We start from the raw sequence: 129,785 nt of genomic DNA, 5'->3' as shown, positions 1-129,785 counted from the left end.
TACCTTCTGTTAGTTGGTTTGCTCTTAGTTTTTATACGAGTCTCTTCATCTGTTAAGTGTAATTGATTGCCTTCTCATGAGTCCTTTTAAGAATGCTAAACCTGGCCATAAATTGCCATATTATAGAACTCTAATTTATACAAATGATTTTTTCCAATATTTTATCTCATTAACAGAAAATGCAAGGGAAATGCCATTTAGGTGTATGTACCAGCAACTGACATGGAGCATATTTTCAGGGAATTCTCCAAGTTGGTGCCTAACCGGAATCTCCAGAGTCTGATTCCCATTAGAAGGACAGAGGCAGTAGGGACAGAATTTCCATTCCCAAACCAGGATCCAAGGAGCCCACAGCACCCTCTTCAAGTAGGTGAAATTTGCCTTTGGCTCCCCTCTCTGCCCCTGCCCTCCCTCCCCAACCCAACCCCCACCAGCTCCCTCCTCTTTCCCTTCTTCTATTCCGTAGAGCAGGGTATTTGTAGTACTGACAGTAATTACTCATGCAATAGTAATTAGCAAACAAATATTTTAAGGAAGTTCAATTTTATTGGGATTTTAAGACCATCGTTTTTCTTTGTTTTTCTTTGTTTTGTTTCTGAATTGGGATGGGGTGGAGTCAGACTTCTCGAAGCAGCCAGTCTCTATAGACAGATGCTCCCACGAGGGCCCCATGTGACCATGGCTCCTGAAGCACTTTTTCTTCCTGGATCTCTGGCCCTCCTTTAATGGATAGGTGGGGAAACAAATGAAGAATCAGTTTTCCTGCAACTAAAAGGGATTTAAATGAGGGAGAATTACAAAGACTCTCTATTTCATAGCACGAGTCCGACACCGCAGAGATGTTGCTGCTACATCCGCCTTGAACCTGGGTGGTGACTGGTGGTAGTATTGCCGGAGCTCTCCATTTACACGGACTTAGAAATGGGTGAATTTGGAAATGTGCTGCCTTCATCAATTCTCCATGGCAGTCAGCTCCTGATCCCAGCCTGACCCTATAACTGGATATGTAGACCATCAGAGAAGTTGTCTACCTAAATTGTCCTCTGTTGCCCACCCTATGTGGTCTGCCCACTGTGGCCAAGTTCATTTTCATAAAATGGAGGTTTCATAATGTTTTATTCCCTACTTATAAAAGCTTTTAGTGGCTCTCCAGGACCTTTAGGATAAAGCACTAACTTCTTAGGCTGCCATCTGAGGCCATGATGTGTTGGTCTCAGCCTTCCTTTCCATACTAACCACTCAACAAACCCATAACGGGCAGTTTCTCTTTGGTAACCTGCACAGTGAATAGCGAACACGTTTTGAACTTTCACCACGGACAAACCTTTGATAAACTTGCTGCTCCATATCTACCCCGGACTTGTCCCCAAATCTCTTCTCTATTCATTTCTACTTGTTGCCATATTATGATCCTTCAACATCTGGATCAGAATCCCTCCACTTTGTACATAGAGACTGTATTCTCTTTTTCCATCTAGAACTCACTGTACTCTTTCTCCCAGACTCTTGGGCCTTTGGGTCTCTCCTAATCATTTGATATTAAGAGTAGGTGGCAATGTTGAACCGGTGATCCATTTTTAAAAAACTAAGCTGCAAAATTTATTCAGACTCCACCCGCTTTCTACCAATTCTTTTCCTGTTCAAGGATCGAATACCACGATCCTCAACGGCATTAGTCGCTCTGGTCTCCTTAGTCTCCCCCAGTCTGTGACTGTTCCCAGTCCCCTTTTTCACGATCTCAACACTGTTGAAGAGCACACAGCGGTACTGTGTTAGAAGGTCCCTCGGTTTGGGTTTGTCTCACGTTCTCATGATCACATCGAAGTTGTTTATGGTATTGATAAAAAGGCAGCGGAGCCCATTGCCGCTCAATCCAATCTTTATGGGGGTGGGGGGTGAGAGGTGAGTGTGGTGTCGCCGTGCATCCCCAAGATGTTAACCTCAATGGCCTGATTAAGGCCATGTCTGCCAAGACTTTTCACTCTGACTTCCCTTCGTAATTACTAAGTATTTGAAACCTTGGAAATATTATGTTTCTGCTTTTACCTTTGTGCACTAACCTTAGCTTCCATTAGTGGATCCTGCCCAAGACAATTATTACTGGTATTATAATGGATTTTTCTCTTTCCCTCCCTCTTTCTATACTTCTTTTAATTGAATTCTTCAAGGAAAAGTTGCATCTTCAGTATTCACTTCTTTTATTCAGTTATTATTTATATCCATATGGATTCATGAATTTTTGAGTTATTTGGGTTGTAATCTAATAATGCTATTTTGTTAGACAAGTTCCAATTTGGTCATCAGGAGGTGTTTCAGGGCAGCTCCTGTACTCTTTCAAATGCTTGCCCATCTCCTTCCTCCTTCCTCCTTCCTTCCTTTCTTTCTTTCTTTCTTTCTTTCTTTCTTTCTTTCTTTCTTTTTCTTTCTTTCTTTCTTTTCTTTCTTTCTTTCTTTCTTTCTTTCTTTCTTTTTCTTCTCTTTCTCTCTCCTTCCTTTTCTTTTTCTTTTTCTTTTTCTTTTTCTTTTTCTTTTTCTCCTTCTTCTTCTTCTTCTTCTTCTTCTTCTCCTCCTCCTCCTCCTCCTCCTCCTCCTCCTTCTTCTTCTTCTTTTCTTCTTCTTTTGGCACTTCTTTACCACAAGATCCTCCGGGTTCATCTGGTACTTCTCTACTCAGTCCCTGAAATCAGTTCTCCAGTGAACCTTAGTTTCCCTTATTGGAAAATGATATTTAAAAACCAAGACCTGGGTGTGTTTGTATGTTCACTGCTACTGCAGCGTCACTGCTTCTAGTCCCTCTCGGTGGAAAGAGATAAACATATATGTATTACAGTAACCTATGCATAGACACACATGCACATTGATCCATCTATCATCTATCTATCTATCTATCTATCTATCTATCTATCTATCTATCTATCATCTATCTAATCTATTTATCCATCCATCCATCTTATCTATCATCTATCTATCTATCTATCTATCTATCTATCTATCTATCTATCCATCTTTCTATTTGTCCACCCATCCATCCATCTATCCATCTTATCTGTCCATCCATCCATCCATCCATCCATCCATCCATCCATCCATCCATATTATCTATCTGTCTGTCCATCAGTCCATCCATCCATCCACCCACCCACCTATCTAATCTAATCTATCAATCCACCCACTCATCGATCTATCTGTATCTATCTATCTATCTATCTATCTATCTATCTATCTATCATCTATCTATCTATCTATCTATCTATCTATCTATCTATCTATCTATCCACCCATCCATCAATCTCAAACATGAGTTCATATCTGACTCCAGTTGAGACCACAACATACATTCTAGCATTTCCCCCATCACTTTTGTGTAGAATCTTTGTCCAACAGCAAGAAAACTCACTCCTATTACCTATAATTTATTTACTTATATTTTCAACCCTGGTACCCAGATAAAGCAGTTTCAGAATTGATAATCCATGCCCCTGTGAGAAACTCATTTATCAACTGGAGGACAGTATTTATATGCAGTTTGTGTAGCCTTCAGCCTTATGGTATCCAGTCAAAACACTTGCTGCAAGAGTTAGGTCAATTCTTTTCTTCTCCATTCACTTCAGTGTGATTCTGTGATGCATTTATAATACAGTTAAACTCACTTGTCACCGTCTGCATTCTGTCTTCACTCCTACATCCTGTTTGACTTTTGAAATTTACCTAGAGTAGTATTCTTGGCACTATACCTACAGTTTTATGAGCATTGACCAATGCATACAGTCCTGTATCCACCAACAAAGTTCCCTGTCTGGTGGGTTTCTTGTAGACAGAGTAGAGCTAGGTCATGCTGTTGTATTCAATCTGACAATCTTATCTTTTAACTGGTGTATTTAATGTGATTTCAATATGGCTGGATTTAAACCCACCATCTTGCCAGCTGTTTTCTGTTGGTGCCATCTGTCCTTGGTCGTTTGCTTCCCCCTCTTCTGCCTTCATTTACATTCATTGATGTTTTTTTTTGGTGACTCCATTTTATCTCCTTATTGACTTGTTATTTGTATCTCTTAAATTTTTTTTTTTAGTAATTTCTGAAATGTTTACCATTTACATCTTTAACTGGACTTTCCCTTAAAATAATATGATAGCACTTTGTGCATTGGGCAAGGACCTTGCAACAGCGTGTCCCCAGTGTTCTCTCCTGTCTGCTGTGCTTTCACTTTCACATGAGTGCACAGAGCCCGGCTACCATGCTTGCGTTAGACCAGGGGCCACCACGCTATGTCACATGGGCCAGCTCTGGTCCACCACCTGTCTTGTAAATGAAGTCTTATTGGACAAAGTCATGCCCTTTTGTTTACATATTGTCCATGACTGCTTTTGTGCTATAAGGGCAGAATTTAGCTGCAACAGAGATTATGTGACTCAGCAAAGCCTGCAGTATTCACTCTGGCTGTCTTGCACGGTTTCTGATGAGAAGTCTGCTGTAACGCTTACCTTGTTCCTCTGGGTAATATGTCTTTTCTCTGGCCGTCTTTGAGATTTTCTCTTTGCTTTTATTCTCACCAGTTCAAGTGTGACATGCTTGTGTGTGCGCCTGTGTGTGTTAGTGCTGCTATTTCTCCTGCTTGCTTGCTTGGTGTTCTTTGAGAATCTCGGATCTGTGGTTTGCTGTCTGTCACTAATTTAGAAAATTCTAGGCCAATATTTTAAAAAATATTTCTTCTGCCCTTCTCTCTCCCTCTCTTCTCCATCTGGGATTCCCTTAGATGAACATTAGGCTGTTTGATATATTGACTCAAGCTCTTAGATGCCCTGTTCTTTTTTTCCCCCCTTCTCTCATTCTTTTTTCCTCTTTGTATTTCAGTTTGGATAATCCCTAATTAACTTACTTCAGCTTCTCTGAGTCTTTCCTCACTACCTTGAGTCGACTGATGAGCTCACTGAAGATGTTCATCATCTTCATTATGGTATTTTTTGTTTCTAGCATCTTCATTGGATTCTTACAGTTCCCATCTCTCCAGTGAAATTACGCATCAGATCTTGCATAACGTATACCTTACACGTTAGAGACTTTAACCTAATAGTTAGCTTAAAAAAAAAAATCTGTATCGGATAGTTCCAGCATCCATGTCATACCTGAGTCTGGCTCTTAACGATTGCTGTCTGTCTCTTGGGAGCGTGTTGGTTTTTCTCCTTGTCTTTCCATATGCATCACAATTTTTTCTTGAAAGAGGACATCTTGGTGGAACTGTAGAAACTTAGATGACTTGTTTTTCTCTCCAGAAGGGGACCTGCTTTTCCTCCTGGTTGGCCTGCAGTGTGGAGGCGTGAGCTTTTGGTGTGGTTGCCCTCAGTGCACCAAACCTGTCAAGTTCCTGTTGGAACCCTTTGTGTTTTAAGGTGGGGGTGGGTTTATCAGAGAAACGTGCTTGACTCTCATTGTTAGACCTTCCTCTTGCACTGAACCTCAGAGAGGGTTCCTTTGCATGTTATTTCCCCTCCCCTTGCTGTTCTTGTTACCCTATGGTTCTCGTTCTCATTAGCCTGATGGTGTGAGGTGGTGAGGGTAGAAATCTCTGTTGTTTTGATGAAGTCTCTGTGGAGTCTGGCTCCCTGTCCCTGGCTCTTAGAAGGCTGACTTCCTCAGCAGGTCTAATAGCAATCATAGTTTTGAAGCAGTAACAAGTGTATATAATATTTTGCAGTACTTGTAGCGACTTGGAGGTGGCAGGAAAATATCTGTGATTTCTTTGCCAGTGTTGGTGTTGGTCACAGGTCCTGTTACTACTACTGTGTTTTGTGGCCGGCATTCATGGTGGAAGGAGATACTACTAAATTTGAGTTAGAAGTCAGTGAAATGAAGATTCAGTTTTTTTCTACATTAAGTTCATAGATTGGGGCTTTCTATCCATGGATCCTTTGGAATCCTGACTAGTACCCTTGGAGAGAGAATTCACAGGATGAAGGACAGAAGGTAGGAATAATAACTTGCCCTGTGGTCGGAATCAGGTCTGTAGGGCTTCTCTCTTGAATTAACATTTGTCCCCCCCCCCCCCATACTGTAAGCTTCCTGTCTGGGCTCACTGAACTGAGGGTCAGGAAAAGCCTACATCCCGGGGACAGCTGGGCTAGTGTCGGGGATGTATCATTAAAAACAAAATCTCCTCCTACCCCAGAAAACCTCTCCACAAAAGGAGAAGAGAAAGAAAACGTTATTGAATAACCATCGAACCAGAATGTGATGTCTATCACAGGCAATTGGCTAAGAGATTGCAGTGACAGAAAGAAATTTCATCCCTTTCTATAGTCGGGCTGATACAATGCATTGCATAATGTTCTCAAGTTCAAAGACAGCTAATTCTCAAGCAGGAGGGACAGGACAGCACCATTTGTCACACACACATCATCCTAGCTTACCTGCTAATGGGGGGGGGGGGCTTCTGTGTCATAGCTCATTCCCTCTATCCAAAGGGAAAATGAAACTTCTAGTATCCTTCATGATAGGACCTTGTTACGCACCTTGGAGCGAGGCATGGCACCTGCTGAAGGTAGGTGCCTACCCCCCAGGAGTACTGGGAGAGAGACGCGAGATGTTTACGTTGCAAAGAGATGGCTTCCAGGTCCTCAAAACACGCCTGAGTTGTACGGGTGCTTATGTGGAGGCCCGTTTAGCCTTAAGATTTACTTACAGCTCAAAAGGGCAGAGAAGGAATTTATGATAGGTGTGGTATCGTAAATGCTCTAAGAAAAGAGAGGCGATCTCTCTCCCTTACTGCGCCAGGGAGGATTGCATTTTTTTCTCGAATCGGATTGACCCTTACACCAGAAAGGAGCCTTCGAGCCGCAGGGGGACAGTGCCTCTCACAAGACTGAGGGGGGATGAGGCCTGGAGGGAGGGGCAGGGAAGATACCGAGGAAGGGCTCCCCCAGACGCCGAAGGAGGGGGATACCGGTGCTCTACCATCTCTGGTTCCTTGTAGGCGCGTGTTGTCCTTATGGAAGATAATAAGGTTCGGCCTCGGGTGCAAGGAAGATTCAGTTTAGCTCTCGTAAGTCCAAGGAAATTGACTTTCATTCTCCTAAGTGGGTGATTCCTTCCTGTGCTAACGGAACCCAGCCAATCAATTCATCAGTGACTCAGCATGTCTTCTGAGACCTCCCTGTGGGCCCAGCACACACTGGACACTGGAAAAAAGAGAAGAATATGAGTGTATTCTCGCACGTAAATTGGGAAGTCGGCCCCACATTTGTGACACATGACACTGAGAGCTCACCATCCCCCACACGCCTTTATTGTGTCTTCCCATGTGCTGTTCCTTCGGCCTGAAATGCCTCCGCCTGCCCACACTGCCTCTGCCAAAGTCCTCCCCTCTGGAAGGCCCAAACCTGAGACTGTGTTTGTTAGCGGGCTCCCGTGTTCTCAGTAAATACAAATAATAGTAATTATCATTATTAGTATAAGGCTCACAGAGCAGACCGTGTACGTTGTACCAGACTTTACACCAAGTCCCTTAGATCATGTATTCCTCCAAATAGCCCCACGAAACAGGCATTTTACCCCAATTTAATAGCAAAGGAAACTAAGGGTCAGAGAAGTCAAATGTGCCTTCCCCTCGATCACATAACTAGGAATAGGTGAAGCAGATTGGAAGCCCAGTTTGGAACCCCTCCCCTGGATAGCTCCTAGGCCTCCGTGTGGACCCTGCCTTTGTGCTTTTCCACAGCACATCTCTTCTCTTCTGGAAAGGCACTCAATCACATCAAGTCTGTGATATCTGGCAGATTGAAGAAGGCAGGTGCAGTCCCTGGCTCATGGCTCCCGTCTGCTCCAGCATTTAGCACTGTGTCTCAGGTCCACTAGGTGAAGGAGAATGGGATGCGAGCACAACAGGGAGCTCCCGGCCAGGGAGGGGCATGTGACCTGATGGTGGCCATCCCTAGGATGTCAGCGACCTAAGACTGCATATAGCAGGGTGAGAGGGTGACCTGGGTGGATGAGATGTTTCTCTCGGAGCATTGGAGATAGAGGATCTGAAGGGGACGGTGTGTGAAGGGGAGAGGCACATGACAGGCTGGGGGTGGCCAGACGGATGAAGGAGGAGAACCTGGGGTGGGGGAAGCAGGCTGGAGGGGGGGAGAGGTGCTGGAGTTAACCCGGTGGGAAGGGACAGTATACCAGAGAAAGTCACCATAGATCAAGGCCCATGTCCAGAATCCCTGGCTCCTTTGAATATATCATGTTCCATGCACACACACACACACACACACACTCACACACTCACTCCCTCTGCTTGAGCTGGCTTGTATGGATTCCATCATATGGACACTTAAAAGAAATATAAATTATAGGGTGGCCCTTGGCATGGGGGGCTGGGAGAGGGGAAGATGGGCCTTGAGAGAGACCTCAGTGGCCAGGATACAGGCTGAAGGGAAGGGGGTTCTTAGAACACTGGTTCTCGGAAGTGATTGGACCCTGGAATCTCATGGGGAGTTTTGCAATATACCGGCGCTGGGTCCTTCCCCCAGAAACTGTGGTTAATGGATGTGGACCGTAGTCTGGGCGTTGAGGTTTTTTTGTTTTGTTTTGTTTTGTTTTGTTTGAGCGAGAGAGAGAAAGAGAGAGAGAGGGAGAGAGAGAACGCGCACACGCAGGGGGAGGGGCAGAGAGAGAGAGGGAGAGAAAGAATCCTGGAATTCTCAAGCAGCTGAGTGCAGAGCCCAACTCAGGGCTCCATCCCAGGATCCTGAGATCATGACCTGAGCTGAAATCAAGAGTCGGACACTTAACAGACTGAGCCACTCAGGCGCCCCTGGGGCATTGAGAGTTTAAGTTTCCCAGGTGGTTCGAATATGTGACCCGTTTTTGTGGGAAACACTACTTTAGAATATTAGGGGTGGGTGAGAATATCCAGTTCTAGAATGACTTTTTTAATTCTAAGAACAAGAGATGATGAGATAGATGAGTTAAAGTCCTCAGAGTATAGTTACTTTCCTCAACCAGCCCCAGGTTCTAGGTCAATTATAACTGAAGACAGGCAACCAGCAGGTGCCAATGTAGATGGCTGTGGGCAAGCAGCATTTCAGTTCTGCATGTTAACAGATATTATAATTTGTTAGCAGAGCCAGTGCTTTCCTGCTTCCCTAATTGTTTTTTTAGAGCTGACAAAGGATTGTATTACAAAGCATCATAGATTTTATCTTAACTGGTAGCGAAGTTGCATTGGCCGAAAAGCCTAGTAGCAGAGCCGTTACCTTGCAGCTGGCCCAGAGCTCACGGCACTGTAACAGGCCACCGTAACAGGCCACCGGTGTCTTTGCAGGAAGCTGATTTCATTCTGAAGCTTCTCCAAGGTCGGAGGTTGAATCGCTCTGCTTTGTTTCACGGTCCAGGTTTCTGGAGGGGCTCTACCTTCCTGACTTCACCTAAGCCTAACTACCTCCCCATCTCCAAATACCTTCACATTGGGAATTGGGGCTTCAACATATAATTTGGGGGGTGGTAGGGGGAACATTACCATGCAGCCCATAGCAAATGCATTTCTCAGTTAACTCCAGATATGTTTTCTTCTCGGGTAGATTCAGCTAGGATACACTAATTCGGCCTTGCCAATGGTTGAAATACTAGAAATTTAGAAATACTAGTTATTGGTCATTGTTCCAAGTTCCCTAAGTGACCTCATTCCTGCCACCTCATCTGTCCTCCCCTTTCCCCTCCTAACCTCCGTAATCCAGCTGGACCCTGCTCCGCGGAGCCGTGTCCATTCTGATTGGCAAATGCTCAGGCCATTCCAGATGGGGTGATAATCAATCTGTGATTGGCAGAGACAATTGTTTACTGTGAGCCTGGGGACAAGCCGGGAAGGGTCAAGCCTGTAAAGTAAACTGAGACACACTGATCTGGAGCTCCCATTGCAGGACACGACGTCCAAGGTGTGTGGGCTGTTTTGCAGAGTTTTAAAAAAATTCAACTGAGTAAATTTGACAATCTAATTGGCTTTATTAAGCCATTCATGAATCAGGCAGCATCTCATCTGCAAGTTGAGAGAGGAGCTCGGAGGAGTTGTACAAAATACAAGGTTTTTATGGGAAGGAGAATGGGGCAAGAAATTAGCAAAAGAGAAGAAAGGATTGTTTCAGGCACGGTCACCTTCCCCTAGGGAGAAGGACAGGAGTTCTTACTAGGTGGATTACCTCTTCGTGCTTTAGGGGATCGAGAGGGTCTGTGTGATAGATCAGCTCTTCGGTGCTGACCAGAAAATGCCAGATTTATCAGCTTAAAATCCCACTCCTGAAATTGCAGGAGTTTTCCTCTTGGTTTGCTGTTCTGGCGGCAAGGGATTCCTCCACCTTGGGCCGGTGGCTTTCATTTTAGCAGCAGAGACCTGGGTCCTGCGGGCCCGGAGTACACCGGGAAGAGGGACCAAGGTACTTAGTCCCAGCAAAAACCTCTTTCTTACCTTGCCTGGCTCCTTAAGAATCTTCCCCCTTTTGTCCAGAGGAGAAAGGGTGTCCCAACATCTCCTGATCACAGGGGACACAGGCTGGGAGCCCTGCCGGGGCAGTCATGGGACTTGCTGTGCTCCCCCTCACCCCATCGGAGGCCAGCCAGGACCTTCCTTCACCCCTGCACACACCAGAATGTTCTGCACAGGCGGTTCACACGCCCACGGTTCTGCTCCTCCACACCTGGCCTAGATTGGCCTAGATGAGGGCCTGCTGAGGGCACCAAGCTCAGTGGAACCCTCCTCCTTGGACCTGGAGCAGGCCAAACCTGCGGACGGCCGTGTACAGCCGCGTACAGCCCTTCAGGTCACAGCCGCACTGGCCAGGGGGACAGTTTTGTATGTGTACTTGTGCGATTGGCTCTGATTCCGACCCCAACAGTCCACTCACGGAGTTAGATGCCGTGCCTGGTCTGCTCCCAGTGGAGCCCCCAGCACGCCACGCAGGGGCCTGTTCCAGAGCAACTGTCCCAGAGCAGGCCCCCTGGGTGAGCCACACATCCCTGTACCCAAGCCTGGGGGTTTCCTCGGGGCAGGAAGTTTTCAGCTGCACTGAGCATGGCTCCCATGCGTCCTCAGTTACTCAACACACGCTCGGGGAGGGTACGTGGTGCTGTCTAATCCAGGTATCTGTTAGGGTGAGTTGGGTGGTGTGGCCTCCACGATCCAGCTGTAGGCCACCGTCAGCCCCCCCTCGTTATCTCCCTGCAAGTTCTTTTGCCCTCTTGGATGCCTCAGTCCTAATCGGCATCTCACTCCAGTTTGGGGGTGGGCCTTGGTGCTTTGGTTGCGGACATTTGTTTCCCAGGCCCACCATCCGCCTCCTCCTCTCCTTGTCGGACCCAGGCCCTCCCACACCTGCTTCTCGGCCCCCCCCACCACACTGGCTTTGGTCAGCCCACCCGCCTGCACCCAGGGGACCCACTCTGTCTCTGGCGGCTTTCCAGGCTGCTCTGTCCCCCGCCCTTTGAGGGGTGAGGGGGCACGAGGTGGTTCATGGTTCCCACCTGATTCTTGAGGCCCCGGGCAAGGGGATGCCCGTGCCGAAGTCACCTACCTCATCAGGGGACCCCTGACCAAGGACTGGCCTTGGATCCCAAGGAGATCCCCTCCGTTCCTGAGAGATCAAGGGCAGCCCTCTGGGGGGAAATTCACTGTTCTTTCTTTAGTGTCCCTCCTGGCCCAGGGGCATTTACAGAGCTGCCAGGAGACCAGTCATCCTACACCACCGACAATGTGTCCTGGGGTCCCCTGAAGAGGGGCGTTCACCCCTCCTGTCCCCCCCTGCCCTGTGCAGAGCCCTTTCCACTGTGTGGGTAATAAATCTGGAAAAGTTCGGAGTTCCCAGGATAATGCAGTTATTATCCCTGGCTAACAGGGGGGAGGTTTCCAGCCAGAATAGGGCTGGTTTTACCACTCTCCTCACTTTTTATGCACAGAAAAGCTGCGCAGGTGGGAGTTGTCATTGTTTGGTGCTCTCTGGGTGTCCCTCCTAGGAGGGGGTCAGCAGCCTGCTGTGTCCTGGAGCTGAGTGAGCCCAGGGGTCTCTCTGGATCACAAGGGGGCTAAACACCCAACAGTTCCTTCTGGGAGTCGCCACTCCCTGACCTATGGGGTTTTTAGAATTTAAAAATCTTTCAAGTCGGCCACTGTGCCATGAATTTAACACTTGGACTTTTGGGATGGACTTTTCCATCCCAAAGTGGATCTGCCTCCCATTTTCCAGATTGTGAAACTGAGTCTTTAGAATCAAGGATGTGTGCGCTGCTTTGCCCTGGCTTCACTCAGCCCTTCCTTCCTCCTCCTGCTGGAGACTGGAGCAAGTTTACTCATCTCTGGTTCCTTCTCATCTTCCGAGTTGGGCTGAAGGCGGCAGGTGCAGGGATTGGCCAAGGGGATCACCTCAGCTCTCAGGGCTGAGTCACAGCCAGGTCACCAGCCTAGTAGCTGACTACGCAGAAAGGGCCCTCCCAGGGGGACTCCAGATGGCAGGATCAGGAAATGAAATGTAATCTAGTGCTTGTTCTCTCCTGGAGGGAGGCTTGTCTGAAAAAATTTCCCCCTTCGGCACCTGGCCCTGTTTAGATATTGTGGCAGTAATGGGGACAACAGGGGAAGTGCCTCCCCTGAGGTGGCAGGCTAAGCTTGACAGCCATCAGACTTCACTTGGGGTGACCTGGGGTGAACCTCAACCCCACTCTGCCCTGGGTTCATCATTTGTAGAATGAGTGCTTTGGACTGGATTTTCTTTTGTGTTTAGACCTCTAGTCTCCAAATTTTAATAATTCAAGATCTATTTTAAGCAAAGTCCTCACTTAAGTGGCCTGAAGTTGGACTTTCTTCCAGAAAGCCTTCCCATTAGGATAGCCTTGCTTCTTTTTTTTTTTTTTAAAGATTTTATTTATTTATTTGACAGAGAGAGACAGCCAGAGAGAGAGGGAACACAAGCAGGGGGAGTGGGAGAGGAAGAAGCAGGCTCCCAGCAGAGGAGCCTGATGTCGGGCTAGGTCCCAGGACTCTGGGATCACGCCCTGAGCCAAAGGCAGACGCTTAACGACTGATCCACCCAGGCGCCCCAGGATAGCCTTGCTTCTTGACTCCGAGGCCAAATAGTCCCTGGGAGAGCGGGGAGCGTAAGAATGCTTCCTTCTGGGGCCCTGCAATTTGCCAGCAGCAGTGGGAACCTCTCTGCGCTGGTCTCTGAGACACGCCCCTGTGAAGGAATCTCATCTGTTATCGATGATCTGCTTTGTAGCCCCCTCCTCCCAAATGCCAATGGGAAGGGGTCACCTGCTTTCCTGGGGACAGGCTGCCTAGATGGGAATCACCCCAAGACCAGCTTGAACACATTCACCAATGGCCAGCTGGAAGAAGACACTTCACCTGGGCAAAGCTCTCCGGGCAGATGACCCTCGTCTTCTATCTAGAGCCAGCCTGACTTCTCTAAAGATGATTTCCCGACGTCTCCTCTGGTCAAAACCGCACTCCTGAATTTCCTTCCAAGCCTGCTTCTTCTTTGTTCTGAATCTCAGTAAAAAGCACCATTGTCCCTCAGTTGTTCAAGCTCCACATGGGGATTTAACCCTGGCCTCGCCATACGCACCCCACCCATAAGTCCACCAATCCATGGGTTTTACCTCCAAAATATATTCGGAAGTCTTTCCACTTCTCACAACTGCCTCACCCCTCCCAACAGTCTGAGCCATTATCACCTCCTTTGGTTTCGTGGAATAGTGTGTGCCATTCTACTCTGGCCCCCTATGCTCCACTTTCCACATAACAGAGAAGTGGTTTTAAAAAATGTAAATTAGATCATATAATTTTCAGGCTTAAAACCCTTCTTGGAATATCTAAACTTCTTAGTTGGCCTACAAGATCCTAAAGATTTGATCCCTGCTACCCTTCCAACTACTCCATGGCTCCAGCCCCTCAGAGGGCTGCCTCAGGACCTTTACACCTGCTGTTTCGGCTCTCTAGAAAGCTCTGCCCCTCAATCTCTGTAGGACTCCGGTGTTTCTTGTTGTTTAGGATTTCTGTTCAAGTGTGACCACCTGTGATCATCTGATCTACACCAGGTAGCCACAGATTGTTTTCTTCATTATTCTTCCCTTGCCTGTTTCCTTGCTTGAGAATGGAAGCTCCGAGGGGGCAGGGTTTCCCATCCCTTGTTCTTAGTGTCTGGAACAGAGTCTGACCAGTATTTGCTTAATGAATGGATGAAGCAGGAGTGCTTGATCTTTCGAATAAAGGATGAAGGTGAACCAATGTTGAAAAGCTAAGTGTAAATTGCAGTTTGGCCAACAAGGCTGGCTGCCACGACATGGTTGTAGAAAGTAAGGCCTTGGAAAGCAAGGTTAAGGGACTTGCCCGGGTCCCACCGCTCTTGAAGAGTAGGGCCGAGATGGCAGCCCTCCAGGCCCTGGGGGGTTTCGGAGCGCTTTAACAGGCTGCCCTACAGCTGATGTTGCAAGCCCCCTGAATTCAGAGGCTTCCGGGAACATGTCAGTGTAGCCTCGTGAATTAAATATATGACTTTGGCTTTGGATAGGATAATCAGAAACGTGGCCTAAGGTGCCGTGCCCAACAGGAAGGCTGAGGTGGGCGGTGAAGAAAGGGCTCCCGGACTGGAGCCTTCCTCCGAAGGAGGCTCCGCTGCCTGGGGCCAGGAGGGCCCTGAAAGAGGCAGAGAGGCTCGCGCCTCGCGGGGGCCCTCGTGCGGCCCCGCTCGCCCCTCCTCCGTCCCGCCCCTCGCCCCGCCCCCGCCCCGCCCCCGCCGCCGGGGGCAGTCGGCGGTGACAGCGAGCGCGCGGCGGACTGAGAGTGTTTGCATACAAAGGCGGCCACGCGCGCGGATCAGCACGGTGAGTAGACGCCTCCGCGCCGTCCGCCGCTCGCCGAGTCCCGGGCCGAGCCGCGGCGGAGCTCCGGCCGCTACCAGGGAGGGGCCGCAGCCGCGGCAGGGCCCGGCGGGGCAGGGCCCCGAGAGCCGGGGGCGCACGGCGGGGCCGGAGCGGGGCCGGGGGACGCGGCCGACCCGACGCGGGAGGACCGAGCTCGGTCTGCGCGGCCCTTTCGTGGGAAGTGGTTTGGAGAGGGAGGTGGAGAAGCAGGCCCGGAGCCCGGGCGGCGTAGCCAGCATCCCTCGGGCCTTCCCTTTCGGGGCGCACGCAGGGCTGACCTTGACCCGCCTGGCGGACCCCGGAGGGCGGACGCGGGACCCCGGGACGGCGGGACCGGCTCCATCCAGCGGGGACGGGTGGGTTCCGGCTGTGTAGCTGGCAGTCCCTGCGGTGCGCCCAGAACTTTTATAAAAATGTGCCCCGGGGCTTAGGATTCTTGCTCTGCAGTGGAGGAAACTGAGGCCCAGGGAGGCTGACCTACGTGCCCAAGGTCACACAGCTGCTGGGAGGCAGGTTGACCAGGGTTGGAGTCAGGCTCTCAGATTACCGTGTGCTTCCTCCTCTGCCAGGCCTCCGTGCATCTTTCCTGCAGCCCAGTGGGTGCTAGGCCTGGTGAGTTCCATCACATGCCCCTGCAAAGAATTTTATTTTGGGGAAGGCCAGGAAAATGTAGGATGAAAAGTAGTGGTTTGGAAATAACTCTTAAGTGCCATAGCGCTGCAGTGTAGATAACTGGCGGATTATTTACGGGGAGAGTAGTCGCTGGAAAAAACAGATGTCAATCCAGCGTTTGACCACCAAACGGGAAACTTGAACTAAAAAACCTGGCACATTAACTCAGAGAGGTTTTGTAGCACCCAGTAGTATCCCCAGGATATTAGGAGTATTTTGGAAAAGGTGAGAGCTTGTAACAGTTTTTTTTTTTTAAATCTGAGGAATGGCATGATTGTGAAATTTACTATTTATCTGTTCTATAATTTGGGTCTTATGAATTAAAATAAGCGTTTGAGGAATGGGTAGTAATTGAGAAATAAACACACACTCCCCCCCCCAATGTTGGAAGATCTAAGAGTTTGTTTTATGGTTCTGTATTTTGATAATTCTTCATATTTGTCAGCATTTGTGTTATCCAGCATTATTTGTTTCTGGATGTGTGTTTTGGAGCTTTTCTTCCTGTTTGTACCTAGGGCTGTGTAGTGTTGTGGAGCCGGGCCTGGCTGGAGCCTTGAACCTGAACTTAGCTCTGCCTGAGTGTGCTGGAGGCCCCTGTACAACTGTGCTCCCCATCTCAGGTCTCGTTTATCCAAATCTCATCACTCTAGAAAAGAACATGCTTCAAGGTGCAAACCTACCTGCTGAGTCTAGTTGTGTGGGACAGAGCTTGGGGGCTCATGGGAGGGGCTGAAGGATCTCTGCGTCCTGGGGGGACCTCGGGAATGGCTGGGGAGAGTCCTCCCCGGTTGGGGTGGGGATGGCTGAGCTGGCCCGGCCTGGCCAGAGGGAGGTCTGTGGGCCCAGCCCTTGCCCAGGGAACCGCACTCAGAGCCCTGGACCAGAGGGAAGGGAGGGCAGGAGATAGTTCAAGGAGGCCACTGTGGGCCTGCAGGGTGCTGAGGCTAGTGCTTTGTAAGTGACACTGGCCTCTTACCGCTGTGTGACTTGGGCAAAGACTTAAATTCTGTGAGCCTTGGTTTCTTCACCTATGAAGTGTGGAGACAATCATACGTATTCAGGAGATTACTGTAAAAATTAACTGAGATATACAAGAGTCCCCGGGACAGAACACAGGGTCAGTGCCTCACTGTGGAGGTTATTATTTTAGAGAAGAACACAGGGTACCTAAGTGGGGAGGGCTGTTTGTAGGGTCGAGACAGCTCTGACCAATGCCACAGCTCTGACCAATGCCGGGCCCCGGGGCTGCAAATCATCATCGAGGGACTCCCCCTCCCCACCACCGTGCTCCTGTTGTGAGTTGGTCCTCCTGGATCCTGTCTCTTCTGGGTTCAGGGTACACAAGACAGACTGATCAGGGCAAGTGTTCAGATGGGTGTGGGTGAGGGCTGCCTACGGCTTCTTGCAGGGGGAGGCCTGGTGGGCCAGGCCGGGGGGGGGGGCGTGTCGCACCAATTGGAGTGGTTTTTGGAGCATTTTTGAGAAACACCGAGACTACCCAGTTGGGACACTGAGGCTAGTGCCTTGACCTGTTTGCACGTCAGTTCCCTCAGTGTGACTGGCGGGGGGGGGGGCGTATGAGTTCGGAGCTGTTGAGGTACTGAGGGGGAATACAGGAGGTCAAGATAGATGGATGGCACGCTGTCAGCACTGGGGTGAGCTCCCTGGGAAGGGGGACATCACATTTTACGTTTTATTGAATTCTGGCTTAGTTAATTATGGGGTAAGCCCATTCGCTTAAACTTGGAATAGAATTTGTGAAAAAAAGTTGGGCAAGGCCCAGGCCCAACTTAATTCTTCATTTATGGAAGACTTTCCACGTGCTATTGGCTGGCCTTTTCTGAAATGGAAACTTTCTCAGCTGTGAGTGAGGGGCTTAATACCTGCTTTTGCACCTGGCAGGAGGTCCAGCTCAGGGGGACACCAGGGCCCTGACGGCACCCTCAGTGTCCTGAAGACTTGCGCCTGCCCCCCTCCTTCCTGTGTCCCCCCCCCACTTCCCTGTGCACCTCTTCCTCTTCCCACATCCTCCTCCTCCCCTCTCCCCCCCTTTTATTCAACAAACTGAGAAGTAAGAAGTGAGCAGCGGCCAGGGCTGGAGTATCAGGGAGGGTTTAGCTGTTCACAGAGCTCTGGGTCCAGGCATAGGTCAGTATTTGTCACAGTGCAGTTTGGGACGACCTGGTCATAAAATCAGTTTAGTTGGTCCACAGACATTTTTAAAAAGTGAAATAGAAGAGAAAAGTAGATATCGGCTATTGTTTTGTGAAACGTGTTTTAGTCGTGGTGTGTGTGTGTGTGTGTGTGTGTGTGCGATTGCTTGCTCCAGTGGAGGGAAGGAGGGTGGGTGTGTGAGGAGGAGTGCATGGGGGTGTGGGAGTGGCCGCACGACCACAGGCTCTGGCTTCTTCCTGGCCCACAGCAGCCGCTGCCTGCTGGGGAGTGGCTCAGGGTGCCTGGGCCATGTCCACTGCCCAGCTGAGAGGTCGGGAGGAAGGGAATGGACAGGGCTCAGGTTGGAAAGGAGCAGGGAGCTTTTCAGGCTGGTGATCACGGTCTCATCATTAACCCCTTGACCAGGTTGTGTGATTCTTTCAACAATTTAGAATTTTTTGCTGGTACTGAATGCTGAGGCTTTCCAGAAAAAAACGTGCAGGCAGTTAGAACAGTCATGGCTCTGTGTCAGCTGTCTGTTTGCTCCTTAGTGCGATGTACCCTAACGTTGCTCACGAAGCTGACTACAGACCCTGTGATCAAGACACACCTGTTGCTAGCCGCTCCTGGGACGCCACGAGCACGTTTACCCTGTGCGCCTTGTTCCCAGAGGTCCCTCTATCTCCTTGGATACGTGTACTTTCTCTTTTTGGCAAAATCTTTCTCTGCATTCACGGGTCTCACTAGGCAAACCCTTTGGTTTACAAAAGACAAGATACAAGCAACAGAGGTCATGGGATAACAGGGCACAGCCTCCCAACAGACGTTCTTCTTGGCAACTACTTTGGTGAATTCTGTATAATCACAGAATGCTGCCCAATCCTGGGGTTGCCTCTGGATTCAGATTTTTGGACGAATGTATTATCGTCCTATGGTAATAGAAACATACGCTTCTAATATTTCTGCATTAATTTTAACCTACGATATTCCTTGCCCCCGTCTTTTTGGGAGAGTACAATTTAAATAGTTAAGGCAAGAGCGTTCATTCAGAGTCCGGGAGCCTTTTGTGACCCCAGAATTAGCACGTGGTTTGCATTTGATGCACGTACTTTGAAACGTACTTTACCTGCACCAGCAATCCTGTGAGGCAGACGGTGTTCATCCCGTTTTACAGATATGAAACTGAGGCTCAGGTTAGTAATTGGCTCGTCGTCACAGGTTAGTGGGTGGCAGAGCTGGGATCTGAACGCCAACCACCTGCCTCCAGGAGCGTCTGCATTCTGATCCCCTGAGCTGTAGGCAGCACTCTCGAACATCAGGTGATAGCTAACCCTTCGTGAATTGCTGGGGTGGGGTGGGTGGGGGTCATACGGAAGTGGAAGTCACAGAAGCAGGACATTCTTTTTGACCAAGACACAACACGGACTGAGGGCAGCTGCAGGTGTGTAGAGAGAGGACGCAGCCTTGTGCTCATTTAGTGAGTTAAATAGTTAAGAGCCAGAGGATCGGGGTCTAAACTTGGAGTGGTTTGGCCCAGTGCGTTGGCCGTCCTGTAGTGTAGATGTCTCTATCCCCTAATCCAGGCCTTTTGTGCTCCTTGGCAGGGACCCGGGAACACTCATCACATGGGATTATAAGGTCCAAGCGTTGCAAAATCCCAGTGCTGAAGGAGCTGAGTGGTCACCCTCTGACCTTTCTGACCAAAGCAGGAACCCCCCCTGTCACCCCCTCCTGTCCCAGCAATGTCATTGACCGGAGACCCCGACACTGAGTGGGCCAGAGTTCTCCATCCCTCACCCAGTTCTCTCAGGTCATTAAAAGTTACTGTCCAAGTAATACATACGCATGTAAAAAAAAAGAGCCAGAGCCAACACCGTGGACATATTCATGGTGAAAGTGAAGGTCTCGTTTCCCAGACCTGGTCCCTAGGGCTCAGCCTGTGGACCTTGTTTGCTATGTAAATCAGTCCTGAATTTTTTTTTTTTTTGGTGCATCTTAGAATATGTATAAATGTAATTCTTAAAAAAAAAGGATTCATTTTATTAATATTTTTGAGCCCTTTCACTCAATATATACTTTTGTGAATTTAGTATTTGTGGGACTACCTCTCCCTTTTTTAAGCAGGCTTACGATACTCTGTTACATGGTTTATTTAGCCAGAGTCCTATAGATATTTAAATTATTTCTAATTTTCCCTATTACAGTCAATGCACAATTATGGTTTTGTACATGGATCTTAACAGCAGTAGGGTTGCCGGGGAAGTACATGCCAAAAATGAGCATGTCCCAGTGCTCACCCCATTTATTACCCACCAGCAGTGGGTGATGACTTGGTTTCTCCTGCTGTCACCAACCCTGCGGTTTTTATGCGATGCTCCGAGTTTAGACCATCTGAGAGGCCTCTTTTGCGTATCTTAAATTATGCGTGGGTTTGACATATCACTGACCAAATGGACTCCTCTCTCTGTGAACTCTCTCTGTGTTTTACCCATTTTTTTCTGTTGGGTGAGTATGAGGCCATCTTAAACTGACTTCAGTATTGTAGAGGTGGGTGGTGGTAGCAAAAACTGCAGGGTCATGAACGCTGTAGCCAGGGTTTTGAATTTTGGCAGAACTTCCAAGAAAGCAGAGTTTCTTGGCAAGTTGGGAAGTCCAGAAAAAGAGTCTGTCGATTTTGGGTGAAAAGCTCATTTTCTGATGTAATCACGAGGCAAGAAGTTATGAGACCTCCATTCCCTCATCCTGACAATGGGTTCGCAGTGCTACGCTTCTGGAACCACGCAAGATTGGGCTAACTGATGCTTTCGTGCGTCTGCAGTGTGCTGGGAATCCTACAGATAAGCTCCAGCGTGGGGTGCTCCTGCCCGTGGTTAGGGGGGCTTGAAGGAGGAGGAAACTCCCCAGGCCTTTGCTTTTTGTCCTGCATGGTAGGTAACAGCTAGGTAACAGCCCCCTCCCCTGGGACACACTCTGCACACCTCCCGCCTCCACACCCTTCTTCATGTGGGATCCTCCTGGAGCTGGCTTGCCCCTTCCCCTGGTCCTGAAGTTGAGCTGTGATGAGCTCTGTGTTCTCTGGCTGCTTAATTCAGGAAGGGCTTTGGTGGGGGAAATGCTCTGCCAGCTGATTTTTCTGCTCCATCACTTCTGCAGGAAGCATTGGTCTGACTTGCAAGCTTTCTAGAAGCATCTCAGGCTTTTCTAGTGAATTTTCTTATTTTGGAGGGGAGTGTTTCCTGGAGCGTGCTGGCCAGCGAAGTCCCCGATTCCTCAAGGGTATTAACGAGCACAGAACTTTCCCCTTTGTTTAAGAAGCTTGTCTTAGCACCACGGTGAGGGCTGTGGAGCTACTCGGGGCAGCCGGGGCAGCCGGTGGGCTTCCTCAGTCCAGAACCGGCAGGGAGGGAAGGAAGTGTGCCCCTCTGCGTGGCAGGCTAGGGAGGAAACATAGGTATTTAGACTCTCAGATGGGCATTCTTTTCTCTGCCTCGTGCTGCAACCATGTCATACTTCTTTTTTGTCATTTATGTGTAATTGATCACTCCTACGAATTGAGAAGTCAACTCAACTCGCAGTGCTCTGAAAAAAGATTTCTTCGCTGTTAATACAAATCACAAGAGGGAGATACCTACTTGTAAACCAACTTCATTGTCTTGCAAGTCATCTTAGTCTTTAGGCCATTTTGGGGGTTTCTTAGAAATTGCCCCTTTGTTTGTTTGTTTGTTTTTGTTTTTCAATGCTTCGGCTGAATACCAGCCCTTACTTCCTAACCTCCCAGGTGAGTGTGACCTTGGCCAGCCCCAGGAGCAGTGTGAGGTTTGCGTTCTCACTTAGAGTTGGTCAGATTTGCATCCCAGACGTGGAGACACAGAATGTGCTCAGAGGAGAACAGCGGGAGGTGGTGAGTGGAGGCCACCCCCCTCGTCTCTCTGAGGCCCCGCTGGGGTGCTGACAGCCCGTTCCTAGCATGTCAGGGTGCCAGGGGCAGTCACTTTGCTGTCTTCCTTGGCCTCAGGACAACCCGGAGAATACAGAATGAGACCTCCTGGGCCTTCAAGGACCTGTGGGGAGAACCCCAGGGAGGCAGCCTTTATTGTATTCTTGAGGAAGAACAGTCCTGACTCAAAGCCGAATGGTTTAAATACTCCTAGTGATGGGGTGCTCATTCTCCAAGGCAAATTCTTCAGTTTTCGGGAAAGTTGTGAACAGAACTAGATATTCAGTCGTTGATAACTGAGCCAATTAAGATGGAAGACTTCCTGCTTCTCAGGGACAGGAAGGAACCTTCCCTGGGGCCACACCCACAGCAGGTGCGGGGTGAGCATCTGTGGACTGTTTCCTGCACGAAGGGAGGAACAGTCTGGGTAGGAAGGGGGGCGCGGTATTTGTCGTCACTCACTTGTCTTCAGAGACGACTTTCAGATATTTAACGTAGATCCAGATAAAAGGAGGAGGGGGAGGTTTTATCCCCGAGTATTCAGACTTTACTAGCAAAATCTCTGCCCTTTCTCTTCTTCAACTGCGAAGAAGTGAGCCCCTCTCAGGGCTCCTGCTTTACCTGTGTGCCACCTGGAGATGGCCGAGGGGAGGCTGGCTGGCTGCTCCGGGACCGACTGGCACGCACAGGCCTGTCTCCGGAGCAAGCAGACCCAATTCCAAACCAGACACTAGCTTAGGAAAAAGAAAGAAATCGACACAGATGTACCTCTTGGGTCATGTTGGCCTCGTCGCTGGAGAAGTGAGTCTATTTGCACTTCCTGTGTATTACACTTTCCTGCGTATGGAGTTTGAAGTCCGTGTGTGCTTCCCTGTACACAGATTGGACTGTCAAGTCACACGGGAGGGTTGCAGGATTGTCATAGTATTGGATACAGACTTAACCTGGATTCCAATGCTGTTCTGTCCCTTCCCTGCACCGGGACTCCGAGCAAGTGACATCAACTCTAAAGCTCGGTTTCCTTCTCTGCAAGATGGGAAAATTCTATCCTTTGCATCATTATGGTAAACAATTAGGTAGTTTAAACTCTGTTATTGTCACCACCCGGGCAGTGTCCTGTGTGGGGTGAAAATGGGCAGTTGGTTCACTGCTGGATCATCTTTGCCTAGTGTAGCCGGAAAACCCTGGATGTTTAGAAGCCTCTCAGATGCGCTCCTTTAACCAAAGCAGCTGGCAGGCTGGGGCCCGACAGTTAAATTGGTCCGTGTCTGCCGGCCCTTGGGAGCAGCTTGCTGTGTACCCAGTGCGTTCCTGCTGCTGATAACAGGACACGAAGCAGGAAGCCTCACCCCAGGCTGGTGTGGGGTTGGATTTCCAGTCGAGGAGCTCCCTGGATGTACCATAAACCCAGATTCACAGGTGTTCCCTCACCTGCCGTGAGGGTCGAGGGAGCAGAAAGCGTGTTTGCCCAGTGTCTGTGCGGGCACTGGACAAGAGGCAGGCTGATTCCAGGAAATGATGAATCATTCTGAGGATGAAAGTGCCAGAAATGTCTCCCGACATAAAGAAGGCTGTTTTGACCTTTTAGTCCTTGAGGTTTCAAATTTACCTCCCAGGGATCCTGCGGTGGGGTACTGAAGGGGGGTGAGTACTTGTGAAAGTACCACATTGAGGGCCAACGGCCGAGTCTGAGTGGTCTAGTCACTTACTCCGGGAGGTAGAGACGCGGGTAGCGTTTGCCCCAGCTTCCCAAGGGCAGAGACGTTTCCTAGGCCATCGTGTTGTGTCTCCCGCTTGCGATGACAGCTGGGTAGGTCCCGTTGGAGTGGTGCTGTGCACGCCTCGCTCCCATGCACGGAGCTTGCTCCTTTTGCAGGAGGACAGTCGCATCCTGACCGTCTGACCCCACGTTTTGTGCAGTTTCTGTTTTTCAGACTCTTATCCTTTGTGTTTCATGGCCTGGTTTTGGGGAAGAAAAACCTTACAATCCTGTTACTTAAACTGTGTAGTGAATTTCGTTTGGGACATTGTCTTCCTGGTCCTTCCGTTCCTGGGAGAGAACGATAGCCATTCTTAGTTTCTTCTAGTTTTTAAATCATAGCGCTTGCCCCTTCATTCCCGGAGTTGCTGAGCTGCTTCTAGGGTGCGGGGTCTGCACCTTGTGTGCACATCTGGACTGTTTTTGTGATGGGGCAAAACCTGCAAACAAACCCCTTACCTCCCCGGCCCCCCCCCCCCAACCCTTGGTTTCTTGCTTGGGATGAAGCAAGATTTCATGATGTTGCAATGGCCGGGTCATAGAATCGTGAACTTAGAGTACCACCGAGTTCTTGAATTCCCCCCACAACCTTTTTGCCAGAGGGTGGTTTAGACGCTTTGATGAGACCACCATTAATGGGGAGCTCACTCCCTCTAACGAGTCAGTTGTCCGTGGAAGCTTGGTCTGTGCTTTCCCTGCCGACTCTGGAAGGTCCCCTGTGTAAGTCCGACTCTGATTACAATCTGTGGTCATCTCTACAGCACTGGATACCCTGCCCACATGGGCTGAACATTATTTGACGTTTGGATCTAAACGATTGCCATCTGTTTTGCTAAAGCCACACGGCCGACTTTCTTTGACCGGGCGTCACCCATTCATACCAGTGTCATGCCCCGAGATGGGGGAGGCGGCACTATCAGGGGAGAGCAGGGGAGTCTCGGGGTTCAGCCTGGGCTCCTGCCCTCACTCTGCTAGTGGTCACGCTACTCTGAACATCACACAGACCTGGCACCCAGGTTCCTCATCGGAGAGGGGTCAGTAATGTTGGTGTTGAGTGCTGCACGGATTTGCTTTGATTTTTAGCACATGAGCTCACGCACGCGAAGGTTTGCTGTACTAATGTCGCGTGGAGGTTTGCGTGGCCCCGTTCCTGGGAGTCACTTAGTGACATGTCAAGGGCTTGGAGCGTAAACACGGCGCTGGCCTGATGACTTTAGAATATTCCTTTCTCTCCAGAATTGGTGGTGGACAGCCGTTGTGGTGCCCAGCCCGCTGGAGTCTTTCCCTTCACCATCATTTTGTCCTCCTCGCCTCCAGTCTTTACCCTGAGGTTCCCGGCCCTGGTGTCAGGGAAGAGGCCTGTGCAGCCAGGCCACACCTGCAGCTCCCCCAAGAGCCTCATAAAAACCAGGCTCGGCCTTGGGGCTGTGTCAAGGGACAAAAAGTTAACCTTGTATAGGCAGTAGGTTTGTTTCCTCCGAGAGCCTGGAATTCTGTTTCATTTTGGATGTCTTTTCAAAGAGGAAGCAGAGGTTAGCCTCTGCTCGAACCAGGGGTCATGAGGTGGTTTTTCCTAGCTCTCTCGGTTCCTCATTTCTTTTTACGTGATGACCTGCCAAGCCATTGCTCATTAAAACATTAGAGGATTGTGTGCACCCGTGTGGCCACGACCGCCTTGAGCACCTGCCTGTCTGTGTCCTGGAGAAGTGGAGCTGCCTCAGCCCTCCCGCCGCCTACTGCTCCATCCCGGCTCCCCGCAGTGGTCCCCAGAGGTCCCGGCTCCGGGCTCCAGTCCGTGACTCTGCGGCATACGTTTGGAACGCGGGACAGTGGCAGCTTTAACCCTGAATCCTCTGTTTCCATTGTACCAGTGGAAAAGTGTTCCAAACCAATAAAGACCACCAGTATATAGATTTAATTCAAATAAATCATCCCAGAGGTACCTAGTTTCATGACAAAAATAAAATAAAATAAAATTTGGCTCCTGGCAAATGTTCAAGAAGGTTGTCCAGTACAGCCTGAGGAGTAAAGAAATATGGCCATGTATGACTGCAAACATTTCCTGGGCCCCTCGGATGGGCCAGGCACCTCGTGGGGGGCTGGGTGTCCAGAGATGAGCCAGCCTCCTCCCTGTCCTCCAGTGGAACAGACCAGCTTGGCCAATGGGGTCTGTCTACCCGCCTGACAAAATGGCGGCCCACATTCATCCCCTGCCCTGGATGGGAAGTCGGGTCATTCACTGAGCTGGAGGGCCGAGGAGGAGGTTCAGTTCTCAAAACCAGGGGTTGTTTTGGCTGTGTTTATGGATGAGGTATCTGGGACAGCCAGGTGAGGACGTGGAGGAGACAGCGTGCAGTGCAGTTTAAGGAGGGCCTGTGGAACTCCTGCAGGACACTCTGTTCTTAAAGAGAAGGGCATAGAAAGAGAAGCAGAGGCAAGGTTTAAGGTGGTGCTTCCAAGGGTTGTATTCACTGAGGCAACTTTGCGTTCAGTTGGCTAAGGCCGGAGTCCTGATCTGTCGGCCTTCTCCGAGAAGGGGAGAGGAGAAGCCCATGTTTAGAGGTTGCCTTCCAGATTTCATTTCCCAGGAGCAAACCCACAAAATTAAGGTGGAGAGACTGTTATTTCCAAGATAGCATGCCTTTGATAACATTCTAGTTGAGAGAACTGGCAAGTTCTCTTTTAACCACTTTTAACCACTCGCATATCAAATGAGTAGAACGAGCAATTTCTGAATTGACGGTTAAGAGCCTTAGCCTAAAGTCATTCGAATCCTCATATTTAATATCGATGCCATTCAAGTCGAACACACTGTTTATTATCAATGTCGTAAGCAGAATCCCAGGTGGACGTATGCTTTTGGATTTTTATGTTCCTCAGTGCTTTATCTGTCTCTAATGTAAGTGCTGTAGTAGTTTCTAACTCAGGGAGCACTGTCTGAAAAGATGGTATTCCCATGAGATGTGATAGCCTCAGAAAATCAGCCTCAAAATATCTTCCGGAACGCTAGATGATACCACGTTAAAAAAACCTGCGTATAACTATGTATTAATTCTTTCTTTATATTAATTAATTAATATAAAAACATATTTATAGTCCATGTTAATTAATAATTATAATGATATATTATACCATATATTGTATTATTATGTATGTTATATAATACATTAATATGTTGTATATATGATGTAATATTATTATATACAATAATTATAATATCCTTAATCATATTTAATAAATATCAATAATATTCAACATTAAATGTATAATACATATTATGTAATATTTATAACATGACATAATGTAACATAATTAATAATACTAATATTAATCATATAATATATAATATATATCATATATAATAAATACAATAAATAATAAATAATATAATGTAATATATAATTATAATATAATAACATATAATGATTTATAAATTATATGCTATATAATAATTATAATAATTACTAATAAATAATTACAATATATCCTATTAAATAAATAAATATTTACATGTTTCTTAACCTCAGAATTGCTCTGAAAATCCACACCACAGTTTAGAGAACTCTAGTTTGGCCAGACAGAGGGTGTTTGTGAGGTTTAGCTTATCTCTCCTTGAAAAACGTCTGAAATAGGTTGTGGAATCCTGTTTCATGTGGCAAATGAAGCCCCATCAGGGGAAGGAGCCATTTCGTGCCAAATGTTGAGATTGCAATCAACAGATTGAAAAGTAATTTGGTATGGGGTGAATGCAGAGCCGGGATGTCCCAGTTATTTAACTGGGTACGGAAGCATTTTGTTTTGCTCTTTACAGGTTGTACTGTGGTTACGCTGCAGGTAATTAAGATGCTTTCTTCTTCACGTGTTCCCCTCCCTGCTGGATCGTGTGACTTGGTGAACCCTGGGAGACGAGGGCAGTCGTGAGATTAACGGGCAGGTGCAGGGAGGTTCATGCAGCTCAGGCTGGTTTGTCTGGCTTCTTATCTTTAGGTAAATCCGATTAGCTTCTTCCTTGAGCCTTTCCCTTCAAACAGAAGAGAGCACGTGAAATTGGGAGCTGGCATCCAGCTGGTCTAGTCTTGTATTCTTCCAGTATTTGCCCAGCACTTCTTTAGAAAACATCCTGGAAGAGCGGAGATGAAGAGCCATGCTTGCCCCCGACTTGCCTGTACCCCTCAGCCAAGCAGATGCAGGGCTGAACTGGGCACCCCCCTCCCCCAAAGGCCTGTCCCATGCCTCCTGGGCCCAAGCTAACAGTAGTCGCCTTCCTGAAATGAGTTCGGGTCAGTACAGCATTCTCCCTCAGCCCGTTTACAATGATGGTAAAGTACACGTGACATAAAAGTTTACTATCTTCATCATCTCTAAGTGTACATTTCAGTCCACTTCGTGTAAGCACGTTCACGGCTTGTGCCACCATCACCACCATCCAGCTCCAGCTTTTGTCCTCTCCCCAAGTGAAGCTCTAACCCATTAACCCCTTCCTTCCTCCTGCAGTCCCTGGTAATCTCCGTTCTACTTCCAGTTCCTAGGGCTTTCCGAGCTCTAGGTGCTTCATAGAAGGAGAATACTACGTACGGTATTTGTCCTTTTGTGATTGGCTCATTTCACTTAGCATGATGTCCTCTGGGTTTATCCATGCCGTATATATAACATATATCAGAATTTCCTTCCTTTTTAAGGCTGACTCGTAGCCGATTGTGTGTACGTATGCTATTTTATTTATCTGTTCATCCATCGATGGACACTTGGGTGGTTTCCACCTTTTGGCCATTGCGAGAACGCTTCTGTGAGCATGGGTGTGCAAATATCTCTTTGAGACCCTGCTTTCGGTTTTCTTGGGTATATATTTAGAAGTGGAATGGCTGAATATGTAATTCTATTTTTGATTTTCGGAGGAGATGTGTTCCGTACTGTCCCATACATAGCGCTGCACCGTTTTGCGTTCCTACCCACGGGGCACGCACGCTCCAGTTCCTTCCCAGCCTCGCCAACCCTTGCTTCTCCCTGTGCTTGAGGGAGTAGCCGTCCAGGTGGTCTCCTTTGTAAAAAATGCTCAGCAGTCAGTTAAAGCAGCCCCTGTCCATGTTGAGAGTGCCCGGGAGTGTATTGCCAGGTGGGGCCATGACCCTGTCATCATTTGTTAAGAATTATGGAACAGATGCCCTGCTTCCAAGAGGAGGCGTATTCAGATTTGCAAATAAGTTGTTCTATAGAGGGAAGCTAAAGGTAATCAAAGCTACTTCCGATTATTTGTGCCGGAAAACCTACCCCAGGCCGATCCCGTGGTGCGCACAGAGGAAGATCCCAGGACCAGAAACCGGGAAGGCAGAGTCCGGCTCCATCTCTGCGAGGTGGGGAGCGCTGCCCGTCCCTTCCCATTTCTGGCCTTATTTCTTTCAAATGAGGCTGTTGGAATAACAATCCAGGGTCCTGCCACCTTCGAAATCTTCAGATTCTGCGCAGTAACCTTGAATTGGTTCACTGACAGGGGAGGGATGCTCTGTTGTGAGGACAAGAGAGCAGAGCACCGTTCAGCGTGAATTATTAAAGATGCCCTTTCAGGCTTCATCCTGGGGCGGTCGGAGCTGGAATTGGATCTTGTGGGTCATCCAGGCCAACGTCTTTGTCTTACAGATAAGGGGCTGGGATGCAGACATGCAGTCACACCATCCAGTTACAAGCTTTCTCTGTGTCGTGACTGCAATAGGTTGGCCGGCGAGGCCTCCAGGGCCGCATGAGCAGCCGCAGGGGCACGGGCGGGGGTTCGAGCCTCGCTGCGGGAGACGGTCACCTGTCACTCAGGGACCAGCGTGGCCTGCAGCTGAGGGCCGTGAAGTCGGGAGAGCGGCCGTGGAACCCAGGCCTGTCCCTAGGGCATTTGCTTCATTGCACTTTTTGCTTGTCCTTAGTTCACTGGTCTGAAAGGCCTCGAACCTACAGCGTTGTTGTAGAAAATCACTGGAGCACGAGGTCACGTGGAAGCAATCGTACAAAAACATCGTTCATACCACTTGTGCTTAGCTGCCGGATTGGAGGTTTACCCCTCTTGGTAAGCACCGTAGCTTAAAATCTACATCAAACATGGATGTGATGATTTTTTTTTTTTTCTAAAATGAGTCCCTATAAGTAGTATCAGGGTTCCTGGTACTTGGCTGGCTCAGACAGTAGAGCATGCCACGCTTGATCTTGGGGTTGTGAGTTCAAGCTTCACATTGGGCACAAAGCTTACTAAAAAAAACCCCTAACAACAAAACAATAAGTATCAGCGTTCCAAAGAATCCTTTTTTGCGTTGTTCATTTCTTCAGGAACTGTCTCCCCTGCCGTTTTGCACGAAGTTAATTAGCTTGCGCGGCCACACAGACTTAGAAATTGCGTGATTTTCTGTTTTTGCATCCATGTGACTTGCGTTAGCAGTGGGAGCTGGACCGCCTGGTGCCGACTCCGTCTACGGGCGGCCGGCCTGCGCGCATCTCTGCTTGTGTTCACAGAGGGTGTGCTCGTCCCTCGTCTCAGGGAGACGGGTACATCAGTCCACAGGGCGTCATTTAAAATTGTAAAATGAGCCAGAGGGCTTTCTTGTGTTGTTTCTAGGCTTTGTCATTGCTTTTAGGGCTCTGGCCTCTTCTAACTCAGCCTGGAATCAGCGGTTCGTGTTTGCCCACTGCGTGCAGGGCTCTTGACCAATCACCTGTGAGCCTCAGTTTCCTTATTTGTAAAGCAGGGATGCTAATATCACTCTGCTTATGTCACAGGGGTTGAGGTGAGGCTTATGAAAGGTAGTTTTTGGTTTTTAACTTGCAAAGATAAGGCTTGATACTTGACCTCAAAGACGATCTGGCTTCGCCAAGTGACAGGAAAACCACACGGCAAAATAGAGACCCAGCCGAGCGAGAAAGTTCACAGAACCAAACTGTGCAGACGGGTCAGGGACAAGTGTACATACGCAAGGTGGTGGTCGCTGGATCATCGTCAGGGGCCCGAGGTGGGTGGGGTCACATGTAGGGTAGGTAGTCGCCTTGAAGAATCAGGGGTGATGGTTGGGAGAGAAGGTGAGGTCTTGGGACCCAGCGATTGGAAGTCACAACGTGCAGACCTTTCATGCTCAGACGGTGTCCTCAGGAGGCCACCAGTGTTAAGTGCACAGAGAGGAGAGGGGAGCAGCTTCGACTGGGCCAGCGTGTGAGTGCAGCTAAGCTGGGGAAGGAGGGACCTGCGGGCTGGCAAGAAGGGAACCCCAAGAGAGCTGCACCCAGAGGCAGGTACCCTGAGTGGGGGCAGACACCTCTGAGGACGGGCACCTCCGAGGGCAGGAGGCCCAGTGAGGCAGGGCAAGGAGGAGCGAGTGGCGGAGGAGGGCTGCAGGGTTGGCCCTTGTGGGCTGTGGGCCAGTCTGAGGTGTCTAAGTCCCATCAGGACACATGACCCGGTCAGACCGTGGAACCGGAGGGTGGTCTCTGCCGAGGTGGGCAGTCAGGCAGGTGAGGATGGACACCAAGGCGGTCGTGGGAGCCAGAGCTGTGGAAAGAGGGCCAGAGCATGGCGCCCGCTCACTGTGGGTCCTCTGGCCCCAAGCATCTCTCCAACCGTCCCTTCACCTCCATTTCCTCTTTACTGCCTCCTTTCAGGCTGGCATCATCAACAGCCACCGCTTAGTGTTCCGGCCTTCTGTCTCTTTCTTGTCAGCCTGTACATTTTTACCATGATGCTTTTTTGAAATCCTGGATCAAATCATTTTCTCGTTCCGGAGTCTGCAGTGGCTTCACGTTGCCACTGAGAAACGTCCAGACCTCCCAGCGTGGCTTGCACTCTCCATCCTTGCCTGCATCTTCTCCATGGCGGGCCCAGTCCCTCCCGCCGGGCTCTCGTGCACCTGTTCGCACTGGCGTCTGCCCTCCTCCCCGCCTCCCTCGGCTGTGGCCCCTTCTGTTGACTTAAACCAGATGGAGCACCACTTACATACATTTCAGTTCCTTCGTGAGCCCGTGAGTCCCTTCAGGGGGTAGGGACTTGGTCTTTTTATTTTGGTGCCGCCAGCACCAGGCTGTGGGCGTAGAGTAGATACCGGATGTTTGCTGCGTGGCCTTCAGTTGATTAGCTGGGCAGACACACCGAAGCGGAGCCCACGTTTCCCCTGGAGCTGCCGTAGGGCAGAATCCGATTAGGGAGACCGAGACCAGGATGGAAATTGTTCAAAATAAAAGTCAGTTTTTTTCCTTCTCAAGTAATAATAGTCATTTTTTTTTCAACTGATGTTCTTGAATACCTTCTCTATTTGGCATGGTGGGGGCTAGATACTGAGAGGTGTGAAGTACAGTCTTTTTTCTCAGGAGTCCTGTGACTTAGCTGTAAAACCTGCATGTCAGGACAGAGCGGGGCATGGCTGGCCATGAGGGTGCCTTGAGCGAGTGTGGGGGACCCGGGGGAAGAGCCCCGTGCTCTCCGAGATGAGGCTTCCTGGGGCCGGCAGGGTGGAGGCTGGTGGGCTTGCTGACTGCGGTGGGAGGAGATGGGCAGTGGGGTTGGGTGTCGTGGAGCCCCTTCCAGTGGAACAGAATGATCTGAACAAGGTGTGGAAGTCAAGCTTGTGTAACGAGGAGTTCATCCGGACTGGCTTCAGAGAGATGACCTCTGAATTAACTGGTCGCGGGTCTGTCTCTGTTTTCTAGACTCAAACCATGAATTACGTGGGGCAGTTGGCGGGCCAGGTGTTTGTCACCGTGAAGGAACTCTACAAGGGGCTGAATCCTGCCACCCTGTCCGGATGCATCGATATCATCGTTGTCCGCCAGCCCAACGGGAGCCTCCAATGCTCCCCTTTCCACGTGCGCTTTGGGAAGATGGGGGTCCTGCGTTCCCGAGAGAAAGTGGTAAGGGCATAGGACCCGGCGACCTGGGGAAGAGAGAAAATCATCGTATTTCTGTCTTTGAAGATTTTATTTATTTATTTGAGAGAGAGCGAGCAAGTGAACATGAGTGGGGGGAGGCATAGGAGAGGGAGAAGCAGGCTCCCCACTGAGCAGGGAGCCTGATGTGGGGCTCGATCCCAGGACCCTGATATCATGACCTGAGTCAAAGGCAGACGCTTCACGGACGGAGCCACCGAGGCGCCCCTCGTGTTTCTGGCTTTAGACAGAACTTTAGACCTCTGTAGCTGTGGCTTCACGCTGGAAAGGGCTGGCCACTGAACTGACAAGTACTAACTCAAATTGTGTTAAATTATTCCAAAATATAGGGGCAGAAATCAACTACTTATTAAGCTCGTGGGTTGTGTGAGTCACAAATTCAGGCCAAGTGCAGCAGGGCTAGTTTTTCTCTGCCTCTGCCGTCTGGAGGCTCGGCTGGAAGACCCACTGTAAAGATATGCTCACTCACGTGGCCGGGGCTTCTGGCTGGGCTCTCAGCTGAGGCTGTCGGCCAGGACGCCTACACCTGGGCTCTCCGTGCGGCCCGGGTGGCCGCACAACATGGCAGCTGGATACAGGCTGAGCCTCTACAGATGAAAGGAGCCGGGGTGGGGGGTGCCCCGCGTTCTTCTGACCTGGCTGCTCAGTTCCGTAGAGCTATTTCTGCAGCGCTCTGCTGGCTGGGCGATCGCAAGCCTTCCTGGGCGCGGGGTCGGGGGTGGGGGCAAGCAGACACCATTTCTGATGGGTTGATTGATTGAGATGTGGAATTGTCCGATCGTTTTGGTATGCGTGTGATTAAAGGATGCCTGTGTAAAGACATGGCCTCCCCCGTGAGGTTTCCTGTTTTAGCGAAGTCTCTTTTTCCTTCAGGTTGACATAGAAATCAACGGGGAATCCGTGGATTTGCACATGAAATTGGGAGATAACGGAGAAGCATTTTTTGTTCAAGAGACTGATAACGATCAGGTAAGGAAGGCTGGGCGGCCACCGTGACTTCCTAGTTTTGAATTTTGAGCAACGCTTATCTAGAGGACCCAGCGGAAGTTTGTGCAGAGAAGTACTGCTGGAGCGGGTGGTGTAGACCATCCAGCAGAGAAGCATGGCTGTTGACCTGAACTAGGGATCTGGGAGCCCGACAGGGTGGGGGCGTGCCCTGTCCGAGACTCAGCAGCCCTGGCCGGCTTCCGCGCGCTCACCGTTTCCAAGGAGACAGGAACCGAATCACATCCGAGCTGTTGCCCAGAGCACACGGGTTATACCAGCGTGTCGAATCTCAGAGGGCTGCATGTTCGAACTTTGGGTAGTGAGTGACCAAATCACTTTGATTTTTTATTATTTAAAAAACTTTTAACAGCTCTATTAAGATACAGTTTGTGTACCATACAATTTCTCTGTTTCAAGTATACAATTCAGTGGTTTTCAGTCTTCTCCTGAGATATGTTACCACGTCGATTTTAGGACACTTTCATCACCCCAAAAAGAAACCCTGTGCCCTTTAGCTGTCACTTACCCCAGGCCCCCAGCCCGTCACCTTCCTGCGCCCTCAGTAGCCATTCTTTAACTTTCCGTTTCTCTAGATTTCCCTATTCTGAACTTCCACACGAATGTAGTCCTAAGTGTGTTGTCATTTAGGCCTGGCTGCTTTGACTTCTCCTGCTGCCGTCAGGGCTCACCCGCGCCGGAGCCGGGCGCAGGACCTCACGCCTGTGCAAGGCTGATCGTTCTCGCCCGTTGTATCCGCACACATTTGTTTGGCCTTCCGTGGGCTCGTGGACATCTGAGTTGTGTCTGCCTTTTGGCTGTTACGAATCACGCCGCTGTGAGCAGTCCCGTGCGAGTTATCGTGTGGACATCTGCTGTTATTTCTCTGGGCTGCGTACCCAGGAATAGAACGGCCGCGTCCCGTGGTGGCTGTGTGTTCGGTGTTGGAGGAACTGGCGGACTGTCATCCAGCGGCCGCTCCGTTTGATGGTCCCTCCAGCGGTGCGTGAGCTTCTGATTGGCCCACATCCTCACCGACACTTGCCCTCAGACCTCCCTGCTGACTAATGGTGTGGAGTGTCTTTTCATGGGCTGGCCGGCCGTTTGTATTTGTTCTTCGGAGAAATGTCTATTCAGATCTTTTTGTAATTGGGTTTTTGTCTTTTTATTATTGGTTTGTTATGTATGTCTTGTCACGTTCTTGATGGTGTCCTTTGAAGCACAGAACTTTTTACGCTTTGATGAAGTCCAGTTTATCTGCTTTTTTTTCTTTTCTTTTGTGGCTTCTGCTTTTGGCGTCATATCTAAGAATCCTTTGCCAAATCCAGGGTCATGAAGATTTACTCCTATGTTTTCTTCTAAGATAAACCACTTTTTTACACTTTCCTTCTTTGAGAAAGCCACGTGGAAGGGACCCTGTGTCGTGATTCCTCAAGAAAATCCACTTAGACTAGTTCCTTTATGGGAAGATGGCGTGATTCAAAGGGAACAGCTCTGAATAGCCCCAGGCTCGAAAATGAATGCCCATAATTTCAGTTTCAGAATAAAACTGTCCCAGGCTTGTCTTCTTTTTGGTCTCCCCAAAGGTGTGACATAACATCTTTGTGCCCCCATCTTCTGTAATTACCCCTTCTGTAATTACTTCCCTATTCAAAGGGAAGGCTCTGAGAATCGTTCACTTGCAATTATTAATTCTTTCCATCTCAAACAGATACTTGCCTTTTAAATTTCTGTTGTCCCTTAGCTGTGGACAGATTTTACGCTTTCAGAGTTGGAGAGCATTTTGGGTGAGGCTTCCGTGGAAGCTGCAGGGTCTCGGGCCTGCTCTGCTGGCCTTAAGGGTGCCTGGTGGCAGGACGGGGCTTCGGAGACCAGAGTATGTCCTGCCCCTTACGCATGCCCCTGGCTACCCCTGGAAGGGTGCTGCAGGTTGGGGAAGCCTGTGTCCCTCATCACCAGATTGCCCCAGGATGCAGTCCCCCTCCGCTTGTGGAGGTCTGCCCCTTCCCTATCCAGTCTGTGGACCCTTCTTTGCTCTTAACCCCATGTCAGCACGGTTGGCTTTTCTTCTTCGTTTGGCCCGTTGAGCAGCTGGGCGAGATGACCTCTCACCTCCCAGCCTAAGGCTTGGTCTCTCAGACGTTCTTTGTATACCTGCAGCACCTTGGGTGTTCTCAAATCCACTGTGGAGGGTCAGCAGCGGGCTTCGGTTTCTCTCCTCTCCTTTGTGTATGTTCTTTACTTCTTGTTACTAAGTGTCTCCGAATAAGTCATTAATAAAATGATTGTTATAGTTTTTAAAAAACTGGTAAATCATTATTAAACAACTTAAATGGACAGGCCATGTATTTTTTTCTTTTGTTTTTAAGAAGAGAGTTGGTATCTAATTAATCAACAGCCATATACCTGCATGGGCTCTGGTGTAGGCAGGCATTTGGGGGGCTGTGAGCTGTGTTTTAATTACTATCATCTTAATTCAGTGCATCTTTAAAAATGCATACACATTCTCTTTTACATGCAAACACATGCATGCACGCACACATACACACACCCCGCCACACACACTCACCCTCCTCACACCTCCACACCCACACCCGCCCACGCCCACCCACCCGCACACACTGAAATGCAAAACGGAGTCCAGTCCCAGGTAATGTGATGACTCAAAGCTCGTATTTTCCCTCTTAACTTTGGATATTTCAAACACAGTTGACTTTGGGTGGCCTGAAATCACTCATCGCCTTGCTTTGTTACCATTATGAAAATGCAAGATTCAGTAGAAAATGGCACTGAATGCACTGTTTTTGTTTTTTTTTTTTAAAGATTTTATTTATTTATTCGACAGAGAGAGAGACAGCCAGCGAGAGAGGGAACACAAGCAGGGGGAGTGGGAGAGGAAGAAGCAGGCTCATAGCAGAGGAGCCTGATGTGGGACACGATCCCGTAACGCCGGGATCACGCCCTGAGCCGAAGGCAGACGCTTAACTGCTGTGCCACCCAGGCGCCCCCTGAATGCACTGTTGACTTCATGGTCGGCACTGTGCCTCCAGCCTGCGGTGGCTGTGATCGTCAGTGCCCCCCGCCCCGCGTGGCTCTCCCCAGGGGCACTCGTGCTCCTTAAAGGAACACCAGCTGGCCTTTGGCACCGCCCTGCTCCTTAAACCCAAATTAGCGAGACTCTTTGAAAACTCTTTTCTGTCCTTTAGGAAGTGATCCCCATGTACCTGGCCACCTCCCCTATCCTGTCGGAGGGAGCCTCGCGCATGGAGTGCCAGCTGAAAAGGAACTCTGTAGACAGGATCAGAAACCTGGACCCCAACGCGTCAGCCCAGGCCTTACCTCCCAGTGAGGCCCCTTCGAGCAGCTCTTTAGTGAAGAAGAGAAGGAAAAGGAGGAGAAAGTCCCAGCTGGACACCTTGAAAAGAGACGACAACACGAACACATCTGAGGATGAGGACATGTTTCCCATCGAGATGAGCTCGGACGACCAGGCCGACCCGCTGGACGGCAGCAGGTAAATGCGCATGGAAGGCGGGGTCTGTGTCGCGGTCGGGCGCATTCATTCTTTGAGGTGATTCTTACAAACTCGTTTTTCCCCCCAGTATTCCTGCTTCTTTTATTTTTTTTTAAAGATTTTATTTATTTATTAGAGAGAGCGAGCGAGCAGGAGCAGGGGGGAGGGGCAGAGGGAGAGAGAGAGGGAGAAGCAGACTCCCTGCTGAGCGGGGAGCCTGACGTGGGACCTGAGCCGAAGGCAGATGCTTAACCAACTGAGCCCGCCAGGCACCCCAGTATTCCTTATTCTTACGTGAATGCGTTTTACACTGAGCTTTAGAACTATGGAGCCAGCCTCAAGGAGCATAACGATGTGAGGGAGCTTACCTTACACGGCAGGTGGTAGGCCCGACCTCCTCGTCTGGTCGCTTCAGCATCCAGGACGGAACCAAGGGGCAGAGAAGTGAGCAAACTACTATTTCACGCACGAAACTGTTGTTTCAGGGCCTGCTTGCTCTTATTTGGGCCCTGACTGTAGACCCGGCCGTCGGGCTGATGTGTGGCTGGGGACTGATCTGTGATAGCCTTCAGGTTACAAGTACATGTGGAACGTGACCAGTTTTCTCTCCAAGCAGACTTTTACTTTTCAGTGTTGACTGGGCCTGAGGTTTCGTGCTCGTCTTGCTCAACTTTTCTTTGCTTTTAACAGCGTGGTGAAATTCCGTTTCTGCGTATTACTATTTTAGTGAAAATGGCGTTTTGAAAGACAAAACTCCTGTGTAAAGTAAACTTGATATTTGAGATCTTTATGTAATTCAGTGTATTTTTGGAGGGGGGGATGTGGAGGGGCAGAGGAAGAGAGAGAGAATCTCGAGCAGACTCCCTGCTGAGCGCAGAGCCCAACATGGGGCTCGATCTCATAGCCCTGAGATCAGGACGTGAGCTGAAATCAAGAGTCAGGAGCTTAACCGGCTGAGCCACCCAGGCGCTCCTAAGATTCAGTATAATTTTTGGTAATTATTTTTGTATCTTGTTAACATAAACAAGGGATAAGGAACATCAGGAGTAACCCTCTGCTTCCTTATTCAAAATAGGACACCCCCCCCCCCCGCCGGCTAAAAATACAGGCAAATTGGCAATGTCACTTTTCCTAACTATAGCCTCTGATCTGCTGCAGGCTCCAGAACTGGTGGTCGGGCTTATTATAGATGCCATCCCTGCATGGCTTTTAATTCCAGAACTTAGTGAGGGATATTACAGGGAACGTCAAAAGTATGGACAGATGGCCTCTGTCTGACTGAAAGAGTGCATCGTATTTTTTTAATGAATGCATTCTACCTGAAACAAGGTAGATCTGCAGTCGTTTTGTCATTATAAGATTCATTTGGTTTATATCTTTTATTTATTCTGCCAGATGAAGCATTATCTGTGTCTGGTCAGGTACTTCGCAGCCCCGCCCGTGCATAGCAAGACTTTTGCAGCCTCCTGGGCCCCGTCTTAGGGCTGCAGCGTGCACGTCCCTCAGTCCAGGTGTTTGAATACAGTCATTGTACGTGTATAATCCAGCCAAAGCATGAACACGTTTATGTGCGTCTGTGTCTCACGTTTTCCGTCTCCACTGCCTGGAATATGCCAGGGTGGGGTCAGAAAGAGGCCATGTGCATCTACAAAGAACTTAGAGACATAATCAAGATAAAAGGGAAACTTGCCTTTACTGTGAATCTATCACTAATAATCACTAATAATTCTTTGACTTTAGTCTTTTTTTTTTTTCTCCTCCAGAACTCTTCCCAATGATATACCTGCATTCCAAGAAGACGTTTCTAAGGAAAGCCCTTCCCCCATCATGACTTACCCGCAGTCAGCATCGTACCCTAATTCTGATAGAGAGTGGTCACCCAGCGCTAGGTAAGTGTGTGCGTTCGCCACCCCGGTCGGGAGCATTTAAAGTCAGTTACAGGAAGCGCGTCTAACAAAACAGTGAAATATAAGTAAAAAGGGAAAAAAATGCAGTTTAGAGCAGGAGGTACAGATCAGGATTGAAAAAGGACATGTGCAGACCATAAACTTCTGATATCATAATCAAACTGCAAGTCTAGCTCCTCGCAGGTGACCTTGAAAAAAAAACCACTCCAGTTGCTCAGTGCTAATTGTCAGCAGGAGAAAACAGGTGGCAGAGCCTTTCTTGACACTTAGCCCTCAAGCACGACTCGGGAGCACAGCCATTCCCTCAGGAGCCCCAGGGTGGTTCTGGGCTGTTAGAATGACGCCTTCTCCCCATGCTTAACCCCTTCTGCTGAATTCAGGAATATTTATTTCCCCGAAAAGAGCTCTGACATTGCCCTAGGATCAGGTAGAAACTTGGGAGAACCAGACCTGCTCAGTGTGCGGATTGGCGTCCTGAAGACCCCAGAAACTTTTAGTCAGTGAGACCTCTGAGAATATGTGAGCCCTCTGGAGTGCTTCTCAGAAGAACTGGGGAGGGGAAAACTGAGTGTTCTCAGCAGGGATGGTATCACCCCTTTTGGGACAAAAATTGGTTCTTGGGCAGCAAAGAATTCTTAGATATTATCAAGGTTTGTGTCCTCCACGGGGCCTCACACATAAGCAGATCCGGAGCCCATCTGTGGTGTGAAAGTTTCACAGTAGAGGGAGGACCATGGCGGGGGGGAAGCCTCACCTGTCCAGGGGTGCGCTAACAATGAAGAGGTTGAGAAACACCGATCTTAGTGACAGGGACATCCTTGGATTCTTCTTCTTCTTCTTCTTTTTTTTTTTTAAAGTTTTTTTTATTCATTTATTTGAGAGAGAGAGTGCAAGTGAGAGAGCACAAGCAGGGGGAGCAGCAGAGGCAGAGGGAGAAGCAGGCTCCCTGCTGAGCAAGGAGCCCGATGTGGGGCTTGATCCCAGGATCCCGGGATCATGACCCGAGCCGAAGGCAGACACTTCACCGACCGAGCCCCCCCAGGCACCCCCAACCTCGGATCATTCTTGTTCCTCATGTTTTAGATGTACTTGTTTGCAGTGGAAGTGTGGGAACCCTGCTGCAAGGGCTCCCTGCCTAAAGCCAGAGCCCTCCCAACACCACTCCTCGTTCCAGCGTCACCAGAGTGATCTCGCCAATGGGACGGCACAGTGAGCAGTGTGCACTGGAGTCTGAGAGCACTAGATAGGCCCCGTGCCTGGTTGCAGCCAGGACCGGGACAGCCAGTGTTAGTCTGCCCGGTGGGGCTGGGGGCCTGGGAGGTATCCTCATGGAGGTCTGTCTGCAGACCCGCCCCGTGCAATAGAAACAGGATGCTAGCCACCTAGGACATTTACAGTCTTCTAGCAGCCATCCTTAGAGGGTAAAAAGCAAAACTGAGAAAGCTAACTCTGGTGAGCGAATTCCTTTGACCCCGCATATCCAAAATATCCTCAAGTCGTTTTCACGAAGTTCTTCATGAGATCGTGCACGTTCTTATTTTCATACTAAGTCTTTGAGATCGTTGTGTATGTCACATGTAAGGACCTCCTCAGCTTGGACGTGTTGCACTTCACGTGCTCGATAGCCACGTGCCGCTGGTGGACACGTTACACATAGACAGTGCAGATATTAGGCCTTTCTGGAACCTCCCACAGCCTCTCCCTTAGGTCTGTGGAAAGGCACCCTAAGGTGAGAAAAAGACGGTACTTTAGGAAGAAAATGACGTGGGATGGTTAGAAACCACTATTAGGTTGAAAAATCTATTCAAACACTCTACATTAATTTTAAGAGTTTCAAATAAATGTTTAAAACACAACCCTGGGGGCGCCTGGGTGGCGCAGTCATTACGCGTCTGCCTTCGGCTCAGGGCGTGATCCTGGAGTCCTGGGATCGAGCCCCACATCAGGCTCCTCTGCTGGGAGCCTGCTTCTTCCTCTCCCACTCCCCCTGCTTGTGTTCCCTCTCTCGCTGGCTGTCTCTGTCAAATAAATAAATAAAATCTAAAAAAAAAAAAAAAAAAAATACAAAACACAGCCCTGGATACGTTCCCCTGTCTTTCATGTTTTGCTGTATGAATCCAGAACAGCGACCGTGTCAGATCTTGTGGGTCTGACTGCTGTCAGATGCAATGACAAATTAGGATAAATAGATACATTGCCATACTTGGAATTATGTATTTTCTTTAAAGAGACAACTGGCAGCAGAAACGATCCACTCTTTAGAGAATGTAGTTTGATTAAGCACTGAATTCTGACCAGAGAACAACAATCTTCGATGGCCATATGGATGAAATAGAAAGTGAAATGAGTTTTTGGCAGTTTCCTGTTCTTGTGGTTCAAAAAACTCATGTTGATTTCTGAGTGATTTCAACAGAGTGTTCTGCTGTTATCAGATGCCTAAATATGTTCATTTTCTTACGAACGTTATTAGGCAGAGTAGTCAAAGAATTTATGTGAAGTTTAATTTAATTGACCTTTGATTTTTCTTTCTTTTAATGTGTATCACGTGGTTTCCAGTAGCCCGATAGATTGCCAAAGGACTGCTGCCCGCCTGGCAGTCGCGGCCGAGGGAGGCCTTTCTAGCTCTTGCCCTCCACAGTCTTCCCACTTCCATACTTCGGAAAGGTAGAGGGGCTCTTTTCCCCACTTGGATGTCTTCGATAATAAAAATCGTGCTCTAACTCTTACAAGTCTGTTTACCATTGACCAAATTACTTGTACAGAAAACACATAGAGACTGTATAAGTGAAACCTTTGATCTAACTCTTACAAATCTACTCGACTAACCAAATAACTTATGAAGAAAATACGTAGAGATGATTATTTTCCTTTGATTTTAAGCATTTGTAGATAGATTTTTTTCCACAACTAAATTTGATTCCCTGGAAATTATAGCCAAGCATAGAGTCCTTCCTAAGTTTGTGGAGTGCTTTGCAAAACAGAATAATGAAATAAAAATTGGTAATATGATCTTTGCTTTGTGTCTAGGGTTGTTCAACAAATAAGTTTATAAGATCTTTCGTATAAGGGGAGTTATAACTCTAAATAGCTTATTAGACCGCCCGAATAATGGAATCCTATTTCCACGGCATTTCGGGCATGGGGTTTTGCAGTGTAGTGCAGGGTGCATCTTAAGGGTTAGGACCGTGGGTTTGTATTTTCCTCCGATGCCGCGGTCGGAGGTTCCTGCCTCCATTCCCTCCGTGTTACCCACGCTCCAAGCTACACGCTTTGTAAACTTTAACAATGAGGCTCTGATTGAGTTCTACACGGGAAACTGCTTTTCTTTTTGATTAAAGAACCAAGTCTCAGGGTGTACTTCATTTGGGGGTTACAGGCACAGGGGAAGGGCCGTTTTGAAAGGAGGTAAACTAAGCTGTGTCAACTTGCCTAAGTGGGACTGGCAAAATCCTGAAAACTATCATGTGGTTGATAAATGCATTATTTACGAAAACCAGTCACGGACCTCGTAAGCTTACTTTTTTGAACAACCCTTGCCCTTAAAAGTCTAATGTTTGATAATGGGAGACTTTGGAACCACCATCTTTCTCAGGAATCCCACCCAGCACCGGGAGTCTTTTCCCCGACTCACCTTCTGTCTGTCCGAATTCCGCAGAACGTGTGCGTGTGTTTGCGTACAGGGTCCTTTTGACACAGGCTGGTCCTGCCCACGTGCCGCCATTTATCGCAGTGGCGTGTCGGGCCTGAGAGGTGGGACTCCTAGCTCAGGACTTCCGCACGGGGCTCGTTTCTCTATGAGTGAGCGTGCAAACCTGAATACGTCTGTGGAAACCTCGGGCTTGTGGCGTTTCTCAAAGGAGCGGAATAGCAGGAGTTCTGGCGTTGGGGCCACGGGAGACCCGTGTTGAGCATCTGCCTTCTCCTAGAGCAAGGGTTGGCTAACTGCAGTCTGTGGGCCAACCGCGGCCCCCATCTGTTCTCGTGGGTTTATGGGACTACAGCCAGTTCGTTCACGTATCGTCTATGGCTGCGCTTGTGCTGCCGTGGCAGAACTGTGCACTTCTGACAGAGATCGCAGAACCCGCAAAGCTTGATGTACTTGGTCTCTGCCTTTCACAGACAAAGTTTGCTGACCCCCCTACTCCAGAGCAAGCTCTGTCTGAAGGGCTTTACTGACGTTCGTGTGTGGGGGGGTAAGACAATTCATCGTTCCACAAAATATAAATTATATTTTATGTGGTAAAATATAACAGCAGGAGCTTCTTAAACCAGTGATTTGAGATTTGGGTGCAATGCTGTTGAGGGTAGGAAGCCAATTACAGTGGACTTTTTCTGTGAGGACTCTGGAGAAAAAATGGATTCAGGTCATGGTTGTAGGTACACTGGAGGCCACAACAGCCCCCCCTGCACATTTCACTGATATCGAATATATAATTGTGGACATAGCAGTGCCAGAAAAGCAGTGACCCTTGTGAGAAAAGCATGATTACAGGACTGGAGGGAACAAGAGAGGTTGGGAGGTGATGAACACTTAACACCTAGATGTATGGGGCTCGCAGTCTTCCTCCCGTGGGACCACTTCCCGTAGGGTGGAAGAGGCTGTGTGTGTGTGTGTTGGGAAAGGTGTCCCATTGTACACACTCCCATGATGCGCTGTCTCAGGGTCCTCCTGTCCACACATGGTGAAATACAGCATGAGGGCTGCACTGTAGCTATGTACCACGTGGATGGTTTGGTGGGCAGTGGGCACCACGGGTGACGAACCAGCCTCTGAGCACCTCGGTGTGAAATGGAGGAGAGAGAGAGACCAGTCTCTTTGGTCCAAATGGCTCAGCTGAAGAGATCTGAGACCAATTTAGCCATTAAGGGTCCCTATTGGTTTGGCATGTTAGGTTTCATGTAGGGCTGTTCCTTGTCCTGACAGGAAACTGTATTCAGCTGGAGTTGAAATCTAACTCAGTCTGTGAGGCCAAGCACGACGGTGAGCGGGGACTCAGGAGAGTGTGAGGTCTGTGGAAGACGGTGCAAAAGGAAAACATGGCGGCTTTGTCTCCTGCTTTATGTCACACCGTCGTCTTACTCCAGGAGAAGTGACGAGGGAGAATAAAAGCAGGAAGTGATTAAATGGATATATTTTCTCATCCAGATGTTGTTTAGGATGCTGTGAGAAGTTTGTAGATAAGTTGATTACTCTTGGCTGGTCACTCTGGCTGGACAGAGGGAAGACTTCGTTCAGGCTTTCTAGAGAGTAGAAATATGGAAGAAGATGTAGAGATGAAAACACAAGTTACAACCACTAAAAAGCTGGCCTGAGAATTAAGCCTTGTGGTACGTTGTTACAGAACAAGCCTTAGCCAACAGGTGGATCTTTGAAGTATTTCCGGAAGTGGAGTATTTAATGAAATCTCCACATAGAGGCTCCTGCCATGTTAGTGAGTTTGAGTTTATTCTTGGCATCTGGAACTTGTGGCAAAATTGGCACGTGATGCAGTTTCCCTGTTTTTGAAGCCAGTGCAGATTCATAAATATTTTAAAAATTGAATATAATGTGTGTGTGTCTGAGATAGGCAGGACCCCCTTTGCAGCTGAGAGCTGACAGACTCGGTTTGGAAGTTGAGAATGCGGGAGAGGGTAGCTCACGGTGGTGAGGTGGGGGAAGGATGGATGGTTTTGAGATGAGAACAAACTTCCCCCCCCCTTTCTATTTTCGTCTCTCTTTTCCTCAATTTTCCTTTCTAAATGCCTCTTCTCATCTTTACTTGGGATTTGGGGGAGGGTTGGGATAGGTTGCCCAAACCGGAAGCTCCTTCCACGTGGCTGTGTGTGCTGTGGACCCCTGGTGGCCACAGATGGGAATGTCATGAAGCTTGTGTGCATTTTCTGGGCTGTCTGAACCATAGAATTCTGGACCAAAAAACATCTAAAAAAGTTTCTTTTCCCAGTTTAATCGTGGATTTGTGTTTTTCTTAAGTCCCTCAGGTTCTCGACCTTCAACACCTAAAAGCGATTCAGAATTGGTCAGTAAGGCCACCGATAGGACGATGCAGAAGAATAACCTAGAAATGCTGTGGCTTTGGGGAGAATTGCCACAAGCTGCGAAGGTAAGTTTTTTCCCCCCTCAATTCTGCCATATATCGAAGATAGTTTCCAAAAACATGAAGCGGGCACAGTCTTTTCTTTCAGGACATTTTGTTTCATACTCCAATCTGTTAAAAGAATCTGAATTACATTACTATAAAAATTTTTTTTAATATTGTAAGGCCTCTAGAAGATGCTACAACTTCTTGTATCCCCAGTAAATATTCGTAATATGAATGAATGAATGAGTGAACACTGAAAGCATTCCTATTACGAATCCAGATGCGCGACTCTTTGGAGGCAAGCCCTGTTGAGGTAGGGTTGTGGATTCTTTCCTTTCCTGGGTTCTATTTCGCTTTCATGGAAAACGCTGATTTCTCTGCCCACAAGCTATAGTGCTGACCCAGCCAGCCGTCTGTACAAACTCACGGCATTTGTTGCTGGAGAAATGGCGTGAAAGTGCTAACCTGTTGCTTCTTCTGGCAAAACGCTTCCAACCACAGACGTGCCGTAGCGTTGTTTTCATTGTACTGGAAGCTGTGAGATCGGATACAGAAATGGATACCCTCCCTCTCCCCTCCAACCCATAAATTGCATTTTGGTTTTTGTTGGGATAAATCTTTTCCGTAACTGGACATTCCTTGGACAAGTAGAATCAGAAATGCTAATTTCCCACTCATGTGAACCAACCACTTACCCCCTGAGTTTTGGGGGTTAACTTTATTGAAACATAACGTGGGAAATGCCCAGATCACAAGTGCACAGATCAGTACATTTTCACACTGTGAATGTGTCCGTGGACTTGAACCCAGAGAGAAGCAGGGCTTCATCAGCATCTCGGAAGCCCTGCCCTTTGCAGTTACTGCTCAGACTGACCCCCCAGAAGGGTAAACGCCCTCCTGCCTCTCACAGCAGAGATTCGCTTGGCAACATTCATCATACTATTGTGTGTGATTGTCATTCCCTTATTGTCGTTGCTGCGAGCTACCCATCCTGTGAACGTACTATTGTGTGTGATTGTCATTCCCTTATTGTCGTTGCTGCGAGCTACCCATCCTGTGAACGTACTTCCCGTTCTGTGGAAGGACACTGAGTACTTGAGCTCCTTCTGTTTGTTGGCCTTTACCAATCCCACTTCGTTCTATTTGGTGGTTGATGTTTTAGGTGAAAGTTCGTTTGCTTTGGAACTGGTCTTGTGCTCTGTAGAGTCTTGGCAGAATGGAAATCACCAGGTGACTCCCGAGGCTTAACTCTCTCTGCCAAAGGGGCGGACTGTTGTGCGGACTGGAAATGGGTGCATTGTTTTTCTTCGGTTAGCTCCTCTTTCCTCTTTGCCCATGCTCTGACCCTTCTGTCTGTCTCTCTCCCCTTTGACATAGTCCTCTCCACACAAGATGAAAGACTGCAGCCCGTTAAACAGTAGAAAAATCTGTGATAAGATGCACTTTCAGACCATTCAGAGTGAATCTTCAGATGCGTTCAGTGACCAGTCACCAACCCTGGCCAGGCCTCCCGTGCTGTCCGTTCCAGAGCCGGGCAAGCCTCCCACGGAGATGCAGTTTGTGAACGAAGAAGATGTTGAGGCCTTGGGGGCGGCAGCTCCGCCTTTACCTACGATCGAAGAACCCAAACCCCTCTCTGCCAGTGTAGCCCCGACAGCAAGCAAGACGGACTCTCCTTCCAGGAAAAAAGGTGGGAGGCCGGCGCGTCCCAGCTCCTTCCGCGCAGACGTGGTGCTCTGCACGTTCCCGATCCTTCCCTCGGAAGTCCCGAGTATGTCAAGGGGGAAGCTGGACCAGGACAGCTTTCTGCTGAAGATGTTACCAAAATTTCGTTATAGAAACTCAGCCTGAAGGAACCTTGGGGTGGTGTCCTGAGCCCCCTCACTTTCTAGAGCAGGGTGCTAGGGTCCAGAGGGATGAAGTCTTTTTCACCCACTTGGGGCTCTGGAGGAAGTTGACTGCTGAGCTAATCCTGGTCTTCTCGCCCCCTGCCCTGAGTTTCTGTCTAGCACATTGCCGGGTTTTGATTTCTGTGTGCTGTGTAACCCTATTTCAGGGGATCACTTGTTTATATATTTTTTGCCGGGAATGCCCCTACTAGAATATGTGTGCTCCGTGAGATCCAGAACATTTTGGTCTGGTTTGCCTTGGTTTCCTCCGTGCTCAGAATAGTCGTTGCTCCGTAACTGCTGGTTTAATACACACCTGGTTGCACGTCAGGAGGGTTAATGTCAAGCCTGCCCTGTTAACCGTGTGGCGTGGTGCAGTTTTCTGGATTTGTATGAACCAGTGACGTAATTCTCTGGCAGAAGGAAACAGGAAGTCCGCGGTCATGGTGCGCAGTGACCGCCGACGCACCGTGTAGGCCCCCTGGGCCTGGGAATATGGATGCCAGGAAGTGCATAATGAAAGCTTCCATCATTCGAGGACGATGGTGGCAGTTGCTTCAATAGATTGAGTGTTCAGTACATACGTGAGGCACTTTACAGAGGGGGACGGAGCTCAGCAAGGTCATGTAACTTGGTCAGGGGCACACTCTTGGCAGTAGCAGGGTTGGGTTGAACGTAGACTTGGTGAGCCTGCCTCCAGAGTCATGCTACGGAGCTGACTCCCAGCTCTTGTATTCGTGGGCCAGTGGGGACATTTTTGAGCAAATTTGCATATTCTTCAATGCTTTCCAGAGCTACTCAGAAGTCCATGGAAGACCAGGGTTCTGACTTGACCCATTTGCTCTTTCAGACAAACGAAGCAGACATCTTGGTGCTGACGGCGTCTACTTGGATGACCTCACAGATATGGATCCTGAAGTGGCAGCCCTGTATTTTCCCAAAAAGTAAAATTTCTTTTTATTCCTTGTATCATTTTCTGTGTTAATCTGTGTGAGTCTGGTTTTTCCCCCCGTATATTTGATTGGAAAGTGAGTAAGAAAAGGGAAGCTCAGATTTTACTGTGAGAAGCTACCAGGAAATAATGGACTTTCTCTGGAGTCACGTGTGTGGGTATCTCTGTGTGGCCGGCTTCCCACCTTCTGGATAGGAATGCAGCCTGAGGCTGGCTCCCATGGTGACACCGTGGTCGTGTTGCGGGGTGGGGGGGGGGGGGAGTGGTCCACAACCCGATCAGTGGCCGAGAGGGGGCAGCTGCCCAGCCCTCACCCGCCCCAGGAGAGTTTCTCCCGCGGCCTTCGGGGACCCCTGCTCAGTTTTGTGATTTGCAGGGAGGGCTGGCTCCTCGGGGAGGTGGTAGCGGAGATCTGTGGCCTCAGGACAGCGTGCTTTCTCTGCCGTTCATTGCACATAGTCCTAGAAGGCGACACAAGGAGGACAATAGGCTAAAATAATTGTTTCTCTCCCAAGGTAGTTGATTTCACTTGTCTGTCTTTGTCACGGTCCTGAGATGACCTCCTTTGCTACTCTGAGGGCTAGCATGTGGTGGGCGAGTTTGCCGTCTATGATATCAGAACATCTCCCCTCTTCCTCCTCCCAGTGGAGATCCTTCAGGGCTCGCCAAACACACCAGCGACAACGGAGCCCGGTCAGCCAACCAGTCCCCGCAGTCCGTGGGCAGCTCTGGCATCGACAGCGGCGTGGAGAGCACATCGGACAGCTTGAGGGACCTGCCGTCCATCGCCATCTCCCTGTGCGGGGGCCTCAGCGACAACCGGGAGATAACCAAAGGTACCGCCCCGGAGCCTGGCCCTGGAGCCAGTCTTCGAGCCTTGAGCGCCCTCTCGTGGCCAGCGGCCAGAACGTCCGGAAGCTCGGGCTTCTCTGCTGCTTGTCACATGCGGCCTTTCCCTTGGCTGGGTTCACGAGAGCATAGACTTATTGCAGCTCATGGCCCAAATGCTGCTGGCTTGCGGTTGGCTGACCTGAGGGTTCTGTTGTTCACACACGGCTTTGGGGCCACTTGCCGTTGTGTGTCTCCTTGCCTTGTGCACGCCCCGGGAGCCTGCAGCCCCGTGGGAGTGTCGGTGTCATGGAGACACAGGGCACTGGAAGGGTGCAGAACGGCGGTGGGGTCTTGGGAGGGGGGCATCTGAGTTTGAGCACGTTCAGAGGTGCTTGCTGGCTGGATCTGAAGCTGTTCATACGCTTGGCATGGGTGGCGAATTAATTCACAGTGTGTCGAATTCAGAACGATGGTTTCCCAGTGTCGCATGACAGCTACGTGGGGAGGTGGCCCCAAGACCCCCCAGTGGGTGCATCAGCCATCACCAACTGACAAATTCTTTGAGTGGCCTTAGTGGCCCTGAATGTCCCTTTACTGTCCCTTTACCATTCCTCCCATCTCCACTGTTCTCTCTTTTTCATCACCCCCCCCCCCATGGTCTGTTTTTCTTGCCGGGAAGGGGTGAGGCTGTGTACTTCATCCCCTCACCACTCACGAGCCACCCTCTTCCCTTCCTGCCCTGAGCTGCCGTCCTCAACTCCTGTTTCTGTCCCGAAGTCCCTGCGGGGGTTCTGTGATGTTCTTCTCACACAGAGGCTGGGGCACCTTGTTCTGGAACCTGAACCAGCTAACCCGTCACCCTGGTGCTGAACTGAAATGCGTGGCTTAACGTGAGGCAGCTGGTTTAGCCCATCACAGGAGCTCTCTGTAAGCCCCCCTCCCCCCTGATGTCTAGTGCCAGCCGCTCCGGGGCCTCGAGAAGCAAGCACACTCTGTGGGCCGGGAAGAGGTGTGAGGGGGCTGGTGTCCGATGGCACCCCTCTCCGGTACGCTTGTACCGAGTCTCCTCTCACAGGGGTCCACACAGACGAGGCCAGATTCCCACGGCCAGGAGCCCCTGAGGAGAGTATTTATGGCATGAATTAGGATTCCAAACGCACGTGTCATGGCCAGTCTGGGCCGCCATCCTGACCAAGGGGTCTTTTTCCGCTGGACAGGGGTGACTCCCAGTGTCCAGGGTCTGCTGGGTCTTTGTTCCATTCAGGGTATAGAGGACCCCCCCCTAGGGAAGGAGTGGGGACAAATTAGGGCCAGAGAGGTGGTCAGAACCCTCATCAAGGCTCCAGACGGGGCCAGCTGAATGGAGGATGTCGAGTGGAGACCAGAGCCTTAGGCCAGAGCTCGTCACAGAAGCTAGAGTCAGGGCTAAGGTCCAGGGCCTCCTGACCTTGTGGCCTTCCTGCCTCCTGGAACGTGGGGGCTGGGTCAGCAGGCCAGGCCTCACGCTGTCTTCGCACTTCTATACGTGACAGTGACCAGCACCTCGCCCACTGACATCGAGTGAGCCCTCGCGTTAGGCAGGGCATCGTGCTTCTCAGCCTCACAGCCACCGAGGAAGCAGACGCGGTTCTTAATCCCCATGGGAGGGACCCGAGGCTCGGGGAGATTAAGGACTTGCTTAACACCGGGTGGCCTGGTTTCTGAGCCTGTTTACCAGTCACCTGCTTCCATAGGTGCGTAGGGAAACCGCATTTTCCACGCACCTGCTCCCTGCCTCGCTGCCTGGACACACGCTTGCCCCACATCCTCGGACTGCCCCCAGCTGCCCTTCGTTTCTGCGCAGACGCTGCCCGCACGCTAACTCAAGCCCCTTTACAAATACGTTTGAAGGATTGTCTATACGGCTGGCATGCATAGGCTCTCAGAAAACACTTGCAAATGAGCGAAACATAAGCCTATTCTTTTGAACAAAATTTTCCTTCTATTTTCTCCTTATTCCCTATGATTGCTTTCGCAGATGCATTTCTGGAACAAGCCGTGTCCTATCAACAGTTTGTGGACAACCCGGCCCTCATCGATGACCCCAATCTTGTGGTGAAGATCGGGAATAAGTAGGTTCCTCTTGGAAGTCGTTTCGGCTGTCTCACGGCACTGTTTGCATCTCAGTTTTTCAAAAGCAGAGACCCAGACAGTAGACCTGAGAAATATGTAAAATGACATCTTGGTTAAAATTTATGATCATCTCTTCACTCTTGGCAAAAGACTGTGCTGTTACATAGTTCATAGGTTGGCGTAACCGTCAATCTTGTGGGTTTTAATACTCATCTGTACTAGATTTTCTTTCAAAGATTCATTTATTTATTTTAGAGAGTGAGCGAGCATGAGCAGGGAGGGGCGGAGGGAGAGGGGGAGAGAGAGGATCTCAAGCAGACTCCCTGCTGAGCACAGAGCCCGACGTGGGGCTCGATCTCACAACCCTGAGATCACAACCTGAGCCGAAACCAAGAGTCGGACGCTTAGCCGACTGCGCCACCCCGGCGCCCCCGTACTAGACTTTATAATGGACAGAGTCCCTGGGCATTCACGGAATAGACTGCACATCTGCCCCACGAAAGCTTCGGTGTCCGAGGTCAGGGGCTGTGCAGGTGTTTCTGTAGATTGTCAGCAAACTTCTGTCCCCGAGAGGAAGGGTGTGTAGGTATGAACTTGGGCTACCTAGTTGCCTTTGCCATGACATGTGGCAAGAAATGCCATCCGCACGTCGGTGGCCTAATGCGCCATGGAGCTCGGGCTCACCTCCAGCTGGTGGCGGGGGCTTGGCCCCGGGAGCGGCTGCTGTGGGGTCTGCAGGACGAGGGGCCCCTGCCAGCGAGGGGCACATGGGGGAGGACCGGGGTGTTGGCAACAGTCTGGGGCTCATTAAGGACCCAGCTGGGGTTCCAGAGCTTTCCTTGACTGTTTCTCGTGACATTAGGAAGATTTTTCAGTCTGAGCCTTGGTCTTTGACATCTGTTTTCGTTTTTTCACGTCAGATACTATAACTGGACGACAGCAGCGCCTCTGCTCCTGGCCATGCAGGCCTTCCAGAAACCTTTGCCAAAGGTGAGCTTGAACATGAGGCAGAAGGGGTGGCACGAAATATCACGGGTAGACTCATCTGGGCCGTTGGAATTTAACTTTTACTTCAGAACCACAAAGTTAATTACGTTATGTTCTTTTGAGGTTCATGATTGTAGAGGTCAAGAGTTTGGGATCTGCCTCTCTTGCAGCCTGAATTATCAGGGTGCTTATCCTCCTGCTTATCAGGGTGAAATCTCCCAATCGTGGGAGCTCCAGACTGTCCTGCCTCCTCCAGGGTTCCTTTCCCGACACCTGCTGTGCCAGGGACGTAGGTGGGGGCAGAGTGGGGTGAGGCCCGGATGTCAGAGCCCAGGGGTGATGAGGGGACGAGAGAGAAGGGCTGGAGCAGGCGGCAGCGTGGGTGCAGGGAGACAGCACGACGGACGTCAGCCGGGAAGCAAGCCCCGGGCCTGCTGGCCAAGGAGGGGAGAGTGCAGGGCCTGGCAGCTTCTAGCTGCATGAGAGGGCAGGTGGTGGTCGCGGGAAGAGGCACAGTTAGAAGGGCAGGTGGGCCGCTGTAGCCCCCCATGCTGCCGTGCTCCGCCGAGGACTCCCCGGACACTCGGCCTGGAATTGTTCAGTGTTTCAACCTTCTATCCTCCTACTAGATTATACGTTATTTTTGCTGCAAAGACCATGTCTTACCTTGTCTCCCTTGTCTGCTCAGTGAGAGCTTCGTGCGGTTTCGATGTTGTAGCAGAGCAGATGGTTGTGATATCCGAGGTTCTTGAAAGTCTGCTCTGACTCTGTCGGGTCCACGTTCCCTCCCTCGTGTGCGCGTGCACGTGTGGGTGCGTGTGCGAGGCTGTGCACGTACCCGTGCGGGTAGCGCTTGGGGTTTGGAGATTGCGACCTCATCTGTGGTGGTACTTTATCCGACATCACGTTTTCCTCCCTGATTTTGTTTTGTCCCTGCCAGGCTCCCCATCCTTCATGGTATCCATGGCCTAGGATAAACTTTTAGGTTACATTTCTCAGCTCTTACAAACCAGTAAGAAAAAAGACCAATGCAATAGAAATATCCTTTAACTTAAAGGGGTTTAGCTCACAAAAGACGTGCGCATGGATTCTAAGCTGAGGCTTTGTGATGTGTTTCCTAAATCTTTTTACAAGCTGTCTTTGATTCTGCTTATGGTGTTTATTAATGTAGAATTCATTTTATATGTTGAATTTGTCCCTCCTTTAAGGCTGTTGGGTCTTGTATCACATTTAGAATGGCCCTGCTTCCCTGTTTACGAAACTTGTGAAAATATGTCAGCTTTTCCCCTAGTACTTTCTTCTTCTTTTTTTTTTTCTTTTTTTATATAAGTTCCACACCCAGTGTGGAGCCCAGTGCAGGACTTGAACTCATAACCCTAAGATCAAGACCTGAGCTGAGATTAAGAGTTGGGTGCTTCACCACCTGAGCCACCCAGGCGTCCTCCCCTAGCACTTCCTTAAATCTCTGATCCATCTAGATTTTATTTTGTGAGTGAGTGAGGGATCAGGAACCAAATCAGTTCTTTGCCGGCTGGTTATTGAATCATGATGCTTTGTAGGAACCACAATGGCGACAAGTAGCTTGAATAATAGGGGTTTATTATCTGACACAGTAAGAATCGTCGAGGTTGGTAGTTTCAGGGTTAGCTTCTCCGTCATTGTCTTGGCTTTCCCTTTATGATCAAGGTGACTGTCGCCCACGTCATCCTCTCAAACAGCCACACTCCAAATAGGAAGGATAGAGACAGACTTCTCACATTTCATTGGCCGCAACTTGGTCACATGACCACCGCCAAACCGGTTGCTGGCAAAACAGTGGAATGAACATGAATGGCGTAGACCAAGGGAGGTCAGAATGTATTGCACCTGATTCTTGAACAGAGTTTCGATGTGTTGGCAAGAAAGAAAGGGGATGATGTGCCCAGGCAGGCAAGTAACTGGGTCTGGCACATCTACCTAATTATCTCAGTACTTTTTGTTTACATCACTCTCTCCCCCTCCAATGGGCAGTTATAGCTACAGCATGTATGATATTTCTTCATGAATTTAGATTCATTTCTGGACTTTGTCTTCTGTTCCATGTATATGTTCACTCATGTACCAGCATGCATTGTTTTAATTACGATAGCTTTCCAATATATTTTAATATCTAGTAAGGCTTGTACCTACTTAATACTCTTCTGTGAGTTTTCTTGGCTATTTTTATTTGTTTTATAAATGAACTTTAGAATCGCTTTGTCTCGGTATGAAAATAATCTTGTTCATTTCTTTCTTTAATTGGGGTTTTGTTACATTTCTGGATGAATTTAGGAAGACTAGGGGAATCGACATCTGAACGTATTATTCTCTTTGTGAATAGGGTCCTCACGGTTTGCTTTTCCGCGTATTCTGTTTCTTTGGTATTTGGTGGGGACTTTTAAATGATAAAAACAAGCACACCACAGGCGAAATATGTGAGTGTTTTCTCTCTCACTTAACGCGAAGACTGTTTGGTCGAAAGATGTAAATTGTTCTTTTGTTACTGGTGAGGGTGTCCGTTCCCTGATAATTCTGTGAACCAAGGAAGGGAGAGAGGATACTGTTTACCTGGTGCTGGCGTTCGCCTCAAGATAGATATTTTCTTCTTTGGCAATACTTAGAAAATTATTAATTAATATTTAATCTTCCCTCATTAAGCTTTTATTTCTTTAGGGAGACAGTATGAGTTTTCTTTTTAATACTTAAGGTTTTAGCCCAAATGCATCTACTAAGGTTCAGTTTGTCCCAATTTGGCAATTTACATTTACTAAAGAGATTCTGTGCGTCTTATTCTTTGTTTAAAACCGTTTTACCCTATACTCCATGTTAATCATTTCATTCTTTATTTTATAATTATCATACTGAGAGTAACAGTAGCTTAACCAGTAAATCACTTTAATTTGAAAACCTCTGGTCTTACCTAATCACTAATGATTTTCAATGCTTTCTTTTTCTGTTGTTGTCGTGTTGTATTTTATTTGGTGTTTGTTTATTCCTTTAACATCTTCTTAAGTCTTCATGCTTAAGTTATCTTCATGTGATTTTGGACGCCATTAGGTTTTGCTTCTCTAAAGTTTTTAGTCCACAAATAGTATGTTGTGTTTTCTCTGATTTTTTTTTTTTTTAATCTTACTTTAATTTGCATGTGTGTGTCTTTTGGTTTGGATGTGCTAAGTTAATCTTTTTTTGGTTCCATTATTTATGTTACCATCCATTTAAAACAGGCCACTGTGGAATCTATCATGAGGGATAAGATGCCCAGAAAGGGAGGAAGATGGTGGTTTTCATGGAGGGGAAGAAATACCACGATCAAAGAGGTAAGCATGGAAAACAAAAGGGTCTTTCTACTTAGCTCATCCAATTTGGGGGTTTTGTTTTCATGCTTGCGTGTCAGAGAAATAAGCATAAGCCATAATACCGAGTTTTCACAAGCCAGCTCTGCCACGAAGCAGGGAAAGGCATCCCAGAATGTGGGGTAGGTACAGAGGAGGGGGAGACGTGGGTTCACGTCTCGACCCTGTTACCTGGCTGGGAGCCCGTGGCCAAGTCACCTGCTCCTCTGGAATTTCTTCATGTGTCCAAAGAAGGGATTCAATCTGATAGTTTAATTTTCTATTTCAAGTATCTTCTTGCTCCCTTGTGAGTATAATCGTAATGAGGTAATCCTTAGAGTGGTAGACTAATTCTCATCAGTCCTTTCACTTAAATGCTGTGTCTAAATATACGTGACTTTGGTGTCCATTTCTATAAATGCCTATGCTTTTTACCAGATCTCTTTCAGTCTCTCCAACTATTTCTCGAAGCACTTTTCTTGCTTGACTTCCATGCCCCTGTGTCTGCCTGGTATTCTTCCTCCTGAGGCTGGCCCCACTCTGGTCTGCCCCCACAAGGGGGTCATTGAGGGTTGTCCTAGGTAGGGTCTTCTTTTCTGCTTGGACCGCCTACCTTTCTCTAGGCAACCCCACTCACACCCATGTTTGATTTCCAAACCAGACATTCTTTCATATTTCCTGTCCATTTATCAAGTAGCCAGCACTGTGTATATCTCCATGTGAATGCTTCAAGACACTTCAGACTGGGTCATTTCTAAGATCGAACTCAAGGTTTTCTTGTGAAGTCTTCCTTCATATTACCATGGTCAGAAAATGGTGCCAGCGTCCCTCCACGGGCTAGACCCTTCCTTTTCCCTCATTTCCCACATTCAATTCATCACCACGTCCTATCAATTTACCATCTTAAATATTTCTCAGATGTACCCATTGCTCTCCAGTTCCACTTCCCCAAATATAGGCTAACACCATCTGTCCCAGGATTGCTTCCCGTGGTCGTCTGGTCTCTTCTTGCCCTTTCTTCTTCAGCCTCTATAATGTAGTTGCATTGGTCATGTAGGATACTGGTCCAATTTATGTTATTCCTTCCTTAAAAGCTTTTGGGTTCCCAGGGCTCTCATAATTAAGACCAATATCCTCAACATGGTTCACCGTGTTTGTGTATCCTAGCCCCTGCCTCCCTATTTAGCCCTTTTTGCCTTTCTCCCCCTGCCCTCCCTGTTTTAGCTTCACTGGCTGAACGTGCACTCTACCCCAGGACTTTTGCATATGCTGTTTCCTCTGCCTGGTGTTCCTAGGATCCCTTCACCATCCCCTTCACTTAATTAACTAGTGTCTCAAAAGACTCTTTCTCAGCAGATTAGTCTGGGCTGCCATTCTCTGTTCTCATAGTCCCACCCGTGGACTTTGCCTAAATACATTTTGTCAGGGTTTGTAATCTTACACATAGTAGCGTGACTGTTTGATTAACATCTCTTTTTCCTCCGCATCCTAAGCCCAGGAAGGTGGAGACCATGTCTGGCTCTGATCCCTGGATATCCATGGTGCCCATATTGGACACAGAAGAGGGGTTTGGCAAATATTTGAGGGAATGCTGATTACTTTTGGAATATAGTGTAAAGAAACCCCAAGGACAGCAGTCAAGTAGGTTATTATAATACTAATAGAAACGCCAGTGAGCTCAATGTATTTATTCTATGAGTTCAAAGGGAAAAAGTCTGGTGGAAGGGTTTCATCAAGATAAAATTGTTCTCTGACATTTTCTTAGCATACCTGAGTTTTATTGATTATCCCATTATCTTCAAGAGATATAAACAAGTTAGAGCAAACATACGCTTTCCTTTAGGTGATGTAAAACGTAAAGGGCCCTACTAGTTCCCTTACTAGAGAGTAGAATGTTCTAGAATTTAAGTAGAGGGCTATTTCCTATTTCAAAGGCCCCTTTATTGTAGAGTGTTCACGTTGTCACCAGTTTGAATTAAGGGGAATGCCAGCATGAAGGAACAGTTATAAAATTAAATATTTCTTTAAAAAACTGAAATACATTTATTTCAGATAGATACATATTTTTGAATTAGTCTAATAAAGAATTATTGATAGTGGTGGCTAAGTTACCTCAGTAAATAGATTAAAAATTACTGGGTATATTGTCACGTCAATTATTTGTGTGCTTATAAAAAGCTAAAGAGTATTTGGAAATAGTCTGTGCTCATCCTGTGTTAAGATGGTCACGCTGATGTATTGATCTGTTTTGCTCATTTTCTTTATTAACATTGAAAACATTAACCTACCTCCCGACCAAATGATCCCAAATAATGAGATTTAATTGTACATCCTTTGTCCTTGTCTTCTCCTCCCTGGCCTGCTGTGGGCCGGGCTGTGTGTGTGTGTGTGTGTGTGTGTGTGGTCCTCACAGCAGCGTTAGGAGATGGATGTTGTCACCCCCCTTTTACCGGAGAGGGGACAAGGCTCTGGAAGTTTCCAGGACTTGCCCAAGCTTCCCAAGCAAGAGAAGCAGAACTGAGCCCGGATCTCGTAGAGTTCCAGAGCTCCTCCCAGTACATCGAAGGAACATTTTCTATTAAGGGTGTGTGGTGTTGAGAAAGAGAGAAGGCATCCATGTTTTCCCAAGCTAAATAATGTGTGAAAATATTTTCAAGCATTTCTATCAGCAATTATAAGAAAATATTTTGAAAATATTCGGGTATCCAGGCAGCCCTTGATAAAGCATTTGCATAAGCTCCAGTGATTATGAAGTTTGGTTTGGTGCCACAGACACTTATGGAAAACAGACTCATTTCTGTCAAAAAAATTTTCTCAGCTTAATCGAACGCTTCCAAGGAAAGGAATAACTGGGACCTGCTGTGCCTGGGGTGTGTAATGTTGGCGACGGCATTTGGGGCCCTGCCCCGGGCTTAGGGGAGCCTGTGGAACCCCAGCAGTGTCATGCAGGTGCTTCTCTTTGTACCCCCGTGACTCTGTCTTGTCTTCTTTTCCAGGAAAGTAAGCCAGAGCAGGGCTTGGCCGGGAAGAGCCACAGCACTGGGGAGCAGCCGTCAGCACTTAGCATGGCCACCAGGTACGGCACGCGTCTCCGTGGGCTGTGGCAGCCCCTTTCTGCATCCCAGGACGTGGCACGTGCCTGCCAGGTGCTGATGGGGTTCACCGAATGTACAGACAGACCTGGCTCTGTATTTAGTCAACAACCTGGAGCCATTTACCTCATATGGGTCCCCATGATCGAATGGAGGCAGCTGCCCCCTGAGGTCTCTAGCTGGCAAAGTAAACCTGAGGCTTCAGTGAGGTCACAGCTTGTGCGCGTCTCAGGGTCTTGGTGTGGGATGGCCCCGGACGTACAGAATACAGCAGCAGCGATGATGACGATGACAAAAGGAGCGTCAGCAGCAGCGTGGAAATAAGTTTCTTTCCGAAGGAAATTACCTTTCTCCGTGGTTTAAATACTTACTGGGGCTTATGTGGGTACTTCTCTAAGTATTGATAAGGATTCATATTAACTTGGCAATGGATGGATACTATTCATGTTTTGTCTTCAGGGTAGTCTGTTTGTATGGGGTTTGAGGGTACCTCGGGTCTGAGGGCGAAGCCATCACGCACCAGTTATGATGCTGATGGTGTATGTTATGTATATTATATCGGTACCTGTCACCTTATCAATACATGTCCCCTCACCGCTGGAGTATCCCTGTGCTGAAGCCAGCCGGGATGGCCTTTCTTATTTGGCAGGCAGAAAATACTAACAGACTGACGGAAGGCAAGATGCGTGTCTTAATCCTATTTGTATCATAAAGGCTACGCCAGTGCCTGACATGTAGCAGGCTCTTCGCAAGTGTTGTTGGGCTATTACTGAATCGGTAAGTTTTTCCCAACACACTGTTGATTCATAGGAGAGGCAGGCTTAGATCGCACGTCCTCAGCCTCCTGGCCATAGTTCTGCGTCGTCAGCCATTTTATTTCTAGAATCCACTGTGGAAATAGAAACCCGTGTAGGTAGAAGTAGGAAGAAATCTGATTTCGTCATTGTTCTGTGAGTAGAAGAATGTGCAGGACCTTTTGAAGATGACTCTAAGAGGCCTCGCCTCGCCAGCTCTCGGCTGGAATATTCCTGGGGGCGCCCTTGCTGTTTCCCATGGGGGGCCCCCCGGCCCTGCTGCTTCCCACCTGACCCTCTGCCCATCTACACTGGAGAGGGAAGCGGAGTTGACTTTTCAGTTTTCCGCCCTCCGTCTCTGGCTCGTTCCCTGGGAAAGGGCTCTCAAGCATGATTTTCCGGTACCCTCCCAACCTGGCGTGTTGAGTGTGACTTTGAGAGAGCTCAGGAGGGAGAAGGCAGGTGTGTTCTAGATGGAAAGGAGTCTGAGGGTGTGCTGTCCTGTGAGGGGACGTGCACAGCAGCCCGGCTAGGAGCCGGTGGACTTTCAGTGGGGTCGTCGTTCACGCCCACGAGTGGGCAGCAGCAGGCCGAAAACAGACTTGGGGGTCAGGAGGACCTGGTTGGGAATCCTGGCTTTGGGGAAACTGGTTTCCGTATCCGAGCGGAGGAACAGGTGTGATGTTCATGTCCAGAGCAGTGGGGGAGGCAGCGTTTATTTATTTATTTATTTTTTTTTTAATTTTTTTTTTTTAATAATGATTTTTTATTATATTATGTTAGTCACCATACAGTACATCCCCGGTTTTTGATGCAAGGCTCGATGATTCATTAGTTGTGTATAACACCCAGTGCACCATGCAATATGTGCCCTCCTTACTACCCATCACCGGTCTATCCCATTCCCCCACCCCCCTCCCCTCTGTAGCCCTCAGTTTGTTTCTCATAGTCCATAGTCTCTCATGTTTCATTCCCCCTTCTGATTACCCCCCCTTTCTTTATCCCTTTCTTCCCCTACTGATCATTCTAGTTCTTATGTTCCATAGATGAGAGAAATCATATGATAGTTGTCTTTCTCTGCTTGACTTATTTCACTAAGCATTATCTGGGAGGCAGCGTTTAAACCAGCGTTTTAACTGCACTGGAAACATCCAGTCTCCTGGAATTCTTTTAAAGAACCCTCTCTGTCCCAGCCGCGATTTCCAAACACGAGAGTCAGCGTGAGCAGGACACAGAGCAGAGAGGCTTTGTCAATCTTCCGTGTGATCTTTGGAGAATTCTTCAGGCCCACGGTGTCTCCTCCTCCATCTGTGAAATGGGGCTAAGAATGACAGCAGCCCCACGTATATCAGCTGACTTCATTCTCACTGCATCTTCACGACAAAGGAGATCAACACAGACCCAACAAGGCCATACGGGAGGTGCGCCTGCGTGGGAGCAGACCGGAGGTGGCTCTCAGTGGACCGGGCCCAAGATGGAAAGGCACAGAACGTGGGGCGCCTGGCTGGCTCAGTCGGTTCAGCAGCCGACTCTTGATTTCGGCTCAGGTCATGATCTCAGGGTCCTGGGATCGAGTCTCGCATCGGGCTCTGAGCTCAGTGGGAAGTCTGCTTGAGATTCTCTCTCTCCCTCTCCGTCTGGCCCTCCCCCTGTGTGCACGCTCTCTCTCTTTCTAGAATAAATAACTCAATCTTAAGAAAAGCATAAAACATGACAACTGCTGACAGTATGGCCTGTTGCTCTCCCCCTGCCAGCAGACGCATGGAGGACTAGGGAGGTCGCTGGGGGGCCCTGGGGTAGGGTCAGGGGGTGGGACGAGCAGCAAGACCCCAGGGCGGCTCCTGCCGAGCTGCGGCATCAGCTGGCGAGATTCCTTTGAAGCATCGCGGATTTTCTTACCATCCCATAGGATCCTCTTCGAATGTTGGCACAGATGCTGTTCCCTCTTAACTAGAAATCATCCAAGACTATTCACCGTTCTGAGTTCGTCACGCTACACTTTCTTAATTAAACCTGAAAAACGAAGCATTGACTCTTGTGAGAAGGAATTGAGATTTCAAAAGGTATTAACATCGAGTTCTTTGGAGAAATGGAAATCTGTTAATTTTTACTGGCGTCTTAGACGCTGAGCCTCCCAGTTGGATCCGTGCAGCCGACGGGGAGAAGGCGTTGGCGTGCTCTCCTAATTGACAGGCTTGATTGACAGAGCGGTCCCTGAAGTCTCCTAATTGAGCAAAACGCTTGTCACCACACAAATCATTAAAATACTATTTGAAAAACGTGCCCTGTGACAAGTGCTAAGTTAGGTGTTGTTCACAGCTACTCTGAACACAGACTTTCAAGCGAGATGAGCCCTTTTGTTTTGCTGGTTGCTTCTTGCCGGCGTCGTAAACCGGACACCAGCTCACGAGCCCTGGCAAGCATGGGGGCCGGGGCTCGGGCGGGGGGCCCGTTGTTCCGTGCGGGGTGGCAGAGACCCCAGATGCCGCATCCCTGCCCTAAGCCGGCTCTACCAGCAGCCAATGGTACGGCTCCCGATGCAGTGTTTGTGTCTGTTTTCCCTCAAACACGGCATGTGCACGGAGTTGGTGGTGGTCTTTTTTTCTTTAAAGCAGCAGATGGAAACGAACAGCGATTCTGCCTTCCTTCCGCCCCTCCGAGCAGAGGCACACGTCAGTCTGGTGTCATGAGAGCTTTGGTTCACATGTGGATCTCATTTCCCGCCAAACTGGTTGGTTGAAGCAGAGCCGTCTTCCGATTCACTGAGACGCCCGCAGCCTGCTCTCTCTCTGGGTTCCCACCTGGGTTCCCACGTGTCCGGCTGGCTTGGCTCCAGGCCTGTGTCTTCCTCGACTGGAAATCTGTGGGTTGTAGGTTCAGAAGAACCAGCATTGTTCACAGGAGCCGGGGGCGGGGGGTGGAACCAGAAAGGACTGTTGCTTTGGACCATGTCATTGTCCAGATGAGCTGGAGGCCCCGAGAGGAATTCTCCGGTCGTGAGGCCTTCCGTGAGTGGGGCTCATGTCTCCCAGTCCGGTTCTTTCTGTCTCTTATTAGCCTGTGTCCTGAGTGTGTTGGCGGGGGCAATGCTGTTGGTTCCTCTATGTTTTGAGAGAAGCAAACCAGGGCTGAAAGGAGAAGCAGTCTGTGAGGGTAACAGGCTGATTCCTGTGGCGTTCCAGCCTGGGCTTCTCGGGTTCGAGCCCCTGTGCCGTCTTCACTCTGCCTAGAAACCGTGCACAGTGTCATGGGTTAGATTCATGCACATGTAGCCCAGCCCTGCCATGTACCAGGCAGGATGCTAGCCGTCATGCTCTGTCCTTCGTGGACACAGTGACCTGTCCCCACGGCTTATTCGCCACAGTCACTGTATCCTGGTGATGGCCACGTCTGCTTTCCCATCAGAGCACTTATCCTGCTGTGTGGTGACGCTTTAGACAAAGAGCCTGGGGAGAGCAGGGGCCGGTCTATCTGCCGTACCGACTGTGGCTGGCATAGCCAGCGAGCATCAGGTGAATGAGCTCCAGTCCGCCAGCCCGCAGCCCGCAGCCCGCAGGCCCCCCCTTGTGGGGCCGGGGCAGCAGGTGCTTGGGGAAGGGCCCCTCATTCAGATGTGGAAAGAGCCTCGTCTCCTCTTAGAAATAGCAGAGAAGTGGGTGCTGTGTCACGGTGTTCTCCCGCATGTCTCCCTAGCTTGGGACGGTCCCGGATTGTAGGGACTGCTCTGGAATCCCTAGTTCCTGGATTGTAGGGACTGCTCTGGAATGAACACACGAGGGTGAGAAAGGCTGCACGGGAGGGGGAAGGGAGGTGGGGGAGAACGGGAGGCCAGAGGACAAGGGGACTTGAGCATTGAGAGGTCAGAGCTCGCTGGGATCAAAAGATAAGGCGCAGCTCCCAGGCGTGTCAGTCTTGCATAAAGCGATGGCCCGAGCAGGAGGCTTTGCAGAGAGGTGTGCACTGAGGATGGGGCGTGCCTGCTTGGGGCCACGCAGCCCTTCCCACTCAGCCTTAACACACACTAGCTTTGTATGGTGGTAAGACATTTCCGAAGGTAATGGTGCCAGGAAGCAGAGCTAATCCCGCTGGGTTGGGGATTGTGCTGCGGTAGGAGTCTAAGCGAGGGAACAACGAATTCCTGATAGGCTTTATAAGGGCTGTTTAAAGAAAACGAGCCTGCTTCCCACCTGCAACCCCCAGCCCTTCACCAAACAGAGAAGTCTGGAAGAGTCGGGGCATTGGCCCCGTGGGTTCCACGCAGGCAGATGACGTGTGTGGCCTTGCTGGTGGAACAGCCTGCTCAGGGCTTCCGGGGTGGGACTGATGCGTTCCTTGTCTTCACCTGTCTGGGAGTCCTGCGGTTTCCTAGTTATTCGGAGATGTGTGTTTGGAGAGGTATAAACACGGAACTGATAGTGGGGTGTGTAGAAATTCGGACTTCTCCTTCTTGGCCTGCAGCCTTAGGCCCAGAGCAGAAGAGAATGTTTGCGAGCATCTCCTCCGGCAGGAGAGAGCTTAACGCTGTTTATCAGGAAGAAGGAGCGTCTTGGTTTAAAATAGAGTGATGATAGCTAGTAAATAGGGAAGTGAATGAGGAGCGGCAGCCCCGCATGAATAATGCAGGAGGCATATGAATGGGGGTTAGTGAGCGTTCATTGATAAATGTAATGGCATATGGTAAATGACCACCCGAGAGACAGTACTCGGGAGAGACCCGATTGACTCTGTCATTGATTCCGGCCTAATGCATTTTTAATGGCTACCCAGATGCATTTCCTAATTGGTGATTACATCACTGTGTGTTCCAGAATAAAGCATGAATCATCCTCCAGTGATGAAGAGCGTGCAGCTGCCAAGCCATCAAGTGCAGGCCACCTCCCTCTGTTGTCCAGTGTCAGCTACAGGAAGACCCTCCGGCTCACTTCGGAGCAGCTGGTGCGTGTCCCGTTCTTCCCTCGCCGTGTTCGAGGGTGCCGGCCCAGGCGCGGCCACCCAGACTCCGTGGCCTGGTGGTCTGGGTGCCCCTCCCGCTCAATGCCCCAACCTCAGCCCCTGGCCAGGCCGGCCCCACAGTCTTGCTTCCCGTTTGTCTCCCCTGACATAGCCTTGGAGCCTCCTGTTTTCAAGTGTTGGAGGAGGGCAGCCTGAGGAAGCTAATTTATCCTTAGATGTAAATGACCGAGAGACCTGAATCTCCCAGGCTCTTTCCGGTTTTAGAGAGATGCTTGTTAACTCAAGTGCATCTCCTACATTGGGGGAAATTAAGCACTTGCGATGGGGTTTAGAGACTTTCAGGTGGCGGGGGGCCATCATGGTCACAGTGTCCTCTTCTGTGGGGGTATACCACCAGTTTTAGTCAGAGCCTTCTTTCCCTGGACCTTGTTTCCCACAAACAGTCAGTGAGCAAGTATCCTTCCTCTTTTGCTTTTATCCTAAGAATGAGTGGGGGGACAGGCTAAGCTGTGATGGTGTTTCATGGGAACAGGTCAGGCCCAGACCCCCACTTAACGCCACCAGCGTGCCCCTGCAGCCTATGTGCAGCTGTGTGGCATGTGGCTCAGGCCCGCGACACTGGGGGGACCTGGAGTCAGGCAGCCAGCCGGCATGCACGATCGGGTCCCAGCAACCAGATGCCAAACCGCCAAAAGGTAATTTTGCTTCCGAATCTGCTGTGAATTCTGCGGTTATTCCGGGAAACATGTTTCCACACTTGGCTTTGTCTCCTCTGTCGTGGCCCTTCGTATTTATTCATGGAGTAATAAGCGTGCCCTATTCTGAAGGTGGAATGGCTGCGGCAAGCCTTCCAGCCTGTCATTCAGCCCTGTAGGAAGCGGGTGAGCTCGCCTTGCAGGGGGGCCTGTGGGGAGAGCTGGTTGCCCAAATCCTGGAAAGAACCAGCCTCATCTGTAGGCAGAATTACACAGCGGCCTAGGGCAGTGAGTTTAAAAAATAATCTTAATCTAGCATCTCATGGAGTGGAATCCAAACAGCCCTCAGTCTGGGCCTTCCCCTCAAGGGGACGCATGGCTCATGTTTTTCAGAAAAGCTTGAAGTTGAAGAATGGCCCCAACGACGTGGTGTTCAGCGTGACCACACAGTACCAAGGCACGTGTCGCTGCGAGGGCACCATCTATCTGTGGAACTGGGACGACAAAGTCATCATCTCGGACATCGACGGGACCATCACCAGGTCGGTCTGGCCGCCTTGGGGGTGTGGACGGGTTCACCTTCCTGTGGGGCCCCCGAGGCCTGGAGCTGGCGTCTCTGTTCTCTGTGGGGCTGTGGGGCTTGTGCAGCCGTGGAACCTTCGATCCTTGCCCTAAACAGCTGTAGTTGGGGCGTGGTGCTGGTTTCCCCGGCGCTGCTCATGTGGCTGCTTCCCAGGAACCCTTTCCAAATGGCCTTTTCACTTTAACAAGCCACGAACTTGAGGCGTGATCAGTGAGAAGGTGCCCTTTCGTGTGTTTACATAGCCCTCCGTGGGCATCGTCCTCTGATTACTCTGGGTTCGGGCTTTCTCTCCAGCAAGTAGGTCGTGGGTCTTGTTGGCATATCTTATGAGGTGTTTCTGCTACAGTGAGTTGGAGTGGGCTTTCTCCCCTGTTGTCACACCCTTTCTATCGTATTTCTCTCATTTCTATCTTTATTTAGGTCAGACACTCTTGGCCACATTCTGCCCACCCTGGGCAAGGACTGGACCCACCAGGGCATCGCTAAGCTGTACCATAAAGTGAGCCAGTAAGTACTGGGCACCTGCCCCCATCTCCCGCGCACTTGCAAAACCGTGACCTTGAACGTGACTTGCAAAGAGGGGTGCGCCTCGGTGGGCAGGGGCAGGGGGTTGTGGAGGGTTCTGAGGACATGGTGAGTGCTATCCCGCCAACTCCCACGTGTGAATTCAGGGCTGAAGACGAGAGAGGAAGTGATCGGAGGCTCCCAAATTGTTGGCCGGAGAAGGGTGGCGGCGTCAGGGGAGGACGGAGATTGAGTCCATACTGAGGACTGTCTCCTCAGGCAGGTGGGCTAACGGTCCTCTGATACCTGCGGGCCTGGAGGGGGGGCTCCACGGCGTGGCCGCCACGCAGGACGGCGCCTGCTCTGGGGCCGCACCTGGTACGCCCAGGTGGGAGAGGAGACCTTCAGCTGCTGTCCCGTGCCGGGCACGTGTCCCCTCACTCACCAGCTTTTCAACATTATTGTAAGAATTACTGCCATTAGCTCCCTCAGGAGCGGTCGGTCCGCGTTCCCATAACTGCTCACAGGAGGCAGGGCACCTTCGGCCCCACGGCCGTTGCGTGCGCTCTGGTCTGTCTCTGGGGTCGGGGCCCACTGGGGTCTCTCCCTCCTCACAGCGGCTCGTCACGTTCTCCGTCTTTCTGTGGACTAGAGTCTCCTCATCCGTGAAACCCCTCCCTCCAGCGCTTTCTGTTCTCCAGGCACTTGGGCTGGAAGGTGCCTTAGGCCAACGCAGGGCAGCCCCACCTTTCCCTGGCTGAGGAAGGTGAGGAATTACGTAGTCAGTGGAGGTCAGGCCGGAAAACCGGGCCCATGATTCCCAAGCTGATGGGCTCACCTCTGACCCGTGTAGGTGGGGGCTGGGGGCTGGGCACGCAGAGCTATGCCCGTACTCTGTGAGCACCGATGAAGGAAGCATACTTTCCTGCCCCTCATTCATTCACTTACCCAGCATTTATTGAGTGCCTGCTGTGTGCTCGGCCCAGTGACAGGTGCTTGGGATGTCAAGAAGTAGACATGGTGTCTGGCCTCCTGGACCTCACACGGCAGTGGGGGCGGGGTGGCTGGGACGGGGCCTCGTATCCTGGTGGGACTGAGAGCTTCTGATCTCTTAGATGCCCCGCTCATCAGTTTGACCTTACTCTTCCAGATTTCCTTTTCAAAAAATTACAAAAGTAGTACATGTGTCTTTAAAAAATGAAGAGAAATAAGGAAAATGAGAGGAATTTGAGAGTAGGAAGGTTGTGTGTTCTTCCCCTTGGTCCCGCCACCAAGCTAATCCATCCCCCAGATCCCCCGTGATCGGTTTGGTTCTGTCTCGATGTACTTAAAATCCATTTCCACTCTCCCCACGCCCCCCAACACGCACGCGCACGCCTACATTATTTAGTAATACGTCTTTCTGCTTCATTACATGTGAGATTTACCTCATTCTCCAGTGTGGCACACGTCGTATAATGTGGATAAACCGTGCTGTATTTAGCTCGTCCTCTGTGATGCATGGAGGAGGGAGTTTCCTGGTTTCTCTGTTTCCAAGACTGATGAACTAAGCACTTACATGAGTGTTTATTATGTATGATGAGCCTATAAATAAATGAAGAAGGCCCACACATGCAGGGAGGGACTGCTGCAAAGTGGATTCCCGGAAGCAGAATTGATGGTCCGAGGATGAGTGCATTTGAAGAGCTGATCGATGGGCCAGATTGCCCTCTGCAAAAGCGCGCCCCGTCCGCAGTCTGGTAGACGGTGTGTGTGCCGGTCCCTTCCCCGCCAGCCTCGCCGCGGCTGACCTCTTGTCGAGAAGGGTGAATCCACTGCGGAGCTGCCTGGACTTGGACGACACTGAAAATCGCATCTATTTTTAGTTGGAAGAAGCCCTCATGAGTCAGGATACCGAGACGCTCACAGCCTGAATCATTTTGGGCTTTAGAACATAAATCTCCTTTTCTTACTGTACGTTTAAAAAAAAAAAAAAAGGGCACAGTTGCATTTTTTTTTTCCCCCCAGAAAAGATATCTCTTTGGGAAGTAAAGTAGGATAGCTTACCGGAGAACACCTGAGCGTTCTTGACTTTGATTAACGGGCGTAGGGAGAGAGGTTTGTCGGTGAGGGTCCGTGATGAGAGCTGACTACTTCTCGTGTTTTCAGTTTGGTTGAAAGGAAGGAGCTTGATGTGTGTTAATTCACTGAGTTCGGTGTGTGTCCAGCACTGAGTTTTCTGCATCGGACGGGCCAGGATGTTCAGAGCTTCTAGAGCAATCGGCACAAACACGGTTCGGCCGTGGTTTTTGGGGCCTGTGCTGAGCGCCTCCAGGCGGAGCTGCAGGCTCCTTTCCCTGCCCTTATTTCCGAGTTTCTCCCCAGACCTTCTTGCTCTAACCCAGGCTGCATTCTACCCTCCACGCTTCGTTTTCCATCTTCCCATCTACGCCGAGACGATGGCTTCTGCCTGACATGCCTCTACCTCTGATTTTTGCCTCCACATTGTTCGGCTTGTGATGTCCAGTGCAGATGCCGTAGTCCTTACGATGCCTTCCCAGGCCAGAGTTGGCAACCCCCGGGCAGCTCTTCCCTCCTTACCGAGCTCTTTGTGGACACCCAGGGGCTCGGCCTGGCTTGTTGGAGCGGTAGCGCAGGTGGGGCTCGCTGTGACGCTCCTGGGGCTGTGGGTTCGAGGGAACCCCCCATCCTGGCAGCAGTCCCCGTGCTTCCTCCTCCAGGGCCCTGGGCGGCCGCTGAGGGACAGGTAGGGACTCAGGACTGGTCATGGTGGGGGCTCCCTCTTCTTGTCACGAGTCCAGGTCATTCTTTTGATGTCCTCCTGTGATTGCCCACAGGCCTAGGCCTAGGTAGAGAGAGGTTTAGCGTGCTGAAGTACTAGGAATGTGATGCCGTTTACTTCAGGATTTGGGGACCGATCACTCTGTCCTCACTCTGCTTTTTTCTGAATTTAGGCTGCACTTAAATTTTAAGCCCTGAGGTATTTATCTAATGGAAAAACCAGTCCTGCAGATAGCCTCTTGCCTGAAAACAACAGAGAATGAGGGCAACTTATTTATTTTTTGCCAAATGTAATTACTTGTTTGAATACAGTCAGCTGTGAGAAATTATCTGTAGAAATTATCTGAGAAATTATCTGATTGTCACCTTGTTCATCGAGAGGGTAGAAATAGCTTGCTTGGTTATTGATAAAAAAGAAGGGGTAGGGTGCCTGGATGGCTCAGTCGGTTAGGCGTCAGACTCTTGGTTTCGGCTCAGGTCATGATCTCGGGGTTGTGAGATCGAGCCCTGCGTTGGGCTCCATGCTGAGCGTGGAGCCTCCCTGAGATTCTCTCTCCCCCTGCCCCTCCCCACCTCCTCACCTGCACACTCTTAGAAAAAACAAAAACCAACCATAGCAAATACAACTGGAAGACATGACCCCCCGCCCCCCACATTCGAGTGTGGTCAATAAGTATGAGGAAAGTAATGGACTGTTTCCTAAAATAGCTAGATCATTGAGCCAGTGGGTCTTTGGGGGCTAAATCTGGACAAAATTGCTCTGATTTTGCACCTTCATTGATGCATATTTTTGTATCGGTGTAACTAAGAACCGATGTGTGTACGACCATGTAGCGACAAGTGCTGGGAAGATGAGTCCGTCTGTGGCCTGAGGAGGGCGCTGTGTGAGGCCAGGGTGCTGAGAACGGAAATCCTCATTGGCCGACTCAGTAGGATCTGTTCTCTCCCGCCTACAGGGCTTGCTCTCTCCTCCACCTGAGGTCCTCTTAGGTGACTGTGCTCATTACTGCCGCCGGTAGGGCTGAGGGGTCAGAGGGCCTGGGTTCTGAAGGTGACAGCCCTTAGCTCACCCTGGATGCACAGACCTCGTCCCCCACTCCTCATCTCTAAGATGGGAAAATTAGGCCAGGTGATCCCTGAGGTCCTGCCAGGCCAGAAGCACGGTGCGGTGGGTCGCAGGCGTGTGGTCACCAGGTTGTGGGCCATAGCGGGGCGAGCTTTTCCAGGCCAGGCCTCCGCGAGAGCCCCAGGATTGAGCAGACCCTGATCGCAAACCAGTCGCGCACCTGGGGCTGTTGTGAGTGCTGTATGGGCTGTGGGTGCCCCTCTGTCAGGGAGCTCGGGGTCCTGTAGAAGCAGATAGCACTCCTGTAATGAGGCAGCGAGGGGGGTGGGCAGTGAGATGCAGATTTCTCATACAGACGTGAGGAAGAAATTAATTCTGATTGGAGGGTCGAGGAATCCAAGATGGTTTCAATGAGAAGGAGGCCCTCGAGCTGAGCCTTGTTGGGTGAGCAGGGTTTCAAGAGAAGCACGCTTGTCACGGGAGGTGGGGTGGAGAACCAAGCCGGTGCGTGGTGTGCACAAAAGGGAGGCTCCAGGCAGGGGACCTTGGAGGCCGAGCTGAGCACAAGTCTGAGTTTGGCATAGAGCCTTCCATCCTTAAGGGAGCAGGCGATTATCCTTCCCCTAGGCCTGCAAATGGGGCGACAGAGGTCCTTTATTCTACAATAGTGCTCCCAACTGAGGGCGACTTTAGCCTCCAGGGGCCCATGGCAATGCCTGGAGACGTTTCTGGTTGTCCTGTCTGGTGCATGTCACGGACACTTAGCAGGTGGAGGCCAGGGATGCTGCTAGATGTCCCACAGTGCGGCATTACGGGGCTTCCACCCTGCCCCCCAACAATTACTTATCCAGACCAACATGTCAGTAGTGGAGAAACTTGAGCTTAGAAGCTTATCTTGGCAAATAGCCCCAAAGATAATCTTTCCAACCTCTTTTAATATCGGTCTGCGCCAAGGGTTTTAAGAGAGATACAGAGGCTGGGACAGATGGAGAAACTGTTAGGGCGAAGCCTGGACTTGGAATGTTCTTTCTTTTTGGCTCTGGTATTTCCCCAAGCCCTGTTGCAGTTGCTGAGATGCGGGAGGGGTAGACGTGGTCCGTGTGTGTTGCATTCCACCTTTGCTGTTGAGGGTAGGTTTCCTCCTGTATTCTATTCCTGAAGGACAGGGCTGGGCCGGCCCCACGTGTGTCCTGAGGCCAGCCTGGGCCCAGGGCGGGAGTGTCCCCCGGGGGTGCGTTGACGGGAGGAGCGGATCCTGCCCTTCTGAGTGAGGGGTCTTACCCCCGAGCGGCTCCCTTGACAGTCAGCTCTGGTGACTTGGTGCCACTTGAGCATTTGATGGGATCACAGATGGTTTTCATGGGGGCGAAGGTTCTGCCACCAACAAGCATTTCCCCGCCGAGGACGTCTTCAAGCTGATTTTCCAGCCAAGGTTAATAACGGCCTTTGAAGCAGAGTGCTTGCACGGTGAGAACCAGGCAGTGGCTTGATCAGACCATGAAATGTATTTGAAAATCAAGTTTTGAATAAAATTAGCGTCTCAAGCCCCTGCAGGTGGCAGCTTTTAGGAACTTTGATGTGAAGAGCTATAAACAGAAATAGTGGAGTTTTTTTTTTTTTTTAAAGATTGCATTAATTAGACAGCTAAAATACAAAGATGTTTAATTAAAAAGGTTGCCTGATTTTCAGATACATCCCTGTATTTCAAACAAGCTGGTATTTCTCGATTCTCTTTGTCTTAAAACTTTCCCGTTTCCTGGTTTTGAAGAACATATTCATTAAGCAAGCGTAGAGACGGGTTCCTTGACCAGCATCAGATATCCGTGGTGGACCAGTAAGCCGGGTTGGAAGTGGGTAGTTTGTATTCGCTCATGCAGCAAATATTTACTAAGTGTCAGTGACTTGCCGAGCACTGTTTTTGGCCCTGGGGTTACAGCCAGGAATGAGACAAAGTCCCTGCCCTCGGGGGACTTATGGATTCACCAGAGATATGGTCAAACAAGGAACTATCCTCTCCTATTAGTGATGAGTGCCCGTAGGAAAAATAAAGTGCAGCAAGGGTTTAGTGCCTGGAGTTAGGGTAAGAGAGGGTGTGTTGTATTTAATAGAGGGGCAAGGGAAGGGTCCTCTGGGGAGGTGATGTCTGAGCAGAGACCTAGGTGAGGGGAGGGAGGGAGTGAGCCTGAGGTGTGGGGAACAGTGTTTCAGGCACGAGGAATAGCGCGTGTGGGTGCCCAGCGCAGGAATGAGCATGGTGCCTCACAGGACTGGCAGGAGCACCTGCTGGTAAGAGGGAGTGAGGGAGCAGATGGGGTTGGAGAGAGGGGCGGGGACCAGGTCTTGCCTGCCTTGTAGGTCATGGCAGAGAATTTGGATTATATCCGAGGGACCTAAGAAGGTTCTGGAGGGTTTTGAGCATGATGTGAGTGGGTTCTGAGTGTTCTTTCTGTGTGCAGACTTGGTGTGGGGGGCCGGGAGCTGATTCAGGCTGCCGCAGGAGGAGAGGCAGGAGGCCCTGCCCCGGAGGTGTGGACGAGGGCTGTGGTGGTGACAGGGGACTTGAGGGGTGGTTTGGGTCCTTGTTGGGGTGGAATGAGGGGACCTGCTGATGTGACGGGGCTGGGGAGGCGGGGTTGTGAGGAGAAGTAGAAACCCAGGTAGTCCTGAGGTTTTGTCCTCACACCTGGCCAACGAGAGCGCCCCCTGCTGAGTGGGGAGGTCGCAGCAGGAGCGCCTGTGCATGTTTGGCTGTGGGTGCATCACGTGGGGGGTTCTGTTCTGTGCCCCATGAGTAATGGGGGGTTTGCAGCTGCACGTGTTGGCCTGGAGCTTAAGAGAGGGGCCTGGACTGGAAGTATAAATTCAGGAGACAGCCATGTATAGATGGTGTTTAAAAATGTTGAGTGTATTTTATTTACTCCAATATATGGAGACTATTACCATTTAAACAGGTAATCCATAGAGAATTTATTAATGGGATAGATCTTCTATTCTGTTTTTATAGTAAGCCTTTGAAACATGGTTTATATTTTATATTAATAGCACATCTCATTTTGGACACTAAGATTTCAACGGTTTAAAAAAGTGAAATGTAATCCTAATAAAGCAGGAAAGTCGTGTTTAACAGAAGAATGATCCTGTGATCGGTTTTTCATTGCCAATACTGCTGACACCCAAAGCATGGGGCTGTCACATGGAGCAATTCCAGAATTCTCTATAGAGACCAACTGGGTGTCTCAACAATTCAATTCAGGTCTGACCCCAACTACCCAGAGGCAGGGTAGACCCTACAGGTTAGGGGCTCAGGCCCACAAGACAGCTCCCACTTCAGACGCCAGCCGCAAGTAGGAGGTCCCTGGCTTACCCCGACTTTTGCCCCACTTGGCTTCAAATCAGGGGTCCCCCCCACCCCTTGTCAGGTTTAATAATGTGCTGTAATGGCTCATGGAACTTAGACAAACACTCCAGTTTATTCTAAAGGATACAAACGAACAGCCCGATGAAGAGGTACATAGGGCAAGATCTGAAAGGGTCTCACTCCATGGGGTTGGGGTGTGTCCCAGCATGTGGATGCGCTCACCTACCTCTCTGAACCCTGAACCCCATTATTTAGGATTTTTGTGGAGGTTCATTATGTAGGCATGATCGATTAAATCATTGGCCATTGGTGTTTGGGTTCAATCTCCAGCCCCTTTCCCAGTATTTGTGTGTCTGGGGGTGGTCGTGGGGTTGAAACTTCTAACCCTCTGGTTGCATGGTTGGTTCCTATAGCAACGAGCCCCCCTCCAAGGACCGCTTCATTAGCATAAACTCAGGTTGGAGGGAGGGGCTTGTTTCAAATAATAAATGACCTGTCACTCAGGAAATTCCAAGGGCTTAGAAGCTCTATGCTGGGATCCGGGGATGAAGACCACATATATCTGTATTATATCACAACATCACCGGTATGGTACATCGCTTTGGTTCGGATGTGGCATTTAGAGCCTTCGGGGAGTGGGTGCGATCCCCTAGGGACCTAGGTGCTGAGGAGGACAGAGCCCCTGGACCCCAGGATTGTGCACATAGAGCCTCGGTAGAGACAGAGCCAGGGGACCTGTGTGGGAAGCCGAGGGATGGAGGTGTCCAGAGGAAGGGGTGCTGCCCGGAAGTCTGTCACACGAGAACTGTGGCATCGCAGGGACCTACGGGGCCAGCAGGCTGGGGAACAAGTCTGCTTGGAGCGGGTTGATGGGGCGAGATGTGCAGCCAATGCAGATACATAGCCCTTTGAAGGAGTTTTGCTGCCAAGGGAACGGGGGAATGGGATTTGGTCTGGGGAGAGGGAAGACCTTTGGTGGCAGTGGTTATTTTTAGGCGAGATGAGAGAGGGTGGAGTATGTATTTATGTGCTTACGGGAATTATCCAGCCCGGGGGAGACTCTGATGGCGTGTGTAAGGGGGTGGGCTCGGTCCTGCTGTGAGGTCTGTGAGCTGGCAGGTAGTGGGGCCCTGTGCAGGGAGCGGCGTGGGTACAGGTAGGTTGGCCAGTTGGCACAGAGCCTCAGTTTCCCTAGCAGTAAAGAGGAGGGAAATACCTATCGAATGAAGTTCCCATGAGGATTAAACCAAGTGAGGGAAGTGAAAGTGCTTAGTAAGGGACAGTGAAACACATTCAGGCTTCGTTCTCAATGCAAAAGAGTATTTTCTAGAATGCGGCCTTCTGCTGGGGAGGGATGCTTGCAGCAGTGCCGTTCTGGGTGAAACATTCAGGTTAAGGCTTGCGAATGCAGAACCTTCCCGTGGTGTGATGCCATGACACGCGAATGCTTTGTCTCTCTTTCAGAAACGGCTACAAGTTTCTCTACTGTTCTGCGCGGGCCATCGGGATGGCGGACATGACGAGGGGCTACCTGCACTGGGTCAACGAGAGGGGCACGGTGCTGCCTCAGGGTCCCCTGCTGCTGAGCCCAAGCAGTCTCTTTTCGGCCTTGCACAGGTATGGCCACCGGAGCTGCAGGCCAGTCCAGGCCCCCTCTCCTCTTCCCGGGAAGTGTTGGTGAGAGGAGCCTGTCCACTGCTCTGCTGCAACCCCTATTCCTGCCCCACTGTGGGCACCAGAAAGTTCACCCTAAAAAGCAGGTCTGGCTCCGTCATCCTGGCCACACCCTTCATTAAGCTCATCCTGGCTCTCAGGATCAAGTCCAGATTCACTAGCTTGGCTCACGTGACTCTTCCTGACTTCCCCCTGCCCTTCTTTTCAGTTTTTAAAACTCAGTCACACTGACCTGACCCCATTTTTCCAGAACAGTGTTCTCTACTTCAAGCCTGTGCACCTGCTGTTCTCCCTTTGAGGACGGCTGCCCCTGCTGGTGTGGCCGGGCTGAGTCCTAATGACTCTGAGAATCAACTTGCTTTCCATCTAATCAGGGAGCTGGGCTGGGTCAAGCGGCCCCTCCACCCGCCACCACCACTTACCTGGCCCTTGTCTCCCAGGAAAGTTGTCCTTCCTGGGAGTTCTGGTTACGTGTTTTGTTGTTGTTGTTTTTAAAGATTTCATTTATTTATTTGAGAGAGAGTGATAGCAGGAGTGGAGGGGAGAGGCAGAGGGAGAGGGAGAAGCAGACTCCCTGCTGAGCAGGGAACCCGACGCAGGGCTCGATTCCAGGACCCTGGGATCATGACCTGAGCCGAAGGCAGACACTTCACCGACTGAGCCCCCCAGGCTCCCCTCTGGTTTGGTTTCTGGTCCTCTGCCATCACTGGCCGATGTCCGCTTCTCCTCCTCCTTTCGCCATCACAGCCACATCCAGAGAAGTCACGCAAAACTTAGTCTGGACACCTGGGCTGGTAGAGGAGAAGACGGGGCTTCTCTGCACCTTGCGACCCAGGGCAGTTTCCCAGGCTGCTCTCAAAACATCATCTAGTGTGGTTATAACGGTGTCGGTTCTGCCAAAGGCTGGTTCTAAGTATCATGCAATTCTGTCTTTAAGACCCAGTGAGAGGCTCTGGCAGGATTCTGCCTCAGTTTGAGGACCAGCTTAGCCGCTTGCTGCCGCTCACTGTGCAGACAACAGAAAAATCCAGATGGGCCCAAAGCGCCATGTTGGTTCCTGGGTAGTTTTCTTCAGCTCTGCGGATACCTTTTCCATTGCAGCTTTGTTTTGTGTGATTTGTAATTTTTTTCTTGTAGTAAAAGATCTCACACTGAAACTTGCACATTCTGGGGAGGAAATTCAGGCCAACCTCTGGATGCCATAGTGTTTTTTAAGTCCTGAGAGCTGGCCTCACAATCCAGACGTTAATGAAATGGGGTCCCTGACGTATGTCGACAGTTCGTAGCAAGCTACTCATTATCACGTATCAAGTACTGAGGATTTGCAGGGTGAGACAAAACGTAGACATTATTACTTCGATCTCCCACCACTAAATACACATTTAAGGCGAGCTTTTTCATTTTTTTCTCATTGAAATACCACTCTCCAAGATCTATCAGAAGTGACCGATCTTGGACAGTGCGGAATTATTAAACCAAACAAGGACGCCTCCCAGCGTGTGTTCCCTCTCAGGAGCCGGAGGGGCTCCTGACAGCCTTGGCCGACAGCCTGGTCCTTCCAGCTCCACATTCTGGCCGGAGCCGTCTCTGTGTGTCAGCCATCGTCCTGCAGAGCTTCTAGAATTGACGGGCACGTCTGCCACGAGCCAGAATGACCTTCGCTAGCAAGACGCTCTCACTGGGGGCACTTCTGAGGTTACTGCCTGGGTCTCGCCTGGAGTGAAGGCGAATGAACCCAGTGGGCGGAGCACAGTCGGCAGGTGGGGACGGGGAGCCCCAGGCTCCGATGCCGCCTGGCGACTGGCTGGTGGTGTGACGACATGGAGCGTCTGTCTGCTGAGTCTGCGTCCTCAGCTGCCGAATGCGAGGCCTGGGTTAGATGGTCTCAGGTGTCCCCCTTCAGCCCGAAATGCTATGGTTCTAGGAAACATGTCTGAGAGAAGTTGAGGCATCTGTTTCCCACACCTCACCTTTTGGCTCAGGAGCTTCTCCTTTTAAAGTGGACACTGGCTTTGAGTCTTCGTTCCCTGACCTCTTCTGTGGAGGCAGGGCTCTTCAGATCGTGGTCCCAAAGCCCCTGTGGTGTGGCACCCGTTCCTGATACATGTGGCTCAGTCTTGTGGCAGTGGGGGGGGGGGCGTCTCACTGATGACAGGCAGCTCACCTCTGCCAAGTCCCAGCACTGGGTATCCTGGCAGGTGTGCAGTTCTGGAGTTTGGCAACAACAGAGGCTGGCCTCTAGCTCTGGGAAGGAGGATGCCGTTTCACCAGGACCCTCATTTTCCCTTTGGGGTTTTCGAGCTGCTCTGAGACTCGGATCAATGATGCTTCGTTGTTTGCTGGAGTAAAATTACCTCAAGGGTGAGTCAGGACAGGGACTGTTTGTACATGCGGGTCACCGAAGACCTAGGCTGTGCCAAGGGGCCGATCTGGCAGCGGTCCTCACTGCTTCCTCCCGGCGTACCTCACTGCCCGCAGGGAGCCCAGCACTGGCGGCACGGGGCCGCGGGGTGCTTCCTCACTGGCACTGCTTTCCTGGTGTCTGTGCACGCAGACACCCTCCTCCCCACCTGCCACACTCACACACTCGTGCCCAGGGCGTGTGCTTGAGTGTGTGTGTGTGAGAGAGAGATTGAAATAGAAGCAGGAAGCTGAATTTGGATGCTTTCCCCTGAATGGACTGAAGTTTGAGACTCATCATCATACCCGTGGGTCCTGAGATACAGACCGTAAAACCCTTTTAGTTAAGTTTAGCGAAGGCTCTGGAGGCCACGGAAGTCAGTGCAGAGCCAGGACCAGCCCTGGGGTCTTATGACACTGAGGCTAATAGTCTACCAACACCACCACCACCACCACCATCATCTAAATTACACTTTGAGTTTGTAAAATACATGTGAGGTATAAATGATAAATAGTGAACACCAGGGTACCCACCATCCAGTTAAAGCAAAAGGTCAGGTCGTTCCGTTTGAAGCCCTGGTCCCTCCCATCCCTCCCCACTGAGTAGTGACGGTAGCCACTCTCCCTGAATCTTGGGTTAATCTTTCCCTGCTCTTCGGGACAGTTCTATCGCATATAACTGAGATCCTGACCAACATGCTTAATTGTGCACCTGTGTGGACGATAGGTAAACGTCTCCTATGTCCTTCTGCAGCTTGCTTTTCTCGCTCAACAGCACGTTCCCATGACTGTTGAGCAGAGCTGCGACTCGTTGCTCTTACTGCTGTGTGGTCTCCTGTTGTAGGGTGACCGCCGCTTATCCACCCTACTACCGATGGATACTTGGGTCGTTTCCAGTGTTTTACCATTAAAAGCAGCGTTTCTCGTGTTTCTCGTGTGTCTGCATGGGCACTAGTTGCTCCAAGGTACACACGTAGCCTTGGCATTGCTGGCCATAGAGGACACACATATTCAGCATTGTTAGGTCATTCTGAACCATTTTCCAAAGTCGTCGAACCAGTTTAGGCTCCCACAGTGGCGTACAAGCGCTCCCCTTGCTCTGCTCTCTTGCCAACACGTCGTCAGCCATTTATATGTTTGCTAGTCCGGTGGGTGTGAAATGCCGCTCTTCGCATGTTTGTGGGCCCTTTGGGCTTCATCTTCTGTGGAGTGCCTGCTCAAGTGTTTTCCCAATTTTCTTTTTGATTTGTGTGCGTGATGGATTCTATATCCATAGCCTTTCTTATGAGCGTTGCAAAGAGCCTTCCCCAGTGTATGGTTTGTGATGAACATAAATTCTTCGTTTCATGCGCTTGAACATATCATTTCCCCTGTAGTTCGTGCGATTTGTGTATTAAAAAGGGCTTGCCTGGCTGTGGGCATGAAATGAGGCTCCTCTGTTTTATCCGAAGGTGCTGCCTTTCACGTTTGGTGTGTGATCCACGAGGAACTGATTGTTGCCTGTCGAGTGCGGGAGGCCCTTTTCCTTCTTTCTTTTCTTTCCCTTCTAGGGATGTTCAGTTGTCCCAGCATCATTTACTGAAACGATGGCCCGTTTCCTCCTGCTTTGAGTTGTCATTGTGCTCATAAATCGAGTGTCTGTAAGTGTGTGACTTGGTTTCTGGCCTTTGCTCTTCTGTGTATTTGTGACGATTAAGTTTTATAAAAACACACAAAATCGTGTCAAGAGGTTGAAATTGCAGTGAACCTGTAGATGAGTTTAAGGAGAGTCAGTATCTCCTTGTAATTTTGAGTCTTCCAATTCACTTCTACGGTGTATTTTTTCATTTAGGTCTTTCCTAATATAGTTCAATAAAGTTTATAATTTTATCCATAAAAGTCTGGCAATCTTCTATTAGGTTTATTCCTAGACGTTTAAAATTTTTGATTTCTATTTACAGAATTATATTTTTACCTGTTTGTTTCTTCTGATGCATGAAAGTGCAATTGATTTTTATACATTAGTTTTTTTGTATACTGATTTTATAGCCAACAATCTTATTGATCTCTTATTAATGATGATAATTCATCTGCAGATTCTCTTTTTTTTAATGTATTTTTTGTGTGTGTGTGAGTAGTGACAGTTTCCTTTCTTTCCTTTCCAATCCTCATAACTATGTCTTCCTTCCGTCACCGTGCCCGCGAGGACCTGCCGCGCAGTGTTGGGTTGAAATGGTGGTAGTGCCACCTGTTTTTTCACTGTTAACGGGACGTTTGCTGTGGGTGTGGAATATTCCCTGCTATTCCAGGTTTAAGTTTTTTCATCTTGATTGGGCTCTGAATTGTATCAAATGCCCTGTCTGTGTCTATGAATATGGTATGTTTTCTCCTCCTTTAATCTATTAATGCGTTAGACTACATTCATTAGTTTAAGGATTGAACTACTCTTGCATTCCTGGAATAAGATTTTTGTGCTTTGCTGCCGTCAGTTTGCATATGCATATTTATTTAGGATGTTTGCCCTGACATTCGTGAAGGAGATTGGTCCACACTTGGCTCATGCTTTTCTTCTTTTCAGTTTTGTTTTTGAGGCTATGTTAGCCTCATAAAACGAGTTTGGAGATGTTCTCTCTTCCGCATCTGGAATTCTTTGTTCCTTGGATGACTGGTGGAGGTCTTTAGTAAAATCACTTGTCCTTAGCATCTTGTTTGTGGGAAGACTTGAAAGTACGGATTCACCCTCTGTGAATTTAAAAATAGTTTGATGCTAATGAAGCTTCCCGTCTCAAGCTGATCCATTATTTATTTATTTGTTTTAACAGAGAAGTGATTGAGAAGAAGCCGGAGAAGTTTAAAGTCCAGTGTTTGACCGACATCAAAAACCTGTTTTTTCCAAATACAGAACCCTTTTATGCTGCTTTTGGAAACCGACCGGCTGTAAGTGCTAGATTGGGTAGATAAGAGCTCTTGAAATTACCGCCTTTTCTGATAGGTGTCATCTGAAAGGTGGGTCTTGACTCCGTGGGGAGCCAGATTCCCCTCCCGCTAGAAATAGCTGTAAGGAGATTGTCTAATTATCTCATGGCCTCTAGTTTTCTTTAAAGATTGGCTAGTGGGTTTCAGTCTGAAGCTTGAAATGTGGGACTAGAAACTTCAAATTCCAAACCACTTGCTAATTTAGTAGAACAAGTACCTAGAATAGGATTAGACCCTTTCTACCGGAAGGGAACCACAAGGCCAGGCCTTAACAGCATGGGGAAATTTGGCATCGCAAGTTTTCAGAGCGTTGTTGCATACGGCAAAAGTGGCGCTTTGAGGTTTTATGTGCACTGCCCAAATTCACAGGAGAGTTTAACATTCTGGATAACATAGTTGGATACTAGCTTCCCAGTAAGAAAGTTCCCCTTTTGAAACTCCTGCCTGAGAAAATGGGTCAGAGAATAGCCTTAAGGGACGTAAGAATTGCAGGGGGGTGTGGTAGCTTGTTTACTCATTAGCTCAGCTCTTGAACGAATGAGCGCACAGTGGCCCCGAGGGGGAAACTGATTTAATAATTTCACGTCCAGAGATACTTTTTTCTCTACACTATTTGGAAATAGAGCTCTGGTTATTGAAAATTTTATAAATCTGCATCAAATCTGAAATATCCCATATTTGTGTTTATAATGCCTTTTTTCCCCCCTAATTTATACTTTCCCAAACACAGGATGTGTATTCGTATAAGCAAGTAGGAGTGTCTTTGAACAGAATATTCACTGTCAATCCCAAAGGAGAACTTGTGCAGGAACACGCAAAGACCAACATCTCCTCGTGAGTACCGTGCACATTCTGTGGGACGGCTGTGACCTTGCGCGCTTCGAGTCTCGGTCTTGGAATATGATGGTTTACGGTTTACACTCCGCCTTGTTGTTCATTGTTGCCTTTATTTCCATCTTTAATTCCTGCAAAGGAAATATAGTTTAACTCCTGGTATTTTGTCCAAAACGTAAGTTTTGGACAATCTGCATTAAATCAGGCCCCCTCTGGGTCAACAATTTAAACTGGTGGTTAGGGTCTGCTCCTGAGTGGAATTGAACGCATTTCAAAACCAGTGGTTTAGATTTGCCAAGGGAGGACTGAAAGTCTAGCGTGCAAATTGGAAATGTAACCAAATTGAAATAATCATGTGAAGCTGTATTTACGGACGAGAAACTTCTGTGTGTCTTCACACACTGACCTGCCACGCTGCTCTCACCAGAAGTCGTAAGAATTCTTCTCGTGCTTGTGGTGGAAGCTGAGTCGCCCTGGGGCAGGGGGCTGAGCCGGGCTCCTGTCTGAAAGGAGGAGTCTCCCTGGACTTCGGTGTGCTTCTGTCTGGACTTCGGTGTGCTTCTGTCTGGACTTCGGTGTGCTTCTGTCTGGACTTCGGTGTGCTTCTGTCTGGCTTCCTAACGTGGGAGGGTGGAGAACGTTTCCTCAGACCTTGGGTTGGTGAGCGTTGCCCACCGGGCGACACCAGGCAGACGGCTGTCCCCCTGCCGTGCCTGATTCAGAGGCTGCGCTGTCTGGCCCCGAGTGACCCCGGGGGGCTGCAGGAGCCCGCCTCACGGGCAGGAGTTGAACTGGGGGTTTGGTTCCAGCGGCTTCACAGGCACCCCCAGTGGTTTTAGGCAGATGAGAGGTTTAGGTTCCTCCGAGAGCACACTGTCACTTCCGAGATGATCCTTATGCCCGTTCAAGCTTGCTTTAGCCTAAATGGGGGGCAGTTGTAGGCGGGAGGGAGCGCTGGGGCCAGCCCCACATGCCTCCATCCCCCGGTCATGCGTGTTCCTAAGCAGTTCTCAAGATACGCGGGGGGAAAGGAGGATGGAGCCAGGAGCCTCCTCCGTCCTTCAGAAGCCGGGGCAGCGCCGGGCACAGCAGGCACAGACTGAGGCTTACCCCGGCCACGTTCGGAGTGGCCCCGCAGCATCGGGGGCTCCTGTTTCCCACGTGAAAGGGTTCCCTGGGCTGGAGAAGGTCTAAGAGATCTCTTTTTAGGGTCAGAAAGCACCTGAACTGATGAGACACTGCCCTGAAAGGGCAGCAGCCCCGCGGCAGGTCTGTCACAAGGGACGTGGCAGGAGGGGTCCCAGCCCCCGCGAGGGTTTACCCCGGAGGCCTGTGGGCTTATCCCATCTGCTGAGACTCTGGGATTCAGGCGCCTTGGCCCGGGCTGGATCTCCGTGTGGGAGGAACTTGGCGCCTTGTCGTCTCGTGCCACGCCAGGACACGAGGCCCTTCCTGGGGGGCAGTGCCCCTCCGTCCCCCGGAGAGCACATGCTGTCTCTGGCACCAGACTCGGGACGGTCATTTCAGATCCAGGGACACTGTGTCTGAGAAATCAGATGGATAGCGGCCCGCGGGGACGGGGGTGTCCGCGCTCACTGCCGTGGTTTGTGACTGTCCGTGTGGGAGCTCTGTTTGCTCCCAAGGGCCTGTGTGCGAGAGGGGTGCAGAGGGGGCCCGGCCAGCACCCAGGGCACTCGGCAGTTTGGAGCGGGTGCCTGCCACACACCCTGATGACGCGCTCTGAGCGGCTCCCCACGGGGCGGGGTGCCTCCCAGAGCCACAGAACTCAAACAAATAGGTCTTCAAGCCAGGAGGTATTTTAAAAATTTGTTTTAATCCCCAGGAAAGACGTAATTCTTGCTTGTTAGGGGAGATTTTCCTCATTCTGTGCAAGCACGATGTTCCTCATAAGCCCTTCGGGGGTCCTTTATTAAATACACACTCTCATCCTTAGTTAATAAGGTATTCGATGCCTCAGAACATGCTAATTCCTGGAGTTTGTTTCGAAAGCGCTTTTTGGTTTTTAGCAAATTGGAACTGGAGAGGGACCCCGTGACTGTCAGGGAGGACTCTGGGGACGTGTGGAGAGGCCTGGGCTTGTCAGAATTTCTGGTTGGAGGCGCCCGGAGGTCTGAAAATGCATGTTCAATACAGCAACTTTCTTTTTGTAGTATGGGCCAAAGAGACAAAGACGCAACGTCTTCTTGAGAATACGCAGAAAATGGAGGGAGAGAATATTGCGGGGAACGTTGAGAAACACTCGTCTAGTCCAACTCCGTATTCCATAAAGATGAAGGGCCTGAGGCCCAGAGAGGGCAAGACACTTGCCCAAGGTTACACAGCAACCTTGGTGTGGGAGTGGATCCCAGGTCTCTTGTCCCTCGTGCCAGCTAAGGTTTCTTCCCTGAGGCTAACAATCAGCAAGGGCTAATGTTAATGATGGACGTTGAATAAATTCACTGAGCACCAAATCTGCGTCATTTTATGCCGCATACGTTTTTTTATTTAACTCTCATGTGGACACAGGGGCAGTTTTCCTTTCCTTTACAGTTGAGGAGATTGTGGCTTAGAGGGGATGAAGCCGTTTGCCCAAGGTCACTCAGCCGGTAAATGGCAGAGCTGAAGGTCAAGTCTGTGTCTCCTTAGTCCAAGGCAGGCAGCTGTCCACTGCCATGCGGGTTTCCTCCCGTCCCCCAACTCGTGCTTGTCCCCCTTCTTCTGTCTTTCCTGCCAAGTCAGATTCCACCCGCCTCGCCCGTGGGGCCTTCTCTGACTCCTACTTGGACGCGTGTTGATTTCTTGTTAATTAGGGAGGAATTATTCGAGAACAACTGCCACCGCGTTAAGCAGGGTAGTCTGTTCCCCGGGGCCGTGGATCTCTCCTCGCTTCCATGGACAGCGCAGGGGACCTGGCGGGTGTCCCGCTTGCCTGGGGGTCCCTCTGAGGCAATGACGTTGTCCATTCTCCCTCCAGGTACGTGAGACTCTGCGAAGTGGTTGACCACGTCTTCCCATTGCTGAAGAGAAGCCATTCTTCGGACTTCCCCTGCTCAGACACGTTCAGTAATTTCACCTTCTGGAGAGAGCCGCCGCCACCTTTTGAAAACCAGGACGTTCATTCCGCCTCAGCGTAAACCGTTGCGAGCAACCCGCTGACGTCATGTGAAGGCCGGCACCCCCGATTAAAGGATAGGTTCTGGGAGCCACAGAGCAGGAGCTCAGGAGCCTGATGTGCGGTCATTTGCTTAAGAGCAGAGAAATCTGAGGGGAGTTTCTGTCCCTTCCCCGTGCCCCCGGGGGTTGACATTTCCGAGTGAAACACGGAGGCGAGGCGTCGGGTGCATTCCGAGCCGAAGCCATCCCCGGGGGCGGCTTCAAGCCCGTCGCCGCGCTGCCCTGCCCCGGCCACTCTCGTGGGTCCTCACCGGTTCCTGGGCAGAGCTGGCCGCCAGGGGGGCCCGCCGATGACCGTTCCGTTGAGGCACGCCGGACGCGCGGGACTGTGGTAGAGGAGGGGCCCGTCTCCCTCTGTGGCCGTGGGTGCCACCTGTTCTGTGTGCGGCGGGAAGGCTGAGGGTCCCGCCACCTGCTCCGCGGGGTCTCTCCCCTCACCGTGCTGGCTCGGCCTGCGGTGTCTCCCTGCAGTATTTGCCGACGGGTCTGATGGTTAGGCCAGAAATAATTTAATTCCTCTGAGTAAAGATAACCTATATAGTTGGCATATTTCCCCCCATTTTTGTGGCCAAGGCTGGACTGTTTATGCCTTAATGCATCCGTGGCAGACATTTTATTTAGAATGTGCTTCGTCCGGCGCTCTCTAACTTTGCAATGCCTTAAATTCAGATTATAGGAAGCATTACTAGGGCAGTATTTGGAACGAGCTCGACACTCCGCCAGCTCCCTTCTCCAGCCGGGCGGTGCTCTAACCGTGGATTTGAACGGAGCTCGCGCCACGTGGTGATGGTGTCGATTTCTGTTGGGAGCTCTCGAAAGAAACTAGGTGGTTTTACGAAAATCGCTTCAAGACGTTATGTTCTTTGTAGATGCTCTTATTTATTACTTTGCTCAGATTGGGTTATTGTTATGAGAATTTTAGCCATACTCTTTCTATTAAAACTGTCATTAATACATTAAAATGATAGAGATGTGAGACTATCCAAAGAGCCTTATTCTGTATATCCCACAACACTGACCTTCCTTGGAGCTTATGGGTAATACTTTCTATTTTCCTTCACTTTTCCCGCTCGAATTAAGGGCAAGTGGATAAGTAATAATTCGAGTGACATTCTTTAAGTCGGCAGAAGATGATGATTCCTTGTTTATAAAACTGGCTTCTGGAGAGAACAGTTTGAAAAGTGAAAGAATTATTTTGGTAAAAGGTTTTGCTTTACTTTTTGAAGTATTTTTTTAAAGAGTGTTTTACTCCAATGACTGCAACGCTTTCCTATTTAAATCGCATTGTTAGAGTCAGAACCTGCAACAGTTGAATGAAATTTTACTCTTTCTGTGAAAGAAAATCCAGAGGTGTTGCCTTCATCGTGGCTGGTGGGCTGTGTCAGCAAGGGCTGCCTTTACCCAGCGGTCTGCCTGGCCCTGCAGAGAGGCAAACGCGCGTGTGTTGTCCATCACAGACTTGTCTAGACTCGGAACGCGCATGCGCAGACTCCCTTTTGGAGGCATTCAAAATAATTAAAAGTAGTTCTGCCTTAACTGCTCTGGGCTTGTTCATTAGTGACCTTGAGTGGCTATGTTAATTCTGTCGTGAGGGTATTTTGGGGTGAACTGGAAGTGCTGTGAACTAAGCACGAGGTCACGTGCCTGCTGAGGCTGACCTCGTATGTCCTCTGCACTGGGGAGGATCCGGCTTTGAGGAGGGGTAGCGTGTCCCACGTCGTGGCATCCCGCGTCCCCTTCCTCGGGACGGCCAGCTGCAGTCACTCTCCGTGTGGACGTGGGAGAGCTTGCAACCCTCATTCCTGATTTTGAGGTCCCTTACACAGCTCCACACCGCTGCCGTCCGAAACAGAGCATGCCTTCCAGAAGGGGACACGCTCGGAAGTGTGTCACGTCCAGAGTGTGACCCCTGGGGGGGGGCTGTAACATTCACACCTGCCTGGCGGCTTCTGAAAATGAGATTTGTACGTGGCTGTGGGGCTGTCAGCTGGTTTACCCGTATTTACACACCCGTTACCCAGTGACCCTGCGGTCGTGCGCTGGCGTGCTGCATCGGACCCCACGCTTCACAGTTGCCCTGTGGAAACGAGTCCTTCCACGTGACGTCATCACATGATCATCCCATGTGGTGAGGGAAACTAGACAGACCTGGTACATGGAAAATGATTACACCTTCAAAGGGAAATTCCCCTTTTCGAGTTCAGGTTGAGATCACCACTTTCCATTTTATTTACAATTCTTGATCTGTACTTGTATGTGCTGGCACAATGATCCCAATCACTGTATGCCCCATGGTGTCGTGCTGGCTGCAAAGCTAGAAAACATTGTAATAAAGGAGGTGGACGAGCGATTTCTCTGGAAATCAGGCGTGCGAATTTTAAAGTTTTTTGGGATGTTATTACGTTGCTTTCTAGTGCGTGATACCAAGCATTTTTTATGCTCTACTCAAAAGAAATCCTTAAGACTATGAACCGTTCAATATTTGGAATAAAAGAGCCAGTCTTTCCTGACGCCTTTGGTGCAGTATTGACTCTCCATAAGCACAGGGTAGGGGGGAGAGGGTGGCCAGGGGGGGCTGTGTCCGGAGCCCGTCCTCCTGGTGGAAATGGCTCGAGAGCAGAGTGGGCTCAGGTAAGTGTGGTACATGCAGGTTCCTCCAGGGCTTGGCCCACGATCGCTGTGTCACACAAGCAGGCTCTGGTCTGTGTTCTCGAGTGAGATAGTCAGGTGCAGCCACAAGAGGAGACACAGGAGAGGCTCAGGAACCCAAGTTCATTACACTCAGGTCCTTGACACGGGAGGCACGTCATGCCTTGCAGTGCCCGTGGGGAAGCACCAGGGTGGTCAGGAAGCAGAAGTGGCCAGAGGGAGGGGAGAGCCTAGGCCAGAGCCTTTCCTGGGGTTTCCAAAGGAGAGGCAGGGCAGGGCAGGGCAGGTATCCAGCTTGAATTATTTCTGCAGCCTGCAAGCTGGAGGGGTGGTCCCTGGCGGTCCAGTGCCCAGCCCCGGGCTGTTTAAGGCAGAGGAATGCTGCCTCCTGGGCGCACAGACCAGCTGGAGGAGGGCTGGGTCCGGATGGGTCGGTTGGCATGTTCCAGGGGCTGCCTCTGGAAGTGGCTAGCCCATCTCTCCCCCAGCAAAAAGGGTTTTAAGATGTCCAAACACTGTATATAATGCACAGAAAATAAAAGTATAAACTGCAGCTTCCCTTGTCTCACATTCCCTGTCCTCAATTTTTGGACTCTCCTCCGTGGCATAGAGTCTCATTCTTCTGGCTCATTTTTCTTCAGTTTTTATTTAAATTCCGGTTAACATACAGTGTGGTATTAGTTGCAGAGGTGCAATTAGGGGTTCCACACTCCCCTGCGGCACCAGGTGATCATCGCAGTGAGTACCTTCCTTCGTGCGGGGGCACCTGGCTGGGTCCCTCTCTCTCTCTTTTAAATTTTATGTGTTTAAGAGAGAGAGCAGGGGGAGGGGCAGGGAGAAAGGGACAAGCAGACTGCGCTGAGCACAGAGCCTGAGGCGGGACTTGATCTCACCCCACCCCCCCACCATGACCTGAGCGGAAATCAAGAATTGAATGCTTAACGGATGGAGCCACCCAGGCGCCCCACTCACTTTACATTTTGAATGAATCAGTCAAAACCCTTGGCTAGTTCGCCCAGATGACTTGAAAACGGTCATAATTCCTATTAGTTTTGCGCATCGCCGGCATGCCCGAGACGTCCTGTTGATTTACCCGCATCAGCCGAAGTGTTTTGGGATACATGTGTAAGAGTATGGGTCCCTAAATGCATGAAAGACGGCTATCCGGGGCCCCAGGCTGAGCTGCTCGCGAAGCTAGAGCCGAGCAGGCCATCTGGGCGTCTCAGAGTTAATGCTTCTGTATCTTGAAAACAAAACAAGCCCCCTCATGCAGCTGAACAGATTTATTCCACCTCTGATTTCAGATTGTAGGCTCTTTTATCTGTAAAGTAAAAATCAGCATGAACTGGAGTCTCTGGCCCAGGGATCCCCACCTGCTCCCGCCCTTGGCCACTCTCCTCTCAGTGGTACCGCTAGGCCATGCTGTTTCCATTCGGTGCTGTAGGCAGCGTCATGTGTGCGGGAAAGCGAGTGCGGCAGCTTGAATTTCCCCCAATGTCTCAGCTGTAATCACCTGAATATTTAAAATACTTTCTATCTTGGTCTTCGAAATGGACACAGCCGGCCAGACTCACTGGCCCTTTCACTGGAGCCTGGGGAACAAGGACAGTGGGGCCAGTGCCCACCAGCGTTGGGCCCCAGGGTGCCCTTTCCTGTAAAAGGGAACGGCGCGGGGCTCTGGTGCAGCCCTGGGACATAGAGTTGTTGAGGAAAGTTAAGCAGGCCTCATTAAAATGAAAAGCCGAACTCCTTTGGATTCTGGATTTCCTGGTTGTAGCGGGAGTGCTGTTCTAAGCAGCTGTTCAGGAGAGCTGTGTCATATCACCCATCACTTATCCCTCTTCCTCCCTTTGTACGGCTGTACTTTGTCTTCAGACGGGGGCTGGCTGGGGGGGGCTGGGTGGGAGCGGGACTGCCCTGCTTCCATAAGCCTGGGGGTGGTGGGAGGACAGAAGTGCTCAAAATGCCCGTCGCGCCTTCCTCCTGCTTCTGACCCCCTTTTCCCTCTCCTGTTGCAGCCCGAAGTGGCAGGGCATCCCTGCTGGGCTGGAGAGGCTTGGTGCCCAAAGGAAACCTGAATATGACCCAATCGAAGTGGGCCCTGGAAGCCAGCAGGCCCCAAATGGCCACCTGGGGGCACAATCCGTTCTGGTTTGGAGGCACAGCCTTTAAAAACATTATCTGGGCTTGACAAAGGCCCGTCCCCGTAGTGCTAGTCTTGGAGACAAGCCAGGTGTGTTGAGGGCTGGTGGGGAGGGGGAGGAATGCCCTACGGGGACTGTTTGGGTGCCAAAGTGCCTCCAGTTGGCACTGCCCAAGGCCAGACATCACTAACCGGCTCGGAGGAGGGAGCCGTTTGTGGGTGGTTGTTGTGAAGGTCGAAGAACCGCTTAGATCCGTGGGGCTCAGAGCCTGCAGCTCCCGCACCAGAGGCTCGTTAGAAATGCAGCTTCTTGGGCCTGACCCCAAATCCCCTGCCCAGACTAGGGGCGTGGGTCCCACACCCCGGGCTAGTATGTCCTCCCCGGGATTCTGATGCAAGCTCAGGTTCCAGATGGCACAGCGGAGGCCCACGTCCTGTCCCCAGGGGCTGCTGCTGCACCGTACGAGCCTGGCCTGGCCAGAGGGACAGAAAGGAGCTGTTGCAGGAGGGAGGCCCCTGGAAACCCACTGTGGGGGCTCGATTGAGTCACGGGGTGCCGTCGTAACCCTCTGATGCACAACGGCCAGCCTCAGCCCCCTTCCCGGCATCTCCGTGGGCTGGTGGCAGCCGGGAGGGGACTCCGCCCGCCAACCGGGCCGGGCAGCTGGGTGCGTGTGAACAGCAGACCTGGGCTGTACCCAGATTTCTGATGCCTCCCTTCCTCCCCCAAATTGTGGGAGCCTGGAGGGGCTGTCCTGATGCCAGCTAGCTTTTCACCGGCGCAGGAAGTCCATTCAGCCCTGCATTGCCTTTAATGAGTTTTGCAAGCAAGTGGCCTCTTCCGGTGACTCATTCTGCCTTTTTGTGTGCCCGGAGATTGTGGTTTTAAGTTTCACTTTGGAAAGTAACCACTACTTCTGCTGCTTTCTCCGCTGCTGGAATCTGAACAAGTTACATTCATTTTGCAACAAAGAAATGTAAATGTCCGAGCGCCAGTCATATTTCTGCTCTGATTGTAAAAACATCCTTTTCCGAGATGGATGACAGAGCCAAGCTAAGAAGAAATGGTTTATATGGTTTTCAAGTAACACGCTCACTTGGGAACTTGGTCTTTTTCCTTCCAGACGGGCTTGATAGTTTTGTTTTTGTTCTTTGTCCTCTTGATTCATATTTCAGGGATATCCTAAAAAATAAACAGCGCTTGCTGATTGAGTGAGGTGGTTAACCTCTGATTTATCGAGAGAGACTTGGTTCTGGACAAAAGTTTGTGTTCTCGCTTTCATGCAGTGCACGAAGGGTGATGATACCAGAGATCACGGCTTCGACAGTGAAATCGTTTTCATCTGACTCTGCGCGGAACTCAGTTTATGGTATGTGAACCGATGCGTTTCTTAGGACTTGAGGGGGTGGAAGTGGACAAACCCCACGCAGTATTTTTTTTTTCTCCAAATAATAGAGTCATCTTCAAAACATTGCAGTGAATTAAAATATTTTTATATAATTTTGTGTAAATATGTACCAACATAAAACCATAGCCCTTATACAATAATAAAACCAGAATGCATTTAAAATTAAGTGCAGCTAAAACTAAAACACCAATAAAACTCAAACGAACATGAACGTCATGTGATGGGAAATTCGAGCTGGCAAAATGATGTTGGATTGGGGTTTATAACAGACGTACTTGTGTTTTATATTACATTTGTCAGCTGGGTTCTTCCAACTTTTGGGCGTGATAGGTCACCCTTCAAATCATTATCAACACTGCCTTCCACAAAATACAGCAACTGGAAAGTTCTGATCACATGTTTCCATCGACCCTGGCTGTGAACGTACTGTTGCTGATTCTTGCACCCAGGTGGGATGCCTTCAATAAACTGTCTCATACAACAAACATGGCACTGACTTCGAAAGGGGGACTCTTGAATTTAGCTGGGGACCGCACTACCCTGACTCCATCGTCCTGATTTTCTCTCTTTGAAGTGCCGTAAGACCTCCGTGTGGACATTACCTGCCATCATCTTGTGTGTTTACGGCATCCGCACCCTTGCAGATTGGGGTGTGGGGTGTTCATCACCCTTCTCTCCTAGGTTCTGACTGATGGAACATGAACTGAGTCACATGGGCACTCAGGGGTCCGCTGTTCTGTCCACAGCGACAGAAGTTACTGACGTTGTCTGTAGCCAGTTGGGGCTTTTAAATATCTCTTTTCACCCCCAGAGCTGGAGAATGCCTCCCCTCTCTGGGTCCATGGAGGTGGGGGCTCCCCAAGCAGTCTTTACCCTGGTGTAAGAACAGCCTCTGTGCCCGAGCACCTTGGAAAGGGAGAGAGCCTGCTTCCTGCTTTTGAGCCCAGCCGGGCTGTTCTCTGGTCACATGTGCAAAGGTGCTGGGCCCCCACCAACCAGAGCCGCCCCTTCGTGGGGAGGAGAACGGTGTCGCTGAGCAGAGATGCTGGGGCGCCTACTTGCAAACCTGCACGTGTGTGGTCGCTGTCTAATAATGTGGAGCGTCCCATGGTCTGGACGTCCGTCTATCTGCACGCTGCAGGGAGGCCAGTGGGCAGTTCTGCTTCTAGGGAGCCAAAGCTCTTCTGAAACTGTGAACTATGGTTTTGTTTACTTTGGGAGTGAGTTAGGATGGTCAGGTGAGAGCCTTTGCATGGTGTCAGGGGACCCTGGGATGGGAGGTGGCTTTCTCTGGGGGCTGGGGTAACTGGCCTGGCACCTCTCCTTCCATAATAGGTATCTCCTCTTGTAGGAGCTGTGGCAGGACAGCTGAGCCACCTCCAATGCCCCGAGGTCTGTTCCGACCTTACTTTGACACTTTGAGACCCATGGGACCTTGGGTCACCTCCATCCCACCTGAGCTCCCACCGCCCCACCCCTGCAACACCAGGCTGATGAGAAAGCTCTGGCGTGGGGGGCCTCCCGAGATACCCTTGCCATCCCCATGGAGGAGGAAGAGAGGACAATGGTTTTGACTCGGGCTTCAGAGGAGACCTGGCTTTCTCTCCTGCAGTGGCAGCAGCACCTGGCAATTGGCGTCGTCTTCCAACAGTGTCAAGTCCTCTGCTAATGTATAAAAATGGAAATTCAGACACAAGGCATAGTGTAGGGCTGTCAATGTCCAGTGCACGAAAACACCAGCGAGGAGAAGGGCAGACGTGGAAACTGAGCACATCCTCTGTGTCCGTGGGAACATCTCACTCAAGCACGTGACTAAGACATGGCTTTTGGGAGACAGTTTACTTACAAATGGTTGATATGCTTGTTCCTACGTTCAGTGAAGCCAGCCCCGTAAGCACTTCTCCCAGCTGGCGTGCTGCAGTCACGCACCTTCCAAGCTCATCATTCCGGTTTATGGAGTGCTGCAAGTTCTTCAGCTACCGGCCGGCCTCCTGTCCCCGCTGCATGTCTCAAGCACCTCTCAGGCCTGACCTCACGCTCCCCAGACTCTCTTTCTAGCCGGTTCACACGAAGCTCTCTGAATGGCAGCCGAACATCACATCATTCAATTCATCCAAACTTGCTGAGCGAGGCTGGGCCGGGCCAGCGAACGGGGTTCACCCGTTTGCCCTGGGTCATCCCCATTCAACCCTGAGCCCCATATAAGGACTTGCTCTTATATTTCTTTTGAAAACAACTGGCCCAGGGTCTGGCACTTTGTACATTCCCACAAAGCTTGATTTGAAGCAATCTGGACTGTCCCCTGTTCTGTTTGCCCTCTCTCCTTGTGGCCACCGGCGGCCTACGTGGGTGTGGCTTTTTTCATCCGTGAAGTGGGAGAGCGGCATCTTTCCTGCTGGCTCTATGGGGTTGCCACGGAGCGGATAATGGCATGCAGTGCTGGAGTGTCCGTGCTTTGGAAAGTGTAAGATAGGGCACAGCTCTGAGTTTTGTGATCATTGCTATTTCAGATCACTTTCACCATCACTCCATTTTATTGAGAAAATTGAAGTGCAGAGAGACTGTGATTTGTCGAACGTGCTCTGACTAGTGAAAGACAGAGCTGGAACTCCGGTCCCCACATCCAGCATCATTTCAAGTTATCACGCTCGGTCCCACTGCCCCAACAGTGGCTGTCGTAGAGTGGCCACTGAGGATGGAGGTGGGACGTGCAAAGATCAGGGCGGTCATCACACCGTGTGCCCATCACACGAGCCAGCCTCTGGGACCCCCCCATGCAAGAGAGGCTCTGACATCCGCTCTGGCTGAGCTGCTGGTGACAAGAGGACAAGAACAGGGAACGGGCCGTACGGAGACTTGAAGCAGCTTTCACATATTACTCAGGGTTGAATCATTGTGTGCACCACAGTGCATTTGCTTTTTAAAAAAGCTAACACATTTCACAAAATGGGGTAAACACTTCCTGTTTTGACCAGAAACAAATACAAACCAGACCCTGTTCCTCTCACCAAGCAGAGCTTGACCTTTCAATTCAAAAATGCTTTCAAGGACCCAGTAGGCTCGGGTGGGGAGATGGAACATATGTAATGAGGCTCTTGCCAAAGGCACCCTCTCCCGGCTGGGCGACAAGATTTGCCAGGGTGCCCGACACCTGCCGACCGGACACACCGCGTGGGAGCTGATGCGTGTGCTCGGCGGGGCGCAGGACTCAATGAGTTGTATCCTGTTCTTTGTTGGCTGCCGTTGTATGTCAACAGCATAACAATATAAAGGAGTGACGCTCGTGTGCTTGCTGGATTTTTGGTGTGTAACATCCTGGTGGGAATGTTAATTGGCTTGGGGCTTCCTGTGAAAATGGGGCAGGGCCAGGGGTTTGGGGCCCTGAGCCTTAGGCGTGTGGCAGACGGGGCCTGCTGTCCTCCCAGAGTCTTGCTTTCCTGCGGAGTCATTGCTGAAAAGTGACTGCCTCCCTGGGACTAAGTTTCTCAGCTTCTCAGCCCCACATCGAGGTGCGGCCGTGCCCCTGCATCTTGGCAATGGGGATCCGGGCAGCAATGGGGCTAGGATTGCCTTTGGGCTGAAGTTAACAAAAATAGGTGTTCCTTTTTCCCATTCTCCTCTCCATCCATCAGCTGGAAGCAAAGGTCTCTAGGGCAGAGCCACGAGATCAAAGGTCCCTGAATCACTATGTAGGAGCCAGCCTGCCACATACTAACATGGGTGTTGTGGGGTGGGAACTACGTTTCCATGGTGATGACCTCTGAGATTCAGAGGTTTATTTGTGACAGCAGCTCGCAGACCTAACTGATACACAGGACGAGAGAACAGCTGAAGGAAGAGATTCACACGGGAGAGGGACGTGGTGGCCGAGCAGCCCTGGGGAGGGGGCAGCCACCCAGACCTCCTGTGATGGTGAGGGTCAGACTGCTTCGGGAGAAGCTGCACTTGGACCTGAGTTTTATGCCCCCCCCCCGTTTTTAAAAGGAGGGAAAACAGGAGATATATATTTGACGACGTGCAAGATGTTTCCAGGAAGCTTTCTTCTCCTGGACCATGTTTTGGGTAGAGGGAGGCGTTAGCAATACTTGGCAAAGATGATGAGCGATTAAAAGAAAATGAAGCCATCATCAGCCCCAGGAAAGTCACAAGTTGTAGAAATTACAAAATATCATGTAGTCAGACTGGGAGTTAGGGGGATGGGAGAAGAGGGCGCATGGATGATAAAGTCTTCTACTGTAAGTCAGTACGTAGTATCTGCTTTGATTAATCAAAATATGACGGCACATTCCTAGCATTTAGAAATACAGAAGCAAATACCAGAAGAAAGTGGAAATGGCTAGTCGTGGAGGAGAGGAGAGGGGCTCTTTGGCTTTTAGAACTATGTGGATATATTATTTTAGTCTCAAAAAAAGTGGAATGAAAATTATAAAAGGATGCCAACAAAACACATTGAAAAAGGGACCAGAGAACAAGAGGAAGGGTGGAGAAGAAAAGAAGGAGAAGAAGTGAACTAGCAGAAGGAACAGAGGAGGAACTTGCTTCTCCTGTTCTCTCTTCAGTGTTTTCCAAGGGACAAGTCTTCTTCACTAGTCAAACTCTCCAAGGATATCCCTTTTATCCCATCTGGTGGCCGGTTCTGAGAGCACGAACCCCTGTAGTCACAAGCTGCTTTATGCGGGAGCGAGTGCTTGCAAACCGACCACCATCCTGGCCGAGGGGGGGTCTCTCGTACATTCCTCAGGGCTAGTACCTGAAAATGAAAAGGGATAAAACACCTGGAAGACCTACTCTGTGACCAATACAATGCCAGCTGTTAGAGGATCTGAGGAGCTCATGGCCAGCAGCAGACGGACATCTAAAATAATTGTGTGCTGACGTGGGACAGGTCCGGTGACAGAAATGTGTCCTGAGGAGGGCCGGCGAGGGAGGGTCGAGTTCATCCGAGGGTGTGAGCTGGGAGCAGCCATGAGCAGACTATGGTCAGAGGAGGGGCCTGGGGTGTCCCTGAGGTGTGACTGGAGATGGCTGCTCACGGCGGGGGCAGGTCAGGGCAAGGAGGGGCGCCCGGGTGGGCGGTGTGTTAAAAGGTCACTCAGGAAGTGTGGACAGAGTGTCAGGCCGCCAGGGAGACTTCATGGAGACTGCTGGGGCAGCTCACATGGACGACAGCAGTGACATGGCACAAAGGAGCAAGGACAGAGGGGAGCCCAGGGGGAACCCGGCATCACTTCCAAGTAGCCATCACAGAAGCTAGGCACCCCGGCAGACAGCTGGCCGAGGGCACAGACCAGGCAGACGGAGGGTCAGCTCGAGACATGTCGTGTGGTTGACCCCCAAGGAACCCCCACCCGGAGGCAGGAAGCAGCAGGTGACGTGTCCAGCTTGGTTATACTTCATTGTCCCCAACGAGGTGGGCGGGAGAGATTCAGACCCAGGTCCTGCCAGAACAGCTCCATTCTGGTGTGTTCCAGAATGGCTCCCCTCTCACAGCTGCTTCCCACCCTTCCCCCCGCACCGCAGTGATGCCTGGCTGCCTTTTCACAGGAAGAGGAAGGGTGGACCTGCTTCGTGAGGCCGCCCCTGAGCCAGGACAGGTCTCACTTCTGGGTTGAGCAAGTGTTGGACCCTCTTGGTGCCCCCTGGGACCCAGCTCTGAAGGCCTGTGTGGGGCCCTCAGGCTTCTGTTCTCTTCCCTCCCAACTTCTCGGCCCAAGCCTGAGCGGGGGGCACTGTCTTCTTCACCCCTGAGGAGAAAGAGGCAGGAAGTCTCAGGTGGCCTCAGATCCAGGTGTGTTCTCCATCCTGGTTCTCCTTCTTTACTATTCTAGCTGCTTCTGTGGCTTCATTCCCAGCGTCTGCTCCCCGCATGCATGTCAGTTCACCGTGTGTATCCATACTACAGTTGTGGAACAGAGGGGGCAGGCACGGATACGTTTTGGTGCATTTTGGCTGGGAATCTTTGAGAATAAAGCTTGTGACTTTTACAGGAAGAGGAGTTTCTTAGTGGGGAGGCAGAGTTTAGCAGACTGTCCGTGGGCCTCGAGTCTCACTGGCCCTGAGGGGAGGCAGTGGCTCTGTGCTCCCAGCAGACTACGGCTGTAGCTGCTGCTGGTGAGGGGGATTAGGAGCAGAGAACCTTCTAGGTCTCCTTGGCAGGGATTCTCAACCATGGCTGTACGTTAAAATTAACATGAGGGGGATTGCTAAAATCACTGATGCCTGCGTCCCGTCCAAGCCCACCGAATTTGAGTCTCTGAATCCCCACCCTCCAGTGGGGTCAGCGTGGATGGGAAGTGCTTGCATCATAAACTCTGATTGTCGTAGATCTGAAAGCCCCAGACTGTGGGTTCAACCACAGCAGCACGACGGTGGGTTTTATCTATAAAAAGATAAAGACCTTTGTGAGCCAGGGGAATGAGTTGTTTCACGAGGGATATTCCATCTTCTTGGGTAATGCAGAGAAAAAAAAAAAACACCGAAATGGAATTATCAGGAAACAAGAAGCTAAAAATAAATGTGGCGTGCTCTGCTGGCAGGAGGGAGGGGAGACAGATCCGATACTTGGTTCACCATCAGGATGCCAGAAACATCTGGGGAAACAGAAACGGAGAGATTCGAGGAGGCAGAAGAGAGCCTCTAGTAAGATAGGGAGACTTCAAATTTCTCAAGTTTTCAGGAAGACAGAGGTGTCTCCAATGTCACTTTCTAGAGAGCAGTCAATTTGCAACTATCACCATGCAACTCCGCAAAGGTGAAGTCGTCCTGCTGGGTTTGTGTTTATAGAAAAAAACCTGTCAAACAACGGGCCAGACATTCTGGTGTCCTGATGAGGCTGGGACCCAGAATATGTAACTTCTTCATATAGTTTCCATTTATTTTCCTTCTCCCAGAAATTTTCAAAGTCTCTGTTACGCTATTTGGCTGATCTCTGACCTCTATGAGGGACTGTTCCTGCCATTATTAATTCTCCAGGGCTTGGAATTTGCTGAGGTTTTCTAACTTTAGTGGGTGTGAGGGTGGTACTAAGATAATCTGGTGGCTCTTAATGGATCTTTGGGAAAATGGGACATAAGAGAGACTGGCATTGGATTTCTGTCCCTTCGCAGGTGCTGAAAGAATCACATGCCTTCCACGGAGGGGCTGGTAAGCGGAAGCTTAGAACAAACCCATCTGAAGTCAGTACCACCAGAAACCTCTCTCTCCAACGCTGAGCAGGATGAAAAATCGTGTTTTAAAAGATTTTTAAACTTTAAAAAATTTTAACTCCAATATAGCTAACTACAGTGTTATATTAGTTTCAGGTGTATAATAAAAATGAAAAAATTTGAATTATTTTAGGCTTCAATTTCTTTGGCCTTTAATTCCCATGTTGAAATTTAAAAATGGGAGATAATTTATGGTGTTTATCTTTGGGATATTGAAGAATATGAGTGTGTGTGTGTGTGTATGTGTGTGTGTGTGTTGCCAGACAGAGGACTGGTGCTGAACTCAGGTTCAGCTGCTTGCTGCCAGAAAGCCAGTACGTGAGAGACAAGCGTTGGTGGGAAAGGAAAGCTTTATTCAGGAAGACAGCAGCCGGCGAAGACGGCAGACTAAGGTCTCAAAGACCATGTCCCCGTCCAGGTGAAGCAGGAGGCTTTTAAAAGGGAAGCCTCAGGAAATGGTGAGAAGGCTGTGTGCCCGAAAAGCTGGTGCTCAGCTGTTCATCATTTGTCACTGCAATGCTTCCAGAGTCCTCCGCTCTGCCAATTATCAAGGCTCCCAGGTGTTTCTCAGTGAGGGATATCCGTGCAGCCCAACACGCCGCGTCCTGGCAATGCAGTCCAGTCTTCTCCTCCCGCACCAGGAATCAAGGCTCCCAGGTATCTCTTACTGAGGATTCCATGGTCAGTGGTGGCTGTTTTTGAGTGTGGTCAGGCCTTATCTTCTGGAAAGTCTGCTCCTTTGTGCTGCAAGGCGGCGTCTGCAGGATCTCAAGGGAAGTAGGTTAGTTCTGCTACAAGCTGTGGGGTTTAGGTCAGCAAGCAAGGAATGCATACGATTGAAGCAAGTTAACTCTTAAGATCGATTGCAGTGCTGTTACGTGTGTGTGTGTATGTACATTTCAATGTGGATTTGGGCTCACCATATAATCTCTCCAGGACCGTATCAGACAATATGGCCCAACTTATTGACAACGTGGAATAGAATGGGGGTGAATTTCAGAATGGGGAAATGCGACCTTGGAGGTAATTTAATTAATATCCTGTTCTTTCCCATTTCAAAAGCTTTGGTGAGTCACATGAACTTATAAGAGGAGTCGAGGGAGTGATGTCCCCCCAGGAGGACAGCTGCACGTGCCGGCACACTTGTACAGCTGAATCAGGTCCAGTGAATGAGTGCATCCTGGGTCTGGTGACCGCAGACACCCTATTGGTTTCGGTCTGCATTTGATCACATGGAATAGCATGGGGTCTATGGGCGCCTTGAAATATTCAAATGCTTTCCAGCAGCAATACTCACCAACTGACCTTTCCGGGGTTGGCAAGATGTCCCCCCAAAATATAAAATCTTAATAAGTCATCTTTAATTTTTTAGTTATGCCACACTTCGGGTGGATTATGGATTGACACCTCCTTACCCCAGCAAACATCCACCCTATGGTTGGGTTGAATTTTCTATTTATTCGGCCAAAGAAGTGAGGTGGTGTCGCAGAGCAGAGAGGAGAAGGTACGCTGCGATGCCTTATAGTTGCCCTTGGCCCTTCATTTATCTGTAGGACACTAGCCAGGTAAGTAAGGCAGGCTCTTGCTGAGACCATGAAAGTCAATTTCTTATCCCACAATGTTCCAGAAAGCCCAGTTCTGCACTGTCCACCCCTAGATCGTCCTTTAATACTTTTTTTCTGGGGGGGGGGTATTGGGGGAGAGACAAAGGAATCGGTTTACACACTTGTGGGAACTACAGGTCTGGGAACTGGAGACCCAGGGCAGAGTCGATGTGTGTGGAAGCTGCAGGCCCAGGGCAGTGTGCAGGCAGACGGCCTCCTTCCTCAAGGGACCTCAGTCTCTTTCTTTTAAGGTCATCAGTTGGGCAGATAAAGAGGCTCACATGATGGAGGGGCTTCCCCTTTGCTCACAGTCTACTGATTTTAGTGTTAATCCCATCTAAAAATACCTTCACGGCCACATCTGGACTGGTCTTTGACCAAACATCTGGGCACCATCGTCTAGCAAAATTGATGCATAAAATTAACCATCACAGACGATAACGTTTGATCTCAGAGAAGGATTGAATAGCGTAGCTAGGACTGGAGTTGAGAGCTGTCTGACTCCAGAATTTGTTCCAGCTCTCTCTCGTGTGTGTGTATGTGTGTGTGTATGTGTGTGTGTGTGTGCGTGCACGCGCGTGCTGGGGGGGGTGCACTGGGACGGTTAGCAGGGAATTTGCTGATTATGTCAGCCACTCTTCCTGCCTTGAAAAACTTCCCATCACCTTATAGGAGGAAGAAAACCTACAGTATTTCTGGAACACTGTTCTCCAGGACCTGGCATTGCAGGAGGCAAATATTCATGGATAGACGTAGGAAGCTAAACTCTGTCCAGTTCCACTCAATTCAGTTCAATCCCACCTGCCTTACTTAGCCCTGGGGATGGGCCAGATTGCTCTGGGCCACAGTGTAGTTTAGGAAAAAACACATGGAACCACATGGCTCATGCCCTTTGGATCTGGTGGAGCTGGAGGCAGGCGAGCTCAGAATCGATTTGGAACAAGAAGGACTAGAGTACATGGTATCGTAGGAATCTGGGGCTGTCACGGAGGGCTGCCATATTATTTGAGTCACACATACCGGTTCAGTTCTTATTAGACAATATTAAAAAATACAGTTTTAAACAGATCGATTTAAATTTGTGTCGCTTTTATGTTTTAACTGAGCTGCGTTTGCCTTTGACAGAGAAGTTAATGATGAAGAACTTGTGATCAGCAGTGATGTGTGTGTGTGTGTGTGTGTGTGTGTGTGTGTATTTGTGTGTAATTGATTGGAAAGAACCAACAGCCTTGGATCTGGATCCTAATTGGTGCTAAAATTGAAATAAGGTAAAATCACGACTCTCATGGAAATATATAATGAATACATGCCAAGGATTTTATTTAGCTCATTAATTAATGAGGAAACCAGTAAAATGTAAGAACAGATTTGGTGAGGAATTTGAAGAACACACACGTATAGGCAGCCAGGAATCTGAAATGAATGTACGAGTAGATGCAAAACTGTTCATTGTCCACAGGGCAATAATCGGTTGTATCTCCAAGGACCGACATTCATTTGCATTTCCGTGGACAAGAATTATTTGCATTACTGTCAGTTTCCTACAAATTACAGAATAGTAAATAGCTCAGAGCGGTACAGGAGGTACAGATATCTTGACAAGATGTTCTAGAAAGAATGCCCAGTAATCCGTTCTTTCCCCATTTCATAGACTTTCAACATTTTCTTGTGCCCCTGGGGAATACCAGGATAATAGCTTTGGGCATTTATTTACCTCTCTGAGTCCTACCTTCCCCATCTGTAAAATAAGGCTGCTATTTCTTCGTTGGGCTGTCTTGCATATTAAAACATGATAACATAGAAAGTTTCTGACACAGACCATGTATTTGATCCATATTAGATTTTCTTCCATTGTGTTTGTTTCCGAATTGATGTGTGGATTTGTTCCCAAGAAATCTCTTAATGCATCTGTCCGTTCAGGTTTGCCGAAGCCTGTCACACCGGGCACGTGCCACGCTCACACATAGCGAATGACCACACAATGAACAGATCCTCGGCTTTGAGGGGCTTGTAGACCGGTGGCAGGGGGTGCTTGAAGAGATAGACCAATAGGTAAATTGGTGATTAGGATTTCACATGACATGGGCGGGGATAACGGGAATCCTGGGAGTGTGGTCTGGGGCACACGAGCAGTGGTTGAATGCAATCACTCAGGAGCCAACTGCCTGGCTCTTTAACTGTGTCCTTGGGCAATTCATTGAACGTCCTTGTCAAGCCTCAGCTCCTTCACCTTTAAAATGGGGGTGGTACCTGCAGGTTGAGGTGCAGGTCAAGCGAGTTCATGTGTGTCAACATTTGGAGCAGGACCCGGCACCTGGTAAGCGAATGCCTCCTGGCTCTACTCATCTGTGATTCTCTGCTCCGTGAAGAGGGTGATTATACCTGTTCCTGGCGACGCCTGGGGTGACGATGGGTGGGACAGTGGGCTTACATACCGACAAGGGAACTCAAAGATGTGGTGATACATGTTTCTTTCAAGACATCACCTATTATCACAGTTACTTGGATTCCATTTGCGAGTTTCTGGATGCAAATGCCGAGAGGAGAGCCGTGGGAAGGTCCCGACGCCCTACAGGGAACGCGTGAAGCACAGTGCGTGGTTGTCCCCGAAAGGCCCCCGACGAGATTCCCTGTGGGCAGCACCTGGAGAGGGAGGCTGACAGCAGCTCTGTGCATCTCAGAGCAGATACTGTTTCTGCATGGGTTCCTGACACAATTGGGCGAGTGTGCCCTGGGCTGGCGTCCGTCCAGCTGCAGCTGTGTGCCCAGCGCTCCCTGGAAGAGAGCCTGCAGCCCGAGAAGGGGCGATCTGTTTCCACGGGAGGCATTCCCAGCTCCCGTTGACAGGTTTGTTGTTCACTCAAGGCAAAGTCTGCTTTCTGGAGCTCGCCTGGGACGGCGCCAGGGCCGAGCCGGCAGGAGGTGTGGTGAACATCAGCTGAGGGCAGCTGGAGGTTTGTCGGGGCGTTTAAAACATTGCCTCCAGGCTCAACTGCAATCCCAGAATCCTTGTGGGGCAGCTCCTTATCTCCCTGGAGCTGCGGGAAGGGGCCTATTCTATCAGACGCCTACTCTCCCGAGCTCCTGTCTGATAGAAGAGCAGTCGAAGGAGATGTGACATTTTGCACATGGCCTGCTCGATGGTTTCCCATCTGCGGGCCTGCATTACGCTCACTGCATGACTGCAGGTAGGAGCTGTTTCTAATCTCTAGATGAAAAACCCAGCATCCACGGAATAAATACCCTGACCTCAGTCACACCAGAAATAAGTGCTAGAGTCAAGATACTAAATTTATTTTTTTATTTTATTTTTTCTCAAGATACTCAATGTAGTTTCACTTGGCGAGTACTCACTGTGAAGCCAATAATATACTCATTATCGGGTGGGTTTCTGTTTCTAGTTATTCTGTTTCTCCACTTATTCTATCTACTTGTTCTATCCACGTTAATCTATCTAATTATTCTCATTCTCACAGTAATGCTTCACATAGGTATTGTTGTCACCACTTTGTAGATGGAGAAACTGAGGCCCATGGGGGTAAATTAACTTACCCTCTGTCATAGGGCTAGAAAGGAGCTAGGCTTGAGTGGTACCCCGTAGGTGTTCGGGTGGAGTGACATCAGAGTCTCTTCTCAGCCGTATTTCTTTGGGGTATAGAAGAGCCCTGCTCCCTGTCAGGGATTGTGGGGATTGTGGGTATTGTGGGGTCCGAGTTTTCACCATCAGCAATTTTTAGGATTTTACTTATCTCAGTCTCTGATCCCAAGTGATTAGTTTTCTCTGAGAGCGTGGATATTCCTGACCAGGGGAGCAGTTGGGTAGATCACACGATGAGCCCCTCAGTGAGCCGTCGATAGTATTACAAGCCCACATGATAAAACCGTAGTTCACCGCGAGGCTCTCCTTTGGATAGAGGCACCTCTAGGGCGTGAGACCCACCGGCACTTGGGCAGGAGGCGGGCATCTCCCCAGGGAGAATTCCAGAAAATGGGATAGAAGCTGATGGAGAGAACCTTCACTACATTTGCCTCATGAGGCAATCTGGTCTCCATCTTGCATGAAGAAACGGACCCAGAGATTTTGGGGGAAAGATTTAGTTCAACTGAAGTCATTCATTCAGTGAGTCACTGACCAATGACAAACTTATTCTGAGCGTCTCTGTGCCAAGGACTGTGAGAATCCATCTCCACCTGCAGGAACCCCTCAGTCAAGTGGCGGACACACCCCAGCTGACAAACTATAATAAGGTGTAATACAACAGCACGAGGACTGTAACTTTGGCCAAGTACCCTAATTTTCACAGATACAAGAATAGTGGAGAACGTGCCGTTCCTGACTTCAGGAGGACGATGACAAGCGTGCGGTCTGCGGGTTACAAAGCACATTCACACATGAGCCACGAGCATTCAGCTCAGGGCTGGCGAGTGGCTCGATGCCACCCTGTGAGGGCACATTGTACCGACGAGGGTAGGCTTGCACCTGTGCGTGGCGGAGCTGGGACGGGACCTGGTGTCTGAGATTCGAAGTCTCATGCGGCTACCAGCCTCAGGGTAGGTGAGGGGCAGAGCGGGAATAGCCAGACGCCTTATCCCCTCAGAATAACAGACAGAGGAAGCAAACAGGCTAAGAGAGGCATCTTTCCAGCAAGCATCCCTCAGAAGCCCGAGAGTGTCAGACCAGAGCAGGGGGCAGACAGAAACGCCACATACCTCTTCTCTCCTGGAACAAGTGTGTGGCTTTTTGAGAAGTCTTTAGATGAAGGGCAAGGAGGGGAGTAATTTCAGGGAGAGAAGGGAGCTGGGTCAGCTCGCTGCAGAGTCCTAGGGAGGCAGGAAGGGGAGGGGAAATGGGGTGAACGATGACTGATGGGGTGCCAAGTATTTTACATACGTGATCTCATTTCATTGTCATGGGAGATCATGACACAGGATCAGGATCTTGCTTACGGATGAAGGAAAGTCTGGCTTGAGCCCGCCTTGTTAAGTGTCAGAGGTGGGTTTCGAACTCTGGTCTGCCTGACTCTAAGTCCATTCTCTTCCCGCGGCCACCCCGCCCCCACCTTCCACCCCAATCTGTGTGCTCCCTCCTGTGGTATCTGTCTCCGCTGTCCTGTTCCGGCCATGACCTTTATATGTGCTGACACACAGCAAATCATACGCTATCAACACACATCAGCTTTAGTGTTAGGATCTTACAACCGTCTAGTGGGGTAAACTGATATCTAGTGATCTAAGAGGCTTGATGTAAGAGACTCCCAAGGGAAATATACATTTAAAGGTGCAGTGCCAGCTTGGGAGAAGTGCTGAATTCTAGAGAGGTGGGGAAAAGCGAAGCAAGCAATCCAGGTTGGGGGACAAGGGTGAACAAAGGGCTTGCAGGGCGTCCTGAGGCTGGTGAGCTGTGAGCTGGTGGCAGGACCCGGATGGGCAGTTGGTGCTGGAGACCAGGGAGTGGCATGCCTGTAGGTCATAAGGAGCTACAAAGCGAAACTGAACAATGAACGTTCTTGTCCCGTTTGTTGGGGGTCAGGAAGCAGGGACCCCTGTGCAGATACAGGTCTTTGATTGGGTGGGTCTCCCCTAAATGCCGAGAGGGAGATGCTTCTCCAGGAGCTGGCTAGACATGTGCTTCTGGAGCAGCTCAGAGAGCTATGGCCAGCACTGAAGTCCTCCTGAGACACCTGCTCTGAGCGGCCTGGGCCTTGTGAGGCTGGAACATTCCAAGGGTTGAGCGGGTCTATTTGTCCAGGACGGTGCTATGTGAGCACGCAGATCCTGATGCTTCCACGCATGTCTCCTCGCGATGCCCACCAGCAGCTGTGGCTCCCTCATCTAGCCACACGGCCGCGATGCTAGGAGCAAATCCCCTGCCATTGGCATCCCTGGCACAGGTGGAAGTAGAGATGGTCACCCCAGGAGCAAGAGGAGGCTCTGAAGGAAGCTATCTGGTGGTGAGGAGGAATTATATCAGGACGGTGCGGGGAGGTGGGCTGCTTTAGCTTGGTGGTCAGGGGAGGGTTAGTGTTTAAGGTGAGCACGGAGGATGGGAACGATTTGTCCAGGAGCTGAGCTGGGGAAAGGCCTTTCCAGACAGAAGGAATGGCACGTGCAGAGACCTGGGCCTGGAGGGGCCAGCTGTGTTCTGTGTTCAGAGGAGCAAAGGACGGCCAGTGTGACAGCAGCGGAGGGAGTCATGTGACAGGAGGGGGGACAAGAAGACAGGAGCCAGATCATTCTCGGCCTTCCCGTGGAATAAGGAGGGGGATGGGGCCGCCACCGAGGTACTTTTGGGAGGCGGAGTTGGTGTGGGAAGAATGGCAGTGGTGGACGAAGGGATCAGTAGGATGGCCGTAGCTAAAGTCCAGGACAGGGAGGATGGCGGCTCCACGTGGGGGCCAGTGGACGCAGGGAGCAATGAATAGGTGCCTTTAGGAAATATTGTGGAGGCAGATCCAGGGAGACTTTTTAATTATTGAGATGTGAGTCTTCAAGGACAGGGAGAAATTAAGGGTGTCTCCTGTGTTTGGGGCTCAGCCTGCAAGATGGCGGTAGCAGGTAAGCTCAGTTGGGGAAGACTAAGAGTGGGGCCCATTGAATGCGGGTTGGGACACGGTAAATTTAAGAGACCCAGTGGGTGGCTGGATGTGTGGGTCTATAGGACTTGGTAGCACGGGAGTCCTTAGAATCCCAACAGAAGCATTTTCAGAGGAACGGAAGGGGGACGGTGGGAGCAAGGAACACGGAAGACCCTGGGAGGTCAGTTGGCAGGAGAGTAAATGGATGGGGAGTGGTCCAGAGGAATTTTTTTTAAAGCAATGTAAATCCTTACTGGAGTCTCTCACAAAGAGAGAAGGGGATCCCATCTGAAACCCTCAACAAATTTCTTCACATTTTTTCGTTCTGGGTTATTTCAGCTTTTTATTTTGAAAAATTCAAAGTTACAGAGAAGTTGAAAGAATGACACAGTTGAGGCCCATGTGCCCCGTGTCCAGATGTTCTCTCTCTTGCTGAAGACAGGATGTGTGTGGACTCGCGTGATCGCTGGAGGCAGGGACTCTGGAGAAGCGGACAGCGTGAGGGGAGGAGAGAGGAGCTTGCCGAGCAGCAAACTCCTGGAGAAGACGCACCATTTTTCAGTATACACGTGAAAGATCCGCCGTGGGTGCAAGCAGGGCCCTTCTCCACGGAAGAGGGGGGAGAAGTGGGTCCATGGAAGCGTTTCTTTCTGGTGGCTTCTCCTGCTGGGAAGTTAGAGGGAGGAGAGAAGGAATTATACAGCGTCTCAGGGAGGGGAAAGAGGCGGCAGGACTGCTGGGCAGTGGTGGGAATGTGTTTGGACATTTGTGGTCATGAACTTGGAATGAACAGCGGGGGTTTTTGTATGGATTTTCTCCATGTTCAGGAACTTGGGTGTAGGCCTCAAGGAGGTGATTGGTTGTATTTAATAGGGATTGGGGTGTATCCAGGACAGAACAATGGGGGACAGGTGGGCAACGGCGTGACTGCGATGAGGACCAGAGAAGCAAACCTGGGTGACAAGGGGCAGAAGGACAGGGAAGAGGAGATGGCCGTGGGAATGGGGGTCACGGGATTGGCAGCCTCATTGTTGCAAGAAACGTGCTCCATTGGGAGTGCTAGAGTAGCAGGTTTGGGAGTGAGGAAGTGGGGGACAGTTCGGGGACATGGAAGTTGAGCGTTCACAGGGGGTGCAGTCCTCGTCAGGCGCATGGCCCAGGAGGCACTCGCGGCTGGATGGTTGCAGTTGATGGGGGCAAAGCTGGTCCTCGGTGAGGACAGACACCAGCATAGAGGGTACTGACTGGTCATCGGCTAGGGCAGTGGCACAGTACACAGGGACAAGGTGAGTGGTTGGGATGTCAGAAGGCACATGCGGGTGATGCAGGCTGGAGGAGAGTCTGCGCCCCATCGGTCTAAAGCACGCGCCCAGACAAGGGGGATGGGAAGAGGGCTGGCCTGGGAGGCTGAGACTTCCAGGGATGGGAGATGTGCTGTTGGGGTTCCTCTCAGAGAGGAAGGAGGGCAGTCAGGCTGGAGATCGTGCCACCCGATCTGACTTCGGGTCCTCATGCCGTGAGCTCCCACCACACTGCTGAGGCTTGTGAGTGCGCGAGTCACCGCCACGTACCACTTACCAGACGAGTCATCTCAGGCTAGTCATTTTACCTCTCCTCATCCATGATGTTGGGCTCATGAGTTACTTAGAAGTTTAAGCAGGATAAGAGAACGCTCTTTGCACTCTACCTGCAGCATGGACGCGATCGCTAGATTTCAGCTGTTATTGTTAGAGTGGGAAGAATATTTTCCTAACACGAAGCCCTGCTGTTTTCATCCTTGGTAACCTGCAGATCCAAGCCAGCCTCCATGGCCAACCAAGACCCCGGGTCCCACAGTAGAGAGACTGGCCCTTCCTTGATACAGGGGGAGGCCTGGAGACCCGGGGAACTAGGAGAATACGCTTTAGAGGACATTTCTTCCAGAGTGCAAGAGGAAGTGGAAAGTCTGCCCTTTCCTGTCTGGAGGGGTGGAGTATGGGGGGTGAAAAGGGAGAGCAGTGGGAGGTGAGGCAAGCAGGTGGTTGCTGTGTCTTCCTGAACGTCCCTTCGGGCCAAGTGTGTGCAGTCGGCAGGTGTACTGGTTGCACTGGGATGAGAGACGGTGGCAGAGCGTGTGGCTGTGCTGTCCGTGTGGAGCTCTGGGAGATGCCTGTGGCATGGGGCGGGAGCCCAGCAGCCACGGTGGGAGGAGCACAGGCCGGGGGTGGGGGGATTCTCTCACGTGTGTGCTCATTCGTGTGCCCGGCTGGAACACACCTCCCTTCACAGACAGGCTGTGACCCTGGCTGGGAAACTGTTTCCTGATGAGCGAGGGTTAAGGACTGAACCGTGTGTCCCCCCAGTTCGCCTGTTGAAGGTGTAACCCCCAGGGCCTCAGAGTGTGACTGTGTTTGGGGACGGGGCCCGTAAAGAGGTGCTTTAGGTAAAAGGAGGTCTTTGGGGGGAAAACTCTAATCCAATATGACTGGTGTCCTTATAAGGAGAGGAAACTTGAACGTGCAGAGACGCAGGGGCTGCCCGTGCGCAGAGGAAAGGCCCAGGGAGAAGGTGGCCATCCACAAGCCAAGGACAGAGGCCTCAACCAAACCCAACCTGCTGTCATCTTGACGTTGAACTTCACCCTCCAGAGCGGCGGGAGAAAGAGGGGNGTGTCTGTCCTTTCAGCACCTCCAGTCTGTGGCATTTTGTCACAGCAGCCTGAGGAGACTGAGACACCAGCTAGTCGACACCCCCAAGGACAGTTGTCTGCTCAGGAGCCCCTGGGCCTTTGACTGTGGGCTGACGTGGCAGGAGCCACGTGCTCTGTGGCTCACGGGTCACCGCCTCCAGGAAGCCTGCCTTCATCTGTCCTTTCTCAGTAGCTCCTTAGGGGACAGGAAGGACAGTGTTCAGCCCGGGGGTCTCAGGGCCTCACACAACACTGCCCGGGCTTCTCACTCCCTTTGCCCCCTTTGTTGTCTCTTTTCTGCGACACACGCCATCTCCTGTCACCTGTGATTCACTCACTGGCTTGGTCTCCGTCTTCCTCCACGGGTGCCTAGGCTGCCCGCAGACAGGCAATCTTGTCCATTTTGTCCCCGCTGCGTCTCCGGGGCCTGGGACAGTGCCTGGGACCTGGTCCGTACACAGTGCACTTTTGTTAAGAAATGAATAGTTGAGAAATAATGGTGTGATTATCTCTCTCCCTGCCGGGAATTTTGCTCTCCCAGAGGGAAGGCCCTGCCATTTTGATGCACCCTTTTGTTCTCGCTGGAAGAATCAGACCTCAGTGTTTTTCCTTGCCTCTGTGTTCCCAAAACCGAGGCAGTTTTTGGCTTATACCATGAGTGTTTCTGTCGTGCTCCGTGACACTGCGGGAAGGCCCAACGAGAGTTTGCTAGCCTGAAACTTTGTTTCACATCCTGCGGAACATGATCTTGCGTCTCTGCCTTCGCCAAGCTTTAGTAAAAAGCGGTGGCATGCCGACTGGCAACCCAGAATTAGTGTTATATTCCCCAAGCCTGAGGAAGTGCCTTCCCAGACAAGGCATGGGCAGCTCGGCGTCCCACGGTGTGCTTTGGGGGGACGGCTGGGGCCCCTGGTCTACAAGCCTCGCATCCGTCTGCCAGCCCAAACTGGTCCATGTGGGTAGGAGGTACACCTGCTTGCCCATGAAAATCAGGGGCTCAAGGGCTGCCTTCCTGTCTGCAGTTTTCATCCCGGTAGACGAGGTTTCTCTTAAACCCTTTGTAAAGTTGATATTCCTGAGTGGGACAAAGACTTGCAAAGGGCTTATTTAGAGGACAAGGACCAAAAGAAAGCAGCGGTCCCTGTGACCTGGTCTCCAGCCCCCAGTGTGCAGCAGGAGGCCGTCTGGTGCAGTGGGGTGGACAGGGGTGCTGAAGTCAACCCCCTGGGACTGAGTCCTGCTGCCCCCCCTGACAAGCTGGGCACCTTTGGAGAAGTTCCTCTGCTTCTCTGAGCCTCTGTCCTCCAGAAAAGCATGGCAACATCTACCTTGAAGCCACTTTTGTGCAGGTCAGGTGGCCAGGGCACAGCAGATGCTCCTAAGTGTTGATGTCCTTCTTTCCTGGAGGGACCATTGCAGTCTAGGACTTAGGCTCTCCGGAAAGGGATGAAAATCTCAGGTCAGTGGATTTACCATTGGTCTTGATAATTTCTATCCTCTCATTTTTAAACCATTCATTTAGTATACAGTTAAGATGCTGTTTGCCTAGCCTAGGCACTCTGGAAGGTACCTTGTCCAGGGAAATATCAACAGAGATCAGAGCCTGAGCACAAGAGAGGATGTCCAGTGCTGGACCAGATTCGTACAGGAGCTGAGCTGGAGGCTCGGGGCTCTTGCGTCTCAGTCCTTCTGACCTGCCACTGCCTGCAAGCATCATTTTTCTCTTTGGCCAGATGTGCGTTGTTCCTCCAAAAGCTAGGGGCCCGCACTTCCCTCCCCCCCATAAATGCAGTCAGACCTGTTGAGAGGCTCTGGGCCAGACCAAAAGGTCGAGAGGGGCTTGTGCCCAAATCTGGGAAATTGTAGTGGCTGATGGCACACAGCTCCCTTTTCAAGTCAGCTTCGACTCCTCTCCTATTTCCTAGAAAGTTGATAAGAAGCACGTGCTTATTCATTCAGTTATTCACTCAACGAACACTGCTTCTGTCTACGGCACGCACACATGAAGACAGGGCTTTATGTGTTGTACTAAGATATGAAAAAATATCTCTGGTTATTCAGAGAAGGGAATGACTGCATAGTGAAGGGGGCTGGGGCGGGGTTTCACCAGGTGGTAATATTGGAGATGGGTTTTGAAGGTTGAGTAGGAGTTTGCCTGAGGAGGACAGTCATCCCAGCCAGAGAGAATAAAGGAAATGAAAGTACTGTGAAGATTCAAAGATGTGACAGATCCCAGTGTGTTTGGGGACACCATGACTGGTGTAGTTTTTGTCTGTGTGTGGGAGTATGGATGGCCAGGTGTGTTTCTGTATTTGGGGGAAGAGTGTGTGTGTGTGTGTGTGTGTGTGTGTAAGGGTGATTAGAAGGGGATGGATGGGGGTAGAAAGGGGTAGGTAGGTAGCATGAAGGGACTTCCTGTACCTGAATATTACTAGACATTTGAGAGGAAGGAGGGTCCTAGTCCGCACAGGACACAAGGGGGTGGCTGGAACAAAGCTGTCACCATAGCAGATGGGTTTTCAGAGCCCTCCGTGGTAGCCTGCCACCTGTCCCCTTGCACAAGGTTAAGTTCCTGAAATCTGGCTTCTGCCCGTACAGCTGGATCTCCCCAATTCTTCCTTCTGCGGCCCTTCTCCGGGACAGCTCAGTGCAAGGAAGAGGTCAGAAAGCAGTACAATCCATCCCAGGCTTCGAAGGAGTCTGTGCCCTTGGGGGATGACGAGGGAGGCAGGAAATGTCCTGGGCGCCTCTTTGAGCACCATCTACAGACCCAGCCGCAGCCCTCAGCTTTGCATTTCTTTTTTCCTATTCTGTTGGGTTCATACAGACAAATTAAAAACAGAAGAGCTATTCAGGCCTTACTCTCATTCACTCAGGGAGGGTTTACACTCCAGGAACTGTTCAGCCCTCATGGGTTCAGAACGAGGAACGATTTTCCAAGGACCACAAACTGGTCAATTCTAGCCCTCGGTGAAATCAATCCTCTTCCTGAACCTCAATTTGCCATCAGCAAAACTAGCAATAGCGGTTCTCACCTAAAAGGAACATAACGTTCAAAGGAGATGAAGGGTATGTGGAAGCATCTGGCTCATCATAGGGGGAAATACGTTTTCTGTTCTCTCCAATTCAGGTACCTCTTGTCTCAGAAACCTTGTTTTTTTCCCGTTTGGTCCGGGAGGTGGGTGTGGTTCCCCACACCACCAGCAGATGGCGCCCGACAACGCCGTGCTGGGAACCGAGGCCACCCCCGCCAACCTCCCCCGGCTCCAGCCCGCTTTCCTGGCTTCCCCCCTTCTCTGCGGAGCCCTAGTCATTCCAGGTCTCAGGCAGAAAGTCACACAGAACACTTTGTGTCTGTCAGCAGATTCCTGGAAGGTCACGCTGAATGATGAATGCTCCTGGGTAGGATTGGAGCGTTCTTTTTCTTATTTTCCTTTTTTTCCCCCTTTCTTTTTTTGTCTCCCTTGAATTGCATCACTGGGCAGCCTCTTGGCTTTATTCATCAGACTCCTGTGGTTTTTAGACCTTTCCCAATTGTTCTGAGTCTGCTTCCTTTCCAGGCCCCTTTTGGCCAAGGCAGGATATTCAGGGTTGGCTGTGGCCAGGGAGATTTCCATAGTCACCCGTCCACCCATCCTGCCGTCACTCCCAGAGCCAGAACAGATGTGGCCCCGGGGACAGAGAGCTGACATTGCTGTGACCCCTTTCGGCCCTGATTCCCACATAAGGGAGCCTTGCCTGGCAGGGAAACGGAGCTCATCTTCCAAGTCAGATTTTCTCCGGGGTCGGGGCCCTTGGAAACCCTGGCCTTTGGCATCTCCCTCCCTCTTCCAGACCACACATATACTGCTACCCATATTTTTAACTTTGCTAGCTCTTTACAGAACTGCCCCGAAATTGGATAGCCAATTGTTTTCCGGGTATCCTGGGATGGTCCCAATTTAGCGCTCTGACCCATTGTCCCTGTATTAGGAGTGAGGACCATACCCTTGATGCTTTGCTGGAGGAACAGGAGTCGGGCCATCCAGACGCATGATGTATACGGTATGAGAAAGCACTTTTTCTCTTCTACTCCCTGGGCAATGTGAGTTGTTATATGTACAGAGATCAATAAAAATAGACCTTGCCCTCGGGGGTGAGGAGGCATTAGGAAGTGTAGCCTCTGGAGTGAGTCGAGCTGTGGAATACGTAGGACACATGGGTCCAGGAGCTATGAGAGGGAAGCAGGAGCAGCTGTGCTCACCGTCACCCCCAGGGACCCACTTAAGGAAATGTGTGGTCCCCGTCAGCTTTGCAACTTTGGGCTCTGAGGGTCTGGAGATCTTGGGTCCCACCGTGGAAATGTTACCACCAGGGAATACAGCAAGAGCCCACTAAACTTTAAGCTACGGCTGCTGCTGGTCATTTCGGGCTCTTTGTGCCAATAATCATCAGAGAAAGAAAGGAGTTGCTATACCGGTATGGGTACCTGGTGCTAGCCGTCAGGAAGAAGTGGGGCTGCTGCTTCATAATGGGGGTGGGAAGACATATGTTTGGCATTGAGGCGGTGCTCTGGGCATTTCTAAGCACTCCCACATTCAATTTTAACAGTACGTGGGCAAGTTCCACGGCTATGACCTGATTAGGGTGTGGTAATGAGGGTCTCAGACATCAGACACCCTCAGGCAAAGATCTGGGTCTCCCTCTCCCTCAGGAAAATCCACACAGCTGAGCAGAAGTGCTCACTCACGGAGAAGCTCGGTGTGGTGCTGGAGGAGGGAGGTGATGAAGTTCAGATATGACCTTGGCACGGACGCAACGGCCTCTCTCTTGTAAGTTTCTCCAGGAACGATGACCCGTCAGAATCCTGACGAAGCTCTGTCTGAATGGAGTGCACTTAATGCAAGTAGCAAAGGCATTTGAGTGGTGCAGAGTGGACCGAGGCAGACGTTGCTGGCACCCAGCTAGAGCCCTCTGGCTGCTCCCTCCTCTTGAAAATTGCCTTGGATCTTGGGGACAGCCCTGGAAATGTCTGGAAGGTTAGGCCCTCTCCCTGAGGATGGCTTCTAGTCAATGGTTGACTCCTGTGGGGATACAGATGACCAGACAGACCTCTTGACTTAAGGTGGGACAACTCTGGTTTCAGTTATTGTCCACACAGACTTCAGCTGAGCCCACATCTTCGCTTAGCTTTTCCCATTGCCCTGTTCTGCTTCCCTTTCCTCCTTACGGGTCCTCCTGAGAGCCCCTTAATAAATCCCATGCACAAGCATCCGTGTCTTAGTTCTTACTTCTAGAGAACCTGGCCTAAGATCAACAGCTGTAGGAACACAAGGGAAGGAGATACTTTTGTCTGGGAGCTCAGAGGAGTCTTCCTGGGGGTAGGTCTTAGAAGATGACCAGGAGTTGATTATAGGAAAAGATATTCTAAGCAGAGGAACAGCATAAGCAAGGTACCAGAGTTGTGGTCTCTGTCTTGAGAATATTAAGCTGTTTAATGTGGCTGGAGTGCTAAGCATATGGGCCGGGGGTGGGCTGTGAGAGGCAGGAGAACTAGCTGGACACCGGTTTGCGAGAGTCCAAGCTTTACACAGAAATAACCCTGCTCAGAGCTCTTCCTTTGCCCCGCTGCCATGGGCTCTGACATGAGGGACCACCACTTGGGAATTCACTGCATGAATCAGTACAAAAGGCTTCCAGTGTCATATTCTAAGTCAGCACAAGAGGGAGGGTGTAAAACTCATGTTCCCAAATTCCAGCCCAAGCCTTTATCCATTGCTCATAATAATGAAATCCTTTGACTAGTGAAATAATAGTTTTAACCCACTCCTAAGCTGTGGAGATGGGCGTATCCTAATTCCTTTGTTTTTCATGTTCTTAAGTGCTACTTTCCTCTTCACAGTTCCCAACAATTAATGGTAATCAGATCCGCGGCATATTTCTTTAGCCTTTACTGTATGACATGTGCATGAATTCAGCTGATGCTTACAACTACCCCGTGACGCCTGCGGTTTTATTCCTGTGTTGTAGATTAAAAAGTAGAGTTCGAGAGAGTCGAATAGTGTCCCCAGTGGGGAAACCCGATTTTTCCACTTTCCTCCTAGAGTACATTTTCCCCTGTATCATTTAGTTCCTGTTGCATAGCAAATACCCCAAATCTCAGTGGATTAAAATGATGACGATTTGTTAATTCTCTGGGTTGGCAAATCGGGCTGGGTTCAGCTCGGTGGTTTCTCTGCTGATGCTGTCTGGGCTTGCTCGTGCATCTGTGGTCAGCTGCTGCTGGTCAGCTGGGAAGTTCTGTTTCTGGAGGCTAGCTGGCTTATGGGGGGGGTGATGAGGGGTATCCCTGGGCCATGTGTCTCTCACCAGCCAACAGACCAGTTCAGGCTCTTTCATGCTCTGGCTGTCATCAGATTCCAAGACCAGTAAGTTAAGACAAGCTTCAGGGTATGAGCACCTTGCAGGCTCTGTTTGCAAAACAGTGGCTCACATCCCTCTGGTCAAGTTATGTGGCTGAGCTCAGAATCAGTGGGGAGATACCACCCAAGGGCATGGATGCAGGGAGGGAATAATTTGGGGCAAAATTTTCAATCTATCATATTCTATTTTCAAAAACCATTTTTTATTATAAAAATGCATATGTGTATTATATATTATATATAATGTATTAATAAATATATAAATATATCACATAATAAATCCATAATATATTAATAAATCTATAATATATTTAACAAATCTATAATATAGTTAACAAATCTATAATGTGTAATAGTATATATTATATATAATGTTAGTTTAGAAAATTGGGGAAATACAGAAAAATCTGAAGAAGAAAAAAATCATCCATAATGTACGTTTCAGAGATAATCATTGTCAGATTTTAGTGTTTGCTCTTGTCTTATGAGTGTGCAAGCGAGCATATGACTGTGTACGTGTATGTTTGTATATTTTCCTTTCGGAGAGTTGTAACAAAGCTTGCCTTTGAGGTGCACCGGATTATGAGCATTTCCCCATGCCATCACATAATTCTTCTGGTCTCTGTTGTAGCTCCCTGCCTATTTTATTTAACTTTACCCTGCCTTTAATTTATTTATTTTTGCTCTTTGGGTTGCTCTCATTTCTTTTTCTTATCTTTTGTTTTTGGTGAAATTTCGGAAAATTCTGGAATATGAATCTTTGTCCACAGTTTTGATGATTTCCCAAGACAGATTCCCAGAAGGGAATTATTAGATCAAAGACGACAACGTTCATAGGGATTTTGATACATTTTGTTAAATTGCTTTCCTAGAATTTACACAGCACTCTCCACATTAGGGCCCTCAGAAGAGCACTCAGTATTATCTTAAAAAGAGAAAAAAGATCAATTAGGTGAAAAATGGTACCTTATTTTAATTTGTATCCCCTATACCATTACGGATAAATGTTTTAGACATGCTTACTGACCATTTAGAGTTCTTCTGTGAATGTCCTTTTCCATAAAAGAAATGTGCATTTTAACTCAATTAGTATAAATCACCCCTTATTAATGTGGTTGACACAGTATCATCGAAATTAGGAATATAGTCCCTTTTAGGTTATCATTTGCTTTTTAATTTTGTTTGGGAATTTTTTTTTGACATGTAGGGATTTACAATTTTTCATTGCTCATTCTATTTTTCTTTTTCTTTTTTACATCGGCCTTTGCTTTTATGTTTACAATGTCATTTCTGATCTGTCTGTTAAAAAATGTAAGACGGAGTGGCTTCGTCACTTAGCAGCACCGTGTTCGGAAAGGCCGTCTGTCTTTGGAACTGGACCTGACAGGTGGAGCTGATCCGTGTGCTGATTTCCCCTCCAGCTGAGCCGCTGTGAACTGCCCCCAGGGTCCCTGTTTAACCGACACGAGGCTGATCAGCAAAAGCCCTGGAAGCCCGTCAGCAAAACGGCACTGCCCTTAAGCCCACCGCTCTGCTTCCTTCCCTTGGCCCCAGTCCCCCCACCCTCCTGACCAGGAAGTGGGGTCTTTTATAAATAATCCTAGTGGGACTCATCCCCGGGGGACTCCCAGGGCTTGGGCCGCAGAGGAGTTGGTCTTCCCCGTGTGTGAATGGTCATGCCAGGGGCTGTGAGGCTGATGTGGGACACACGCGTTGCTTAGCGGGCTGATGAGCAGGGCCGTCGTGTTCAGCTCCTGTAATTTACTGGAGCTCCCCAGGGCTCCTTGTGAAGTAATGAAGTGTTTCTGGATGAATGACACTATATTCGGTGCGTCCCTGAAAGCGCTCAAGCCAAGATCACGCGCTAGGGATGGAAGGAAATGCAGTCGGTGTTGTAGGTTCTCTTTTGTGTTGAGGGAAACCCGAGGTGGATTTCTTAGCGGAGCTGAGGGTTGTAGTGGAAAAGATGGGGGGATTCAGAGCCGTTCAGAATGGGGCTCACGTTCCATCTCTGCCACTTACTCTGTGGCTCTGACAAACCATTGACCTTCCTGAGACTGTAGGTCCTGTCACTAGTGGCAACCACGGTCATGCTGTGCCTGCCTCGGAGAACGGTCTTGAGTTGGCAATGACGTAATGGAGACAGTGTATGGAATCAGAGAAGAAGAACTGAGGGCTTCAGAGGGGAGGGGGGTGTGGGAATGGGATAGGCTGCTGATGGGTAGTAAGGAGGGCACGTATTGCACGGAGCCCTGGGTGTTATACGCAAGTAATGAATCATGGAACTTTACATCAGAAACTAGGGATGTACTGTATGGTGACTAACATGATATAATAAAAAAAAATTATTAAAAAAAAAAAAAAAAGAAGAGAATGGCCAGCACATAATAGGCTCTCAGGAAATGGCTGTATTTTTATTCAGGAAAAGAAAAAACGATCTAAGCACGAAAATGATGGTTTAGAGATTTGGAAAATTTGTGCAAATGCCAAGAACAATCGTCAGGGATCTGTTATTGAGCTTTTCCAGGAGCATGAGGTGATAGGTCAGTGGTGATGCAGAAACACGGGGTAAGCACCGCGCACCGTCGCTAAGCATCGACGCTGCTGTTAAAATGCCCCGTGCTCTGTGCTGGAGTGAGATACAAAACCTGCAAGAACTCACCCCAGGCATTCAAGAAACTGCGTATCCGTGGAGGCATCTGTGGTCTCAATGGCGCAGAGGGGTGAGCCCCGTCTTCCCATTGAATGGAAGTGCTTGGACAGCCCTGGGTACTGGTGCGAAGCTTCCCAGAGGAGAGGCGAGCCTGCAGGGCTGCCGTGCTGGTGGTGCTTCTGGAAGAACCCTCCCCTCTCCCCATGCCCACCGTCGCTTCTCCCCTGGCACACGCAATGTCTTTACAAACTCTTTGTGGGGGTCTCTGGAGCGGTCCATTGACTGCCTCTTGTTCTTCTGGGCACTCGGTATGATCACTCTTCCGCGGACTCTGGAAATTCGGTGTGGCCATGTGGCTTGTCATGGATGAGACAGTGTGGGCAGAGGTGATGTGTGTCATGTCTGAGCAGAAGCCTCAAGGGCCAGCACTGACTTTGCCATCCTGCTTTGGCCACTCTCAGCCATCCTGGACACAGGGAAGGAGCTGCTGTCCGCCTGGGTCCCTGACTGAGGATGAGGGACACTGCACTTTCTCAGTCGCCCATGGTGACAAGTCGCATAAGCCTTTGTTGTTTTAAGTCTCTGGGCGTTTGGGATGATTTTTTTCCCCGTTCTTGAAGCAGAACCGAGCTTATTCTGACCTATCTACCACTTGAAGGCAGGTACTGAAAAGTAGATGGCATCGTGGTGCCCAAGCAGCCTTCACAGGGCTGTAATCACAGCTGACATGCAGATTTGCTTTATTTCACACACTTCTTGACACGCCTGGCCACGAAGATTCAGGTGGGAGAGTGGCTGAGCGGTAATATTCGTATGGACACCTGCCCCCAGTGGGACCACGGCCCCAGCATGGTTTGAGTGACCAGGCTAATGAGAAGGAAAGGCAAGGACAAACCTTTTTTCCAGTACCTACCGTGTGACGAGCACTCGACCAGGTGCTTTCTCTATGTTCTTTCTAATGATCATGGCAACCTATGAAGTCCTTATTATTCCCTTTTATAGATGAGAAGATGGTATCTCGAAGAAGTAAGCCACCAAGCTAGTAAGGGTCCAAGTTGAGACACAAACTCAGACTGAGAAAGTGAACTGTCGAGACAGAATCGGTCTCATTCCCCTGCATCACTCACATTTCTCCGAAGTGCTGAATCTCATCCCATTAGATCCAGGAAGCATTTCCTGACCACTCAGTCTACAACAGATCTTGTCTCCCACCTCTGCATGGCCAGCAGTAAGTGTTTTCCTTCCTAGCTCTTGTTTAATCACTGTCTCTCCCATTATGCTAAAATTCCAGCACGGAAAGGACCCCACTGTCTCCTTAGCTCCTGGGTTGCAGGACCTGCTCACTGCTGGCACACAGGACACATTTAGTAAATGGCTGCTATGTCTATGAGTAACGCCTCTGTGTGGTTGGAGGAACTCTCAAAGCAGGGTGGTGGAGAGATTAAAAACGCAGACTCTGGAGCGCATACCGGGATCTGATTTTCAACTTTGCTACTTGTAGCCTTGGGAAAATTACCGAACACCTTGGTGCCTCATTTGCTCATGTGTTGAATAAGGATAATATTAGTAACTTTCCTCATTATTGTCATCAAGATTGAACAACGTGTAAACAACCGGTAAAGCACTAAGAGCAGTGCCTGGCACGCAGTAGGGTTCTCAGTAAGTACCAGCCATTTGAATGTGTGGGTGTGAGGGACAGTGCCCAGGTCACATTTCCTGTAATATTGTTGTCTTTTTTTTTTTTTAAGATTTTTATTTATTTATTTGACAGAGAGAGACAGCGAGAGAGGGAACACAAGGGGGAGTGGGAGAGGGAGAAGCAGGCTTTCCGCTGAGCAGGGAGCCCAATGCGGGGCTCGATCCCAGGACCCTGGGATCATGATGGGAGCCAAAGGCAGATGCTTAACGACTGAGCCCCCAGGCGCCCCTGATGTAAGACTTTCTAACTAGGTGTGATAGACTGAGTCTGTGTCCTCCCTCTCCATCTCCAAATTTATATGGTGAAACCTAATCCCCAAGTTGATGGTATTGGGAGGTGGGGGGGGGGTGTCTTAGGAGATGATTAGGTTATGAGGGTGGAGTCCTCATGAACAGGGTTAGTGCCTTACCTCCAGAAAATTCCCTCTTCCCTTCCATGTGAGGACACAGCAAAAAGACTATTGTCTAAGCATCAAGAAGAGAATTCTGGTCAGACTATCAATCTGCCGACATCTTGACCTTGGGCTTCCAGCCTCCAGGAATGTGAGAAATCAATTTTTGTGGATTATAAGCTACCCAGCCTCTGGTATTTTTGTTATAGCAGCCTGAACAGGTGAAGACAGCAGGTAATTTGGGCAAGCACGTTATCCGCTCTGAGTTTGTTTTCCCCCATCTGCATTAGCAAGCACGTGGATCAGCATTGCTGGAAGGGAGCAAAGATATGATAAAACCAGGAATGACATAGAGGCATGCATTGGTATGCAGACGAGATGAGATCTGGTCTTCGAAAGCCTCCTGTGCGGGGCAGGCTGAGTGCCTGTGAGTTTCTATAAATGATGTCTCAGTAGATGCATGAGTGGAGGCAGATTTTGCTTAGGAAATGTAGAGAAGAGGTAGATATTGCCTATTCAGTTTGGGACTTAATAAGCGCATCCTAGGACGAGGGTAGGAGAGATTATGGGGGTGACAAGGATCTCTCAGTGATTGGGTGAAATTCTGGCATTGAGAATTGCATTTTGATGATTTTGCCAGGCACGTGGGGTTCATTTTGCCTCCCTTCTGGGGCGTGCCTGGCATGAACAGCTCCTCGCTAACATGCTATAACATGGACCTGTCCCAAGATCAAGATTACCGTTGACTACGTAGGAACAAAGAAATCAAAACCATTGCTCCTAAAAGATTCCCCTAATGGCTGCAGTACTTTAGCTTACCGAACACGGCTGAATTCCTTCATTATTCTCCTAGAATAGGAATTGAATCTATCGACCTACGGCTCTGTCCTGCTTGTTTTGGAGTCGTGCCAATTAGTTACATTCATTCCAGGAGGAAATTATTGTGAGCCAGTCTTTTGCACCTCACCTGTGCAGTTAAACCTTGGGTGGTCTTTCTCTCCAGTTGAATAGATTAATCTGTTCTTTGCATACAAGGAATCATGAGCCGAAACATTACATCCAACTGCTAGTCTGCACCCAACACCATGAAATATCAGCTTTATTAGTTCCATTCTTCAAGACATTGTGAAATAATGAAAAGCATATTGTGTAACCAAGATATGGCAGATTCCAATGCATACATTTCCAAACGACCTTCTTGGTTTTCTAACTAAGTGTAAATTAGTAACAATGGAGTTAACGAAACTATTATTCACTCAAAACAACATTGCTATTATTCACTTAATACAGAGCCCACAAGATGCCTCTGGTATATAAAGTACATTATGGGCAATTATGCAATTGCTAAACTTCTCTGAAGCATTGGTTTGGAAATTCAGGAAATGGAAGCATCAGCAAATCTAGATTTTAACTAAGCTCGATAGTGATCACACTGAAACTCCTTTGGTAATTAAGAGAGGGAAAACTTATTATTTGGAAAACAAGAGAGAAAAAACTTAAAAGGTTAATAAAATTGTCAAATTATCTGCCAGCTCCTCTCTCATTATAATCTGCTCTCCGCTTTAGAGAGACTGGCGGGAATTATGGATCAGAATCTTGTGAGCACATGTGACACTCCTTGAGAAGATGAAGAAAGTCAATGAGGTTGTCTGGACTAGAGAGTACAATCCCTCTCCTGGTTAAGGTCATCCTCGTGCCATGATAGACAAGACAGAAGGTCATTAAAAACAACTCTAGTGTTTCCAGAATTTTGCCTAATCAGATCTTTATCTCCAGGGCATCTTTAATCAGGGGGCATCTTCCATTAGCTGCCAGGTAAGATGAATGCAAATACTTAATTTGGGAGAAGATTGAGGAGGTAAATGGGGGGAATATTCCTAGATTAATTTAAAAATCCTTCTTGTGTGTTCTCTCTCTGTATCTCTGTCTAATAAATTAAATCTAAAAAAAAATCCCTTCTATTATTTTACTTTTTATTTCCCCTTTTCATAAAATGTTGGAATATCATGGTTAGAAGAAACTTTGTAAGTCATTGAATCCAACCTAACATTGGATTTCCTCTAGAGTGTTCCTGACTCACTGGTCTTCTAAACTTGACTTGAAGTTCAATGCTGGGGAGCTCAGTAGTCTTCATGGAAATATTCCTTCCTAGTTCAGCTCTCTTTGGTTGTCAATTTCTTCTTTTCTTATGTTAGAATTTAGCTAAAATCCATTTCCTTGTAACATCCCTTTTGGTCCTAATTCTTTGTCCCAGTCCCCCGTCCATTCTCCAATGATCTCACACCATGTCTAATTCTTCTATGGGATAGCTGTGGCTGACATCTTCCATTTGTCCCTCCAGACATTGCCTTCACTTTCTCCATTCTGCTCTCTGCCCTGCGGGGCTGACCTGGAACTTCATCCACAGGGTCCTGTATATTCTGACTTCTGGTTAGATTTGGCCATGACGGTGTCCTAGCAGGAAATTGGCAGGAGAGAGAGGAATGAGTTTCATTGTCTGTATTCCCTAGGCTCCTACTTGTAAGGTTACCTTTGAGTGGCTTTGTCCTTCCTGTCCAACTGATTGTCACCATTTCTTTCAGGGACACCTTCTCTCTGCATGACTTTCTTCAGGTTTCAATGACTACTTCCTCTCGACATCCTCTGTGTCTAGGCAAGATATCTCCTCTGCTACCAGCCTTATCCTTTTAGTTCCTCTACATCTGTACTGTTCCAAATAGTTCCGCTGTAAATAAATCTTCCTCTGATTAGCCTAATTTGATACAGCCATCTGTTTCCAGTTGGGGTTCTGGTACCAGCTATGTCCTCCCTTTTCCAGGAGAGCGACCCAAGATGCCTCAATTGTCCCTAATATTACAGGGCTATAAAAATTCTCACCATCTTCTGAAATGTTCCAATGGGGCAATTTCCCTTATGAAGTGTAGGCCCCAGAACTGCAAGCCGTGGTCTTGAGGTGGTCAAGACAGAACAAGCAGGGCTCTCCTTCATGGCCTCCGGAGACCATGTTTGTCACAAACATCACTGATTGTGTACATGCGGAGCTCCTTTGGACACTACAACACATGGTGGCAGCATCCTGAGCTGTGATCATGGCTGTATGATGTGAGGCTGGCTGTCAGCCAGACCTCGGTTTGAATCCTGGCTCCAACACTTACTAGATGTGGGGTCAACCCTGAGTCCATAAAGGTGGACTAAAATGCCTATCCCTGCCTCCCAGCTTAGTTCTGATAGCTAAGGAAGCCAGTGTATATGGAACTGGTCTATAAACTGCCTAGGACTATGCAGATATTATTATTATTATTATTATTATTATTATTATTATTATTCTGCTCCTCTTTGTCCTTCTGTTCCTCCCCCCTCCCTCCTCCCCCCTCCACTCATCTTCAGCAGCAGTAGGGGTGTCATCTGTTTCCTTTGACAAGAATGTGTCTTAGACATTCTTCACCTCCAGATCCACCCACATCCTGGGCATTCCACATAGACCAGCACATGACTGCAGCCTTTCCAACACTTTCCCAGATCAAGCCAGGGAGAACTACTCTCCTCATTTCTGCTAGAACATTTGTTTTTCTCCTGGAACATTTTGCTATTCTTAACTCTTAGAAAGCTAGAGGTAGAAGGAACCTTAGCATGATCCGGTTCTACTTTTTTGGTTTTGTTTTAATAGATGAGTAAGTTTAGAGGGGAAGAAACTTGTGCAAATGTACGGAGTAAATTAGGGTTGCTGAAGAGCCAAAATCCAGGGCTCAGGCCTCCCAGCCCAGAGCTGCCCCCGCCCCCACCCCAGGCACCCCTGCATCCCTGAGGACTGCCTGCTCTGCCCTTTGGTGGATTGTATGTTCTTTCCTATTCGCCCGTGAATTCTTCTGAGTTTTCACCTGCAGGACACTTTTCTAGAGCCTAGCACAGGGAGCAAATGACAGCTGAGGAGAGGAGAATAAAACTGAAAGATTGGGGTTGTTTTGAGTCAAATGCTCACTGAAGACTTATTCATCTTCTGCCTCCTTTCTCCCCACGATGATATACCCAGACACTTTTTAAAAATATCTAAGGCCACGATGAGGTGATAACTTTCCCCATTAATTTTAAGTGAACATTTTAGAGATTCCTGTGTGTAACTGGTGAGTTTTGCTGAATAGGGGTTTTGGAACACTGTCTTAAATTAAAAGGACTCGGGAGTACGTGAAAGTGGAAAATTCAGTTGCTAGTAAGCAACTTCCTTGGCTTATTGCAGTGAGAAAAGTTAGCTGACAAGAGTGAATCTTCAAAGAATTAATTTACAAAACTACATGTTTAACATTGCAGCCTCAGCTGAAAGAGCCAGAGAGTCGAAAAATTGCTGAGTGGGGGGAAAGTGACGGATGGCCTTCGCACCTTGCAAGGAAGGCGAGCCAAGTCAGCATCCCCGGAGAGGGGAATGTGGCACCGGGGGATGCATCTTTCAAATGAGCTACACTCTGCGAGGTAGCAGCTCGCCTCCTGAGGTTCCGTGGGAGGGCTTTCAGATGGCATGCTACTGTGTCCTGGAGCCACCTTTTGGAGCCACAGTGAGCTTAGAAGCCAGTCAGCCTCTTATCATGCCATCAAGTTCTTTATGTTTCTCAAGGACTGAAGTAACCACTGAAGTAATTCTTGTGGTGGTTCTGTGCAGAAGAGCACATATTTAAAAAAACCCACGAGAACGGACTGCTTCAACACCTGCTCCTTTCCTTCTTAATGCGGTATGTTCTGCAGTCAGGTGCAAGATCAGCATGGTGGCATGCAGGAGGAATCAGGGAGAGAATAGGGCATTCTAAAGATGACACCAGCCTTGGAATCAGACAGACCTGGGCTGAGTCTGAGTTCTGCCATTTACTTGCTTGATGACCTTTTGTAAATAATTTGCCTTTTGAGGCTCAGTTTTCTCATCCGTGAAACGATGACAAAAATCCTTCCCTTGGTAGCCGTTGTGTTTAATGGCAATTAATATCTGTAATTATAGCTTATACTAGTCCCCTGCATATAACAGATGCTGCTACTGATAATGATGATAATGGTAGTGGTCATCGTGGTGGTGTAGTGGTGGTGATCATGGTGGTGGTGATCACGGTGGTGGTGATCACGGTGGTGGTGATCATGGTGGTGGTGATCACGGTGGTGCTGATCATAGTGATGGTCAACATGGTGATGGTCAACATGGTGGTGGTGATCATGGTGGTGCTGATCATAGTGATGGTCAACATGGTGGTGGTGATCACAGTGATGGTGATCATGGTGGTGGTGATCATAGTGATGGTCAACATGGTGGTGGTGATCATGGTGATGGTTATCATGGTGGTGGTGATCATGGTGGTGGTGATCATAGTGATGGTCAACATGGTGGTGGTGATCATGGTGGTGGTGATCATAGTGATGGCCAACATGGTGGTGGTGATCAAGGTGGTGGTGATCACGGTGGTGGTGATCACAGTGGTGATCGTGGTGGTGGTGATCGTGGTGGTGGTGATCATGGTGGTGGTGAACATGGTGGTGATCATGGTGGTGGTGGTCATTGTGGTGGTGGCAGCAGCAGCTGAGTATCAGTGGGGCTTTTTCTTTCCATTCAGAATTTTGAGGTACATGGTACTTCATTGTGATTAGGAAGTAGCACCCAAACATAACAGAATCATGGGATTTCCTGGCCAGAAGGGATCATAAAGTTTTTTTCCACAACCTGCTACCTGTGATGCCTAAATCCATTTAAATTGGTTAAAATCCTCTGTTTTAACATTCTCCTGATGGGGCATTCAGTAACTCAGTGCCCCTGATGTTGATCAGATGGCTTCTTTCTGAGTCACAGTTTCCCAACCTGGAAGAGGGGGTTGATAATGTCCAGGTATGAAAATTGTTGTAGGGATTAGAAGTTATGCATGTCAAAGGTCAAGACAGGAGCTCAACAGCTGTTTTCCTCCTCTCCTTCTCTTTCCCTTTCCCGGAAGCTGCATATTTCATCTTTGGATGGCTCTAATCTTTAGCAAGCCCTGACTCCCAGGCCTTTTGTCATCAGTCTCAATTTCCCTCTTTGTGACCACACAGGTTGAACTGAGTTAGTCTTTCCTAAGACAGCACCACAGACATCACTCTTGTCTCCCAGTATCTTCTTATTTCTAGTCCCTGCTTTCCTTGGCCCATCTTTATCATCAAATGGTTTCCAGTCCTCTTGTGCTGTTTGTTCTTCTCTGAGTGTGTGCCTACCTCCTACTCAATCTGTGGTACCAATAAGGGTCAGAGGTAAAAGAATTTAGAGAATATCTTACATTTAGTTTGTATTCTAATTTATGTGGTTACAGCTATGATGCCCTTGGGCAAGCAACTTTTATACTTTCATTGTAATGTTTCCTTACTCTTTCTAGAAAGGGATTCAGATATAGAGTAAGAAGGGTTTCTTGGTGGTAAGAGGATCTGGATTCTTTAAGAACATTCTTGTCTACTAACGTTTTATATCCAACACTAGTTGGTGCTGCTTACTACAAGCCCTTGAACTTTGGTGGAGAATCCACTCTGGAGCTCCAAGCAGCTGTGATGCAGAAGTGTGGAGCTGGTGATTGTGATTCCACGTGGCAACAGTGGCGGTGGAGAAGAAGACAGCGGTGCCCTCTGTGCTGAGGCTGAAGTATCTCTTCTGGTAACATCTAGTGGGGCAGCTGCACATACATAAACACAACTTCCTAAGCCTTGGTTTCCTCTTCTTAAAATGAGGGCATGGCTTCTGCATTGCGTAATACCAAGAATGGTGAGATGATTATGTGAAAATAATGCATTAAAGGACTTTTGAACTATAAAGCATGACACACAAGCACATTCTCTTGCCATCTAGACTGAATTAATTTCCTACTGCCCGGTTATCTTCTGTGAATTCATAGCCATTTTGATCACCTGTGGCAGATTGCCAAGTTTGGAGTATACCCGAGTCCACTATACTGGTTGTCTTTTCTCAAGTTCAAGGGTCCAGTTTTCCTAAAATGTCTTCTTTGACTACCCCAGTGTCTGGTGAGTTTTCTGTCATGTGAGCCTAGGCCTACCTGTTGTCTTTTTTTTATTACAGGGCACGGTTATGTTATTCCAGCTATGTTTGTCTTCTCTCTGACCAATTTCCAGCAAGTTCTGCCACCTTGAATTCTCACCAGGCTCTCCTAACCAAATATTCCCTTTATGTCTCACCAATGCATAAAAATAGAGACTATGAAGCAAGAGATGGAAGCTGAAAACATGTGAAGAGTTTCCTTCAATGTATAATGCTTTGAGTATAATGAGGTTAAATGTTTTCCTTGTTTTGGCTATACATATTTCTCTCTCTCTCTTTTTTGGTGAATTTCCCATTGGTATATTTCTCTACTGCTTTTGGTGTTTATTTTTCTAATTGATTTTCACAGACTTAAGTTTGTCAGATTTTACATTATGGTCTTGAATGTATTTGGTGAAATACTTCCAAAAGCCTTCTTATAGATGAAGATTATATAAATATTCATTAATTTTATCTAAATATTTTTATTTTTTAGAATTAACATTTTAAACTAATCCAGAATGGAAGTTATCAAATGTAGGTCCAGGTTCGAGCACGGTATTTTTTTTTCCCTCGGTGCTTAGCTAGGAGCTTCCCTGCCATTGCCAGGTAAAGTCCTTTCCCCTCCTAGTTGAAATACCTTCTGAAGAACAAACAAAATCATACTGTTCCCTTGATTTGCCTGCTTAGATCAATGGACTACCTCTGTTTTCATCATTTTAGTTTTAAAACTCATTTTAATATCTTTTATTACAGGCCAGCTCTCTCTCCTCTTTCAATTTCTCATTTCCCACTTCCTCCCCCATAATGTCCCATTTTATTTTATAGATTTGTTCCTATAAACTTTAGGATATTAAATCTCCTAAGATATTTAATTGCATTTTGACTGAAATTCCATTGCCATTATTGAGACAAAGCAGACACCAGAAAATAACGTAAGGACGCCCATAATAGCAGAGTCGAAATTCCAAGTCACACAGAAATAATGGTAGAGCACCAAATCATGAATGAAGCTTGGATGGAGAAAAAAAATGACAGAGATACAAGATGATGAGAACAGCATTCAGAATCGTATGGAATAAAATGTTTCCACAAGTCATTTGTGAACCTGTCATGAGAATCTTATCAAGAGGAGTTAAGAAAGCCTGACAAACATATTGACATGGCCTGTGAAAATATTGAAATCCATGGATAACAAAAGAATCCTAAAAAAACTTCAGATAGGAAAAACAACAACAACATACCAAACAAGTACAGTAGGAAAAAAAAAAATCAAGGATCCCTCAGACTTCTCTCTACAATGTTGGGTAAAGGCAGTCAATGGAAGAACATTTATAAAGTCTGTCCTTTAAAAATTCTATACCCAGCCAAACTGTCATTGGTAATTTTAATAATGATCCTGCATTTTCCTATTACCTAAGAATAATGGTTTCTTATAGGAAAAAAATGCTATTAAAACATCTTAAAAACTTAAAACCACATGGAATCCATTTTTTAAAATTCTAATTTCTCTACTGCTTCCTTTTTCCTGCAGCCGTACACAGTGAGGTTTTGGGACTTTGCGGCTGTGACTTATTTGTGCCCGTCCTGCTCCCCAGCCCTTGCAGTGATGACTGGAATTTGGCTCTGTATCTGTGCAACCCATCAGGCAGAAACATCTGATTTTGGTTTTGGTTAAAGAGGAATTGAGAAACAAGTTAGGAAATGAACGCATAGCATGGAAATGAATGGACTCATGTGCCTACAGATTTAAGATTCAAGAGTCTCTCCAAGCTTCGGGTGAAAAACAGGCAAAACCGAATGGTTTACAAATGGAATAAATTCTCAGTCATTTGGAGTTTGGGAAATCAGAAGTGTCAGGGGTTCATTTGGAACAAATGCCATTGCCTGGGTGGAATTCGGCAGACACAAGTTCACACGTGTGGTTCTTTACGTAATCTGTGTGACTTGACGTCTTAGGTCACAGAGCCTTTTTTTTTTTTTTAGCACATATAAAATGATGATAATTATGTCCATCTTATGTAATTGTGAGGGTTCAGTGAAATGATGAGTATAACATCCCTAGCACAGCAAGGCATTGGATATTAAGTCATTAGTAAGTGGCGGCTGTTTGTTAAAATAATGATTTAGTAAACACAATAATTTTAGCTTCATTTCCAAGCTGTAAAAAATCAGTGGATGCTTGCAACCAACAGCTCAAGAAATTAAGCATTCCTTCAACATCTGGTGCAAGCAATTAATTCTCATATTCATAAGCTTCGGTGATCCATTATCGAGTAACGTTGGCCTCTTGTGAATTATAACTTTTTAATTAATTCACCTCACGGGTACTGATTAGTACTAATTTATAGCTTACTTTGCATATATTTGGAAGAGGTAAAACAGTGCGTCTTCTGCATACATATACATATGTACTCTGGTTTTGCTTTAAACCAGTCCGTGTTCTTCTTCTCAGTCTGTCTTGTTCCTCATGCATACGATTTTCCCACTGTTTTTAATGATCCTGGCCAAGCAGGCAGGTTGTATAGTAATCTCTCCCATTTGCGGGCCCTTGGAGAGAACTTTCCTCCCTCCCTTTTCCCTCCATCAGCTCCATCTTCCGCCCCTGGTTGTCCTCCTGGGATTGAAGCCAAATGCCATCAGCGCGGCTTGGCGGAAAGATCTCTCAGTTGGTGCCAAAAAACTTGGGTTTAAGTCCTGGCACTGTTAGCTCTTTACCATTTAGGTCATAGGGGGCTATTATTTATTCTCACTGACTCTCAGTTTCCTCTTGGAGGAAGATGGGTGACAGAATATCTACTTTACCAGGTTGTTCCAAGGATGGGAAAGATAACATGTTAACGCAAATCGCTCTGTTTGCGACTGTTTCAAAGGGGTGGGTGTCGCAATGTCAGAAACAATGAAGCCATTTCTTTGAACCTCATGAGAAGAGATAAGCTCCTTTCCTTCCTGACTTCTTCCAATCAAGGGAGAAGAGCATCACTGGGAGAAGCAGAAAGGACGCCAGGCGGAAGGCGGCTGCTCTGGCTTTGCTCCCCCTCCCTCCACGTGATGGGCGCTGGCCAGCCTGGCCAGGGTGTGGACAATCCTGACCTTGTTTCACCCTGAGATGCGGTCAGTGGGTTTGGCGACAAGCCCTGGGGGGAGTGTCGGGGCAGGAGTCTGAGTCCCACCCCTGTATTTGCTGTGGGAGCTTGGGAAATCCACATAACCTTTCTGAGCCTCATTTTCCTAGCAATAGAATTGAGGGTGATGACAATAGTACCCCTCTTATAAAATAGCTGCAGAGATTAGATAAGAAAGTGATTGATCAAGTGTAAAGTGCTGCACAGATGGTCCTTATTACTGCGGATGATCTCAGTTATCGCTTTCAGTCCTAAAGATTTGGGATCCTGAAGGCAGCGGTGTGAGCTAGAGGTTTATTTTTCCTCAAGCGGCTATGGATACGATTCCCTCCAAGTTTCCAGTTCTTAATGCGCAATCAAGCCACCGCCTCCTTGGAGGGAAGTGTCCCTCCTTGGGGGCTGTGCCTGCCACAGGGATACTGGGGTGACCTGGAGGACTGAGTGAAGCTGAGTCCCG

At 49.4% G+C, this 129,785-nt stretch overlaps 1 protein-coding gene across 3 annotated transcripts; it reads left to right on the top strand.

Annotated features, from left to right (window-relative positions):
• The first annotated feature begins 14,762 nt into the window (after positions 1-14,762).
• LPIN1 (lipin 1) lies at positions 14,763-86,295 on the top strand. 3 transcript variants are annotated; one of them, XM_040622788.1, is made up of 22 exons: positions 14,837-14,851; positions 29,322-29,461; positions 32,080-32,280; positions 33,190-33,285; positions 36,507-36,814; positions 38,578-38,703; positions 41,278-41,385; positions 44,693-44,822; positions 46,179-46,491; positions 47,541-47,634; positions 48,288-48,478; positions 50,491-50,584; positions 51,506-51,575; positions 54,815-54,907; positions 57,919-57,998; positions 63,617-63,743; positions 64,850-64,998; positions 65,460-65,546; positions 74,213-74,365; positions 79,624-79,738; positions 80,508-80,611; positions 83,586-86,295. In XM_040622788.1, the coding sequence occupies exons 3-22, from the start codon at positions 32,089-32,091 to the stop codon at positions 83,743-83,745; spliced, it is 2,790 nt and encodes a 929-aa protein (XP_040478722.1). In that variant the 5' UTR covers positions 14,837-14,851; positions 29,322-29,461; positions 32,080-32,088; the 3' UTR covers positions 83,746-86,295. The 3 variants fall into 3 exon arrangements, with proteins under 3 accessions (XP_040478721.1, XP_040478722.1, XP_008700983.1); XM_040622787.1 differs by lacking the exon at positions 29,322-29,461 and having other exon boundaries at positions 14,763-14,851; XM_008702761.2 differs by lacking the exons at positions 14,837-14,851; positions 41,278-41,385 and having other exon boundaries at positions 83,586-85,321.
• Positions 86,296-129,785: the final 43,490 nt, after the last annotated feature.

The sequence above is a fragment of the Ursus maritimus genome, unplaced genomic scaffold, assembly GCF_017311325.1.
Source record: "Ursus maritimus isolate PB19 unplaced genomic scaffold, ASM1731132v1 scaffold_6, whole genome shotgun sequence".
NCBI lineage: Eukaryota > Metazoa > Chordata > Mammalia > Carnivora > Ursidae > Ursus > Ursus maritimus.
The sequence above is the reverse complement of the archived record's forward strand: the minus strand, read 5'-3'. Positions and strand labels throughout refer to the sequence as shown.

Bases quoted from the DNA above. Each gene is read 5' to 3' on its own strand.
- LPIN1 (XM_040622787.1), top strand. From the start codon at position 32,089: ATGAATTACGTGGGGCAGTTGGCGGGCCAGGTGTTTGTCACCGTGAAG. The intron at 46,492-47,540 runs GTGGGAGGCCGG...TTGCTCTTTCAG, and splicing joins CTCTCCTTCCAGGAAAAAAG to ACAAACGAAGCAGACATCTT. The intron at 50,585-51,505 runs GTAGGTTCCTCT...TTTTCACGTCAG, and splicing joins GTGGTGAAGATCGGGAATAA to ATACTATAACTGGACGACAG.